The sequence below is a fragment of the Panicum virgatum genome, chromosome 5K, assembly GCF_016808335.1.
Source record: "Panicum virgatum strain AP13 chromosome 5K, P.virgatum_v5, whole genome shotgun sequence".
Lineage (NCBI taxonomy): Eukaryota > Viridiplantae > Streptophyta > Magnoliopsida > Poales > Poaceae > Panicum > Panicum virgatum.
The window spans coordinates 45917152-46048247 of record NC_053140.1 but is presented as its reverse complement, the minus strand read 5'-3'; the positions used below and the strand labels follow the sequence as shown (position 1 = coordinate 46048247).

The 131096-nt window shown below is 49.3% G+C and overlaps 10 protein-coding genes across 22 annotated transcripts; 3 read left to right on the top strand and 7 right to left on the bottom strand.

Annotated features, from left to right (window-relative positions):
* Positions 1-19202: 19202 nt before the first annotated feature.
* On the bottom strand, positions 19203-29669 carry LOC120707810 (glycine dehydrogenase (decarboxylating), mitochondrial-like). 2 transcript variants are annotated; one of them, XR_005689105.1, is made up of 16 exons: positions 28312-29669; positions 27941-28186; positions 27776-27853; positions 27589-27689; positions 27310-27505; positions 27090-27215; positions 26821-27006; positions 22467-22580; positions 21844-21996; positions 20679-20867; positions 20516-20593; positions 20314-20439; positions 20124-20222; positions 19751-19868; positions 19390-19601; positions 19203-19284 (listed from the first exon to the last, which is right to left on the bottom strand). XR_005689105.1 is itself a non-coding variant. In XM_039992827.1 (15 exons), the coding sequence occupies exons 1-15, from the start codon at positions 29500-29502 to the stop codon at positions 19507-19509; spliced, it is 3096 nt and encodes a 1031-aa protein (XP_039848761.1). In that variant the 5' UTR covers positions 29503-29669; the 3' UTR covers positions 19277-19506. The 2 variants fall into 2 exon arrangements, 1 of the variants encoding a protein (XP_039848761.1); XM_039992827.1 differs by having other exon boundaries at positions 19277-19601.
* A 4536-nt stretch (positions 29670-34205) lies between these two features.
* Positions 34206-36568, bottom strand: LOC120707809 (probable leucine-rich repeat receptor-like protein kinase At1g68400). Its single transcript, XM_039992826.1, has 2 exons — positions 35089-36568; positions 34206-34985 (listed from the first exon to the last, which is right to left on the bottom strand). Exons 1-2 carry the CDS (start codon positions 36458-36460, stop codon positions 34357-34359), a joined length of 2001 nt encoding a protein of 666 aa, XP_039848760.1. The 5' UTR covers positions 36461-36568; the 3' UTR covers positions 34206-34356.
* A 1351-nt stretch (positions 36569-37919) lies between these two features.
* On the bottom strand, positions 37920-43015 carry LOC120707808 (probable mitochondrial-processing peptidase subunit beta, mitochondrial). Its single transcript, XM_039992824.1, has 9 exons — positions 42317-43015; positions 41379-41543; positions 41154-41291; positions 40892-41043; positions 40671-40779; positions 39847-39945; positions 38655-38720; positions 38466-38573; positions 37920-38353 (listed from the first exon to the last, which is right to left on the bottom strand). The coding sequence occupies exons 1-9, from the start codon at positions 42890-42892 to the stop codon at positions 38228-38230; spliced, it is 1539 nt and encodes a 512-aa protein (XP_039848758.1). The 5' UTR covers positions 42893-43015; the 3' UTR covers positions 37920-38227.
* A 6098-nt stretch (positions 43016-49113) lies between these two features.
* On the top strand, positions 49114-51191 carry LOC120707807 (phospholipase A1-II 5-like). Its single transcript, XM_039992823.1, has 2 exons — positions 49114-49287; positions 49623-51191. The coding sequence occupies exon 2, from the start codon at positions 49683-49685 to the stop codon at positions 51051-51053; it is 1371 nt and encodes a 456-aa protein (XP_039848757.1). The 5' UTR covers positions 49114-49287; positions 49623-49682; the 3' UTR covers positions 51054-51191.
* Positions 51192-68861: 17670 nt separating this feature from the next.
* LOC120707806 (polyamine oxidase 1-like) lies at positions 68862-70862 on the top strand. The gene has a single exon (XM_039992822.1). The coding sequence runs from the start codon at positions 68905-68907 to the stop codon at positions 70642-70644; it is 1740 nt and encodes a 579-aa protein (XP_039848756.1). The 5' UTR covers positions 68862-68904; the 3' UTR covers positions 70645-70862.
* Positions 70863-78678: 7816 nt separating this feature from the next.
* LOC120707804 (pathogen-associated molecular patterns-induced protein A70-like) lies at positions 78679-79798 on the bottom strand. Its single transcript, XM_039992821.1, has one exon. It carries the CDS (start codon positions 79537-79539, stop codon positions 78811-78813), a length of 729 nt encoding a protein of 242 aa, XP_039848755.1. The 5' UTR covers positions 79540-79798; the 3' UTR covers positions 78679-78810.
* Positions 79799-82941: 3143 nt separating this feature from the next.
* Positions 82942-91314, bottom strand: LOC120707803 (WD-40 repeat-containing protein MSI4-like). 2 transcript variants are annotated; one of them, XM_039992820.1, is made up of 16 exons: positions 91013-91314; positions 90366-90429; positions 90099-90185; positions 88890-88952; positions 88609-88674; positions 88415-88489; positions 88256-88331; positions 87409-87607; positions 86230-86311; positions 85108-85181; positions 84897-85008; positions 84715-84789; positions 84537-84598; positions 83506-83605; positions 83202-83350; positions 82942-83156 (listed from the first exon to the last, which is right to left on the bottom strand). In XM_039992820.1, the coding sequence occupies exons 1-15, from the start codon at positions 91135-91137 to the stop codon at positions 83249-83251; spliced, it is 1362 nt and encodes a 453-aa protein (XP_039848754.1). In that variant the 5' UTR covers positions 91138-91314; the 3' UTR covers positions 82942-83156; positions 83202-83248. The 2 variants fall into 2 exon arrangements, with proteins under 2 accessions (XP_039848754.1, XP_039848753.1); XM_039992819.1 differs by having other exon boundaries at positions 82942-83350.
* Positions 91315-96481: 5167 nt separating this feature from the next.
* On the top strand, positions 96482-104219 carry LOC120707800 (receptor-like serine/threonine-protein kinase ALE2). Of its 10 annotated transcripts, none has more exons than XM_039992808.1 (11): positions 96488-96762; positions 96851-97814; positions 98791-98922; positions 99585-99707; positions 99826-99969; positions 100440-100547; positions 100651-101019; positions 101226-101474; positions 101980-102387; positions 102732-102975; positions 103065-104219. In XM_039992808.1, exons 2-11 carry the CDS (start codon positions 97691-97693, stop codon positions 103687-103689), a joined length of 2526 nt encoding a protein of 841 aa, XP_039848742.1. In that variant the 5' UTR covers positions 96488-96762; positions 96851-97690; the 3' UTR covers positions 103690-104219. The 10 variants fall into 10 exon arrangements, with proteins under 10 accessions (XP_039848749.1, XP_039848742.1, XP_039848745.1 ...); XM_039992809.1 differs by lacking the exon at positions 96488-96762 and having other exon boundaries at positions 97473-97566; positions 97604-97814; positions 103065-104187; XM_039992815.1 differs by lacking the exon at positions 99585-99707 and having other exon boundaries at positions 96482-96762; positions 101226-101333.
* Positions 104220-104490: 271 nt separating this feature from the next.
* LOC120707802 (5'-nucleotidase SurE-like) lies at positions 104491-108186 on the bottom strand. The gene is made up of 10 exons (XM_039992818.1): positions 107727-108186; positions 107451-107545; positions 107279-107346; positions 107146-107189; positions 106992-107069; positions 106734-106887; positions 105596-105748; positions 105401-105511; positions 105141-105206; positions 104491-105064 (listed from the first exon to the last, which is right to left on the bottom strand). Exons 1-10 carry the CDS (start codon positions 108020-108022, stop codon positions 104894-104896), a joined length of 1236 nt encoding a protein of 411 aa, XP_039848752.1. The 5' UTR covers positions 108023-108186; the 3' UTR covers positions 104491-104893.
* Positions 108187-122875: 14689 nt separating this feature from the next.
* On the bottom strand, positions 122876-125447 carry LOC120707799 (transcription factor MYB86-like). Of its 2 annotated transcripts, XM_039992807.1 has the most exons (4): positions 125174-125447; positions 124975-125104; positions 124628-124743; positions 122876-124310 (listed from the first exon to the last, which is right to left on the bottom strand). In XM_039992807.1, the coding sequence occupies exons 1-4, from the start codon at positions 125304-125306 to the stop codon at positions 123736-123738; spliced, it is 954 nt and encodes a 317-aa protein (XP_039848741.1). In that variant the 5' UTR covers positions 125307-125447; the 3' UTR covers positions 122876-123735. The 2 variants fall into 2 exon arrangements, with proteins under 2 accessions (XP_039848741.1, XP_039848740.1); XM_039992806.1 differs by having other exon boundaries at positions 124975-125447.
* Positions 125448-131096: the final 5649 nt, after the last annotated feature.

Here is a 131096-nt window from a genome sequence, read left to right as displayed (position 1 = left end):
GATATTACACTTCCTTTCAAGTTCAAAAGGAAACAATTCCCAATTAGACTCAGTTTTGCCATGACTATTAACAAAGCAAAGGGACAAACTATCCCAAATGTTGGAATATATCTTCCTGAACCGGTGTTCTCTCACGGGCAGTTGTACGTTGCATTGTCAAGAGGTGTTTCTCGTGAAACTATATGGTTCTTGTCCAAACCAAACAAAGACATTGACCCAACTGGGAAAAGAACAAAGAATATTGTCTACACAGATGTACCCGAGGATGTAAGGTTTCTTATGATCAATCATCAATTTCGAATACTCAAGTTTTGATTAAAATTTAGATATATACCAATCTGAAGATATTTGTTTGTTTTTATTATGATGCAGAAGGGTGGCTACTTGCCGTAGAGCACCATCTGCATGCAAGTATTTGGGTTGTTGCAAAACTTAAGATTTATACTACTATAATGCAATCGAATTACCTGTTACAGTTGTTGTAGTATATATTATGTTTCAAACTATAATCCACTTACCATTATGTCGGGATATCTTATTTTCTATTGCTAATCGAGTGAGTCACAGATGAATGTTGTGTGTCCTACTTTGTTTCCACGCAATTTCCGATCACAATATAATTATTCAAACACGTGCGTGCCGCACGTGCACCCTACTAGTTCAGCTAAAGGAAAAGATAGATTGGTCAATGATTTTTAACCTACTACTAGTAATCTTTAGGAATACTGAGTTTTTTTTAATAAAAGAATATTGAGTTAACCTACTGCACTTCGATCATGTATTGTCGGCCTAGCAATCGCGTTCTTTTTTTTCCTTTTGTGTTTCGTTTCCCTCTGCTTCAGTTGTAGGTAGCTGCTCTCACCTCTCAGCCAGTGGCGGAGCGTGAGCCAATTGGAAGCACGGGCCAATAGTGTTAATTGAGCTAATACACTGATGGTCAACTATACTGATACAGCCTATCTTAAAGAAGTCTTCTTATGTTCGTGCCGGACATATTTAGAAAACTCGGATCCTGCATCTATTAGGCTATCCCCAAAGATAGGATAGGTTCACGTCACCATCCGTATGCAAGCTTTATGTGGATGCAGACGGTATAAAAATAATGCCAAAGATAGGTTATATCTTCTTATGCAAGCAGTATATATAAGTCATCCAAAACACATTTCAACACGGGCAGCTCCGACATCCCGAACTCCCGGTCCCCTATCTTCCACTACAACTGTCTCAACCCTGTTTCGGTGCGGGAACTCCCTCTCCCCGCACCTCAGCTGCTATCCAAGCAGGAAAGTGGACTAGAGGGAGGTAGAAAAGTATATGTGGATCTAACTACATTTGTGGGGCCAGATCCAGAGTTGTACATGACCAAGTACGCGGCTATACGTATAGTTTTCACCCTGCAGGGGTTGTACACCTGTACCCACTCGCCCCGTCACCAGCCGACCCGTTGACCGACTGACTCCGAGGCACCAGTCAACGAAACTAACGGCTACGGCACCATCCTACTCCCGGCCTGGGGCGCGTCCTCCCGCAGTAGGTCGCCCGGGGCTGTGAAGCTATCTAGAATGGAATCTCCATGGATCCTGCGATCGGGGGCTAAAGGGTCCTGCCCACTCCCCCTGACACTGAAACACTATCCTCCTGCAGTAATGGTGCCGCGCATAGCTAGCTCGGGCTGGGTCCCCCCTCATAAAGGATAAGTGGTGTGCACGTTTGACATAGTTCCGTCACTAGGGCCACAAAGTCAAGTCCTTAATCCCGCAAGGACGAGCGTCTTTGTCCACAGTTTGCGTTCCGTAAACACGGTTCGCGATCGGCACCCATTACAGGTATCGCCACCTCAACTTCTCAACTCATGTTCCCACGGGAACAACCTTGCACCCGCCACAGGTGCTCGTCACCCATCACAGGTGCTCACAGGGTCGTGCCCAACACACAACCCCCAGCTCCCGATCCTAAGATCGGAAAAAGGGTCCGCTCGCCCCGTTGTAACCTATCCCCAACTCCTATATAGGTGGAGGCATCTTCCAGCACGCAAGGACTATATCAAATATATGTTCCCATACCCCAATTCTCACTCATAGTAGCAGTAGCATGTATCACTCAAAGCTAAGTACGGGAAACAAGGAATACGGAAAGTAAATGGCCATGCAAGCTCATCTCATCACTCAATTTGGGAGCGTAGCGTATCTTGCAAGCAATGCCTAATAGGTATTCAATCGCGAATGGGCGTGAACCTGATAGGTCTTCGTAGTCTTCCTTGATCTCTGACGTCTTCTAGTCATCCGGTACGTCCTTCTGGGCCCTCCGGGTGTCGAGGTAGTCCTTCTGGATCTTCTGGTCATCCGGGACGTCCTTCTGGGTCCTCCGAGTGTCGAGGTAGTCCTTCCGGATCTTCTGATCGTCCGGAACGTCGGTCGACTCCTCCACGTCAGGACCTAATCGTAATTACGTATAAATACAAGGACCAAAGTGCAAGAATGCACAAAACTGATCAAATAAGATCCAACTCACAACAACAAAACCTATTCTAACGCGTAGATCAAGATTTTAGAAGAATTATGAAACTGGTTTCATATTTTTCGGAGCTCCGGTTGAATTACTGCGAATTTTCTAAGTTTAAAGCATTTTCTGGAATTAATAAATGATTATCGAAAAAGGGAAAACACAAAGGTGACACGTGGCAACACCAGAGCGTGCCACGTGGCATGATGACATCAGCACAACGTCATCATGACGTCACCTGGGGGTCAGCTCTGCTGACGTCAGCAGTGGGCCCTGCTGACGTCAGCGTTGACCAAGTCAACGTTGCCCAAGTCAACATTGACCGTTGACTGGTCAACCGGGTCAGTGGGCCCCGCAGTTCAGTCTCACATTAGAGACTTACAAGTGGGACCCGCGTGTCAGGGTAAAACCAGAAAAAGAAAAAGTTAAAGGGTTTAAGGATTATGGGCCGGATGTGCACAGCGGCCCAACAAGGCTCGGCTTGGGAGCCCAACTCGGCTCGGCTCAAGGAGGTGGGCCGGCTCAGGAAATGGCTCACAGGCTGGCTCGGTTCGGCTTGGAACAAAAGGGCCGGCTCGGGTTTTTGGCTTGCAGGCCGGCTCAGCTTGCGGCTTGTTGTGCTGAAGGCGGCCCAAGGGCCACTGGCTTCCCCTTCACTTCTTCCTTCCTTCTCCTTCTTTCTTCTCCCCTGCCTTCTGCCTCTGCATCCTCCCGCGGCGATCTGCCTCCTGGCGGCCCGGCGATGTCGAGGACGAGGTTGGCCCAGCGCTCGGCGAAGAGGCGGCGAGGTGGAGACGGGCGGTGCAGGCCAAGTCCGGGAGCAGCGAGGTCAAGGCGGCGGGCTTCCTTGGGCGGTTCAGGGTGAGACCGCGGCAAGGGCGGCGGCGTAAGTCAGGGTAGGCCAAGGCGGGGCTTGGCTCGGTCTTGGGTCGCACGCGCGTAGGCGCTGGCGTACCAGTCCGCGGTGGCCGCGAGGGTTAACGGGGCAAGGGTCACGGCGAGATCTGGTCGGGATGGCGGTGCGTCGGAGCCAAACAGAGCAACTGCGACGGCGAGGCGCCGATGGCAGGCCAGGACAGGGAAGGCGGAGGCGGGTTCTGGTGCGTCGACGATGCGGCCGTGCACAGGCTTAAGCAACGCGGGGTGCTCGGCGGACACCAGGGGCATGGCCACGGCGTGGCTGAGCCAAGGACAACGACGAAGGTGTGTGCGTGCACGCCCGCGGAGTGCTCGGCGGGAAGTCGCCGAGGCGCCAGCGCGTGCCACGCCACGGCGTCACGCGGCGTGCGCGGCAAGCGGGAACGTGCAGGGCCGTGCGCGCGCGGGGCCTGGCATCCCAGGTCCGTGGCGGTAATTTGGCAAGGTTCGGCTGAGGGTGGAAGGGGCTTGTGCGCGGCCGGGACTTGCCTGGCGTGGGCGCGGTCGTGCGCGGGGCTCTGGTCCGCAGGTGCGTGCGCGTGCGGCGGCGAGGGTGCCATGCGTGTGTGCGTGGAAAGGTGTGTGCGCGTGCGCGCGGAACGCGGCGTGAGCGCGCACCAGGTGCGACGCGGCCACGGCGACGCACGGCGCAGGTGTTGGCGCTCCTTAAGTACCTATTTTACTATATGATTAGGAGTTGTTTTGGTAAATTCTTCGGGATGATTCATGTACTAACCCGCCACTTGGCACCCGAACTTGACCGTTTTTGATTTTGTCCTGGATTTTGGAGCATGTTGCATTTTGACAGAAAATTGGACATTTTCGGAGATGTTTTGACGCATGGTTACAACTGGGCTAAGATGAGGAATAAGAGGAAGAGGCCACACGCGAAAGATGGGACCGAAAGGGGCCAGAAAGGGCCCAGGCCGGCCGGCCTGGAGTCCTTGGGCCGGCCGGCTTAGCCCATTTCGGATCCCAATCGGACTCAATTTTCTTCAGCACGAAGTATGCGTCAACCCTAATCTATGTTTTACCAAAACCACCAACCATATCTGCCTATAAATACCCTGAAGCCGCCGTCAAAGAGGAGGATCGCAAAAGGGCAGCAGAGATCGCATCGACAGGATCCAGAGAAGAGCATCCAGAGATACATTCGAGTTAGACACAAGAGAAAGGCGACACCGGAGGCCTCATCGTCCCTCGGCGCCGCTGCAAGTTGGAGGACAGTAAGGGATCCATCCCTTGCCGTAGATTTCACCACCATGATCGACTACGCTTCGCTTAGCTTCATGGGGTAAAGTCCTCGTTTGTTCATGGGGTTGTAAGGAGATCTTGAGTTGTAATTGCCGAATCCTTTATGAGATTGATCTATCACGATTCTTGTTGATGATGCTTTGATGCCTAATAGTTCGCGACTTGGCTTTGGGTTTGCTTTGCTCTTACATGGTTTATTTAGATTACATCAACTATCGTGTTCTTGTTGATTCGTTACCGATTATCCTCGTGTAGTGACAGTATGCGGGAGGGAAATGTTTTGATCTTGGAATACACCTTGGGTAGATTAGATCCGTTCTTCGTTGCTTGGCGATTGCATCTCTAGTGATCCTAGACCCTATGGACAAATTCTCTTCATATCTTGTGCACACATCTATCATTGCTCACTAGTCCAGATTAGATTAGATTGGTTAGATTAGATCTATTTCACACTCAAACACTCAATATAGATCTTTTACCAACATCATTAGTGCTTAGTTAAGCATAGTAATACACTTGTTCCGTGGATTGATAAACCTTGGGGGAATACTCTAAGGGAAAAGCTACACGATCCGTGCGCTTGCGGTACGTAAATTGGCGCTTTAAGAAGCGTCAACAAACTGTTCTGGTGCCGTTGCTGGGGAACAAGCGATTTTGCTACGTTTGACTTTGTATTAATTTTGTTGGTTACTAACACCTAACCTTTTCCCTAGAAAATTTTTGTTTTCTTGTTTTTGTTTTGATTGTCTAGATGGACTATCTCATTCAACACGTGGAGGAAGGAGAAAATTCACTAAGGGACTATGCAAGCCCGCGATCGGAGGACTTCGACATGCAAAAATCAGATTCGGTGTTGCGAGCCACCGAGTACGAGATCAAGCCTCAAATCATCAAGATGGCGGTGGCAAACCCCTTTAGAGGAGATGAGACGGACAACCCATATAGACATATCAAGTGGTTCACAATGCTATGCAATACGGTACAACAAGACGGAGTTCCGCTAGCTTGGTTTAGATGGAATTTTTTCCCATACTCACTTGCGGAAGAAGCGAGAAGATGGTTTACACTTGCATCCTTCGATGTAAAAGGAAATTGGGATGACTTGATGAAGAAATTTTGCGAGTGGTTCTTTCCGTTAAGCAAGGTTCAACATATTCGGAAGCAAGTGATCAACTTCGCGCAAGGAGACGAAGAAGGGATAGATCAAGCATGGGATAGATTCAATGGATTGATTGAACAAGGACCGAAGCTCGGATTTTCCAGTGAAGTACTCTTGCATACTTTTTATTTTTTCCCTAATCCCCGAGTGCATGCGATTTGTTCAAATGTGTGCAGGAGGAGATCTCATGGAGAAAACACTCACGGAAGCCGCCCAACTCCTACAAAAAATCAGCAAGGGTGCGGGCATGCGAAGAGATTGGGGAAAACGATATTCGGCAAGCTCCGAGGAAGAATCTCAAGTGCGGGTGCTTACTAGAATTTTCAGAAAAGAGGCATCGGAAGTGAGGGAAGAACAACCGAAGCATGGGAAAGTCATAGAGACAAACCACGATGAAGAAGCATCGATCCGGAGTGCAACGAAAGACGACCCGGAAAAGAAAGGAAGAACCATGGGCACCGCCAAATCGCTAAGGGAATTCGAGCAAATGGATTGGATACCAATTGACTTCGGAAGATTGTTCGACAAAGCAAGACCGCATCCAAATCAGCGAGGAATGGCGAAGGTGATAGCGGAAGACTTCCCGCCAGATAATCACACGGGATATACATTTGGCAAGGAATCGGCCAGTGATATTATTCGGAAACTTTTTGAAGAAAAAGAGGAAGAGATTGACTTGGACGAAGTGCTAGAGGTCAAAAAGATCATGGGAGTGAAATCGGAATCATCACCCTACGCGCACATAGCCCAAGTATATGCGATTGGAAGCGATCAAGGCGAAGGTAATCCATCACCCACACCTCGTGTTGATTGCATAATAGAAGGAATAAAATGTTGCAATATTTTATGTGATGTTGGCGCCCATGTTAGTGTGATGAGTTCCAAGGTTTATGTTGAGCTTTTTAACGAAATGTCAAACCTAGATGCCACAATCATCAAATTGACATGGGAGATGGTAGATTAATCAAACCGCTAGGAGTGCTTAGAAATCTAAATGTTGCTATAGCGGGTAAAAAAATTCTTACCGACTTTTTTGTGATTAATGCTAGTGATGATGAGCATGAAGGCATAATCCTTGGAAAACCCTTTCTCAAATTAGTAAATGCTGGTCTAGATGTTGGAAAAGGGATTGTCACTTTTGATCTAGATGGAGAAAAGCACTCATTCGAATTTCATTCAAAACCGTCTTTTGCTTCACCTCTACCTCTTGATAACGAAGAGGTAGAGAGCATTCGTTCCATCGATTCTTTCAGGGATCCTCTCCAACGCGCTTTGGAGAATGGAGACGCTCAAGATGATCAAGACGGAGAACTAGTGGAAACAATGGAAGAGTTGAAGCCGCAACACGGGAATTTGGAGGAAGAAAAATTTGAAGACATTGGAGAGTTAGATCAAGAAGAGGATGGTGCGCCCGATGTTGAGACGAAGCCACTCCCCAAGGGATTGAAATATGAATTTTTGGGAGATGGCAAGACTTTTCCGGTGATTATTAGCGACGAATTTCGGGATTCTTCCAAATACCTATTCATCCGGATGATCAACATAAGACCACGTTTACTTGCCCGTATGGAACTTTTGCATATCGGAGGATGCCTTTTGAATTGTGCAATGCGCCCGCTTCTTTTCAAATGTGCATGATGGCTATATTTTCAGATTTCATAGAAGAGGTTATGGAGGTATTCATGGATGATTTCTCGGTGCATGGTACTAGCTTTGATAATTGCTTGGCAAATTTGGAGAAAGTTCTTAAAAGATGTGGATAGGTTGATCTTGTGCTTAATTGGGAGAAGTGTCATTTCATGGTGAAAGAAGGAATTGTTCTCGGTCATGTTATCTCCGAGAAAGGGATAGAGGTGGACAGAGCAAAAATAGAAACCGTGGAGAAATTGCCACCACCTACGGACATCAAATCTTTGAGAAGCATCCTCGGTCATGCCGGATTCTATAGGAGGTTCATAAAGGATTTTTCAAAAATCACCAAGCCATTGACACAACTTCTCCAAAAAGATGTGGAGTACATTTTTTATAGTGATTGTCTTCACGCATTTCGAACACTCAAGCAATCCCTCATAAGTGCTCCTATCATGCAACCTCCGGATTGGAATCTACCTTTTGAAATCATGTGTGATGCAAGCGACTACGCCGTAGGAGCCATTCTTGGACAAAGGAAAGAGGGGAAGGTAAATGCTATCTACTACGCAAGAAAGACTCTCAATGAAGCCCAATTTAATTATGCAACAATGGAGAAAGAATTTCTTGCTGTGGTATTCGCATTCGAAAAATTCAGATCATACATAGTAAATTCAAAGGTGATAGTTTATACCGACCATGCGGCAATCAAGTATCTTTGTCCAAGAAAGATGCTAAACCACGCTTGATTCGATGGATCCTATTGCTACAAGAATTCGATGTGGAGATAAGGGACAAGAAAGGAGCAGAAAATGTTGTGGCCGACCACCTATCATGGATGAACCATGGAGATAATGGAAAAGAACCTATCGAGGATCAAATGAGAGATGATCACCTATATAGAATTCTCGACAAAGATAGTTGGATGAACGAAATAATAAGGGCAATAAAAGGGATGCCCTTGGATCACTTGGACAAGAATGCAAGGAAAAGAGTGATCGCGGAAAGAAGAAAATACTATTGGGATCCACCATACTTATATAGATATGGAGAAGATGGAGTCCTAAGAAGATGCATACCAAGGGAGGAACGTGAAGAAGTTCTAAGGAAGTGTCACTCGTCGGAATATGGAGGACATTATGGGCACTTTAGAACTCAAGCTAAGGTATGGGCTAGTGGATTCTATTGGCCCGAGATGCATGAAGACGCGAAAAGATTTATTTCGACTTGTCCGGAATGCCAAAGGACGGGGAATATCTCGCAAAGGAATGCCATGCTGTTGAACTACAACTTGCAAATAGATCTATTTGATGTCTGGGGAATCGATTTCATGGGACCATTTGTGAACTCATATGGATTTGAGCATATTTTGGTGATGGTGGACTATGCTTTAAAGTGGGTTGAAACTATGCCATGTCAGAAGGCATCAACGGAGGAGTCCATAAACATGATTAAATCGGTAATCTTCCCTCGATATGGCGTCCCGAGAATCTTGATAAGTGACGGAGGAACACACTTCACAGGCAAAGACTTTGGTAAATGCTTGAAGAAATTGGGAATTGAATATAGAGTGTCCACGGCTTATCACCCCCAAACAAACGGACAAGCGGAAACTTCAAACAAGCAATTGAAGGATATCTTAAAGAAGACCGCGGTAAAAGGAGGAAAAGATTGGTCGAAGAGACTAGATGATGCACTATGGGCATATCGTACGGCACACAAAACCCCGATTGGTATGACTCTTTATCAATTTGTTTATGGAAAAACATGCCACTTGCCGGTTGAGCTAGAACATAAGGCGTATTGGGCAATGAAGGAAATGAACTTTGATGCGGAAGCCGCTGGAATTAAAAGGAGAATCCAAATAAGCGAATTGGAGGAGTTAAGATTGAAAGCGTACAATAGGGCATCAATTTACAAAGAAAGGATGAAGAGATGGTACGACAAACGATTACAAAACAAGGAATTCAAAGAAGGAGACAAGGTCCTACTCTACAATTCAAGATTCAAACTCTTTGGCAAAGGAAAATTACAAAGCAAATAGGATGGACCATACGTCGTACACTCGGTTTCACCCACGGGAGCGGTGACAATCATGGATGCGAAAGGCAACCAATATGTGGTGAACGGACAGCGACTAAAGGTATTCTTGGAGCCCGACGTCGTGCCCCTTCATTACATCGACATATACACCATGGATGAGGAACCGGAACGTCAAGCCTAACGATGTTAAGCAAGGTAAGTTTGTAAATATTCTCTTTTAGATTTTATTTTCATAGTTTTATTTCTATTCTGGACGAACTTTGAGTAAAACATAGGCTTCTAATTTATTGGTGTGCACCTCGGAAAAAGTTGGAGTCCAGGGGGCTGAAAAACGCCCTGGGCCGGCCGGCCCAACACCCCTAGGCCGGCCGGCCTAAGCCTTCTCGTGTGCGAATCGGTCTCGATTTTTGGTAGGTGCGAGATAAGAAAATTTCAAACCTGTGCCTTATAGATTTCGCATGCCAAAACCGAAGAGATTTTGGACTTCTCGTCCAAGTCTTTTCGGGATATAAATAGAGGCGCGGGTTAGATCTATCTCTCATACTTTTCAATCTACACCACCACCTCGTGAGAGACTTCGACAATGGCTGGTCCAGCGAGCGCAAGAGCCAAGATTGCAGCAATGGAGATCGAGGAGAGGGGCTTGACGCCCGACACCCCCACGCCAAAGATGCCTAGCCCCATCTTGGCAACCGGTGCGCAGCCCCTCCTTGTCGAAGCAAAGCGATGTGAAGCGAATGCCCCTCCGAAGAAATTCAATACTCAAGCAAGGATGAGCGTCGGAGGGAAGGGCCTTCAATGGTGCAACGAGAAGCTAGCTCAAGCACAAAGGGTCGTCGTCGTCATCAGCAGCGACGAAGACGAAGGCGAGAAGCGACAAGACAAAAAGCCACCCGCGCCTAGGCATTCCTTGCGCCTCCTCGGAGTTAAAAGAAAGAACTACATCGAGCACACCCCAGAGCCGAAGGACTATGCTGGAGACAGCGATTGGGAGAGCATCATGAGCCCCAGTTCATGGGGTGCCACCGGTCGTGACTACGATGATGATTGGCCGGGGTGGCCCGAAGAGGAGAGAAGGGAAGAAGACGACCCCTCCGGAGGTGATAGCGGCAAGAAGAAGAAAGACGATGATGAGCCCGAAGATGACAGCCCCAACCGCGGTGGGCATCACTTCGGGTGCTGTTTCAAGTGCCGCAATGAAATCGCGGATCTCCGCACCACCATCGATAGGTGTCACGATCGAATCGTGGCAATGGAACGAAGGATGGACGACATCGAGAGCTTGGTTGAGAGAGACTACAACTTCCTTGTCCGCAACATAAGGAAGTTATTCGGGATGGTCGGAGATCTACAAAAGCAAGGAAGAGGGCGTCCAAGATGCAATTGCCCGAGGTGCCGTTGAGAACACCGACGAGCGTCACACCCGTCTTTTATATCATTGCGACGAGGACGCCGCATAATCTAAGCATGGGGGGAAGGTGTGACGACTCGTAGATTGAATTTTGGTCTTTGTTTACTCGAAAGTTCGTCGTGTGTGTGCTTTATTTTTCGCATGTGTGAGAGTGAGTCTTAAATTAGTGTTGAGTCATGAAAACAAAATAAAAAGAGTCTTTGTTTTTGTTGGATCGTGCAATTTTATTTATGCATTCAGTTTTACTTTATTTTCTTTAAAAGCAATTGTTCACGAGCGTTGTCATGAAAATTATTTCGTATTTGTGGAGCTTAGTAGATTATTCGTCCATGTTAATACCCACACTTGAGCTTTGATTTAGCGCTTGGTTTTTATTACGCTTGCGAGTAAGGCATGATTTGGAGGACTTTAATTTCATAAAAATAATAAAACCCCTACAAACATAAGGTTGATCAAGTTCTTAGCAAGTTGAGAGTAAAAATCCTATCATCCAAAAGCTATATTCGTTCCACCATAAGCATTGGATGTACATTGAGTTGAGTTATGATTTCTTTCTCTTGGGAGTTTTAATTTTGAGCAATGATCATGTCCGTATTTTTCATCTCTGAATTGCTAGCCACGTCAATATTCGGTAATGAGAATTCCTCATTGGAACAACTCATGAAATCTACCGGATTCCAAAACCCGAACCCGAGATTATCTTGTTTATTATCGTCTTCCTTGACCACAACCCAATTGTGAGGATACGTTCTGTTTCTGCGCATGTTTTGAATAAAACATAACTTTGGGATGAAGAAAGGAAGGAGTACTGGAAAGACGGACCGAATCCGACCTGGGAAAGCCCCAGGCCGGCCGGCCTACACCTCTTGAGCCGGCCGGCCTAGGCCTCTCTGGTCTCGGTTCGGGCTCCAAAAATTCAGGGAGACACTTCGGAGATTTGCCTATCTATGTTTTATAGAAAGTGTCCTATGAAAAGGTTCGGAACAGAGAGAGAAAATTCAGGAGAGAAAAAAAAGAGAAAAGAAAAAATCTATGAGAAGAGAAGAAAAAAAATAAATGAAGGGATTCTATGGTTAGAGAAGTGCAAAGGGATATCACCTTGTTTGAGAACAATATCCTCAATTCCAACCATGTGCAATCCGACAACGAGGACGATGCTTGTGCCTTGAAGTCAATCTTTTTGTATGCCTTTGCACATGTCCACCATTCTAAATCTTCTTACCCTTGAACCCTTTACATTATGGAGAAACTCTCATGATCATTGGCTCAGAAGGTAAGCAATCATTAGAAGGTTTTCTTAATTTGACAATATATGTATATACTTTGCTAAGCCTCACCTATAGCCCCACTTTATACTTGAGAGACTTTTGGGAGATGAGAGTTTGCAAATAATAATAGGATAGCCACTTTTATCGAGAGACATGAAAAGACTTGTGCAAGAATTTTTGGTCTAACCTTTGTTGCAGGGTATTTTGTTTCTTAATAAAAAAAGAGAGAAAAACCTCCAAGGATGGCAAGAAAAGCAAGTGTTGTCGATATTCGAGTTGCCGGCTAAAGGTAAGAGTCGTGGAGTAATATTGGATGAGTTTTTAAACGCCCATGATATGATTATCCTCGCTGCTCCTTGTTGACGATCAAAATTGGCACTGGTCGAACAGACCGGTCTGACCGGTGCTTTTGAGCGGTCTGACCGGTCTGGACCATATAGCCGGTCTGGCAACACCGACCGGTCTGACCGGTCAGACCGGTCTACCTGAAATCCGAGTACAACTAGAACTCTTTGTAGATTTAGATCTGTAATAGGATTTCTTGTGGGATAAGTCCACCCCACCCTATAAATATAAAGGGTCACAGCCGATTAGGGCATCCAATCGATCAAATCAATACAATTTTTATCTTTTTATTTTTCTCTTGCCCTAGCTTTTCCAATCTACTATTTGTTGTTCATCCGTCGTCTCTACGTCCATTGAGGGCGTTCTAGGTGGTCTGCCGACCCTAGAACAACCCTACGTGCGCCTGCCCCGACGGGTCTTCCCGGGCTAACGTTCGTAGGCTTCGTCACCGATCTGCCGGCGGCGACCGGTCTGACCGCTCCAAGGGATCGGTCTGACCGGTCTACGCAGGAGGCGCTGCAGCGAGCTGCCTCTTCGCGCCGCACGTTCGAGTGCGTTCGTGTGTTGATCCTGAAAGGCGTCAACATACTTATTGGCGACTCCGCTGGGGAAAGAATCAATCGGCTGCCATGGCCGGTAAAATTCCTAAACCTAGCGATGTTGATGCCGCCAACATCCAAAGGCCGACTGTTCAGCAACTTTCGGCCGAACAACAGAAGGCTCTTGATGACATCCAGAAGAAGATCAGAGAGGAGAAAGAGAAGGAGATCCAGAAGCTGGAGGAAGAAGCCATGAAGCAGTACATCTCGCACTTCTCCATCGACCGACAAGGGAAGGTCACGACGGATGCCGGCTTCGATGCTTCACAGTTTGAGGTAAAATTCGATGAGAGCGAACAGCCCGTTCTTAATTCTGAAATAGCTAATGCTATAGATGATGCTGTTTCTTCTCATGTGAATAATAAGTTGGAATTTATTGGTCAAAATATGCATGATATGTTAGATGACCGTTTTAGCCGAATTGAAATACATCTTGGTATGAAGTCTGTCGGTAATAATGCCTCTACATCTAATACCGATAAAACAATTCGTGGTTCGGCAATTCCAACTAATAATGCTATTGTGACTAATTCGGCTAATCAGCAAAGCCGAATTAATTATAATGCATCACCTCATGCCTAGTAGTACACCGACCACAAATCGGCTTAACGCCGATGATATTGGATCAGGTAGTATCAAAGAGGAGGTGATTAAGATATTTCGGCAAACTTTTGGTATAGAGCCTAAAGCCAAATGCTGATCTTATCAAAGGCCATACCCTGAGAATTACGATTATGTTGTATATCCTCAAGGGTTTAAAATTCCTGAATTTGTTAAATTCACTGGTGATGATAGTAGAACTACATTGGAGCATATAGGTCAATTTATTATACAATGTGGTGAAGCTAGCACTAATGATATTTACAAATTGAGGTTATTTCCTTTGTCTCTTTCGGGTGCTGCATTTACATGGTTTATTTCATTGCCACCCAATTCAGTTTTCACTTTTGCTGATTTAGAGCAAAAATTTCATGATTATTTCTTTAGTGGTGAAACTGAATTGAAATTGTCACATCTCACATCGGTTAAGCAAAAGATACATGAAGGTGTTTCTGAGTATATTAGAAGATTTAGAGATCCTAGAAACCGATGTTATAGTTTGACAATTTCTGATAGAGATTTAGCTGATCTAGCTTTTGCTGGTTTACTTGATTTTCATAAAGCAAAGCTAGAGGGACAAGAATTTCTAGATGTTAGTCAAGTCTTACAAAAGGCTCTGGCTAATGAAAGACGAGCTAAAGAAGCTAGAGATTCTCAAAAGTCCAATGAAAAACCTAATCGTCCTGTTTATGTGCTCGGGTGTGATTCCAATTGTTCGGACGATGAAGGTAAAGATGTTTATACCGCTGAATTTGTTTGGTCCTCTAATGATAAACCTTGCGTTTGCAGTTCTCTTAAGCTGATTCATAAAGATCGGCAAGAAAGATTTATTTTTGATGTATCCAAATGTGAGAGGATATTTGATGAATTATATAAGAATGGGTACATCAAGATGTCGCATGTCATACCGCCGCTTGAAGAATTAAAGCGGCGAGCTTATTGCAAATTTCATAATACTTTCTCTCATGCGACTAATGATTGCAATGTGCTTCGAAGGCAAATTCAATCGGCTGTTAACGAAGGCCGAATAATTGTTCCACAAATGCAGGTGGATCAGAATCCTTTCTCTGCACATACACATGTGCTTGAATTAAGTAATCCAAAAGTGTTAATTCGGCCAAATCAAGCCGAGTCAACAAAAGGAAAAAATATAATTATTGGTGAAGAAAGGTCTGAGCCTTCGAAATCTCATCAGGAAGCTCCAGCAAAGAAGGTCCTTGAAGATTCATCGAAGAATTCAGCGCTCGGGGGGCAAGAGCAGAAGAAGGACGCAAGATCTGCTCTGACCGGTCTGACCGGTCTGGAGACCGGTCCGACCGGTCCATCTGGGATTTTTTAAAAAAATTCCAGAAACAACAAAAAGGAGAGGCCGAGTTTCAAGCAACTCTTGGCCAAGTATGAGGAGAAAGGAGCTACTCAGAAACAGAACAAGCGACCAGATCAAGCTAAAGATACAAATCCATCATCGGAGCATCGTGAGCAATCGGCTTCTCATGTTCAACAAGGTAATAATGTTTTTGTGCCATATTCATTTGGTGGGCCGATTGCTCCATGGTTCTGGTCGTATCCTTACTATTACACACCTATGGATTATAGTAGAATGTATATGCATCCATATTTTATTCAATATTCTTCTATATATCCAAGTTATGGTGCCTCTCAAAGACCGATTATTGCTAGCAATAATCTGGTCAAAAGCAAACCTGATTGCAGCAAGGAGGGTGAGAAAGACATAAAGCAAGACAACAGGTATTTACAGACGAGGTGGTGCCCTTCAGGCTTGTCTCACACCCAAAAGAGAAGGCTGCAGCAGATGCGCAAGAAGGAGTCTATGGAACAGCAAGTGAAGGTTGTACTAGCAAGGTCGGCGACCATGAAGCAGGTATGGAGGCCTAAGCAAGTTGTTTCGTCATCGGCTTGAAAAAGAAGCAAGATATGGCCGATAGATTTTGTCGCCCTTAGAACAAAATATGGCCGATGCATATTTATCATCGTCCTTAGACAATTTTGGTCCAGACGCTTGTTTTTTGGCATGCTAGCATCACCAAAAAACAGGGGGGACATATGTTGACGACCAAAATTGGCACTGGTCGAACAGACCGGTCTGACCGGTGCTTTTGAGCGGTCTGACCGGTCTGGACCATGTAGCCGGTCTGGCAACACCGACCGGTCTAACCGGTGGGTCTGACCGGTCAGACCGGTCTACCTAGAATCAGAGTATAACTAGAACTCTTTGTAGATTTAGATCTGTAATAGGATTTCTTGTGGGATAAGTCCACCCCACCCTATAAATATAAAGGGTCACGGCCGATTAGGGCATCCAATCGATCAAATCAATACAACTTTTATCTTTTTATTTTTCTTTTGCCCTAGCTTTTCCAATCTACTATTTGCTGTTCCTCCGTCGTCTCTACGTCCATTGAGGGCGTTCTAGGTGGCCTGCCGACCCTAGAACAACCCTACGTGCGCCTGCCCCGACGGGTCTTCCCGGGCTAACGTTCGTAGGCTTCGTCACCGATCTGCCGGCAGCGACCGGTCTGACCGCTCCAAGGGATCGGTCTGACCGGTCTACGCAGGAGGCGCTGTAGCGAGCTACCGCTTCGTGCCGCACGTTCGAGTGCGTTCGTGTGTTGATTCTGAAAGGCGTCAACACTCCTCTGACCTTTGTTTGAAGAAATATTGTTAGACTTGTTTGCATAAGTAAATTTTGCAGTTTGAGAACTCTCGAGCAACCCTTGGAAGGATTTGATGATTTGATTTGCTCGAGGACGAGCAAAAGCTAAGCATGGGGGGAATGTTGGCGCTCCTTAAGTGTCCATTTTACTATATGATTAGGAGTTGTTTTGGTAAATTCTTCGGGATGATTCATGTACTAACCCGCCGCTTGGCACCCGAACTTGACCGTTTTCGATTTTGTCCTAGATTTTGGAGTATGTTGCATTTTGACAGGAAATTAGACATTTTCGGAGATGTTTTGACGCATGGTTACAACTGGGCTAAGATGAGGAATAAGAGGAAGAGGCCACACGCGAAAGATGGGACCGAAAGGGGCCAGAAAGGGCCCAGGCCGGCCGGCCTGGAGTCCTTGGGCCGGCCGGCCTAGCCCATTTCGGAGCCCAATCAGTCTCAGTTTTCTTCAGCAAGAAGTATGCGTCAACCCTAATCTATGTTTTACCAAAACCACCGACCATATCTGCCTATAAATACCCCGAAGCCGCCGTCAAAGAGGAGGATCGCAGAAGTGCAGCAAAGATCACATCGAGAGGATCCAGATAAGAGCATCCAGAGATACATTCGAGTTAGACACAAGAGAAAGGCGACACCGGAGGCCTCATCATCCCTCGGCGCCGCTGCAAGTTGGAGGACAGCAAGGGATCCATCCCTTGCCGGAGATTTCACCACCATGATCGACTACGCTTCGCTTAGCTTCATGGGGTAAAGTCCTCGTTTGTTCATGGGGTTGTAAGGAGATCTTGAGTTGTAATTGCCAAATCCTTTATGAGATTGATCTATCACGATTCTTGTTGATGATGCTTTGATGCCTAATAGTTCGCGACTTGGCTTTGGGTTTGCTTTGCTCTTACATGGTTTACTTAGATTACATCAACTATCGTGTTCTTGTTGATTCGTTACCGATTATCCTCGTGTAGTGACAGTATGCGGGAGGGAAAGATTTTGATCTTGGAACACACCTTGGGTAGATTAGATCCGTTCTTTGTTGCTTGGTGATTGCATCTCTAGTGATCCTAGACCCTATGGACAAATGCTCTTCATTTCTTGTGCACACATCTATCATTGCTCACTAGTCCAGATTAGATTAGATTGGTTAGATTAGATCTATTTCACACTCAAACACTCAATATAGATCTTTTACCAACATCATTAGTGCTTAGTTAAGCATAGTAATACACTTGTTCCGTGGATTGATAAACCTTGGGGGAATACTCTAAGGGAAAAGCTACACGATCCGTGCGCTTGCGGTACATAAATTGGCGCTTTAAGAAGCGTCAACAGCAGGCGACGTTACGGGTTACGGCGGCGGCGCTTGGCGACGGGCTCTTGCAGGCGAGGTACACACACAAGGGGATAGGAGGGCCCTAGGGTTGCTCTACGGCGGTTCAACGGCGGCGAGGTCGTGAGGCGACGCTCACCTGGCGGGCTCGTGGTCGACGGGGTCGGTGCAGCGGCGAGGCGAGGCAGGAGAGGTCGAAGCCGTGCCGTGCTGAGCAGCTGCGGTGGTGTAGGCATACGGGCGCTGGCTCGGCGAAGATCTTCGGCGGCGGCGGTCCTCTTCCTCCTCGAGGCTCCGGGTACGGCGGCGTCAGCTCGATGTCGAGGCACCAGCAGCGCTCCTGCTCCACCTCGCGGCTGACGGCGTCGAGCTTCTCCTCCTCTCTTCCTTCTCTTCTTCTCCTCCTCTTCCCCCTCCTCTTCCTCCTCTGCTTCTCTCTGTTCTTGGGGAAGGCGGTGGCGCACAAGGAAAAGCAGGGCTAGGGTTCAAGGCGGCGGCCAAGGGGGTTTTATAGAGGGGCTCTAGGGTTGCGCGGGCCTGGGCGAGGTCGGACGGCCGGTGATTTTCGGCGTCCGCGCCGGGACGCGTGGCTCGCATCCGGCGGTGCGGCGCTGGGGTTTGCGGGGCGGCCAAGGCAACAGCGCGGCGCTGGTGGTCAAGGGTGACGTGAGCAGGGCAGGCGGGGCAGCGCGGCTCGCGGTTTCGCTCCATTGTCGTGGAGTGGGGACGTGCGCGCGGCGCTGCCGCGCTGGCGGCGTCGGGGAAAAGGCAAGACGGTGGAGGAAGAGGAACAGAGGTGGGCGGCTACCAGGTGGGGCCCAGGCGGCAGTGGCACAAGGGAAGAAGGGGTGAGGTGCGGCAGGTGCTGGGCCGTCGTTGCTGGCTTGGGCCAGAGTTGATTCCTGGGCCGCGCGTTGGATTGGCAGGCCGGCGGGGAGGAAGGTTAGCAGGCCCTTTTGGCCAGCGGAGCTGAACCGGGTCTTGGGTCGATGCTAGGTCTAGGTGGGTTTGGGTTGGACCGAACTGGATCGGGTTTGGACCGGGTAACGGGCTCGGGTTAGAGCTCGGGTTTGGTCAGGTTGGACTGGGTAGCGGGTTCGTTCCAAAGAGTCAGGGCTAGGATAGGTTAGCGGGTTAGGGTTAGAGACTAGGATTTAATTTGAATGGCATTATTCAAATTAAATCCCACTCAAGTACTAGGAGATGAAATTAAATTGAGGGACACACCTCGATTTAATTTCCACACAATTTCATACAATAAAATAAATCCGAATCCAATTCGAATTAAACAAGGCAGAGCCAAATAAAACCAATTACTCCAAATATTCCCACACTAGCAATACTTTATCCTTAATTTTATACAAAATTTTTAATTACTAGGATTTTGGGGAGGCGGAAATCCTACTTAGGTTAATATTTACAGCATTGCCACGAAATTTTTTTGAAATTCACATTTTTCGACTTTATAACATTCCGGAAAAATCCGGGATGTTACATCTTTGTTGTTGAGTGTTGACTCTGGAGAAAAGAGCAGCGACTCCAGTCAATAAAAGCTAATTTTGATTTTAAAATGGGAATGGAGAGGCAATGAGGTACAGAATTACAAGATGGCAGCTGGGGGGGGGGAGCAGGACCTGCTATGCGCTAGTATGTAGTATTTACATTGCAGAAAGGAAGAATAGGAGAGGATGCTTCCCTCCTACAGGAAGCAAGCATTACAGTTTCTTGAGGCTGTTTCACCCGCTGCGTCCGGGATTCCAACAAGATTACGCAGTAGCGGCTGCTGCTTCCTCAGCCACCTGGGACGCCTGCTGCAGCGTGCAGATGAGATTGCGATCCCCGTACACGTTGTCCACACGACCTGAACATGGTAACGATTAGCTTCTCTTACAGTACGGTAGTAAGCGAAGAAGAAGAGAAGGCTTGGCTTGGAGACGGTGAGGTTTTTTCTCGAACGCGCAAAAGAGCTGCGCATCAATATAATAAGCAGACGCTGAGGTTTGCTCATACCAGTTGTTGGCCAGAACTTGGCACCCCGCAGCCATGCCGCAGGGAATGCAGCGTACTCCCTGGAATACGGCTTAGTCCATGTGTCACTCATCAAGAGTTGGGGTGGGTGAGGAGCGCCCTGCACCAACAAAGCAAAAGCACTTAAAACCTCTGTAAACATGCAAGAGTGCTGCGTGCAGAACCATATCTTAAGAGTGGACAAGCCAAAAGACAGATATAGTTTACAGTTATAGCTTTTTTTTATTTAATGTTATTCGCAGGAATGGGATTCAAACGGACCTAGTAACCACTCATTATGTGGAGAAAGATATGGTTTGATATGGTGAACAGCTCCTACCTAATAGATACCATTTGACACTAATGATAGATTTACCTTCAGGACATTGTTGAGCGTATCTGCTTTGCCATTTTCTATCTCTGCAATCTCTTCCCTGATGGAAATAAGAGCATCACAGAACCTGTCTAGCTCAGCCTGACAAGACAAAATGATGTGACATTAAGCTAATGTGGAATCAACAAACTAAATAATAGGAAGTAAAAGATTAAAAGCCATATTAGCTGACCTTGCTCTCACTTTCAGTGGGTTCAATCATAAGTGTGCCAGGAACAGGCCATGACATAGTTGGTGCATGGAATCCATAGTCCATCAAGCGCTTTGCTACGTCCTCTGGCTCAATACCAGCGGTCGTCTGACAAAGATCCAGGAGCCAGTTAGTGGATTGCATCAACACAAGGTTCAATTGCTAATATGATTTGGATAAATACCTTGAACCCTCTTAAATCAATGATGAATTCGTGGGCAACAGTTCCATCGACTCCACGGAACAGAACTGGGTAGTGCTTCTGCAAAAACAAACATTACGAAGTAAACTTTAGAAAATAATTTTAACAAACATAGGTAAGGTATGCTGTCATGAATTAAAAGTACCTCTAGTCGTTTTGCCATGTAGTTTGCATTCAAGATCGCAATCTTTGAAGCATCAGTAAGTCCCTGTGAGCCCATCATGGCTATGTATGTGTAGGAAATTGGCAGAATCAAAGCAGATCCCCATGGAGCAGCAGAAATTGTACCAAGCGGGTCGGTTTTCTCAGGAAGGGGGAAGCCACCAGTGGGAATCTAATAATAAGTGGGTTAATCAGATGGTGTGCTTGTATTTGCTTTTGGATGAAATGATGAGGGCATGCAAAAAAATATTCATATTTTTTTCTGGTTTTAGTGCTCTGCAATTTTAGAACGGTCTAAGTAGTTCACACATCATCACTAAATACTACAGTACCATGAGGCAATGTAGCAAACACAATTGTGCAGCAAACAAAGACATCGCCAGGACAGCAAAATAGTTCTTAGGTTGGTTTTCAAGTAATAATGTAGAATTGGTCGTAGCATAGAGAAATAAAGTTGAAAATCAATCTTAATCTTCGGTCTGAAACATCATAGGAAACTATTGTTGGAAATTAAACATGGTTATAAAAGTCTCAGACTGAACATAAAAAATGGAACTTCTCAAACGCAAAGTGACAGGATACAAGGTGGTGAACTGGTGATACTGTCTAGAATATTAAATTTGCAATATTAAATTTGACTAGCAATTCAAGGTAAGTGATGAACATGTTGGCCCAAATGAAAATCAATTCCTCTCAACCCCCTAGCCCAAGAGGTATTGGTTACATATATAGGTGCTTTAACCCAGGTTCTACCTAGGCTGTCACAGGAGGCCAGTAAAAACCACCGTGTGATCCTATCGACGGTCGAGATTACACGGGGAGGCTATACCTAGCCCTATCTAGTAATATAGATAGATACATCGATGCATAAATGTGAGACTTATCTAACAGAACATAGGGCAGGGTGCTATAGGGATGCAAGTGGGTACCCATTGGTGTTTTTGGGTTTCTCATTTTAGTCCATTTTCTCTCCCAAACTAATCACGTAGCATGCCATTCTAGTTCATTTTATCAAGTTTTGGGTCGACCCAATGACCCAAAAATGGTGGGACTGGCATCCCTAGTGCTAATATAGTAATATGCCTCAAACCGGGATATAAACTTTTATATATTGACAAACGACCGGATTAAGAATTCAGGGTACCTACCACTGGGTGAGATGGTAAAAATGGTGCCAAGTGCTTCTTAACACCAATAGGTCCCATTCCAGGACCACCTCCACCATGTGGAATGCAAAATGTCTTGTGAAGGTTAAGGTGGCAAACATCAGCACCAATAAAACCAGGACTTGTTAACCCAACCTGTAAAAACATAACTTTTGTAAGCTCAAGGAAATTTCAGGTGAACTGATCATTTTGGCTTTAGCCATCCAATAAGGCCAAAACTAGGTTCAGGTGAACCTGGAGAAAATATGTTTCTTATACAACAAAAATAGTTTGGACCATACAATTAGATAGATTATAGATAATTTAATCCCAAATATTTTTCAAGAAAACCACAGAATTACCACTTAATAAGAAATTAACAAATGAAACGTGATTACTAATACCTTACCAAGTACTGAACTTAGATAGATTTGCCTCATGTGTTTATTACTATTTTAGTTTCAACAAATAAGAAGAATCAACTTCATTGTCATGTGAAGTGCCATCTACACTCTTGTACGAATGTATGTGTTCCATAACCTTTTTGGAATAATAAACTCTTGAAGAGAGTGCTTGCATAATGAACAAAGTACAGAAGATGGCCTAGCAAACTGCAAAAGATTAACCTGAGCATTCATGTTAGCTCCATCCATGTAGACCTGCCCGCCATTATCATGAATGATCCTGCATATCTCATCGACACCTTCTTCATAGACTCCGTGAGTTGAGGGGTATGTAACCTGAAAATTGTATTAATAATGTAACACTGTTGTTCTCGGCATACAGCAAAATGATTTCTGTAGGAGAGAATAATCGCTTGTATTCCCCCAAACCCTAGAAGGGTGGGATATATAGTTCCTATACATGGGCATCTAGATGGGCCTCTATACATGGGCTCACATATACACCAACACCCCCCCCCCCCCCCCCCCCCCCGCAGTCTGAACTACCGGCGCAGCGGTGTTCAAGACTGGACAACAAGAAAGCCAACACCCCCCCGCAGTCTGAACTACCGGTGCAGCGGTGTTCAAGACTGGACAAGAAAAGAGTACAAATAGAGTACAAAGGGCAAATACCCCCCACAGCTACAACTAGCCACCGGCTACGTTGAGGCTGGAGCGAAACTCCGAGAAGGTCGAGGAGGGCAATCCCTTGATGAAGATGTCAGCAAACTGGGAGGTAGTCGGGACATGGAGTACCCGAACATCGCCGATGGCGACTGTCGCGCACGAAGTGTAGGTCAATCTCCACATACTTCGTCCGCTGATGCTGGACGGGGTTTGTGGAGAGATACACGGCGCTGACGTTGTCGCAGTAGACGAGCGTGCTCTTAGCGAGCGGGCTGTGGAGCTCCGCCAAGAGCTGTCGTAGCCAGGACGCCTCCGCCACGCCGTTAGCGACAGCCCGGTACTCCGCCCCAGCACTGGAGCGGGAGACAACCGGCTGCCGCTTGGACGACCAGGAGACCAGGTTGCCGCCCAGGAAGACGGCGTAGCCGGAAGTGGAGCGACGAGTGTCCGGGCAGCAGCCCAGTCAGCGTCGGTGTAGACCACCAGCTCAGCAGAGGACGAGCGGTGAAGCACCATGCCGAGGTCCACAGTGCCACGGACGTAGCGGAGGAGACGCTTCAGGGCAGAAAAGTGTGACTCCCGGAGATCATGCATATGGAGACAGACCTGCTGAACAGCGTAGGTGAGGTCCGGCCTGGTGAAGGTAAGGTACTGCAAGGCGCCAGCCAGACTCCGGTAGGCAGTAAGATCAGCCACAGGAGCACCCAGATCAGCAGACAGCTTCGCCTGAGTGCCGACAGGAGTAGAGCAGGGCTTGCAATCAGTCATCCCAGCCCGCTCCAGAATATCGAGTGCGTACTGCAGCTGGTGAAGGAGAAGGTCAGATGGACGAGGCTCGACAGTGACGCCCAAAAAGTGGTGGAGCTGACCAAGATCCTTCATAGCAAACTCCTACTGCAGAGAGTAGATAATGCGCTCAAGCAACTGCTGACTGGAGGCGGTGAGCACAATATCATCAACATAGAGCAGCAGGTAGGCAGTCTCATTCCCACGGCGGTAGATGAACAGAGAAGTGTCAGCTTTGGCCTCGGTGAATCCCAAAGTCAGCAAGAACGTGGCGAACCGAGAATACCAAGTCCAAGGAGGCTGCTTCCGACCATAGAGAGACTTGTTGAGCCGGCAGACCATGTCCGGACGACTGGAGTCCACAAATCCCGCGGGCTGAGAGCAGTAGACTGTCTCTGACAGAGTGCCGTGAAGAAACACATTCTTCACATCTAGCTGGTGCACAGGCCAGGAGCGAGAGAGCGCAAGCGAGAGGACCGTGCGCACCGTAGCGGGCTTCACCACTGGACTGAAAGTCTCATCGTAGTCCACACCAGGCCGCTGGGTGAAACCCCGGAGAACCCAGCGAGCCTTGTAGCGCTCCAGGGTGCCGTCAGCCCGACGCTTATGCGTCTAGATCCACTTGCCTGTGACCACATTGCCACCAGACGGACGCGGCACGAGGTCCCACGTCTGGTTGGCGAGAAGAGCCGCGTACTCCTCTTCCATCGCGCGACGCCAGTGAGGGTCCGCCAGGGCGTTGCGGACAGAGGAGAGTACCGGAGAGACCTGTGGCTCTCCCTCGGTGGCGGAGAGAGTCGCGGTCTGAGACGCCATCCGCCGAGTCACCATGGGATGGATGTGTCAAGGATCCCGATGCACGACTGGCGGGTGGTACACCGCCGGCTCGACTCGAGAGCGAGGCGGCGGAAGCGGCGGCGGCGACGGCTCCGGTGTAGGCGTCGCAGGAGCCTCCGGAGCCGGAGGCGGCGCCGGTGTCGGCGCCGAACGTCGGCGCCGGTACATCTGCACCGGCTGAGCGTACCGCGGTGGCGCCGGTGCCGGCGCCGAACGACGCTGGTACACCTGCACCGGCTGAGCATACCGCGCAGGTGCAGGGGAGGCACCGGGGCCGCGCGTGGCACAGCAGGGGACCCCGGGGCCGCGCATGGCACGACAGTAGGTCCTGGGGCCGCGCGTGGCGCAGTAGGGGTCACCGGAAGCGGTGCCGGTGCACCGGGAAAACCTGCAGGGAAAGTACAGACAGGTAAAGGTGGCTGAACCACCGGGTCTGTCGGAAACAGCGACTCCAACTCGGGGTCAGGAGAAGGTGTGGAGGAGGTGTAGGGGAAGTCCGACTCGTCAAACACAACGTGTCTGGAGATCAGGACGCGGCGAGAGGTGAGGTCAAAGCATCGGTACCCCTTGTGGTCAGCGGAGTACCCAAGAAACACACAACGAGTCGAGCGGGGCGCCAGCTTGTGAGGAGCGGTGGCGGATGTGTTAGGGTAACACACACCCGAAGACCCGAAGGTGGTCGTAGCGAGGAGGGGTACCGAAGAGAGCGTGGTGTGGAGTGGGAGCAGGGGAAGCAGTGGACGGAAGGCGGTTAATCAAGTAGGTGGCGGTGTGGAGGCCCTCGGCCCAGAAGCGCGGGGGGCAGAGAGGCCTGGATCAGAAGGGTGCGCACGATGTCGTTCGTCGTGCGAATCATCCGCTCAGCCTTGCCGTTCTGGGGAGGGGTATACGGACAAGACATACGCAGTTGAACACCCCGAGAGAGGAAGAAAGAACGGGAGGTGGAGTTGTCGAACTCACGCCCGTTGTCACACTGGACGGCCTTAATGGTGAGGCCGAACTGAGTGGACACCCAGGCAAAGAAGTGGAGGAGGGTGGGGAAGGTCTCAGACTTGGCGCGCAGAGGGAAAGTCCAAGAGTAGTGGGAGAAATCATCGACCACGACCAGATAGTATTTGTATCCAGAGAGGCTGAGAACAGGGGAGGTCCACAGGTCACAGTGAACAAGGTCGAAGTCATGCGTCGCATGCGAAGAAGAAGAGGAAAAAGAAAACCGAACATGACAACCAAGCTGGCACGCATGGCAGAGGTGCTCAGCAGGAGCCCTAGTACCAGGAACATCGGTACTACGACTAAGCTGAGCTAGAACGTCGCGGCCAGGGTGACCAAGACGGCGGTGCCAGGTGGTGGAAGACGGCGTCACGGCAAAAGCGGCGAACAAAGAAGGCAAGAGTGGTGCAGCGGAAGACGGAAGGCGAAGGGTGTAAAGGGGGGCCGTGCTGTTACACCGGAGTAGCGGACGCCGGGAGGCCGAATCCTTTACAGTGAGGCTAGAAGAGTCGAACTCGATGGAACAAGAGTTGTCAGCTATAAACTGACGAATGGAAAGAAGGTTATGAACCATCCGAGGAGCAACAAGGACATTGGGAAGACGGAAAGAACCAGGAGCAGAACCCACGGCGGTGACAGGAAGGCAAGACCCATCACCAACCATGATGGAAGAAGGACAAGAGGGGTGTGGGGGTCGGACAGAAGAGAGGATACCGGCATCAGGGGTGGTGTGGAAGGAGGCATAATCGCTTTGATACCATGTAGGAGAGAATAATCGCTTGTATTCCTCCAAACCCTAGAAGGGTGGAATATATAGTTCCTATACATAGGCCTCTAGATGGGCCTCTATACATGGGTTCACATATACACCAACAATTTCTAAAGTTTCTTTTGACAACAATCAACTTCATCCTAATTGAACTTTAACTTTTTTATCCTCCAAAAAAGAAAACTTTAACAATCCCATGGTTCCACAGTATTCATTGTAATCCATCAATTGTATGTATGTCAATAAAAAACGTGACTGGCACAAACCTATTGTATATGTTATATATGACTAGTATCATTAGAAGGAAGTATTATGAAGCAGATGCGATTGCAAAAGTCATCTGATTTGCATCATAATAATAAACAAACCAAGAAGGGTACACAGTGGTAAACATTTAGTATAGCATCAGAACAACATAAAGGTGAGCTACTAGCAGAGCTGAAAGAACAAATGTCCAATGTGGTTGCATTATTATTTTATTTTTCCAGATAATATAATCCTCATATTAACAGGGCATAGCGATAGTACCATCAGAGCAGCCAAGTTGTCCTTGTTTGCTTCCGCAGCTTTCCTCAATTCCTCAATGTTTATGTTACCTTTGGAATCAGTTCCAACAGCAACAATTTTCATTCCAACCATAGCTGCACTTGCTGGGTTTGTACCATGTGCTGAGACAGGAATGATGCATACATCACGGTGGTGGTCTCCTCTTGCCTGCATTTTTCAGCATGGTTTGTTAACAAAGATTACTAGAAAAGCAAGAGAAAAAAAGGTAGGCCAGATATAAAATGACTTACCTTGTGGTACGCACGGATAACCATTAGTCCAGCATACTCTCCCGCAGCACCAGCATTCGGTTGCAAAGAGAAAGAATCAAATCCTGTGATCTTGCATAACAGATCGCCCAGGTCGGAAAACATTTCCTATGACACAAAACAAGTTATTTCAGATGTTTAGAAATTCATGATGTGAATAGATTGACATTAGAAATTACAAAAACTGAATCATGGTCCTTACATGATAGCCTGCAGCCTGATCAGTAGGGGCAAATGGGTGCAGGTTCGCAAAGTTGGGATATGTGACAGGCATCATCTCAACAGTAGCATTTAGTTTCATTGTGCAAGAACCGAGAGGGATCATACTGTGGCACAGCGAGAGATCCTTGGACTGCAACTTATGCAGGTAACGGAGAAGCTCGTGCTCTGTGTGGTACCTGCAAGCCCACAACATGATAATAAATTAGAAACACTCAGACAAATTAGTGGAGCAAACATGCAGGCATTTGAAGCCACGTACATGTTGAAGATTGGATGTGTTAGGTAGGGGCTCTCGCGGGCAAGGCTGCTAGGAATTGAGCTTGAGACCTCTGGTGCCAAGGATTCAGCGGTAAAGTTTGCCTGAAATTGTTTGCAGTATTATTTAACATTTGGATCTAACTTCACATCAAGCACACACATTTCACAATAATTGAATGACTACTTACTGGTTTGCCATTGTTGAAAACCTTAAACAGCTTGTCAACATCCTCCAAGGTGGTGGTCTCATCAAACGCTACAGTTATCTATAACATCACACTCTAAATTAATACTTAACTCTCAAGAGCATCCAATAAGTTGCAATGAAACAGTGATGTCATGATAAAGCGCACCGTGTTCGCATCAACAACCCGAAGGTTCATCTCGTTTTCGACAGCTTCCTTGGCAATTGCATGCGCATCAGGACACGTGACCTTGACTGTGTCGAAGAATGGCAGATCCTGCACTGTCACTGTCCCAAGCTTCTTCAGCCCATGGGCGAAGGTACCAGCCAGTCCATGAACCCGGTCAGCAATCTCTTTCAGCCCCGCAGGACCATGGTAGACAGCATACATGGCAGCCATGTTGGCGAGCAAGGCCTGTGAACCACAAGTGTCCTTGTCACTATTACTCTATCACAAACACCTACTCGATCACTATCAGGCAAATTTTTTTCAAGGGGCGCTGTCAGGCAATTTGGTGAGCGGGTGGAGTGCGTGAGTACCTGGGCAGTGCAGATGTTGCTGGTGGCCTTGTCCCGGCGGATGTGCTGCTCCCGGGTCTGCATCGCCATGCGAAGCGCAGGCTTCCCGGTGGAATCGACGCTAACTCCGATGATACGACCGGGCATGAGCCGCTTGTACTCCTGCGACGTGGCGAGGAACGCGGCGTGCGGGCCTCCATAACCCATGGGCACGCCGAACCGTTGCGCGGCGCCCACGGCGATGTCGGCGCCAATCTCGCCGGGCGGGCGCAGCGCGGTGAGCGCGAGCAGGTCGGTGGCCATGACCACCTTGACGCCGTGGGCGTGCGCGTCCTTGACGAACTCCGCGTAGTCGAGCACCTCGCCCTCCGTGCCGGGGTACTGCACGAGCACGCCGCACACGTCGCCGCTGCTGTAGTCGAAGTCCTTGGCGTCTGCGACGACGACTTTGATGTCGAACCCGGCGGCGCGCGTCTGGCAGACGTCGATGGTCTGCGGGTGGCAGTTGGAGGCGATGAGGAAGGTCTTCTTCTTGCCCCTCACGATGCCGAGGCACATAGCCATGGCCTCGGCCGCGGCGGTGGCCTCATCAAGCAAGGATGCATTGGACATGGGGAGGCCGGTGAGGTCCGCGACCATGGTCTGGAAGTTGAGCAGGGACTCGAGGCGGCCCTGCGCGATCTCGGCCTGGTACGGCGTGTACTGGGTGTACCAGGCGGGGTTCTCCATGAGGTTGCGCAGTATCACCCCCGGGACATGGGTGTTGTAGTAGCCCATCCCGATGAAGGACTTGTAGGCCTTGTTCATGGACGCGAGGCGCTGCATGTGGCCGATCATCTCGGACTCGGTGAACCCCTGGTCGAACTTGCCGGCGAAGTGCATCGGCGGCGCGCGGATGGCGGCCGGGACGGTGGCGTCGATAAGCGCGTCAACGGTGGTGAACCCGCAGGCGGACGCCATGGCGGCCTGCTCGGTGGGCGTGGCGGAGTTGTGCCTCCGCGGGAAGGTGTCGCTCGGCTTCAGCGCCGACGCTGACACCTGGCGGTCCTGCGCGTGCTGGTGCGCGCCCCGCGCGCGCGGGCGCTGCTTCCCCGCCGGCGCGGGCGCCAGGGTGGAGATGCCGCGGGACGGGACCGGGGACGTGGTGGAGCCGGCCGCCGCCAGCAGACGGCGCAGCAGCGCGCGGCTTGCGAGGCGGCGTGCGCGCTCCATCGGGTTGGTGGGAGTGGGGGTGGGTGGGGGAACTCGCGCGGCGAGAGGGAGGGGGGAATGGAAGTGGCGAGTCCCCCGGGTGGAGGAACCGGGAGGCCTCCGCTTCCGCTCCTGCCGAGAAGAGCGGCTGGTGGCTGCGACTGGGCGGGGGGCGAGTGATGTGGTTGGCCGATGATTTATATCGGCGCGTCCGGAGAAAGGAAGAGGGGAAGAAAGAAAATGAGGAAAAATAAAACAAATTTCCTCCTCTCCTCCGGTGGTGGCGACTGGGGATGACGACGGTCTCTGCCCGCGCCAAGTTGTTGTGGAGTGAGTTGGAAAGCACGCGCAGCACGGGGACCGGCGGTGAGATCTCTCAGGGTGACGTCGGCACTGACACCTTGATCGGCAACGGGAGGCGGGGCGCGCGGATGGCGTTTGGATGGACGAGGAGCCCGGCCACGGAAGCCGGCGGCCGGGGGCCGGGCAGCACGGCGGAGTGGGAACGGGCGCGGGGGGAGGGGAGGGGGAATCGCCGGGTGGGCGGATGGGACGAGCGAGAGGGGAACGCTGGCCGGCGCTGGGGCTCGCCTTATCGCTTTTACACGGCGCGGCGCGCCCCCCTCCGCCGCAGAAAAAACGCCCCCGCGCGCCACGCCGATCGCCGGGGCGCATTTTCTGCGGCGCTCGTTGCCCCGCTTGCCGCTGGCGCGTTAGCGCACAGGTATTTTTTTGTTGGGCAAATCAGAGAGCTTCATTAATAAGACTCAACATTACAATCCTTGTTAGCGACCTCCATCAGCCAGTTCGGGAGATCACCAACCCAGGACATCACCGGTGAAGACGCTGATGTCGCACAGGTAGGGAAGGCCGGAAGGGGTGTCGCGTCCGGCCTCGGCGGAAGTCGCCAAGCACAGTCGCCAAGCCCGCGGCGTGCTGGCGAGAGCGACGCGAGGGGGGATTTGCGGCAAGCCGGATTCTAGGCTGGGCACTACCGGGCAACACGTGGTCTAGCGACGGGTCGCGCACGAGAAATCACCGGGCTTAACTTTTCAAAAAAAAAAAAGGAAATCGCCGGGCTTGGCAGCTCTGACGGGTGGGGGTGGCTTTGGTTGGGGGATGGCACGTCAGTGTCACGGAGGCGAGTTGGGAGGTTTGGTGGATCGGGGGGGGCATGGATCTTTGTTGGGATCACCTACCACCAAAAGAATCTCTGGGAACCCGTGGGATTTGCAGGCGTGGATGGATGTCCTTGTTCCACCAACCGCACGGAGTAGTCTGCTCGTCTTTAGAAAAAAAAACATGGGTCTTCGCTGATTGGGCACATCTGCGGATGGAAAAATACCTTATTTTTGCGGGTAGAAAAATACTATTGAAACGGTAAATGGAAAAATACCAAGGCCTGCTGCATAGAGTCGATCTTTGTAAGAGCAAGAATAATGGTTTCGGCGACTGCTCGCCAGCTCCCAGCGGAGATGCGCGCATGATTGTGGCGGCCCTGCTGGTGGCTCGCTGCTCAGCCAATAGGTGCAAGCGCAACATTTCTTCGCCGGCTGGAGCGAGCGTTTCGCGAGACGTCCGTTTCTCATTCTCTTCGTTTTTCTCTCCTCCACGTAGATATGAGCTAGTTAGTCGTCCATCATAATACTTACTCTAAGAAGTATGGCCACCCATACTCCGAAAGTGAAGAATATCCTAACACGAGTAGATTAATCTAATCCCTTGTTTTCTTCACTTTCCCCGGTTGTTGGATGTAAATGGGAGCATACAAGATCTACTACTACCAGTGCTAACAGTTTCTGCTTCTCAAATGAATATATCTGTATTTTGCAAAAAAAAAAAATCTAGTTAGCAGATGCTGAATGAAATAATAATGAGCTGTTAAGTGCTCCAAGTCTTTTTGAGACAATGTTTAAACCTCAAAATGAAAAATAGGAGAATATGATGAAAAAAAAGATCCATGTAATCTCTTATTGGCAATATGTTTTTTTGTATCACTCCTACAGTATTAATTGAACCCAAAATCATAACTAATGTTGTTATGGTTTTTGTGTATTATCAATCTATTGTGCTTATCAACAGAAATCATTAAAATGTGTGCAAATGTAGTAACATCAGATTAGGTATGAAGTCTAGCAAATAGATGGTAAATTTAATTTAATGTATTCTAAAAATATTTTAATAGAAAATTCAATGATTGGCTATATATGTTCATATGTAATGAGCCCACCATGTCAACTATATAATATATGCTCAAATGTAATGAGCCACCATGCCAAGGCAAACGCATCAAGATCTAACTACTCCCTCTGTCCTAAATTATAATTTATTTTGACTTTTACAGATTCATAGTTTCTGCTATGTATTTAGAAATAGTGCATATATATGTATCTAGAAAAGTCAAAATAAATTATAATTTGGGATGGAGGAATTATTTAATAGCCACGTTGGGCATACTTAAAATACATATAATTAGTTCTTTTACCAATCCAACATAGATATGTGTGGTTGAAATTTTACCGAATGTTGCATGCAGCCAGAATTTCCTGATGGACGTGGCAGATTCCTTAGTTTATAGAAGAAGCCAACAAGCAACATGGTCAGTTGAGTATCCAGTGGACCAGTGGTGGGCTGGTGGCACAAAGCTCGTCTCCAGAACAAACAAACAACTTTGCACATTGGCGAATTGGCGTAGCCCAGTGGTGTCACGACGGCCATCACAAAAATTTAAATAATCGCTATAAAGGATAAGAAAGCTCGCAGCCGAACCAAGTGGAATGATATCATTCTGACTAAAAGCGAGACGGAAGAAATATAAAAGACTACTGTGCGTGATCGATCAAAGGAAATCAGGAGAAAACTTTTCAATTATTTTAATTGAAAAGAACATGTATGGTAATCAAACTCCGTTGGAAGATTTTTTTTTCTTTGAAGGGCTGCGAAGATCCCCCCCCCCCCGGTTTTAGCTAATGCAATGATTGTTTTTCTTGTTAGTTCAAATGCTTAATGATTGTCTGTGTTGTAAGATTACGAATGCATGTTTTTCTTGTTAGTTCAAAGAATGCTTATTGCAATGCATTGATTGACTTACTTGAAACTCCTAGAAAAATTAGCACATAACAAAACTATGTTTCAACTTTCAACTAGCTTGGCCGGATAGTCTTGGAACTTGGACCTTGTTCCAGCATGGGATTCTTATGTTCTTGTGCTACTCCCTCCGTCTTAAAATGTAAGACATTGTAATTTGTCCTAAATTAAATTGTTCTAAGTTTAACCAAGTCATGCATAGATACATATTTATCTATCTCTTGACTCGGAGTGAGAGCAGTATAGAAAAGAGTAATAATATTTCAAATGTAAAATGAGAGTAATTAGATCTATTATGAAATATTTATTCATAATTTACTTATTTGATGTGTTAGATGCTAATATTCTTCTCTATTAATTTGTCAAATTTAGACTACTTTGACTTAGGACAAAACAAAATGCCTTACATTTTAGGACTGGGAGAGTAAGTCCCTAATAACCACAAAATTATCTCTCTACTACTCGTCATAGAAATAAGTGTTGCAATCTTTCTTGACAATTATTTTATGAGTGGCCAACAGTTTTAGTAGTCCCTAGTATTTTCCTTGAGTGGGCGACAATTTTATTTATATTCCTTATCTTTTCCCAACAATTTTATCAAATTGTTAGCAACGTCATTCTCAACAAAATGCTGAAACTGTTGGACATTTGCCTATTTGAAAGCAAACACTGCTGGGATGTTTGTTTCTTCTGTAGTGGCATGTACTTCTATCTTCGGATGCCATGTATTATATTTTTTTATGTGTCATCTAGTTTACAAACCATCAATATGTTTTATAAAATTCATGGTCTTTAGATTTCACGAAACAAATATGTGGTCAACAAAGTATTTACTTGTGCAGTAGTAAGGGAAAGAAAAAGAACGCCACTACACCTGCATCTATATCAGGCCTCCTTCGATGTTCCAGTGGCTTATTTATTTATTTTTTTCTCTTCTAAATTCGGGTGAAGCAGTTAGTTAGGAGCATCTTTATTGGCTCTAGGATTCGCGATAGCAAAGATTCTATTAAATTCAGCAAAGATTCTTTGTAACAAAGTGGGAAGAGGTAGACTATACGGCGACCGAATCGCACATCACATCACATGATGCACAAAAAAAAACTACAGTTCTGGCTTTGAAATAATTGAATATTACTCATTGAACAGCATCACCTGCTCCCTTCGGTGATCTGACTTATTTAGTGTTAACAACTGTGATCATGGTTTTGACGTGGTTAATACAGCCATTCCGTCGTTCACTGGCAGCTAATCTTCAGTTACGTCAAATCGCTAGACACAACCACATAGGCCAAAAGTTTTAATTTTGGTCATACTTAGAGAATAGGGCCATCCTGAGAGAAAAAGAGAAGACTGGTGGCCCACTGGGCCGGAAGTTCTATCCGAGCCATCTGATGAAGCCAAATCAGCGCAGAAAGCATATCAAAAAGGAATTTGCTTTGCAAGTTGCCACGATGCCGAAAGTTCAATCCTGGTCTTGCTTGATCGATGATGTATTTGTCTTCAGGAGCTTTTTCTGGTTGTTGACCTGATCTGCGTGCTGACTGACTGCTCAATCTGCCTCGTTTTCTTGCTGGATATGCTGCAGTTGTCAACGTTTATATAGCTCCAAGTAAATAAAAGGGCAAAGTAGCCGACACTACCAGATGTCAAGCTGGCAGAGTTCATTAGCTGACGACCAAAATGTCACACATGATTTTACAATGTTCTTTCTTGTCCTCATCAAGTTAGAACGCAACGATGCTATGCTACTAGCACTCAGCAGTCACCACCAGGCGATCGAGAGCCGCGTCAAGAGCTTGACACAGGGGTGGACCTGGTGGTGTCCTCGGACACGCAGGGGGACGACTCGTACGAGCGCCCCGCCTGCGACTGCGACGGGGACGCCGAGTACTTGTTGCTCCGCTTGCTCCCCCTGTCCCGGATGTCCTCGATCATCTTGGCCACCACCGCCATCCTGGGCCGCTCCCCGGGCTCCTCCGCGACGCAGAGCAGCGCCACCTGCAGGAGCGCCACCATCTCGTCCTCGGCGCCCCTGCCCCGCTGCAGCTCCACGTCGAGCACCTCCGACGCCCACTCCTCCCGCACCGCCGCCCGCACCCACCGGGGCAGGTCCTCAGACGACGGCTGCCGCCCCGTGAGGAGCTCCAGCAGGACGACGCCGAAGCCGTGCACGTCCTGCTTCTGCAGGGATGAATAATCCCCCGTCGCCGGCGCCGGCGACAGCAGCTGGAGGAGCGCGAAGTCGGAGACGCGCGCGGTGCCGCTGCCGTCGACGAGGATGTTCGAGGAGGTGAGGTGCCGGTGCGAGAGCTTGCCGCCGGACACGCCGTGGAGGTAGGCCAGGCCGTGCGCCGCGTCCTGCGCCAGCTTCAGCCGGGTCTGCCAGTCCAGAGGAACTCTCGCGGGTCCTCGGTTCTCTGTACAAAAACGAGACCAAATTTTGTGCCCGCGTCAGGAGGCAACAATTGATGACACGTCTCCAAATTATACAGTGTGACGAGAAATGAAGCTGCCCGTCACCGTGCAACAGGCTGTGGAGGCTGCCGTTGGGGATGTAGTCGAAGACGAGCAGCAGCTCCTCAGCGGACGCGTAGAACGCGCGAAGGCCGACGATGTTGGGGTGCCGCCACGTGCCCATCTCCCTCGCCAGCTCCCTCCGCCGCCTCTCGTCCTCCCGGGACGCGCCCTCCCTCCTCCTCATCCTCTTCACCACCACCACCTCGCCCTGCTGGTGGGCCTCCTCCACGCCGGCGTCGTCGCCGCTCGTGTCGGTGTTGCCTCTCATGGCCACGCGGTAAGTCGTCGCCGTGGCGCCCTTTCCCAGCATCTCCGCGGCGCCCTGCATGAGCGTGGCCACGTCGAACTCCACGCAGCACCCGTCGAAGCGCACCGTCTCCTCCCGTGCCACCGTCGAGTTGGCGGACGTCGACCTGGCGCGCGGCCGTCTCGGTCTCGCCGGCTTCCTGTTCCTCAGCAAAAGCACGGCGCACAGTGCCGCCGCGACCAGCGACGCGACCGCCGCGGCCACCGCTGACATGATCATCACGACCATCCACCGGCCATGGATCATCCCCCTCGCCGCCCTCGATCCGCCCGACGCCACGCCGCTGCCGTTGCTGTACACGATCTGCTGCGGTCCACTGCACCGGCGCGCCAGCGGCGCGCCACAAAGGCCGGGGTTGCCCGCGAACGACGACGAAGGGAAGGCGGCCGCGAGGCGGCTGGGGATCCGCCCCTCGAGGTGGTTGCCGGAGACGTTGAGCTCGGCGAGCTCGGGCACCGCTTCCAGCGAGACGGGTACGGGCCCTGCGAACGAATTGCGCGCGAGATTCAGCGTCAGGAGAGCGCGGAGGCGGTGCCCGATCTCCGGCGGGATCGTGCCCGCGAGCCGGTTGCCCGAGAGGTCGAGGCGGCGCAGGTGGCGAAGGCGCAGGACGGAGTCCGGGAACCGCCCGGAGAAGCCATTGCCGGAGAGGTAGAGGAGCTTGAGGTGCGGCGCCAGGCGGGAGAAGTCGACGCCGTGGAGCGCGCCCGTGAAGGTGTTGTTCTTGAGGCTGAGGGACGAGAGCGCGGGGAGGCCCGCGAGCAGCTCCAACGCCGCGGCGTGGCCGCGGAGCCGCAGGCCCTCGAGGACCACGCGGCGCACGCGGGGCGGGGACGAGGAGGGCGACGGCGACGGCGACGGCCGCTGGCACGTGACGCCGCGCCACGCGCCGGCGCAGGGGTCGGAGGCCTCCGCCCAGGAGCCGAGCGCCGCGGCGGGGTCGGAGCACACCGACTTGAACGCGAGCAGCGCGGCGGCGTCGGGGTTCGGGGAGGGGGCGGAGGCGGCGCAGCCCGTGGCGAGCAGCGCCAGTACCAAGAGGAGCACGCGCGACACCGTCGCCGCCATTGCAGATTTTTGCAGCGCTGGAGCCTGGGGCAAGAGGAGGGTGCGAGAATGGCGGGCGCGTGGAGCGGCTCGGCCTCGGCGGACGGCGCCTAGTCGTATGTAGCAGTAACGGCGCAGAGGGAGGGGGGAGTTGATGGTGCACCGGCCAGGTGCGTGAGGGATTAATGGGCGTGCGCGGGAGGAGCGTGCCGCGTGCGGAGCGTAGCGTGGCGCCGCCCCCGCGGGAACGCGCGCGGCCGGCGTGAGCCTATTTGCACGCCGTTGGAAGGGCAAGGACCGAAGGGAAATTTTGGCGGCGCGGTCTGCAGTGCATGGACTGTCATGGCGATTTGCGTTCAGGATTCACCACTTGTCGCCGAGCCGCTCACTGGTGTATCTTTCAGGTTCCTGCTTAACTGAGTGTGTAGTCAGCCACTCGGTCTGGCCGGGTAAATACTCCAGAGCGTGCAGGCCCGACCGCTGCATCTTCTGATCCTGGCTCCTACACTGCATGTTACTGCCCCGTGTATCCACCACAGGAAACGGAAGTCGGGTGCTTGTTGTCGTGCACTCATGCGGCCCTTTGGACTGCTGCTGGCTGTGAGCTTCCTCTCTACGGCAGCACTGCCCTTTTGGCTGGCTCCCTCTGGGCCTGTTTCACCTGGGACTCCCTGCTACAGCTTTCGGTGCAAATACAGATACGCTGTAGGATCGCCATTGCAGTTCCTACAATGCTCACTGGAATTCAAAAGGGCCTGTTAACCTGTTAGTTTTAAAACTACAACTCTGCCTCAAAATTCCTAACATACGACCACTATGTAAGATAGGTAGACGAGGATTGCACAGAAGCCTAAGGCTGTTTCCAGCAGGTCTCTCATCACGTCGCGCATGCGGAAAAAACAAAGTAGATGCGCATCGCGAGGCTACTGTAGCACTATCCAGCAGCATGCTGATGCGGCGCGTAAAAAAGGAGTCGGCCCTCGACGCACCGCATATTCACTCGTTCTCTCTCCTCACCGCATCCTCTCTCTCCTCGCCTCATCCACACGAACCCAACCGCGTCCACTGGCGGGAGGCAAGTCTCGTCTGTTTTGCGAGGCCGCGTCCGCATCCCGCTGGAACGGCCCTTTCCTCATCGCGATGCAGGTGGTGGGGCACGGTGCGGATCTGATCCGTTTTACGCATGCGCAACCGCGACCTGCTGGAAACAGTCTAAGGCCCCTACGACTAGTTGGCCGGCTGGGGCTGGCGGCACCCCCGCGGCGCGGGTTCGAGTCCTGGGGGACGCAAATTTCCGATGCCGCGGGGTAAAAAATCCCCCTCGCTGGTGGGCCAGGGTTCGGGGGTTTCTCGATCGGGTTAAGAGCCGAGGCAGTCGCTTCCTCTTAATTAAACACGGGTGGGGACTGTTTCAACCCCCCGATCGAGTTTTTAGGATTGCACAGAAAAGAAATAAAAGTGGAAATATTGAGAGGAAACGGTAAAAATCTGAACTCCGTGCATTTTCTATGAAGAGTATGTTCCTTGTCACCCTCTTCTGCCAGTATAACTTTTCAAGACCTTTGCTCAAACAAGATTCACAAATAAATATAATCGTGGATGCAGTGAACTCATCGGTAGAGAGCACCACAGCCAAGAAAGCTATTTGCACATTCAGCACCAACGAAGTGTAGCACGGGCACGAAGCAGAAAAGAATATCTAACATATAACTGAAATGCCTGATGCTGCCATTGTTAACTTCTTGGAATGACCTAGAGTTACAACAACACTATCACAGAGCCGCAGCTTCAATTATTCTGTGCGTTCCCAAAGAATATCCTTCGAGTAAATTCATCATCAGAACATGTTTCTGACCGAAACCACCTATGCTCTGGCAAATCCGAGATTGGTCCCATAGCAGCCAGAGCAATATCCTGAAAATTGCCGGACCAGTCAGAGGTCAGTGCTTGAAGCATCCCATAGTTCAAGTACTCAAAAATACTGTAGTACTCAATAGTAACATGGCCACTAGTATTGGAGATTTACCTTATCAATTATGTACTCCTTGGCGGTTTCCATTATTGTAGCGCGATCAACAGCATCTATGCGCGCGAAAAGTTCTAGGAATGGCATTACTCGCCCATAAGTTAGCATCTGCATGAGATGGTTGAAGAAAAATCTTATTAATCGGGATCAGAGAAATAGCTGCTATGATGAGTGCTTAATATAGAGTACCTGGCGACCATTATTCTCAGCAACTGCCGTGGATCCGTCAATATGAAGTAATAGAGATGATTTCAGCTGGTGTAAGTCATAATGTTAGTTCTCAAATATTTATCAGGTTCCACTAATGATTTTTTTTAACACATAGTAATTTTCCCAAAAGAAAACATACCCACTGTCATCAATACCACATAGGTCAGTAATGCATCAAAAAAGGAAAACGTGTGCTTACTAACTGAATCACCAATACATGAGGAACCAGGGGCAACGCTACGGTGTCGTTGCCTGATGCACGTGCACCATGGTAAAAAAGAAAAATTTCACTAGTTGATTCAATTTTACCATATAAATTATATTAGTTTTCGAGATATGGTATCAGGAAGCATTGGTGATTGTCTTTCAATTCGCGGTGCATAAGCAAGTACTCAGCAATGCAGCGGGATATGGCAGGTCAGCAAGTAGTGTGCACAGCCACAGGCTATCGCTCCCATCCTCACCCTAACATGTGATGCTGCACTGCGCTGCTCCCTGCTCTCACCACCGAGCAGGTGCGCTGCCTTCTGGAGCCCACACTGCCGCCAGGAACTCACACTGCCGCTGGGTGACAGCAAAAACTGAAACCACCTAGAGAGTCCACGCAGGCTCCTATAGCCCACTTTTTGGAGAAGCTTGCACAGCAGCCCTGGAGGCTGGAGGTGCGTAGTGCTGCTGATTACTGAACATGCGATTGGGGGCTGATTTTTGTGTGAATTAGGGCTTTTTTAATTGAACTTAGGTCTGATCAGCTGAATTTTGATGAAATATAGGGATGAGCTCCTTCCTCTTGTGTAGTTCAGATGAGGCATTGCAAAGGGCATATTGAATAGTTTTTGCTAATATATTTACATTCTCAATCTTATCTAGCTTATTCATATGTTTCTGAAATATAAATGTAGACATTTATTGGTATATAATTCTGCCACACCAGTGTAGCGTATCATTATTTTTCTGAAAAATGCTATATCGCAGTACCCATACCGCTTATATTGGTGAAACATAGTTGTACAGTAAAAGGTCAGATAAAAAGATCCTTTTCTTTAATAGCTATTGACAAAGTGCCACCCATGCACTTTTGCCTTCTATAAATATCAAATTGCTAAAACAAGATATAAACAGCTAAAATGCATGCAATATACTGTAGGAAATTGAGATCAGAACCATCTACCTGATTACGGGCACGAGCAACCTCCTCTTCCGACACTTGGAATGTAAGTCTTCTAAGCTCCGCCATTATTAAACGTGACAAGTCATGCAGGGTATCAGGCTGTAATACAATTTTGTAAATTGTAAGAGAACATGGTAGCAAGCAATATTTCCATCCAATCCATATTATTTGTTCAGTTGCTGTATAGCTGAATGGTCACTATGAACTTCGAAGCAAGTCTCTGTAGTGCAAATACAACTGATTTTCTATGAGTAGTTTATAGATCAATCTGATGAATAACCAATCACTGGCTACATCTACACATTCTGGCATTCGGCCCATGTGACAAAGATCTAGAAGCACCCATTGTTATTTGAACATGGGAGTTCCCCTCCCACTGCTTGATTATTCCAACAGGTTACCGCAGATGTGGAATGGAATACCCATGACTGATCATTTCTATATTTTCTTAAAGGGGCAAAAACGTTTCTACCCCTGTTTTGAACCAAAATGGTGATTTTGCCCTCATTTTTGAAACTTTGTGATTTTACCCTTAGTCTTCACAAAACAAGGGCAAAATCAACTAAGAAAACGGTCAAAATAGGGGCAAAAATGCGTTGACCAGGGGTAAACGGCAGCTTCGTTTGAAAATGATGAGGGCAAAATCACAAAGTTTAAAAATAAAGGGTAAAATCACCATTGAGGTTTGAAGTAAACTAACCTTTATTCAATTCGGAGCTACCATTACACATATAGCAATCATAATGGCAACATCAAGATGAAAGGAGGAGATTGTATAGTTGAATCAGAAAAAAAAAACCAGAAGACTGAACAATAAACATTACCAGAGCAATAGCATAAATGCCAAATATTCCTGTGTCCCGATAATTAGTGTTGAATGCCATCAGGCTCTCAGCTAAATTACCATTGCTGACACCACGAGCTAAAGAAGACCTTGCAGTTTCAATAAGTAACATCAGATTGAAGCAACAAATTTGGCACAAACACACTAAGGAAAGCAAATTGCTGACACATCAAATACAAACTATCAAAGGAGATTTCATACCCTGAGCAGTTCCCAACCCCAACACTCCTGTTCCAGGATCCCAATATGCTTTGGATCACCATAAGGGGAATGGAGCTAGGGTCAATCCATGATGCACCCTTGAGAGCAATTGCAACATGTGCTAGAGGCATCGTCACATTTTCCACACGAACCTACAAAAGCTAAAATCAGTTGAGTAAAAAAAACTAAATCAAAGATCATTTGAAATGTCCTAGCGAATCACTAAATACGATTCTGTATGAACTATGAACTGAAGCCAGACCTCCGATCCAGCAAAAATAGCTGGGTTCGCGTCGACAAGCTGATCAGCAGTAGTTGGATCAGCGGAGAATTCTGTAAATAATTCTTTCACTCGATCAACAACCTCATCGTGACTGACACTTCCAGCGGCGGATACAACCTAAACCAGACAGCAGAACGAAAACTTTACAACTAAATTTGCTCAAGATAACAAATTTCAACAAAGTTTAAGATTTGATAGAAATACCATTCTAGGACAGGTATAATGAGTTGAGATATACTGCTCCAAATCTTTCTTTGAGATTGATCTAATGTTCTCTTCTGGACCTAATATTGTGTCCCCTAGCGCATGGCCTTTGAATGCTGCTGCATGCAAGAGATCAAATATCACCTCTTCCATCATACCTTGTACCTGTTTATCCATAAACAAACATCAGGCATCCACGTCTGGCAATAGGTGTTCTACTTTTGTAGCAAGAACTATTCTCAACCACAACAAGCATCCTTCACCATCAGGGGCGGATCCAGAGGTGGGTCTGGAGGGGCTTCTTCCCCCCAACAATTATCCCGGATCCACCACTGTTCACCATTATAATCATGGAACGTTTTATGCCCTAAGCAGCAATATGCAGGTTTAAAAGTTATGGTTTTCATAGACTGCAATAACACATAAATTATCTGAATGTCCCTCAGAACAGCACTTATACCATTAATGCTAAAGCTCATAATTGTGTTGCACAACTAAAAATGTTCTACCCTACAGGGAAAACCAACAGTCAGGACATTATAAATCTAGTTGCCACATGTATGGACCCATGTTCAGAATACTGAGACCTAAAGCCATCAGATGCAACTTAAACTCTTGAAGTGGTACAGTAGATACCAATTGCAAGGCAAATTTAGTATCGATTGACGATCAGTTACCCAATTTTTTATACAGTACCATCCCTGCTAAAGCAATATCAGATAAGCAGCAAAAGAATGTGGCCTCCACTTTTAGTTCAAAAACAATCAAGCATCTAAAGTTTTCGACTTTACTCTTAGGACAATGGTCAAATGTCCAATTAGCAATGCCACGAGAATATCGCTAAGTGTCACTAGAGCTTGCTCCCCTTTTTGGTAAAGGGAGGATCGAGGTGTTGGGCAAGAAAGACACAGCACAGCAAATTGGTGGAATAAGCTCACCTCCTCCATCTCACGGAGGATGACGCCACGCTCGCGCTGCATGGCCTTCTCCGGGAAGCGCGGGTGCTGCAGAATATCGCTGAGGATGTCGAGCGCGACTGGCACGTGGCGCGCCTGCACGTCGGCGAAGAATGTGGTCTGTTCGCGGGAGGTGTAGGCGTTGAGGCGAGCGCCCATGTCCTCGATCTCCACCTCGAGCACCTCCGCGTTGGGCCGGCGCCCGGTTCCCTTGAAGGCCATGTGCTCGAGGAAGTGCGCGGTGCCGTTTGTCCCCGGGAGCTCGAAGCGGCTCCCCGCGTCGACCCAGACGCCGACGGAGGCCATCCGGGTGGCGGCCGGGTACGCCTGCGTGACGACGCGGAGGCCCGAGGGGAGCGTGGATACACGCGCCTCGGGGAAGCGGAGGTAGGGGGAGTGGTCGGGGGTGCGGGGCACCGGCGACGCGTGGCGGAGGAAGCGGCTGTTGGAGGGGGACGGGGCGTCGGCAGCGGCAGCGGTGGGGCCGGAGTGGAGGAGGCGGTGGAGGTAGGGTAGGAGCCGGCGCCTCGAGCTGGCGGCGGAGGCGAGAGCGGCCATGTTATGTTCGACGGAATTCGCCGCGCCGCCGCGCCGCCGTACGGGAGGAGCCGAGGAGGGAGAGGAAGGGGGGTTTGGGTTTTTTTCCCCCCTCTCCCGTCTATTGTTGCGGCGGGGGAAGGGCTGCCGCCCTACCGCTGACTTGCTGAGAAATATGAGAGGTTTTCGTTCCGAGTCGGGTACAAATACAACAAGGCAACGGGGAAAGCTGTGCTGTCTTAGCGTGTGTTTAGATCCCACAAAAACTCTAAATTTTCCATCACATCTCCATCACATCGAAACATTAAATATAGCAAATAACCCATGCATGGAGTACTAAATGTAGGTAAATAAAAAAACTAATTGCATAGTTTTGATGTATGTTGCGAGACGAATCTTTTGAGCCTAGTTAGGTCATGGTAGGACAATATTTACCACAAACAAATGAAATGTGCTACAGTGTGCTACATTGTCCGATGTGATTTTTTCTTCCACCTTTTCCAGGGATCTAAACACAGCCTTGTTCAATCTTCTGGAATTCTTAAAAAAAATGTTCTTTCACTAGTTTTCTAAAGATATTTTTTACAGTATATCGTTTGAGCCGATCCACGGGATGCAGATTTATTGCTCTAGCATTGTATCATAGCTTACTTTTCTATCAAGGAGTTTTCTCTTATCCTAAGCATAAAAGCCGAGGGCCCAATTCCAAAAAGAAACAGAAAAAAGAAAGAAAATTGAGAAAGAAGTCTAGTAGAACAAACAAAGACACAGTATTGTCCTATTCTAGACTAGAAGACTAGACACGGCGTTGCCGTGCCATGACCTGTAGCTCAGTGATTGGTATAAAGGCTGGGAATATTTTTCGCGAGATTTTAGGCTATAGATTAATTTATAGAAATTTTAGTGTATTATTATTTAGTTAGAATGCAGGGGCCGTGGGTTGATCGTCATAAATATGAGGGTCTTTTTTTTGCAAAGTTTCGGGTTGTGGGTACATTTTTAGAAAGTTTAGGGTCTTTTTCATAAAAGTCTGTGGAGCATGGGTTAATTGCTGTAGAGTTTGGGTTTGTAAAAAATGCATGGATCGTGTGTTGGTTGTCATAAAATTACCAGAGAGGTGGCTAGATTGAGAGAGTTGTCGTAAAATTGCCGAAGAGGTGGCTTGAATAAATGGTATTTATGAAAAGCTCGGGGGAGGGTGTCAGTAAATTGTCGAAGGAGTGGTTGGACTATAGTTTAATTTTGATAAAGTTTGGGGGAGTTTTGTAAAATTGGCAAACCGGCTGGCATTCGTTCAAAGTTAGCGGTGGTTTCCATGAAACTGCATGAGAGTTGACTTAATTAAAATTATATTTATATGAAGCTCGAGGGGATTACCATAAAACTGTTTGAGAGGTGGCTTGAGCAAATACTATTTCAGCCAAGCTCAAGGGGGTTTCTATAAAATTAACTGAGTGTGGACTGGACTACATATTAATTTTAATAAAGTTCAAGGGGGTTTTTATAAAATTGCCGAGCCTCATGGATAATTCGAGCCATCCATGCGCGATCCGACGGGCGAGAAATTCCGAATGACGTGGCTCAAATTGTATTTCTATAAAGCTCGAGGGGTTTGCTGTAAAACTATTTGCGAGGTGGCTTGAGCAAATACTATTTTTGTAAAGTTTAAGGGGGTTTTTATAAAATTAACTGAGTGTGGACTGGACTATATATTAATTTTGATTAATTTCGAGGAGTTTTTTATAAAATTGCCGAGCCTTCCAAATAATCCGAGCCATTCACGCTCGATCCGACGGCCGGGATATTCCGGCTGACGTGGCTCAACGTGGGGGGTAAAAATCCCCCCGTTTTAGGTTACCTTCAACTAAAAAGACCAGTAGCTACATTCCAGTGTCTTGTAGCTTATTTTGGTACAATTAAATGTTTTGATAATATGGTATAATTAAATGTTGCTGCCGTACACCACCATACTTTTAGTGGGACATAGTGTGAGAGTAGATGTTGTATCTTTACCCCCTTATTAGTGAATTATTTGATTGTTGTCGAGTATATTTACTATATTGTTACATGGTTATTTTCCATTATACCGAATTTCTTTTTTATAAAATATTTAAAAAATTTAAGGTACAGATTTTTTTAGATTAATTTAAGGTACAGATTGGACTCTTATAATTCACATAGGTTCGAAATTTGACCTCCTAGGAGATGAAATCAAAGGCCTACTAAGCCCATATGGAGGCATTATAGAGAAAGGTGGGCGACATTTTAGTTGGTTAATTTAAAGCCCGTTCGCTTGTCCTCACATGGTGGTCCGGCCCATGCGTGTAGCTTCACCAGAATACCAGATCCATTTTCTGGGCTCTGCACAACGACACGGATTATTGGGCTTCTTGTAGGCCCAGATCCTAACGGCGCCTCCAATTCTCTGCTTCCAAATCTTCAAACACGATCAGAGGACCACCAGACGTGCTGTCATGGTGCTCGCAGTCACAGACAGACACAGCCACAGGCTTGCTTTGGCAGCTCACTGCGCATCTTCAGCATGACAGCTAGGTACATGTACCACGACAATCATCTTCCAACAGGTGGTTGCCGACCTGTGAATCAACCAAAGTCTCGATTAGACACTGACATATTTAGTGCGACATTATGTTCAGGACGCGTCGCTCTCTACAAGATAGCAACTGTACAATTATTGTGCTTGTATAGATCCCAAGTTCAACGATTTTTCATGTTTGTGTGGCAGAGTCATTTCGAATGCAGAGTCATTTTTCATGTTTGTATGGCCAGTGGGTCTTCTCAGACTGGCTCAAGCTTATCCAAAAAAAAAAATCGGGTATATATATACTGCAAGCCCTGTCAAATGAAATCAGAGAGCTGTAGTTGCAGAAGAAGGGTCGTTGACTCTATGAGATGATTAATCTGCGCAACAAACAGTAGATAATTGTGTCTACTTGAACAGAATTTCGTATTATAATAGCCAGGAAGGCAAAGACAAGACTGAAAAAAAAGATAAAATATGCCCCAAGTAAAATTTAGCTATAGGAAAAGTCTTCTACAGAAAAAAAATGTTGTAATGGTCTGGTGATTAACGGTGTTTGGACCCAGGTGCTAATATTTAAAAGTACTAAACTTTAGCACTATTTCATCCAAATAGAAATGTTAATGTGGTGGACTAAACTTTAACCAAGATTCAAAAACTTTAGCAAACATATGAGTGGTAATAGTTGCTAAAATTTAGCAATCAACTTTAGTACATCCAAATAAACCCTAAATCCATCTAAATGGATATGCTGACTGCTATCAACTGTAACTCACCCACCATTCCCTGTCGGAAGATGTAACACCTCAGGTGTTAATTACTTATCATTAAGGCTATGTTAATTACCTATCATTAAGGCTAATTACGGTCATTAGTGCCACAAACCACTGGAGGGAAACTTTTTAACAAAATTCTGCCCAGTTCAGCCCGGACCGGTCTGACCGGTATGGGCGACCGGTCTAAACCGAGTTGGCGGTTTTGGGCCCCACAACATTTAAATCACTCTCCTCTCTCTCCCAACAACTCATTCATCCTCCCCAGCGCCCAGCCCATCTCTCTCCCGAGCTCCCTCCTCCCTCAAACCCTCACCTCCAAATCCCTCCTCTCCATTGGATTCCAAGGGCGGGGAGAGCTTCAAATCGGTGGAGGATCAACTTCCCCATGTTCTCCTCCATGGGGTGACGCGGGATCGCAAGTTCTTCGTGGGGGAGGAGCCATTCAAGCTAAATAGGTTAGGGTTGGATCGATCTCTTGTTCTAGAAGGTTTTAGGTGGTTTTCTCTGGTCAAAAGCATCCACATGAACCCTTGAACTAGATCCTAGAAGGTATTTGGAGTTGGTGGACGATTTTCGCCGCGCCAAGGTTTCTAGATTCTGGCCTGGGTAGGACCGGTCTGACCGGTATCACGGTAGGCTAAGGGGGACCGGTCGGGTGGACCGGTCTGACCGGTATAGCGGGGTTGAGCAAGGGTAGATAGGTGGTTGTTGACACAGTTAGTTGGAAATTTATTTGGGTATTGAGTACTTATAATTTTTTTTTCAAATCATGCATGCATTCTCTCATATCATATGCATATGCACACATGTAGCGGCCGCGGCGGAGGAGGTCGTGTACGAGGTGGTTGCGGAGCCACAGGGGCCACAGGGGCAAGCCCCGCAGAAGGAGGACCGTGGGGAGTCGGCCCAAGGCCCATCTCACCCTAGTACTGAGCAGCAGACGCAAGGCAAGCCCTGGTGCATGTCCTATTATTTTAAATTATGATTCACTATGTATATGTTTTATCTATTACTTGTGCATTACGTATTAGGAATTGATTGGAACCCTAGCTACATGATCCCTAGGTTTCCTTGAGTTTTTACTAGTATGTCTAGGTCGATAGCGGTGCCAGGCTAAATAAGTCCAGTAGAAGTCGGGTGACTTCGTGTCACTCGCGAGACACAGGAAACTTTAGAAGCCGAGTAATTGCCGGTTACTCGCGAGATACATTATTATCTTTATACTTCAGTAATTGAGAAATGGATTGAAATGGATATGGAGATGTGAGACCGGGCGGGGATGATGATATTAAGTTTGGCAGCAGGACAGGGTTCCTGGGTGTCTTAGCCTCGTCCGTGTCGATTAAGGACCGGTCGTTGTGGCAGTGCTGATCGGGGATTGAATTGTACTAACCGCATGCCGGGAGTAGGAGGTAGTCGAAACCGGTAAGCCTAGTACTGCTTTGCTTCGAAAGTACAGGACTTCAACTCACCTCCTGGGGTAGTCGAGTAGTCGCGGAGAAATGGGGATGCATGTTTACTTTTGGTGGTCTCACGTTGAGCTCGGCTGACCATATGATGGTGGGGCGGTCCTGTAGTTCGAGGTGGGGAGGGGAATGGTTGGTGCGTGTGGTCCGACAGGGCCTATACGTGCCGTGTTGGTTAGGTCCACCTTGCAAGGTTAAAACGGATTGATTCGCCGTGTCTCGCGGATATGAGGGCCTTGATCTCTTTGTCACCTCGTAGCAAATGAGTTAGGATATTAGAGATATAAAAATGGATATTATTCTGAATCTTAATTGGATGCTCCAACATGCGTGTGTAGATAGTCAAACATTAGTGAGAGTCTATCTATATAAAATATGTGGCTAAAACATTGAAAGTAAGGATACACCTCTAGTTGTTATTTCTGTAAAACAAACCACCTGCCAAATGACGTGCATGTCTAGGTATGTGGGCTAAGTTATACCCACTGGTCGGGTAAGCCTTACTGAGTATTAATATACTCAGGGTTTGTTGCCACAATTATTATTTTAGGGCACCCGGACGTCGACTTCTGCCCCTGCTGTGTCAAGTTCATCCGCCGGGATGCAGAGGGGTGGGAGGTGGTAGAGCGAGACCCTTAGGTTAGGGGATTGTCGGGTTGTACACTCGAGGGCAGAGTGTTCAGCCTCTCTGTTTTGCGCAGACCGGTCTGACCGGTCCGTGGGACCGGTCTGACCGGTGGAGGCAGCAGAATGGTGCCGACCGGTCCGACCGGTTGGGTGAACCGGTCCGACCGGTCGAGAAGGATCAGAACTGGTGATAGTTAGAATAGATGTAGGACCTTTTGATTTCGAACTTCAGACCATTTATTGTAAAGTTTTGTAAATTAATTGCATATATTTGAACTCGGTTTGTAAAACTTGTTTTGTTTTCATTGAGTTTATATTTTCAAGTATTATGCCGTGTTTGTACCATCTGCGCCCACCTTCGCGCGGGACTACCGGTGATGTTTCGATCGGGCCGTGGGTTGAGAAAGGATCGCCAAATTAAACTATTAAGTTAATGCGCCCGATGTGTTTAAATGACGACCATTACGATTAATTAGAGATTTAATTTAGCGGTTCAGCCACACAAGCGTCTCCCTCATCTCACATCACTCGCTCTCTTCCCCCACCCATCTAATTGTCCATTCGTCAGCCATTCACCAAAAAAAAAAAAGTCCATTTGTCCAGCCTGCACCGGTGCACCTGACGCTTAGCCAGACCAGGACGGCCACTTGCCATCCAGGTCGTCCCGTCGCTGCCCGCTGCAAGTACCCTATCCCCTGATGCAGAAATTGTCACGAACACGTCTTTCAGATCTAGCATGATTTTTTTTCAACCAGTTAGGACTAGGGAGGGATTGGCTGGAACGGGAAACAGGTGATCAAGAGATGCTTGGAGCTACCCACAGTTTTGTCAGACAAAAGAAAAACGTGCACATTTTACGTGATGTGTCGTCTACACGTCATTGTATTTTGGATAATTAAGAGTAACTGTTGTTCGGGCCGTCGGTGTTCTACGCATCTTCTGCTCCCCAATCCCCCATCCCCTCCTCTCAGTCTCTGAGCCTCTGACCACTCCACAGTCCATACACGTGGCCTTGTTTGGATGCGCGCTAGGATTCTAGCGCTAGTGAATAGTGCCACTTTGACCATTAATTACGGTGTCAAATAAAGTCAGTTTACAAAACCAATTCCAGAACCCCGCGCTAGTGACCCTAAAGAATCTAATGAGGCCTTTGACCGCGCGATTAGAGGATGGTTACTGTAGCATCACTGTAGCAAATCATCAATTAATTACCATCATTAGATTCATCGCGAAAAGTTACATCCATCTCTGAAAAGGTTTTGTAAATAGACTTCATTTAGTACACCATGCATGCGAGATTTTTTTGTAGCGCTAGGTAGCGCTTTGAAACCAAACAAGGCCACGCTCCACCTAATCCTCTTCTCCTCCCAGCACGCGCGCCCCGCGCCCGCTGCACACACATGGACGCGAGCCAGGGCGTCCTCCTGTCCAGCTCCCTGGTCGCCGCCGCCAATGGCCCCGCGTCGTGGCCGGAGCTGCTCGGCTCCCGGCACTGGGACGGCCTTCTCGACCCGCTCGACCTCACGCTCCGCCGCCTCATCCTGCTCTGCGGCGACCTCTGCCAGGTCACCTACGACTCCTTCAACTCCGACTCCCACTCCAAGTACTGCGGCAGCTGCCGCTACTCCCGCTCCACGCTCTTCGCCCGCACCATGTTCCCGGCCGCCGCCGACGTTGCCCCGGCGGCCTACCTCTACGCGACCTCCCAGGCGTCGTTCCCGGGCGGCATCATGGTGTTCTCGCTCTCCCGCGAGGCCTGGAGCAAGGAGTCCAACTGGATCGGCTACGTCGCCGTGTCCACGGACGCCGCTGCCGCCGCCACGGGCCAGCGCGTCATCTACGTTGCGTGGCGTGGCACCATCCGGACGCTCGAGTGGGTGGACGTGCTCAAGCCGGACCTCGTCTCGCCCGACGGCGTCCTGCCGGAGGGGGACCCGGCCCTCGTCATGAAGGGCTGGTACCTCATCTACACATCCAGCGACGAGCGCTCGCCCTTCTCCCAGCACAGCGCGCGGGACCAGCTGCTCGCCGCGGTGCGCGGGCTGGTGGCCGGGTACAAGGGCGAGAGCCTCAGCATCGTGTGCACCGGCCACAGCCTCGGCGCGTCGCTCGCCACGCTCTCCGCGTTCGACATCGCGGTGAACGGCGTGTCGAGGGTCGCCGGCGCCGACATCCCCGTCACGGCCATCGTGTTCGGGAGCCCCCAGATCGGGAACCAAGAGTTCAAGAAGCGGTTCGAGGAGCTGCCCAACCTGCGCGCGCTGCACGTCAGGAACGAGCCCGACCTGATCCCGTTGTACCCGAGCGGCCTCCTGGGCTACGCCAGCGTCGGCGACCTCCTGGCCGTGAACTCGAAGAAGTCGCCGTACGTGAAGGAGAGCACCACCAACGTCGGCGACTACCACAACCTGCAGGGCATCCTGCACACGGTGGCCGGCTGGAACGGGAAGGACGGCGAGTTCAAGCTGCAGGTGCACCGCAGCGTGGCGCTGGTGAACAAGTCGTCCGCGTTCCTCAAGGACGACAACCTCGTGCCGGAGTCATGGTGGGTGGAGCGGAACAAGGGGATGGTCATCGGGGAAACCGGGCTGTGGCAGCTCGAGCCGCCTGCCGAGGAGAACCTGCCCGTCCCGCCGGTAGTGACCGGGAAGGTCATCGGCGACGACGTCGCCGCCGCCGCTACCACGGCTAGCAAAGAGACGAAGATGCCGGCGGAGGACAAGAAGAAGGGGACCGGAGCTAATCTTTTCTCGGCATGCTTTAGAGTTTAGAGGGGTCAATCAGTTTGTTCATAGGATTAATTTGAATGGTTGAATGTTTGAACGATCTTTAATTTGCTACTATTGGTGTGATGTGATGGTGCTTAAGCTGTGTTTACTTCACAAAAAGGTTTGGATTTTATTACTGTAGCGTATTTCGTTGTTACTTGGCAAATAATATCCAATCATAAATTAATTAGACTTAAAAGTTTCATCTCATGCTAATTAGTTAAATTGTATAATTATTTTTTAAAGAAATAATTAGTTATTTTTTTCAACTACATTAAATACTTCATATTTGTGTCTAACAATTCGATGTGATGGATACTGTAATTTTTTTTGAAACTAAACATAGCCTAAGCCTCTAAGATAATGCTAGTGCACTATTCATTTCAAAACGAAAAAAATTGATAGTGCTCGGTAATCTTTACTGCTCCTGCAGTTTGTGATAACGTAATGCAGATGACCTCAGCCGTTTCCTATTGCAGTAATAACATACCCTCGTATCATCTCTAGAGTTTTTACTAAAGACGGATGCCTTTCACAGACAAGTGGATTTCCCAGAGCTATCCTTCTTGTGTTTCTGTCCGGTTTTCATTTCCATCTCCAAGAGACAGTCCAAAGAGAGCATTTGGATGTGACTTATGCTCCTCCTTTCAGAGCAAGCGTCAGGTGACTGATGAAAAGTCATGAAACAATGCTATTCCTTTGATGTCAAAAAAAAAAAATTCAAGACACGTGCAGCTCTAAGCGCAAATACTAGGAGTCGTTCGGGCTACTGGCAGTAAAACCATCACACAAGACCCAATAACTATTTTTGTTCTAAAATAAATTATTTTTGTTTCCAAACAATTTTTTGTATTGCTGGAACAATTAAAAATTTGTTTTAGAATAAAAAAAATGTTCTAGAATAAATTTGACTGGATTACACATGTAAATTGATTTGTTGAGCTAGTTTAATCCCAAAACATATAATCTAAAGTGAATGAGACTTGTGATAGGTTTGGTGGGGTCATAGGGTGACCCTCAGCAGCGCCTGCTCCAAGGTTTTCTCCAACGGTTCCCCATCCAACTCCCCCTATACGTACTATTTAATATATTTCACTATCTCCTCTTAAAAAATTCCTCCCCTTATAAATCCTCTTCTTCAACCATTCCCCCTACCTATTCCCTATATACCAACTACCATCCATTTTTAAATCATATTCACTTCACAATCCAACAGAACATATTTCGACCATACGCGAGCCGTATTCGTACGATGAACAGTGCAAATGTTCATCGGTGGACGTTTGTAGAGTTCGGACGAACTAAAAAAATTAGAAACAATTAGAAAGTCATTATACCCGTATAAATTATATTTTGCAACTCGGTTTTAGGTACATAAACCGTTTCTAACGATGAGGAATACTCATATATTTTGTTTTTTCATACAAAAGTTGCGAGATGGCTAGGATCATATTGTTCTCCTCAGTTTTCCTCTTTTTCCTGCCACGGAGTTGGTCCTTCTTCCCGCGCGCGCCAACAGCCACCAACTCTGCGCGAGCGGTGGGGGGAGCCCGTACGCCCCCCACCCATGGGGGAGGAGCGAGCTCCCCGCTCGTGGGGGGAGCGATTGGGGGCGCCGTTGGAGGGGAGAGGGGGTGCACTGTGCACTGAATGTAGGGGGAGGGGGACGTTTACGGGATAGCGTTGGAGACAGCCTAAGGGGCGCTATGGTGATAAATTCACACAAAGCGCAGGAGGAAGAGGAACGCCGAACCAAAGAGTCCCCATGGGCCGTGAGCCCGTGACCCATGCCATGTTTGGCTAGGTCCACCAAAAGGTTGAATGCACAAGGCCCAGCCCAGTCAAAGGCCCGAGATTTTTGCCCGATCCATGAAAAACTACCAAGCTGCCCATACTTTTTTTCTTCTTCAAAAAAAAGGAGATATCCACCGAATTAGGAGTGGAAACCCCTGCACCACCATGCATGTGGATGCGCAAGTACGCTTGGCCATAACCTTTGCCAACTGAGGCTCGTCAACTTGGCACACTGGCTGAACTAATCTTCTATATGGAAACCTAGGTTCATTCTCTGGTTTCTCATCGCGCCACGTCACCCAAAAAAGAACGGCCGTTGGATCGGGCCATCGAACGGCCATGGCAACGCCCTCCGCCGCCGCAGTGCTCCACCGCCGCCCGAGCCCCGCCGCGCGCCGCTGCTCCTGCCTCTGCTCCGACTGCCGCGCTCCGCTTCGGCCGCCCGCCCGCCCGCCCGTCGCGCAGGGGATGGCCTCCAGACGGCGAGATAGCCCACCGCCGCCTGCTCGTCCTCGCCCTCGCGGCCACCGCCGCCGCGTCCGAGCCCGGGGGGAGAGAGAGGGTCCACCATCGCCTGCTCGTCCTCGCTGTCCTCGCCCTCGCGGCCACGGCCTCCGCGTCCGAGCCCGGGGAGAGAGAGAATGGGGAGGGGCGCAAGACACAACGACGGTGTGCGCAGCCCTCGGCCGCGCCGGCCGCCGCCACGCGGCCCACCGACCCGCTCTGGCTGCCCGCCCGCCGTGCAGGGGATGGGGATGGAGGGAGCAGGGGTGCCCAATCCTGCCGGCGAAGATGGCCCACCGCCGCCTGCTCGTCATCGCCGTCCTTGCCCACGCGCCCACCGCCGCCGCGGCCGAACCCGTGGAGAGAGGGAGAGAGAAAAAGAATAGGGATCTGGCTGCCTGCGCAGCCCGACCTCTGGCCCGGCGCGGCGGGCGCGGCCCCCGGCGAGGCTCAGCGCGAGCGCACGGCGCGAGCGCATCCCCCGCTCGCTGCCGCCCCAGCCGCCGACGAGCGCCATGGGAGGGGCGCAGGCATGCGTCCACCCTGCGGCCTGGTCGGAGCATGGCCGCCTCCGCACATGGGTGGTGGGTGCGAAGGCTCCAGGTCTCCTTTTCCAACGGGGCCCACAGTGAGCACATGGGGCGGTGGGGGGCAGCTTGAGCATAACCTCACGCAGATACATCTGCAGAGCTGGTGTGCTCGCCTCTACCTACAAGGCTAAAAGCAAATGGCTTGAACCCAGCACATTTGGTGGCCTCAAATCCACCCTAAATACGTGGTTAAAAGCCACCAAAATATTAGTGGCATGAGGCGGCAAATCAAACTTGCTCAAAATTTCAAAATCTACAGGTTTATTATAAACTACAATTTCATATTCGTTCATCGCCATAAATGTTAATTCAAAACACTTTCGGACTTGGTTTGTACAAATACTTACATGTGATCCATTGTACCTACGATTTTAACACCAAAACGGCATCAAATACAAAATTGTTTAAAATAAAAGTTACTCAGAATTTCAAAATCTACAACTTTATTATATACCACAAATTCACATTCGTTCATCCGCATAAATATTTACGTACGATCCATCCTATCAATAACTTGGACACTGAAACGTCTTTATGTAAAAAAAAAAGATTTGAATACAAACATATCTAAAAATTTCGTAGCTCGCGTACTAAAACATCACATGCATTTAAAAAAACTTAACATAATCTACTCTACGTTAATTACATACTGGTCCAATAACTTGGCTACGCAGCACTTTCTAGTACTTGTCTCATTCATGATTTGATTCAAAGCACTGCATAAACAATGCCTATCTTGTGCAGCCATAAGCAATGGAGAACTCCCAAGTTGCCTAAATTCAATAGCACTAGCATGTAAGTCTGTATGTAAACAAACTTATCAACATTAGTCTGTGTCGGTACCCTGTAGCAGGGATACCCACTTCTACTGCAGCAAGGCAAGGCTCCCTGTAGCAGGGATACCCACTTCTACTACAGCAAGGCAAGGCTCGCGTAGTCATCCGTAACTACACGGTAAAGGGCGGAGCAGCCGGGCCCCATGGGTCAGGCCCTTACCTCATCGGGCCAACGGCCCCGGACCCGCTCCCCGCTCGGGGACGGGTCTGGAGACGCCACGTGTCCCTGAGGAAGGGAAGCTCCGAGCCGACAGCCGAGGCCTCGGACCCCCATAGGGGTCCGGGACCTCCCGCGTCCGTCCGGGATCTCCCGCGTCCATCTAGGCCCCTCACGCGCGTAGAACCAACATACCGCCGGGGGGTCCGGAGCCGCCACGTGTCCCGCAGGCGCGGGCGTGGGCACGAGTCTTCCACTGGAAGACTCGCCCCCCACCGCATTCAATGCGGGTGGTAGAGGCGTGCTCTGCCGCCGCGGCACGCGGGGCAGGCCTTGTCAGTCCTCACTGTAGACCGCGTATTACCGAGGTACACAGTGAGGCCGCCTACGCCGCACCTGCGCAGAGCCCGTCTGCCGCATTAATTGGATACGACGGCACAGCGCTTTAACATCATGCCGCCTATGCCGCAAGCTACACGACCCGTTCAGCTACGTGGCAGGCGACGCCGCAAGCTACGCCAGGTGCCGTTTTGACAAGACATCGCCTGGACAAGCTGAACGGGGGATTCCAGGAGCAGGCAAGGAAATCCAAAAGTTAGATCTCCCCCGCCTGCAAAGTCATAATGTATGAACAGTACGTAATCTTGTACTACATTGTTGGGCCCACCTGTCGGGGACCCAACAGCCATGTACGCGCTTCCCTTGAGATATAAAAGGGAGGCGCTCACTGTACAGGACAGGCTCTCGAGAGCACACTCAGACTCGCGCTGGACTCAGCTCCAAGCTCTTCCAGACTCAAGCAATACAACACACAGTGGACGTAGGGTATTACGCCCCGGCGGCCCGAACCACTCTAAACCGGCTGTGTTCATCGTGTTCTTGAGTGAGATCGAACTAATCGCTAGCTAACCCCCGAGTACTCACCCTCTGGGCTTAGGCGGGTGCATTCCGCCTCCCGGTTGTGGTTTGCCACACCACGACATTTGGCGCGCCAGGTAGGGGGAGTTTATCTGGTTTCTGGTTCATCTCTTGCTCATCTCCATGGTACGGGTGGACGATGTGGAGATGACAGAGGGTGTGGCGTCCTCCACGCTACACGCCTCTCGCGCTCCTGCTCCAGGGGCAACCGTGCCTGTGGAGCAGCCACCGTCGGCGGCGGCTCGCGCCGCTCGCCGGCAGGAGTCAGGGCACCCGTCAAGGGCCCCCTCACAAGCTGCGAGCGGCGGAGCGCTGGCGGCGGCTAGGGAGTTGCTTCGCAACCTCCCGGCTGCTGCTGCCTCGCCAGACGCCCTGAGGCAGTGGCGGGACGATGTCGACCGTCTCCTCCATCTGGCTCAGGCCTCACCCAGTTCCGCAAGGACTGGGCAACGACCTCCGCCTGGCAATGCGGTGGTACCATACCACCGGCGCCAAGGCGGTGCGTCGGCGTCCGTGCGCTCCCCCACAGTGAGGGGTGCACAAACAAAAGACCTGCGGGCGGAGCTCAACCGTAGGCGTGCAGGTGAGGACGCCCGCATCTCTGTGGAGAGGGCGCGAGAGCGCCGTCTCAACATTGAGGGCCGCAACCTTAACGCCGACTTGGATGTGATGGCACCCAAGCCTCCGGTGAACGCCCGGATACAGGCGGGCGCACCGGTGGCTGGGGTGGGCTGCGCTGGCGGAGCACCTCCGCGCAGTGGCATGGCCATCCAAGTTCCGCCCGCACCTGCCGGAGAAGTACGACGGTACCACTAACCCGTCGGAATTCCTGCAGGTGTATGTTACCGCCATCACAGTAGCTGGTGATAACGGCGCCGTTATGGCGAGCTACTTTCATGTAGCCTTGACCGGGCCAGTCCGGACTTGCCGTTATGGCGAGCTACTTTCATGTAGCCTTGACCGGGCCAGCCCGGACTTGGCTCATGAACCTCACTCCCGGGACGATTCAGTCCTGGGAGGAGCTCTGTGCGAGGTTCACAACGAACTTCGCCAGTGCATACCAGCAGCATGGTGTGGAGGCTCACCGCCACGCCGTGAGGCAGAAACCTGGAGAGACGCTCCGGGCATTCATCTCGCGCTTCACCAAGGTACGGGGTACCATTCCTCGTATCTCTGACGCGTCTATTATCACTGCTTTCCGGCAGGGGGTACGTGATGAGAAGATGTTCGAGAAGCTGGCGACGCACAAGGTGGAAAGCGTTACCACGCTTTTCCCCCTGGCAGACAAGTGTGCCAGGGCCGCTGAGGGCCGCGCATGGCACTCAGCCCCCCAAGACGGAGACGCCAAAGCTGGTGGCTCCGGAGCTACCGCTCAGGGCGGTGGCAAGAAGAAGAAGAACAAGAACCGGAGTCGCGGGGAGCAACAACCTGGCGGTCTAGCCATTGCAGCAGCGGCACTAGCTGCTGTGGCAGCGGCTGGGGGCCAGAATGCTCATGGCAAACGCCCTCGCCCGCAAGGTGGCAGCGGAGGTTCATGCCCAGTGCATCCCACCGCTCGCCACAGCGATGCTGACTGCCGCGAGATCCAGAAGCTCGCGAAGCGGGTCAGTGGGCGGCGTGAGCAGTCCTCCTCGACAGCGGCCTGGCAAGGAGAAGGCCTCCGACAGCAGGGCTGCAGCTGGGGAGAAGGAGCTGGGGTACCAATCCCCCGCTCGAGAGCTGAAGGGCGTGTACCACGACGACAACTCCGACTCCGACAACGACGACCACCGCAAGAAGCTGTACGTTATGTACGGCGGAAGCGGGGAGCTTGTCTCCCGGCGGGACGTGAAGACCCTTCGCCGAGAGGTCCTTTCTGTGAAGCCGGGGGTCCCGAAGGCGGCGGCGCACCAAAGGTGGATGAACACCACCATCTCTTTCGGGCCATCCGACTGCCCGGAGAATATGGCTGGGGCCGGTGTATTACCTCTAGTCACAGCCCCTGTCATATCCAACGTTATGCTCTATCACGTGCTGATCGACGGTGGAGCTGGCCTCAACGTCATCAGCTATGCAGCATTCAAACAGCTGCAGATCCCGGAGTCCAAGCTGACTCCCTCTCGCCCATTCTCTGGAGTGGGCCCACATACGGTGTTCCCTCTGGGGAGCATCACTCTGCCGGTCACGTTCGGGACCGAGGAGAACTTCCGCACAGAGAGCGTCCTGTTCGATGTAGCGGAGGTGAACCTCCCGTTCAATGCCATCATTGGCCGGCCGGCTCTCTACCGCTTCATGGCCATTGCCCATTACGGGTATTTGGTCCTGAAGATGCCTTCCCCTGCCGGTGTCCTCACCGTGCGGGGTGACCGCACCGCTACCGTCGCTGCAGTTGAGAGGCTACATGCTCTGGCGGCAGAGGCTGCACGTTCCGAGGGGGACCCATCCACCTCACAACCCAGGGCGCCCGCAAAGGCACCTAAGGTTCAGCCGTCTGATCCAGATGATGTTGCCGTGAAGATGGTCCAGATCGGAGCGGACTCCTCCAGGACCACCCGCATCGCGGGGAACCTGGAGAAGAAATAGGAAGACGCGCTCATCGCTTTCCTCTGGGCAAATGTGGACGTGTTCGCCTGGGAACCGTCACAGATGTCTAGGATCCCCAGGGAAGTGATCGAGCACCATCTGAGAATCTACCCCGACGCCACACCGGTGCGCCAGAAGCCTCGGAAGCAGTCCGTGGAGCGGTAGAACTTCATCCGAGAAGAAGTCCACAAGCTCCTACACACTGGCTTCATCGAGGAGGTCCACCACCCCGAGTGGTTGGCCAACCCGGTCGTCGTTCCGAAGGCCAAAGGGAAGCTTCGAATGTGCATCGACTACACCAGCCTCAACAAGGCATGTCCTAGAGACCCCTATCCTCTTCCACGTATCGATCAGATCGTGGACTCCACCTCCGGGTGTGACCTTTTGTCTTTCCTAGATGCATACTCTGTTTTCCACCAGATTCATATGTCTAGAGAGGATAGGAAGCATACTGCTTTTGTAACAGTAGATGTGCTTTATTGCTATATTATCATGTCATATGGTCTACGGAATGCCTTACCCACGTTTGTACGAGCTATGAACAAAACTTTATGTAATCTAGTCAAAGATATTGTTGAGGTGTATGTTGATGGCATTGTGGTCAAGACCAAGGTAGGGTCAACACTAGTTGAGGACCTGTCCCTCGTCTTCGACCGGCTGCGCACCACCCGCACGAAGCTAAATCCCGAGAAGTGCATCTTCGGTGTTTCGGCAGGGAAGCTGCTGGGTTTCCTGGTCTCACATCGAGGCATCGAGGCAAACCCAGCCAAGATCAAAGCGATCGAAGCGATAAGGCCCCCTGGCCGCATCAAGGACGTCCAGAAGCTTACTGGATCTCTCGCCGCCCTTAGCCGCTTCATATCGAGGCTGGCTAAGAGGGCCCTCCCCTTCTTCAAGCTATTGAGGAGGTCCGGTCCATTCTCTTGGACCGAAGAGGCTGAGCAAGCCTTCCAGGAGCTGAAGCAGCATCTCACCTCACTGCCAGTATTGGTGGCTCCAGAGCCCCGTGAGACATTGTTTTTGTATCTTTCTGCGTCTGCAGTCAGCGTGGTGCTGGTCGCCGAGAGGACGGAGCAAGCTCGCCAAGGGGACACCAGGGTCTCCCCGGCCAAGGATGAGCCAGACCCCGGACACGGGGGCCCGTCAGCCTCACCTCTGTCTGAAGGTCCGGACCCCGGACAAGGGAGTCCGGAGGAGCCTCGTCCCAGTGGGAACCCAGAACCACTGGAGGCCCGAGGACCTGACGTGGTGGATAAGGGCGAGCCGGACCCGGTCACCAGGGTCCAGACCATCCAAAAGCCAGTCTACTACATCAGCGAAGTCCTCCACGAGGCAAAGGCCAGGTATCTTGAGACACATAAGCTTATCTATGTCATACTTATTGCGTCCAGGAAACTGCAACATTACTTTTAGGCACATCGAGTTGTCGTAGTGACCTCTTACCCACTAAGAGAGATCCTGCACAACTCCAACGCCACGGGCAACATCGCCAAGTGAGCAGCAGAGTTGGCTGAGTTCCAACTGGACTTCCAGCCTCGCCATGCAGTCAAGAGCCAGATCCTGGCTGATTTCATAGCGGAATGGACTCCTTCCCCAAACAATTCTGGGGGCCCGGAGTTCGACGTCGGAGCCCCAGAGCCGGAAATCAGGACACCAGTCTTCACCGAGCCCCACTGGACACTCTTCTTCGACGGGTCCGTCCGCAAGAAGTGGGTTGGAGCTGGTGTGGTCCTCATCGACCCAAACGGAGATCAGCTGAAGTACATGGTGCACCTTGAGTTCAAGGCCACCAACAACATGGCGGAGTACGAAGCTCTGATCTTTGGCCTGACCCAAGCCCTGTCACTGGGGATCCGGCAGCTTCTGGTGAAGGGGGACTCTCAGCTAATCAACAAGCAGGTCCAAGGGGATTGCAGCTGCAACAATCCCCAGCTCGCGGCATACCTCTTCCACGTGAGGAAGCTCGAGAAGGACTTCGACGCCTTGGAGCTGCAACATGTTTCCCGCGAACTCAACTCAGCAGCAGATGATCTCTCCGCGATAGCATCTACCTGGGCATCCGTGCCCGAGGGCGTCTTCGAAAGACGGTTGCTGAGACCTACCGCCTAGCCTCCCGAGCTGGGTGAAGGGGATCAAGCTAGCACCTCGAAGCTAGCGGTCCCGGCGGCATTCCACCTGTGGTGCCCCGCCTTGGGTTGTGAGCAGGATCCTGGAGACCTCGTGGAGCCACTCCCACCTCCTCAGGGAGCTCCCGATGCATGGATCTCCGAGATCCGGGACTACCTGAAAGACAATATCCTTCCTGATGACGATGTGTCCGCTGAGCGTATAGTACGATTGGCTAAACGCTACGCAGTGGTAGAAGGGGATCTCTACGACCGTGGCGCCAATGGTATCCTCATGCGGTGCATTTCCCGGGAAGAGGGCCGCGAGCTACTCGCGGAGATCCATGGAGGCGAGTGTGGAAGTCATTCCTCATCTCGCACGCTTGTTGGCAAGGCATTTCGGCATGGCTTCTTCTGGCCGACAGCACTCTAGGATGCGGCTGAGCTGGTAAAGTCCTGCAAAGCATGCTAGTTCCATGCAAAGCAAATACACACACCGGCTCAAGCTCTGCAAATGATCCCGCCCTCATGGCCATTCGCCGTATGGGGCGTGGATATCCTGGGGCCATTCCCCCGGGCCGTCGGCGGGAACCGGTTCCTCTACGTCGCCATCGACAAGTTCACAAAGTGGCCGGAGGTTACCCCTGTGGTGAATATCACCAAAAAGTCAGCAGTCGCATTCCTCAAGTCCATTGTGTGCAGATTTGGCATCCCAAACCGCATCATCGCGGACAACGGGACCCAATTCAAGAGCAGACTCTTCCAAGAGTACTGCGAGGACATCGGCATCCAGCTATGCTTTGCGTCCGTGGCACATCCCCGCATCAATGGATAGGTTGAGAGAGAGAATGCAGAGATACTCAGGGACTCAAGACTCGCACCTACAACTACCTGAAGAAGCATGGTGCCAAATGGATCGATGAGCTTCCGTGCGTGCTATGGGGCAACCGGACTACACCCAACCGGGCCACCAGGGAGACTCCATTCTTCCTGGTCTACGGGGCTGAAGCATGCCTTCCCCCAGAAATTCACCTGGGCTCACCACGGGTCCAGGCCTTTGACGAATCCATGCAGGAACAACTGCGGTGCAGCGATGTGGACTTCGTTGACGAACGAAGGTGGCAAGCAACAATCCGAAATGCACGTTACAACCAGGCGCTCAGGCGCTATTATCAACGGTTCGTGCACAGTTGGGAGCTCTGGGCTGGCGACCTCGTCCTGAGACGGATCCTGAATCGAGCAGGGCTCCCCAAACTCTCCCCCAGCTGGGAGGGGCCCTTCAAGGTTACAGAAGTATGCCAGCCCGGATGCGTTCGCCTTGCCACATAAGATGAAGTGCCGCTGCCCAACCCATGGAACATAGAGCATCTGCGTAAGTTTTACACTTAGGCGGAGTGAAGAAATAAATTTTTTCTTTGTAATAAGATAGAATCAGCGTGCGGCCCAGAGCGGTTGGGGTCCGCCCTCATAAACCCGACCTCTGGCATCCATCACACCGTCGGCTAGAATTAACGCGCGGCCCGGAGAGGTAGAGGTCCGCCCTCGTAAACCCGGCCTCTGGCATTCATCGCGCAAGCCATGTATATCAAGTTGCAAAGGAAATATTTGCCCCAGTTCTGTCTTTGTGTCAAGATTTTATTTCGCATTTCGATTCTCGAGATTTTACTTTTCTAACCCCCGCGCGGACTTTCACTCTGGTCGCTACAACTAAGATCTGAATTGAGTCGTTGGACTACCGTACAGGTCCGGACCCTCTTGCTGCTGGGAGAGGGGTCTGGACCCCTAGGGACCTGCTCTGGAGAGGGGGTACTTGTTTCCTGGGGTGGTCCGGGGTCTTGTGTAGCCGCTTAGCCGGTTCCGTACCCAAAGCCTACACACTCCACCACCCTGTAACGAGTACTCTAGTACTCGGAGCTGGGTAATTAGGGGCCCGGACCTCGTTCTAAGCTCAAGGGTTGACTTCCTAAGTCCTACACGGCTGGTCCAGCTCCATATCTCTCCATATCTCAAAGGATCAAGTACGACAGAATGACCTCACCCATTGCTAGGAAGGGTCTGGAACGTCGGAGCCAGGTCCGATAAAGTCGTGTTGTTTCCTGGAGTGGTACGGAGCCCTGTGTAGCGCCTTAGCCTGGTTCCGCACCCTAAGTCTACACACTCCACCACTCTGTAACAAGCACTGAACTGCCTGGACCTGTGCATCTAGAGCTCCGGACCTCGTACTAGCCTGGGGCCGGTCCACAATAGGTCCCGCGAGTCTGCTACTAAGCTGTGACTTTGAGTGGTACGCAGGTTGAGCCTTGACTGGTGGTAGCTAGCCTCAAACCATTGAGCCTACCTACCAGGGGGTCCCGGCATCCGCTTTAAGGCTTCATTCAGATCGAGATCTAGTCTCGGTGGTAGACAGACTCAAAACAACTGAGCATGTCTCCCAGGGGGCCAGGGTGTCCGCTTTCAGCCAGACATCACGAATCAATTCTGCATGCGTCAAACAGCTAAGCTACATTATCATTACTACCATATAAGCGAGTTGATTCTCCTCTATGTAGTTCTTTCTGCTACACAGGGAATAAGGCGCTCACTCGGCTTGCAATCTATGCTACACCTATGCCCAAGGACGCTTGCCCAACCTCATATGGGGGTCCGGACTCCGGAGTGTCTTCTACGGCTTGGGTGGCCGATAGGTCCTGATAACTGAACCTATCCGCCAAGGGGCCAGGGCGCCGGGGTGCTGCATACCGCAACCACAGCAACTAACAAACAGCTAAGTTGAAAATTTTCCTTTATTAAAATTTCAACTGGTACAATGTTTGTTACATAACGCAAAAAAGGGGGTACAATGTGCAGCTCAGGAGTCTGCAGGCTCCCGCTTGAAGTAGGCGGCCACGAAGTCGACGACCTCCCGCACGCTGTCCCGAGCGGTGGCCTCCGTCTCCGCCACAGGGCCATCGACCACATGGGCTAGCGAGATGGCCAGATCGTGGCTCCGAAGGCAGGTCAAGATGTGCTCCGCCACTATCTGGATCAGCTCCCAGCCCTCGGCTTCAAGCTGGCCAGCAAGGACCGGCTCCAGATGCCGGAGCCTATCCGAAGCGGAGATTAGCACTGGGAGGGCGTCAGCAATCGAAGCTGGCGGCTCCGCCACTTGGATTGGGTTCATTCCAAGTGGCACCAGCGCTAAGCTCGCTTCGCTCGCCCAGTCGGTGATTCGCTGGGCCCCCATGCGCTGCTCCTCCTGCAGCTTCCGGACCGCCTCCTGGACCGCCTCCTGCACCCGGGTGTCCAGAGCTGCCTTGGCCGCCTCCACCTCGCGGGACCTCTCCTCGAGCTCAGCCTTCCTCTTCTCCGCCCACTCCTTCAGCTTCTTGAGGGAGTCACGCTGGTGCTCAAGCTGCTTCTCCATGTTGGCGGCGTGGGATTCCCGCTTATCGAGGGACTTCCTATCCCCCTCCAGCTCCGACTCGGCAACAGCTAGCTTGCTAGCCCTCTCCTGCAACTGCTTGCGCTATCCTTGCAGAGTGGCAGAGAGATTGTCGAGCTCTTCTTCCGGACCTCGAGACCCTGGCTGCGAGTCTCAAGCTCAGACCGCTGGGCTGCGAGGCGAGTCTCAAGTTCGGACCGCTGAGCCGCGAGGCTGGCCACCTCCTATGCAAAAGTCTCCTCCCGCTGCACCAGGGTTGTTTCCCGGCTCGCTACTGCGAACTCTCGGTCGAACACCTTCCGAAGATTGGCTCGGTAGGCCTCTTGGTCGGCCTTGAGTTTTGACCGAGCTTCCACAGCATGGGAGGCTTCAGCCTTCGTGTGCGCCTCCAGGCGGGTGTGCCAGTCGGAGAGGCGCTGATGTTCGCTCTCCAAGGCAGCCCACTCCCACCGGAAGGCCGCCTCGGCGGAAGAGGTTGCCTCCACTATCGACTGCCGGACCTGGACCAGCACCAGGGGGAGGGGAGTCGTTTCCTCCTCCGGGGGACCCTGCAGGAGCTGCATGCCAAAGACCACCTCCAGCTCCTCCTCTGCTACAGGATCGGGGATGGAGGTAGGAACTTCCTGCGCAGGCCTCGGGACCTCGGTTGCCGTTGTGCTCGTCGCTGCAGCACTTGTCGCAGCCGCGCTCGCCGCCGCCAAATCCGGTGTCAGCGCAACTGTCGCCGTAGCCGGGGTCTCGAGGACCATCGCGTCGGGTGCGGCTACGCCCAGCACTGGCGCATCCGCCGCCGCCGCGTCGGGTGCGGCTGCGTCCGGCTCTGGCGCATCCGCCGCCACCACATCGGGTGTGGTTGCGCCCGACACAGGCGCATCAGCTGCCGCCGCGTCGGATGCGGCCGCGTCCGGCACAGACGCATCCGCCACCGCCGCGTCGGGCGTTGCTGAGCCTGATGATGGCGTACCAGCCGCCGCCGCATCGCGCGCCACCGGGTTAGCAGAGGTCGCTGCACTCGAGCTTCCCGCACCCGACGTCGCTCCCACTGTCGCCGCCGAGGCCCCGGTCACCTGGGCACCAGCCGACGAGCCAGCGATGGTGGAGGAGCTGTTTGGGTGAGGGGCCCTGGCAACAAAGAGAAAAAGCCTTCAGTAAAAAACGGAGCACCAAGAATAAGGGGAGTGAATTGAATAACACTAACCCTGAAGCGTCGGGTCTCCATCGACCACGGAGGCTCGACGACTGCTTCTGCTGCTGCTGCTACTCCCGTGGCGGCGACGGAAGCGCAACCCGAGGCTGCCTCCTGCTGTTGCTGCTGCTGCTTCTGCTCCCGTGGCTGCCGCTGCTGCTGCTGCTGCTGCCGGAGGGAGCTATCTCTCGGCAGGGATGGTGGCGGCGTGGTCCCCCCGGAGGACCCGCGAGGGCCGGAGGCCCGGGAGCTACCCTAGCCCGCGCCCGCTGCGGTCCTCTGACGCTTCGCGGCGGACTCCGAGACTGGGGTCCCGTCACCCCTGTGTAGCCTGCGCCGGCCTACTTCTCCCGACGACGCGCCGGAGCTGCTCCGGGCCTGGCTGGGACCGCTCGTGGCGGCGCCGCCGGCCACGGCCTGCTTGCCCTTGGCAGTGGGGCCGGACCCCGCGGCGCTCAGCTTGGCTTGATCCCCGGACGCACCAGGGATGCGGAGCCCACAGTCCGGGTCACCTCCGGTCTGGCGTGCGGCCAGCCCACCGTCGTCGAGAGTCGGCAGGGTCGCCAGCACCGCGGTCCTCAGGCGCGAGTCCTCGCAGAGGGGGACAACGCCCTGGGGAAGGATCAGGTGCTCCGGGACGAAGACCTCCCCCGTCACCGCCCGCACCAGGACCTCCAAGGCTTCCTGGGTCAGGTCGCTCCCCTCTTCGCGGTGGGTCCTACTGCAGTCGTTGAGGCCGGTGAAGCTCCAAGCAGGGCGCGGCTGCTGCTTCAGGGGAGCGATCCGGCGCTTCAGGAAGTCCCCGAGCACGTGCAGCGAGGTGAGGCCGCTCTCCGCCAGCAACTGAATCTTGCCCAGCATGGGGTCGAAATCCGACGGCAGGGACGGCTTGGCCCTCCAGGACAGGCGGTCGGAGGCGGGCCCTCCGGTCGGCATGTCCAGACGCTCGTTGGCTTCGGTGGTGGCGATCACCCACTCCCTGCGCCACTCCTCCCACTCCCCGCCGACGAGTCCGGGGATGTACGGCGTCCGCAGGTCGCTTCTCGACTGGAAGTAGTACGCCCCCACTTCGTCTTTGACCTTCCCGGACTTCACCAGGACGAAGAAGTGGTAGAAGAGGATGACGCAGGGCCGCACCCCCACGAACATCTCGCACAGGTGCACGAAGATGGCCATCAGGAGGATGGAGTGCGGCGTGAGGTGCTAAAGCTGGAGGCCGAAGTCTTCCAGCAGTAGTAGGAAGAATGAGGAAATCGGCAGCCCCAAGCCGGTGGAGATGAGCGAGATGAACAGCACAAACGGGCGCGCAGGTTGCCGAGGGGAAGCGAGCCTGCTCGAATCCCCCAAGCAGTCTCATGTGCACTCCACCCGAGCAGGCGGCGCACAGTGTTCATCTCCTCCTCAGTCTGGAAACGGCGGGGATGACCAAGGGATGCCATCTCGCTATGGAGGTGAGGAGCAATCTACGCGAGGGAGCAAGGGGCGAGGAAGCTCGAAGGCAAAGGGGTGCAAAGGTTGGGAGGAAGAAGGCGAATGCGGGAAAGTAACCGCGGTATGCGGTTCGTCCCTTTATGAAGCCTAACCCAACCGGCGCGCCCCGGAACCGTCGCTGGAACCCAGGCGACGCCCGCACCTGGTGTTAACCGCCCAGTCCATGACAAAGGGGGCCCAGGCCCGCCTGTCAGGGAGGGCGGGTAACAAGCAAAGGTGTGAAAAGGCGGGATCTGAACCGTCGCCCGCGCGCGAAGTGATGCGGAAGCTGAGCTGACGTGCGCGCATTAAGCGCTGGCATGACCAAGCTTTTCAGGAACTGCGCCGGTGGTAAATATCCCGTTAACTCCGGCCGCAACAATGCCGAGCATCGCGCGCGTGACTAGGGGAACCACTGTGCGTGGGGGCCACGAGTCAGTAAGCCGATGTGATGAGGCAGCAACAACCCAATGGATGGTCAAAGCTGGTCAAGACCCCTGCAGTAAGAGGCTTCAAGTTATGCAGAGCCAAGTCGCAGTAGGGGCCCCATCTGCGAGTTCGTACCTCCCCAAGGTGGGCCCGGGGGCCACTGTCGGTACCCTGTAGCAGGGATACCCACTTCTACTGCAGTAAGCCAAGGCTCGCGTAGTCATCCGTAATTACGCGGTAAAGGGCGGAGCAGCCGGGCCCCATGGGTCAGGCCCTTACCTCATCGGGCCAACGGCCCCGGACCCGCTCCCCGCTCGGGGACGGGTCCGGAGACGCCATGTGTCCCCGAGGAGGGGAAGCTCCGAGCCGACAGCCGAGGCCCCGGACCCCCCATAGGGGTCCAGGACCTCCCGCGTCCGTCCGGGACCTCCCGCGTCCATCCTTCCTCTCACGCGCGTAGACCCAACATACCGCCGGGGGGGGGTCCGGAGCCGCCACGTGTCCCGCAGGCGCGGGCGTGGGCACGAGTCTTCCACCGGAAGACTCGCCCCCCACCGCATTCAATGCGGGTGGTTGAGGCGTGCTCTGCCGCCGCGGCACGCGGGGCAGGCCTTGTCAGTCCTCACTGTAGACCGCGTATTACCGAGGTACACAGTGAGGCCGCCTACACCGCACCCGCGCAGAGCCCGTCTGCCGCATTAATTGGATACGACGGCACGACGCTTTTCCATCATGCCGCCTACGCCGCAAGCTACACGACCCGTTCAGCTACGTGGCAGGCGACGCCGCAAGCTACGCCAGGTGCCGTTTTGACAAGACAGCGTCTGGACAGACTGAACGGGGGATTCCAGGAGCAGGGAAGGAAATCCAGAAGTGAGATCTCTCCCGCCTGCAAAGCCATAATGTATAAACAGTACGTTATCTTGTACTACATTATTGGCCCACCTGTCGGGGACCCAACGGCCATGTACGCGCCTCCCTTGAGATATAAAAGGGATGCGCTCGCTGTACAGGACAGGCTCTCGAGAGCACACTCAGACTCGCGCTGGACTCAGCTCCAAGCTCTTCCAGACTCAAGCAATACAACACACAGTGGACGTAGGGTATTACGCTCCGGCGGCCCGAACCACTCTAAGCCGGCTGTGTTCATCGTGTTCTTGAGCGAGATCGAACTAATCGCTAGCTAACCTCCGAGTACTCACTCTCTGGGTTTAGGCGGGTGCATTCCGCCACCCGGCTGTGATTTGTCACACCACGACAGTCTATCTGGCATACAGTAAAACCAACTTGTAGCAGACTAGCGGGGTAAGCATAGAGTTTGGAGCGGCTCATTTTAAGAAAGCCAGAGATACGAGACCCGGCGGCATCCCTCCAACAGATACACGCTTTGTAAGCTTCTCAAACGACAAGGTCGTCCGTCCGATCCTTTGATGCCAGGGCGATGCCTCAAACAGCATCCGGATGTGGCATAGGATTCGTTATTCCTGAATTGTTTTCTTTGTTCTTTTTTTGAAAAGATGTTTTCTTTGTCCTTGTCTTTCAGCAGAACTGGCATCAGTTTCACCCATATCGATGAAAGATTTTTCCACAATGCGCCAGCTGAATTTCACTACTCATCAAAACAATAAAATTACAACGAGTTTGCACCCAAATCTCATCTTCACCTGGCCAGACGACACAGATTCAATCTCAGCTGTGTGGCGCAGAGCCATGAATAGCGCGCAGGATCACATCGAGACCGAGCCAAACGACCGGAATTGAAAACCACCGGCCGCGCGCTTCCTTGGCCGGCACATGCACGCTCGCGCAGCACCATCGACCGGGGCCGAGGGTGGCGCAGGGAAAAGTGGCAGCCGGAGTCCTGCCCGGACAGCGAGGCCCCATGGTATCAAGCGTGGGAAGACTTGCCCTGGGCCGTGGCCCCGTGTCGTGTCGTGCGTGCACCCTGCGGTGCTCGCTCTGCTCGCCGGCTCCTCGTTATAACGTCTTGGGAGGAAGGCGTGAGGCACGGGCCCGGCCGCCAGGCGAGAACCGAGAACGAACGAGAGCTGCTAGTGCCAGCGAGGACGGAGGATCGATGGTGGCCAAGAAACCGAGGGTCGTCGTAGTGGGCGCGGGCGTGGCCGGGCTCGCGGCTGCGTGCCGGCTGTGCGCCGCGGGCGCGGACCGGTTCGAGGTGGCGGTCGTGGAGGCCGGCGCCCGCGCGGGCGGGCGGGTGCTCACGGCCGAGTTCGCGGGCCACCGCGTCGAGATGGGCGCCACGTGGGTGCAGGGCGTCGACGGGAGCCCCGTGCACGCGCTCGCGCGCGACGCCGGCGCGCTCGGCGGCCTCGGCTGCGGCGGGAAGGACGGCGGCGGCGGGGATGCCGCCAGCGTGCTCCCGTTCGAGCGCATGGATGGGTTCCCCGACCGCGTGCTCACGGTCGCCGAGGGCGGCGACGTCGTCGACGCGGACCGGGTGGCCGGGCCTGTCGAGGAGCTGTACAGGGGCATGATGGAGGCCGCGCGCGCCGGCGATGCCGGCGCCGGTGGGGGCGTCGAGGAGTACCTGCGGCGCGGCCTCCGCGCGTACCAGGCGGTGCGCCCGACTCCTGCGGGAGCAACCGCGGGCGAAGCGAATAAGGAGCTGGAGGAGATCGAGGAGGCGCTGCTCGCCATGCACATCAACCGGGAGCGGACGGACACCTCCGCCGACGACCTCAGCGCCCTCGACCTCGCCGCCGAGGGGGAGTACCGGGACTTCCCCGGCGAGCACGTCACCATCCCCAGCGGGTACTCCCGCGTCGTCGACCACCTCGTCGCCGCGCTACCGCCGGGAACCGTCCGCTTCGGCCTCCGCCTCCACCGGCTCGACTGGAGCGAGGCTCCCGTGCGCTTGCACTTCGCGGACGGCGCGCCGGTGATCGCCGCCGACCACGTGATCCTCACGGTCTCGCTGGGTGTCCTGAAGGCCAGCCTCGGCGGCAAGGACGCCTCCGCCGCGGGCGCCATCGCCTTCGACCCGCCGCTCCCGCAGTTCAAGCGGGAGGCCGTCGCGCGCCTCGGCTTCGGCGTCGTGAACAAGCTGTTCATGGAGGTGGAGCCTGCCGCCGAGGCGCCGGAACCGGAGGGCGGCGGCGGCCAGCCGCCGGAGTTCCCGTTTCTGCACATGGCGTTCCGGGGACACGTGTCCCAGATCCCCTGGTGGATGCGCGGCACCGAGTCGATCTGCCCCGTCCACGCGGGCTCGCGCGTGGCGCTGGCGTGGTTCGCCGGGCGGGAGGCCGCGCACCTCGAGTCGCTGCCGGACGACGAGGTAGTGCGCGGGGTCAACGCCACGCTGGACTCGTTCCTCCCGGGCCCGCCGCGGTGGCGGGTGAAGCGGGTCAAGAGGAGCGGGTGGGCCTCGGACCCGCTGTTCCTGGGGTCCTACAGCTACGTGGCCGTCGGGTCCAGCGGCGAGGACCTCGACCGGATGGCCGAGCCGCTGCCTCGCGGGCCGGCCGCCGCCGACGGCCGCGCGCCGCCGCCGCGCGTCCTGTTCGCCGGCGAGGCGACGCACCGGACGTACTACTCGACGACGCACGCCGCGTACCTGAGCGGCGTAAGGGAGGCCGAGCGGTTGCTGCAGCACTACCATTAACGCTGCAGCGATCAATTGGTTGAGGGCTTGTGCCAGCTAGCAGATTTTCGTTTTTCTCTGTATGTTTCTGCCGTTGTTTTGCTTGAACTGCCACGCTTGTCTTGTCCTTGTCGATTGAGAGTTGAGCAACACACCGGGGGGAGCGGCGGCTGATGCATTCCCCGTCGGCGTCGTTTTCGGGCGCCGGAGTGATAATATTATTGACGTCTTCTCACCAATATACTCGGCCTAGCTCGTCTTGCTTGCGTGCCTCTAGACGTGTCTCGCGCCCCTCGCCAATTAAGCTCGGCCGCGACATGACCATGGCCAATCACAGCGCGTCTTCCTCCGTAGCCCTGTCTGTCAACATTTTACATGTCACTTGATGACGTATCAGCCTGCATCTGGCCAGCGACATGGCTGGACGATCAAGAGGTTTTCCTTCACGTCGATGTCGAGCGGTGACGTTACTGACCACCTGGCTCACATCTTATTCGAACAACCTAATGGTGTCGTATCGGCAAATCCAACGTGCGAGTCTTTCAGAAGTATCACAATAGAATCTGCGTAGGAGAAGCTTAACAGGCGTGATCTTAGATGAGGCTCGACCGCTCCGTCAGCAACAGCTAAGTGGTAACTGCTGGCGGAGGGAGCAGAACATGCTCGGTGACGGCCGACGGGTGAGAGAGAGGGTCGGGGTCCAGCCCCACAATGGCTGCGCCTCAGTTCCTTGTCTGAATGCGGACATGATCAAGCTACCAATCTACCACTATGCTGATACCCAGAAAGCGCCGAGCAGCAGGCCCGTCGATGGCCACGGGCCAGCTGGGCGACGGCACAGCCCCCACCCCAAACGGAGGGGGCCCAAGTAGTTGGGCCAAGGCGCCTTCAAGCAGTTGGGCCAAGGCGCAGCAGCTGCGCACTCTACTCTGACGAGTGAATCATCATCGGCGAAAATAGAATACAAATCATCATCGGATCGATGTCTCTACTAGCTAGGGCTAGGCTGCGCGCCTGCGCGCGTGCATCCTGCATCCGCCGACCGCGATTGTCGCGGCCGCTGGGAGCCTGCCAGCTGCCCGCTAGGTGCTAGCCCTTGGGAAGACCAACCAACAAGCCAACAAGCCAACAAAGACCGATCAACAAGACAACAAGCCAACAACACTACAACAGTGCCTAACGCCCTGCGGTCTTGGGACACCACGTTCCACTCCATAGCAGATTTGGTGTTTTCATTTTTCAATCTCTTCTTTTTCTTTGTTGATGATTAGTTATGAAGTGTGGTTTAAATTTGATTTACTTTTATTTATTTTTTTTAATTGCATGAAAAAATATATTAATTATATTTGACATATTATTTTTATATATTTTAGGGTCTCGTTTTGCATTTCGCCCTAGGGTCTCGAATTCCTGAAGACGGCCCCGCCGAGCACTAAAGGCTCCATTTTTTTAGATATGGGAATATATATTAATACTCCAACTTCTGTATCGATAGATACGTGTAGCTGTTCATTATTACAACCAACCACCAGTCCACAGAATGACCAAACAAAGCAAGCACCACAACCAAGTTTGTGCTGAGCGGATAGAAATTAAACATGAGCAATTCGATTGCTAAAAAGCCATACATTAGGGGCAAAGCATTCCATAGCAGCTACTTCAAGAGCAAGACACCCCGACATGATTGGTGGTCTTCCCTCTTCTTTTTGGAGGTTCCATGGCAAGGGTCTGCACGGGGAGCTTACCAAAATCTGCCACCGCCAGGCCTCAAGGGTACGCTACACGGGGAGCTTGCCAATCTGCCATCGCCAGGCCGCAAGGGCACGCGGATCACACCGTCGCCCGTCGGAGCCGATCAGTCGAGCACACGAATGGGGTAGCAGCGATTTGATTGGTCGGATTGGCGAGCCGCTAGCTTTTGGGGATGCTGGTTCCAAAGGTTCCACAACAACTGACGGCAGCCGGATGCTTTTCTCGATTGGGCAATCGATCGATGAGAGCCGCAACTTTAGCTTTGCTGCCGGCCATATTTTACAGCTAGGCTGCTTGATCTGCGTGATGGGGTGCTATGATCGTGTTAAAAAGCGGTTGATGCGTCCAAGAGGATCTTGACCTAATCCGTTCTTTCGTCCCTTTGCCATGATTTAGATCTTGGTACGTTTATCTATATATCTGTTGGCGCCAATCTAGTACTAACACACGAATGCGTTTGATCGCGCGGTGAGCGACGGCACAATTATAGCGCCGATGCTCAGACCGGTTAGGGTAACCGGTCAGACCGGTTCGCCGGTGCAGAACGGCGAAATTCGACAAACGCTTGCCCGGGAGGGACCCCGTCAGGGCAAGCGCGCGTAGAGTTGTTCTAGAATCGGCAGGCCACCTATAACGCCTTCAGACGTCGCGGAGACGAAGGAAGAACAACAGAAAAATATTAGAAGGAGCTAGAATTTAGAGATAAAAATAGAAACAATAAACATAAAGAAAAGTAATGTATTGATGTGTTTTTTTGATCGATTGAATGTCTCAATCGGCCGTGGCCCTTTATATTTATAGGGTGGATGGACATGTCCCGCAAAAAATCATATTATAAGATCTAAATCTACGAAAATCTCTAGTTGTACTCGGACTCTTCTTGGACCGGTCAGTCTCCTGCCGGGCAGGCTACAGCGCCTTACCGGTCAGACCGCTCGGACAGACCGGTCAGACCGGTCGATGCCAATTTTGGCTGTCAACATATGCCCCTCTGTTTTTTTGGTAAAGTTTGCTTGCCAAAAAATATTCTTCTGTGCCAAAATTGTCTAAGGACGATGATTAACATCACATCGTCTATTTTTTGTGCTAAGGGTGATAAATAATTATCGGCCATATCTTGCTTAAGTTGATGTTGAAGCAACTTGTTTCGGCCGCCATACCTTCTTCATAATTGTTGATGTCTTTGGCTCGACCTCTACTTGTTGCTCCATTGTCTCCTTCTTGCGCATACGCTGCAACCTTCTCTTCTGGGTATGAGACAAGCCTGAAGGACACCACTTCGTCTGTAAATATTTTGAGTCTCACTTTGAGCCTTTCTCATCCGTTTGCAATCAATATCCTGTTTGACCAGATCGTTGCTAGAAACAACCGGTCTTTGTGGTAAAGCATAATTTGGATACATAGAATGATATTGAATATAATATGATTGCATATAAATTCTACTATAATCCATAGGCAAATAAGAGTATGGAAACCAGCCATACCATGGAGTAACCGGTTCATTGGATGGCGTATCAACTTGTCTTGGATGAGAATCCGATTGCTCCTGATGTTTCGTTGAGGATTTCATATCTTTGACTTTACTTGATCGCCTCTTCTGAGCAGTTCCCTCCTTCTCATATTTGGCCAAGAGTTCCTTAAAACTCGGCCTTGTCTTGCTTTCGGAGGAATTCCCAGACTTACTGGGCGTACTGGTCAGATCGGTTCTAGAACCGGTCAGACCGGTCGGACCGGTCAGACCGCCTTTTGAACCGATCAGACCGGTCGACTCGCTATTGGCCCCTTTTTCCTTGTCCTGCCCCCCCAAGCGTTGAAGCCTCTGTTGCAACTCGAGGAGTCTTGCTCTGCAGCACCTTTTTCTCATGCCTTTTCTCACCAACAACCACATTTTTCCCTTTAGTCGATTCGGCTTGATGCGACCGAATCAATACTTTTGGATCTGACAACTCAAGTGTATGAACGGGAAAAGGATTTTGATCAATTTGCATCGCAGGAACAACCAATCGTCCTTCATTTATAGCCAATTGTATTTGTCTACGAAGAACATTGTAATCATTAGTGGCATGAGAAAAAGTTTTGTGTAACTTACAATATGCACGCTGCTTCAATTCCTCCGTTGATAGAATAGTGTGAGAGAACTTAATTTTCCCAAGCTTTGTCAATTCATCAAAAATTTTATCACACTTTGTCACATCAAAAGTAAATTTAATCTCATCTTGCCGATTTTTAGAAATCGGCTTTAAAGAAGTACAAGTGCTGGGCTTATCACTAGATGACCATACAAATTCAGCAGCATATACTTCATTACCCTCATCGTCTGAAGATTTTCCTTGTAGCATATGCATACTAAGACGATCGGGTTTAAATTTTGCATCTTTATTTCGGCTTTGTTGAGCCAAAGCCCTTCGCAACACTTGATTAACGGTTAGAAATTCATATCCTTCTAATTTTTCTTTAATATGAGATCTCAAACCATTAAGAGTTAATTCGGCAAGATCCTTTTTAAAAATAACCAACCTATAACATCGGTTTTTTGTATCTCTAAATTTTCTAATAAATTCATCAACAGACTCACCATGCTTTTGCTTAACCGATGTTAAATGACATAGCCTCAACTCATTTTCACCATTATAAAAATGATCATGAAATTTACGCTCTAATTGAGACCAAGTTTGCACAGAATTAGGAGCTAATGTCGAAAACCATGAAAAAGTAGTGCCAGATAAAAACAAATGGAACATTCTAATTTTCAAATGATCAAGACTCTCATAAATTCCCATTTGTGCATTAAACTGACTAACATGCTCCCATGTAGTCCTACTATCCTCCCCAGTGAATTTAATAAATTCTGGTACTCTAAAATTCTGAGGATATGGAATAGAATCAAAACTCTCAGGATAAGGCTTTTGACAGACTAGAGTTTTATCCTTCAATTCTACGCCGAAAATTTCTTTAAACATAACAGCCAAATCTTTCTAATGCTTCTCAAGTATTTGATTAAAATAAGAATTATTTGGCCTTTGAACATTGGTATTAGAGCTATTCAGCACATGCGGTATATGATTCGGCTGTGTATATGGTATTTGCTGCAAATGTCCATTATTTGGTATTGTACCATATGAATAACATGAACCCTAAGGAGACCCTAAGGAGTCATAGTGTACGAATTATTCATTCGGCTAAAGCCAGCCGAAACATAAGGTACACTAGTAATTGGTTCAAGAGACGATGGATATGCAACTAAAGCTCCAGAACCGATCGGACCGGTTGGAACCGGTCCTCCATGACCGGTCTGACCGGTCTGCGAGACCGGTCTGACCGCTCCATGCGCGTGATACTGTTCTGGAGTTCTCTGACCATAAAAATTCATTGGCATGCCATATTGGGGTGCATGTGCTGCCGATGATTCAAGATGCATAGTATTATGATAGAAAGTGCCATCAATATTAGGTCTAGGAGTACCACTATCATCAATCAAAGGTTGCTTGCCTAATAATTTATCAATCATGTCTTGAACAGTAGCAAGTATTTTTTCTTGACCATTAACCACCAATTGAGTAATTTGCTCTAAAGTAGGCGGTGTTGTAGCACTTACAGTAGCACTTGATTTGGCTTGCTCATCTTCATCCGAAAGAATGACCACCTCCTCGTCCTTAAAGATATCACCCTTCCGATTCTTGGAAAAGTGAGACAAAAACCACCGACGCTTTTCTTCAAATTCTTTTTCCTTGTGCCGCTTGTTCTCCTCTTCACACTCCTTTATGAAGGCTTCATAAGATTGACGATCCTCGGGCGGCAATTCATCAACAGACGGTCTGCTGATGTTATCGGGATCGATCTCATCAGTATTCGACAGCTTCACCATGATAGTAGATGAAATAGATTAGATCGGTTTTAAATAACCAAGATCTTCTTCCCCAGCGGAGTCGCCAAAATATGTTGGCGCCAATCTAGGGCCAACACACGAATGCGCTTGATCGCGCGGTGAGCGACGGCACAATTGCAGTGCCGATGCTCAGACCGGTCGGGGTCCGGTTCGCCGGTGCAGAACGGCGAAATCCGACAAACGCTCGCCCGGGAGGGACCCCGTCAGGGCAAGCACGCGTAGGGTTGTTCTAGAATCGGCAGGCCACCTAGAACGCCTTCAGACGTCGCGGAGACGAAGGAAGAACAACAGAAAAGAGTTGGAAAGAGCTAGGATTTGGAGATAAAAATAGAAACAATAAACATAAAGAAAAGTAATATATTGATGTGTTTTTTTTGATCGATTGGATGTCTCAATCGGCCGTGGCCCTTTTATATTTATAGGGTGGGTGGACTTGTCCCGCAAGAAATCCTATTACAAGATCTAAATCTATAAAAATCTCTAGTTGTACTCGGACTCTGCTTGGACTGATCAGACCGGTCGGTCTCCTGCCGGGCAGGCTACAGCGCCCTACCGGTCAGACCGCTCGAACAGACCGGTCGATGCCAATTTTGACTGTCAACTGTGGTGATAATATATTGGTGACGAAAATCCAGGTGGAGATTTCAGAGAAAATGACTGGAGAGAGATTTGTTTGTTTATGAGGAAAGAATGACGAAAACATTTGACATTACAGGTTACCCCCTCGTCTCTGAAGTATTTCTCACCATGGACTATTGCCTTAAAATTGTGGCCAACGATATTAGTTAATCAGTTAAGTGAAATGAGTACCATTAGTTTTGTCGTCGAAAGTGCTTTAATCGTGTGTTGTGTGTTTATATAAACAAATATTTTGTATAAAAGATGAATAGTCAAACTGTTGAGAAAGTCAATAATGACAATTATTTTGAAACAAAGGGAGTACTAGATCATTGTTTTGCAGCGGTACAAATTTGTGAAGTGCAGTTATTGGCAGAGTAATATGAAAGCTGGAATTCCTTTTTTTTCCCAATGAAAAGCAATAACTTGACTTGACTTTAACCCCACAAATAACTGAAAATTTATGGTAACATACAAAAGCACTTAAATTTAGAGTAGTGAACACAACATATAAATATTTTTTTCTCAGCATGTTTTTGACGAACAAACTAAGTCCACAGTTTCTTACGAACAATCTATTAGAATTTTTGTCCTTGATATATAAGGCCACGTGAAAAAAAAAATCGCCGATCGAGTGAAGTGGGCTACAGAAAGCTAGCTACTAAACTCTAATTCTTGAACAAATGTGATAAACTCTTTAGCTGCCCACATGGAAAAAAAGCATCACTGGTGCGGGTGCATGGAAGCATGCACTAGCAGTTTCATTTCTCTCTGTGTATTCTAAAAGAATTTGGAACGGAAAACACATGGACGATTCCCTCTAATAACAAAAGTAAAAGGCATGCACCGACGAAGAAGCCGATTCCCAGACAACGGCGCGGACGGAGCACAAGCACAACCTTTTCCCCTTTTACTTTTCGAGCAGGCTCGTGATTTCGACGTGTACTCGCCGCGCGTGTACATACACGGTGTCCATTCACCCCACCGTTGGGGGTCCAAAAATAGCACGGCACGTTAGGGGCCAAAACGACTGTTGGTGCACATGATTACTCACTCGTGTGTGTGTGGTGTGACCAGTCGGTGGTTGTGCTAATACTGCTCCGCTGCTGTAGCAGCACCCTGGCAAATCAAAGGCACGTGACAAGCTCGTGAGGGGGACTTGGGAGTACTGGACAGGAGAAAATAAAGGGAAAGAGGCCTGTAATAGATAGGACCTTGGGCCCAAATGGTGAAATGGACACTCCGCAAACAGCCAATGTCCAGCCTCATCCATTCTGGGCCTCATCCCCTTTATAGGCTCAAATATCAGAAGGGGCCTTGTCTCTCACTAGTGTGACGACGAATCCTCGGTGGCTCAGGTTGTCTCTGCTTTCACTTTTCGAAATGTTTTTTTTTTCTTTGACATAGCAACTTCTCGAAATGTTAAAGGAGGGTGTTCGACCACCGGATTCTTTTGGCCGCAGACAAGCATCTGCGTTTGCATTAATTTAAGGAATGCTTTGCGGTCGCGAGGCATGGTGGCATCCGAATCTCTCTCTTTTCTTGCAGCGAGGAGAGAATACGAGCTTTCACAACGTTTTTCCTGGCAGAAGAATCTCTGAAATCCACAATCAGAGATTGCCAAGGCGAAAACAATCTGCGCCTTTATTTTCTCCTCGAACATCATGTTCTCAACTGTGTTATGAACTGTGGCAAGTGAGTACTTTCTTCCTGCGCTCTCTCTCCACGTTCTGCGACAAAGTAGTTCTAGTTCAACAACAGAGATGGGTCAAGTTGGACGCAGCAGACATGAATGAGACTACGATGAGAACATCGGCTGTTGTGCTTGCCAAAAAAAAATCGGCCGTACATTATACTGTATTGCAAATTGCATTACACCACGCGCACTCGGAAGCAAATGAACGCTGCTCCGTAGCTTGTAGCTGCGCGACCTACAAGCCGCGGTTGAGCATCTCCCTGTAGTTGAGCAGCGAGTTGAGCCGCTGCAGCTGCAGCTGCTGCCGGAACTTGTTGATGAAGTCCTCGGCGCGCGCGTCCACGCTCACCGCCGCGGCGGCGTCCTCCTCCTCCCTCACCACCAGCTGGGCTCGCCGCGCCGGGGCCCTCGGAGCGCGGCGCACCTGGGTCTGCGCCTGCGCCGGAGCGCGCTCCAGCTTCCTCACCTCCGAGCTCGACTTCGTCTTCGCCGCCCCGACCACCACCGCCTCGGCCTCCAAGTTCTTATTATTTGTGGCCCTGCGAGCCGCCGCCGGCAGCCTCGCGGCCGGCTCGGACCGGCTCCTGGCGTACTGGGCCTGCGCCTCTCGCGCGCCACCGCTGGTGCTGTCGTCGTCTGCCCCCGCGGAGAGGTGGTGGTTGTACTCGGGCGGGAAGTCGCCGGAGCGGAAGCGGTAGAGGCCCAGGGAGCGCAGCCGCTCCATGACCGACGAGGTGCGCGCGAGCGGCGCCGGAGGCGGCGGAGGAGCGTGCTGGTGCCGATCGCCGCAGTGCTGCTGGTAGCGATGGTCTTCGTCGAGTTGGTGGCGGCGGGAGCGGGAGGTGAGGGCGATGGTGCCGATGACCATGTTGAGCAGGAGGAAGAGCGTCGCCGGGGAGAAGTATCCGCGGACCAGCGACCACGGGTTAGCCGCCGCCGCGAACGCGTCCCCGCCGCCGTCCATCGACGAATTGAAACGAAGGTTGCCCGCGCGCAAGACGAGCGAGGAGAGGGGAGAGTGCGATCTGCAATGGCCTGGCCTCTAGAGCTCTTAGGGTGGGTCGGTCGGATATGCTGCTCGTGCTCGGTGTTGGCAACGGCCGCAGGGGCGCGGCCCTCTTATACGAGGAGCCTGGGGAGGGAGGGGGGGCACGCGGCGCTCGGATCGGTGGCCGGGGGAGAAGCGGGGAATGCTTGCCGGGAGGGGGAAACCGTGTGCCCGCGCGCGCTCTCACGGGATGGAGTGCCGCCTCTCCTCGTGCGCCGGCCGGTAGGCGGCAGCCGACCATCCACCGTGCCCGTGCCAGGTTGGAGATCCCGAAGCCCATGAGCCTGGTCGAATGAATGCGAGCACGGGGCCGCTGCGCCTACGCGTCGGTGGCTGCGTTCCATCGTGAGACTGACTCCAACAACAACAACATGCATTTTTTTAAAAGCAAATTACCGATTACCTCGCGTGTACAGTATAGCAATCACATTTCTTCCGCTCCCCATCTCCTCTGTGCCTCGCGCTCGCGCCACCTCCTCCGGGCACGGCCAGCCAGCACGGCGGGCACTTAGGCGCCGCCGGACACACCACTCCTCCCTTGCTCCTCCTCCGCCGGCGAGCCATTGCGACGCGCGGCCCTCCGATCCCCTGCACCTCTTCCGTCGGCCAGCAGCGAGCGGCGGCGCCTCCCCTACTCCCTCTGCCAGCGAGATGCGGGAGGAGACGGCGGCGCAGCAGAGCGGTCACGATGGGGTGGCCCCGTCCTCCTCCGCCACGGTCGATTCAAGCTCCGCCGCCGCCGATTTGACTCTGCAGGAGCCGATTCAAGGTCCACAGGTGCCGATTCGTGCTTCACCGTTGTCGGTTCGACTTCCACCGCCGTCGAGGCTGGGTCCAGCCCCCTCCCCTCCCTTTGCTCCGGCTGTGACAGGGGAGGAGGGCAGCGTCGCGCGCCGCGCGGGGAAGGAGGGAGGCGGAGCGACAGGGGCGCAGGGGAAAGGAGGGAGCAGGGGGCCACGGCGGCGCGGAGGAGGGGCGCAGCGGCGCAGAGGCCATGGCGGCTCGAAGGCGGTAGAGGAGCGACGTGTATGGGAGAAGACAGCGGCGTGACGGGTGGCCCCGTCCTCCTCCAGCGCTCTCCTCCGTCGGAGCTCCCCTCCCCTCTCCTCCGCTCCCGTCCCACCGGCGGCGGCGCATCGAGCAGCTCGGAGGCCCAGGTCGGCGGAGCTCCCCGCCCTCCCTCTCCCTCTCCTCCCCTGCGGCGGGCTCAAATGCATTCGAGGAGAGAGGGATTGCACTTTAACCTCTTATCTCTCCTCGAAGGCAGTGCTCGTCTGGTGGAAGACTTGCCTCGTGTGAACAGTAGTAATTGGAGAGGCAAAATGTGTTTGCGTGCTCTTGCTGGAGTCAGTCTGAGGAGATACTAGTGGCGCTGTCTGGCTACCACAAGTTTCTACTCCCTCCATTTCAAATTATAAGTCATTCCAAGAATTTTCGAGAGTCAAACCATTTTAAAGTTTGACCAAAATTATAGAGAGAAATGTAAAAATTTATGACATCAAATAGGTGTACTATAAAAATATAGCTAATAAAAAATCTAATGATACTTAATTGGTATCATAAATACTATTATTTTGTCATATAAATTTGATTAAATTTGAAAAACTTTGACTCTACAAAATTGTTGGAATGACTTATAATTTGGAACGGAAGACTGATGCTGTCCATCGAGGAAGAGTGATGCTGTCCATCGAGCTTGCCTTGAAGATCAGTTCGGAGAGCAATTGCGGTCTCCTTTTTTTGGCAGCGCCTGATCGGTGATACCTGCATGGGCTCGATTCGTGGTTCCATGTTCTAGATAAACAGAGAAATGGTTGTAGGACTGAACGAGAAATGAGGACATGGAACTGAAGGCCTTTCGCTTCACTGCCTTGGCTTGGCGCGCAGCAAGCTAGAAGTGACCATGCAGCAAGTCCAAACGTGGCATCGATCGAGGGTGGAGTGAGCAAACCATGGCTTCGACGGGTTGATGAGCAAACACCGTGGGGAGTAGAGTAGCCGACTAGCCGTCCAGCAACAGCCCACCTAGTGCTCATCAGTACAGTTGTGTGTCAGCGTGGTACGATGCGTCACGTGTTCCCGTGTTCTTGCTTCCGATCGATCAGAACTCAGAGGCTGGTCAAACCTAACCACCAGCAAGATACGTACTCCCGTCAGCATACGCACATGTCCATCTTCTAGCGATGGACACTTGTCACTTGGACAGGACATATATTCATCTTTTCTCTTCTTTTCATTTTTGCGAGGCAGGATGGTGGTGTTCATCAATGCACCATCACACCGTAGTACCATACCATCTTTTCTTAAGCATCAATCACACGAGGAGCCAACGACTCCGGAGTCCGGATCCAGTTCCACGAGCCTGCCTGAATTGCTGCATCAATGCAAGCATGGGCTATCAGCGCGTTGCATTCATCAGCTACTGTGCTTTGTCGTGAGAAAAATAGCTGCATAACTACAGACAGTGTCTGCTAATAGTATATTTCCGTGGAGTGATGTGAGTTGATCGAATGCCTCTGTTCTAAACAAACGGAAAGACGACTCCCTGGAAATGAACTAGCATATTGCTGCAAGTAAGTGCAGCATCGTCGCTATATTACATCTGTTCTTCGCCTGTTCTTGCTTGCTTCTGTTTTGGTTCCGAGATCGGAAGCTCGGAACAGAGCAGGTCAAGGTCAAGTGGTCAACCTGACCGAGTCAGTACTACCAGCACTTCGTTCACAGGCAGCAGTAACGCTTTATGAGAAATCCCGGCAACACATGGATCTCCAATAGCGTGTGCACATGACGATCTTACTAAAAGAATTTGAATCAAGATCCGTCCAAACCCACATTTTTTTTTTCTAATGATGATTGACGACCGACCATGCTCGAAATAAACAGGACGATGACCCGGGAATGATGCGCATCAACGGCTCAACGCCATACCCATCTTCTTTGTTTGGGAAAGTTTTTTTTTTCGGAATTCCGGCGCAGCTGAGCGAGCCTGCACGTACTCAGCGAGCGCTCATGCAATCCCTGCATCACGAATGGATGGCGGCCATTACGACTTCTACGTGAACAAGAGTACATGAAGTCAAGCAATCAAAACAAGCCCTTTGCAATACCCATGTATTCTGGTTTCAATCCTTGCGTTGCATTGTCCGTTTATACACGCAAAGTTAGGTATATGTCCCTCGACTCAGTTACACGCAAACTGAGCTATAGGTTCAACTTCTCTATATGTTCCTCGAGTCAGCATGCTTACACTTTTCTAGATTTAAACGAGACACGTAATAAACGGACCTTGCTCCACGTGGTAGCTAGGTCGTAAGCAAATTTAAGACTTGCACACTTCACAATCTCACTAGGTCCAATAGAAGAATTCAGAATAACTGTCAACAATATCCAGCAATATATAGTCGGCCTACAGACTACGGAGATATCCAGCTCTGCTACGTTCGCAGATGCTCAGTTTAGTCACACAACAAGCTTAATACAAGCTCACAAGTCGCGGGTCTTGGAGCATGAATCAGAGGACAATACCAATGTCAACTGAAGCCATTGTTAATGGCTAGGAAACTAGTAACACCTACTCAGAGTCTGCACTCTGCACTGCATTGGATTCCACAGATAATCACAGGATTCAGTTCCTCGGAGTGCAGCTGGCCAAGTGAGCCTTGAAATTCTCCAGTTCTTGGAGAACTTCCTCCTCTGGGCGGTAGATCAAATCACTCATCCGCCATATCTGAACAAATAAAATTGTAAGAAAAGAACAGAATCGATATGAATAAAGGGCAAGGGAAACATATAGGTTTAGTAGCTCCATTATCAGTGAAAATACAGCTCACTTTTGTCTTGTCAATTCACAATCGTTTGCAAAATCACAAGAAAGACCAGTACCTGCAGTGTTCCACCTCCACCAGTGCTCTCACCGTCATCTGAGACACTGACGATCGTCCAAGGATCCGATGAATTCCAGTGGAAGTCTACAATCTTATCCCTGCCAGAATATGCAATATGAAATTCATGGTATATAATGGGACCACATAAAGAAAAAGAAAGGTTGTGTTTTTATGTTTTGTGTCATGTGCTAAAAGGATGTTTCACATAAAGAGAAATATGCATAGGGAAAGATACTGGATACCCTAGTCCCCAGGCTAGAAAACAAGGGTCTATTTCTGTTTGATTTCGTATGGAGATACTAAACAGATTACTACTCAATTCGCTACCGGGAGGGGGCTGTACATAGAGGCCGTAACCAAACCACTATGTCAAAGAGTTTTTTTTTTGGGTGGGTGGGTGGGGGGGGGGGGTGGGGGGGTGACCCTTTCAAGATGAGCCTGAAAGCAAAAGCCTAACAGGACTAGAGACAAAACTGTGGTAGGGTACTTCCAAGCTATGAAAGACAAAAGATGAAAGCGAGCCCAGAAGACAGGAAGGAATAAGGAGATCCTCTCTACCCCTGTTATTAAAACGACGTTTTCACGACGTTTTCACGACGTTTTCTCTTGTGAAATAGACGTTTAAACGTTTAAAACGTCCGTTTAAACGTTAAAACGTCCATCGTTTCGTTAAAATCTACCCTCTATTCGTTTCGTCGTTTTATCGTTTTAATAAGCTTGCTCTCTACACTTCTATAATGACACAGGGGCGCAGCGATTGTAAATATTCTGTAGCGCCCTTGCACAAGTAGAAGAAAGGAATAGAATATCCTAGAGCAAGCTTGCAACTGAACAAAAGGGGCTGGATATGAGCTTTAAATACACCACCCTCCATCAGTGAGAGCAGTAAAAAACGTTTGGGGGCATATTGCTACCCAAATGGAATAATGATCGACTGATGCACTAATTTTGTCTCAAATCCTGGAAGTCCCTTTCAGGCTCTGGAGGTCCCTATTTGTTCAGGGGGCTTTCCCCCCAACAGCATCGTACCTGTGACCAGCATGTTGAAAGAAAAGCCCAGCTGGTACGTTAGAATTTTTTTTCTTCCCAACCTGTCATCGCAAAAGGAAAAAAGAATATTCAGGCGAGAAAAGTACACGAGAAAACAATAAAGGAACTGAATCCCATCACTCTTCAGCCTTCACAAATCATTGTGCAGAATTCCAACCTTCTCATGATCCCACACATTTAAGAAACCATCTTCCGCAGAACTTCCGAAAACAGATGCTCTGTCAGGTGACCACTGGAACACAAAAGGTTTGAATTAGGTCTAAAAGGCATTCAAAAACAATGTAAGAAATAACCATATCTGCATAAATGAAAATAATAACAAATATTATCATGGCATGCCTGGACACAAAGAACAGCAGCTTTATGGCCCTCGAATTTGTGAATTGGAGAACCAGCTCCTCCAGAACCCAGATTGCGACGATCCCACATACGGACAGAGTTATCAGCAGAACTGAAATATCAATTGAAATTCTCACTACTCAAATATGTACAAAAAACGATGAAGGAAGATGGGACCCATCTTCCACATGATGAGGGACTAACATCATACCCAGTTAAGATATAGTTAACATCAAGCGGATTCCAATCCACACAATGAACATCCCCACTATGAGCTTTCTCAACCTGGAAATCAAGAATAAAGAAGTTTCAACATCTTATAGAATTCCATCACTATGTTGAGAAATAAAATTAAAAGGTACGAGGTATAAAAAAAATACAAAGTCACAGGGGCAACACTGCATTAAGTTTGCGTGGTGCCCTTGCACGAGGGTAAGAAAATTTTCTACACTAGCCAGGCTCATATTCACCATATATTGCTACAAATTTTTGCATGCTCCTTAAGGGGCGCACAACGGTAAGTTTAGAGCTAGCTTCGCCCATGCGAAGTCACCCTATTTGGAATAAGATTAAGAAAAAAAAACACCTGGGAAAAATCTAGTCAAATGGACTCATTGAATTGAGAATGTGTGGACAGCAAGGTGATTGCGACATCATGGCCCAATTCGAATTAAAGCCTTTTTTGTTAAGGGGTGGGGGCCTTGCAAGTTGAGGGTAAGTTACACCAACATATAATGCTTCTAGAGTCCATGCCACCAACCCAGGTTAACCCTTATACGTAAAGTGAGGACGAAAGTGTAAGCTACTTAGTGGGAGTGTGTGGTCCACTCAGCGTGAGTGAAACTGAACCGTTTGGACTAAAGAGTACTACAGCAGTAGATCCCCGCCTGTGGGGCTGCCAACTCTGGTTCTCAATAAACAGAGGGTCACGCTGCAATGTACCGCTTTTAGCGTGTTCCAGCCTTCGGTCCCTTTTCTCAACTTTACCTTCCCCATGGCTCGAGTTTTTTTTTTCTGGACTCGTTAAATCAGAGTCACAGATCCAACTTTTCAAGGAATTTTGTGTTCCTCCGGTTATTTAAAATGCAAAACTACTGGAGGAAACAGAACCAGAAATATCATGCAAGTAAAATATGCCAGGCCCATTTGACTAACTAAATCATTCAATGTGATGTAGCTGACCATACTAAACCCTCTTATCTCATTAATAAACAACATTACGTCGCCTCTTCAAGTTAAGATATGTTATTACAAAACATGAGTATTGCATTCATGCACTCAAACTTCTGCCAGAAACAAAATTGATCCAATTGAGATAAGAGGAGCATGTTACCTTAACAGCCGGGCTCGTACCAGTCCGGGCATCCCAGAGAATAAGACAAGCATCATCACCCACACTACAGAATTCCTGTGCACTTCATCCCAAAAGGGAAACAACAGAGACATGTATTAATATAAACAAAAATGAAAATGAGGCATAAGTCCACACAGATGTTCAGAGACAGCTGCCATTAATTCACAATTAACAATAATATTAAAAAAGATGAGATGTTTTGCATAATTGCATCCATCCCAACCAACCCCACACCAACTCAGGTAAACCAACAAAGTGACGAGGGAGTACCAGCTAAGCAAAGCCAATACAAAGCCACAACATACAAAGTAAACCATCCAAGGGAACAAGTGAAATATAGACAAACCACCTGAAGCCATGCAAAGAAGCTACAACAAAGGGTGACTTCACTTTCTGCTGAATTTCACTCTTAACATATTAAAGGATCTTATACTACCTCAACGTTCTAATTTGTGTTGCTTAGGTTTACATGTGAGAGATGGAGATGCTCAAACTATGAAGGTTTATGTGGAGGACAAGACACATTATGTGGTGGACAACATGGACGCTGCCCAAGCTGAGAAGGGCTACATGAAGACAAAGGTTTACAAATGCTTCAACTTCCCATGCATGCGAAAATAGATCTATGAAATTTCAGGATGCACAATGCATGTGATTGGAAAGCTTATTTAGCCTACTTTCAGACATAACAAAATAGAACGTCATTGCTTCGAGGTGATCATTGAGTTAGCTTATCTTCATAGACTGAAAGGCCCTTTTACACCCCACTAGGAGGGTTGTTCCTAGTATAAATACCCCTTGCATATAAGCTATTTTAAGACTATTGATAATCTACTTCGAACCCTTTTGCTCCTATATGTGTGCTAACAATTTCAGAGTGATCTCTACTCCTTTTGCTTTTGTGGCTCCCAATTGGTGCTCCTGCTTCGATTGATTGCAGTTTGTGTTGGTTGATTCCTTGAGAGTGTAGTTGGGCAATCCATGATTCAGGTTGTTGCTATGAGAGTGGTTAGATTTGAAATAATCTGCCAAGTTGCACTAGTTATCTTGCCCACTTCCAGCTAGTTTTCTTATTCATGATCCTACATCGTGAGATCGGGACTGTAGCCTTATCAGATTGTTTTGAAGGCAGCCAAAAAAACAGAGAATGCTATTTACCTGGAAGGGCAGAACTGAACATCTTCAACAGTGCTGTCATGTCCATGGAATATACCCCGAGGATCAACTTTGGGACTCTCCTTTTCATTCGCAGTTTTGCCAGACTGCTTGCTGCCAGATGCTCCAGGAGAAGATGAGGAATCCCCAAGGGCAGATATGTGGTCTTGGATGCTCCACAAGACAACAGATTTGTCCTTTCCTATTAAAAATTTATATTTGAACAAAAACATAGATCACCACTTATCGAAGCACTATACTCAATAAGAATTTAAAAAACTGCTCTTTCCCTAGGGTCTGTTCAGCTTGGAAATGGAATTACAAGAAGGTGTAATGGTGACTAGGTTCCATTCCAACTTCTTTTCCGTGTCTTAAAGTTAGCCACTGGATCTCTCTCCGACTAAATCAGGACTGAACCTGTCCATACTTGCATGCACTAGTTACCATGGAGTCCAAGTGACACAATTGTGCATAGTCTGCCAAAAATGGGACACAGGGAGGAAGGGAGGGTGGGAGAGAGATTGCCAAGGATATTGTTGATCAGAGTTAAAATGATGCTGTTCAGATGTTGGCATAAATTGGCTAGAGATGTAAACCCTAGGGCACAAGATTAACTCGACAGTAACTAAATGCAACGGTAGTACAATATGGTTACTTGTTAACAAGGGTACACATCACTAAGGACACTTGTCAATGCAACAAGGGAACATTTTCATTTTCATTCAGCAAAAGTTTTTCAAAGCTACGGCGCGCACGCTCGAGATGTTGAAAGAAACAGGATAAATAGTTGATTCCGAAAAGAGAAGGGGCAGCAATAAGTAAGCATACAACAAGATGGAAATGTGTTAACCTCCTGACAGTACATATGGTTCTGCTGGACACATGGCAAGCGCGAATTCAGCATTTTCCTGATGTCCTGTTAATATCTGACAAACAGTTGATGCCAGTAAGCCCTGTGCCAGAAAGAAAAGAGTATATCTGGCACATTGAACTAAACAAACAATGGTACCAGATCAGGCCGAGATTCAGTTGCTCCTAGGACAGCATGTCTATTTGGTTGGGCTTCAACATCCCAAATAAGTACCTGAATGACAATGAAAAAAAGGCTGACACCCATAAATCTATCACTGCCTCACTGGAATAGTTATAGAGATATTGGTTCCATCACAATAATTAAACAGCAGTATAATGGGCTGGACGTACATCTGGACTGTCGGTGTGAGTGGCTATGATCTTACTGTTCTGTGGAAGCTCCCTGATTCTGTTAACCTGTTTTGCATGATAAGGGCAGAGATAATGCATCAGCCATGCGGTTTAACAAATTAAGAAAATCATCATGTCACTACACTTCAGAGAGGAAAGCAAACTGAGCTATAAGGCTGAAAAGCCAATACAAAACGGCCACATTGAAGGTGAGCAAAAGCAACATGTAACAACGAGTGTAAAACACAAAACAGCCAAATTCAGTAGAACACGACTCTTACCTCACCAGGATGAACTATAGTCTTATACTTCTTCACAAAAGGCGATCGTGCTTCCTCATTGAACTGCAAAAGGAATGTAAATCTGCTGAGCACCATTGTAACCCAATAAAAATAGAACCAGAAACCCCTTGGTCTTGTTGAAGGATCAATTTAACACTATGGACATTTTGGAGACACCAGCGTCACACTACCAGTTCATGGCCTCAGATTATCTGTACCAAAATATTTGTCCGGTCACCCCAGGCAATTTTCCTAGTAAAAATAACCGCTCCCACTTCCGAATTGTGTAATGCCTCAGGAGCTCAACTATGCTCAATGAGTATTTTCATGCAAAGAAGAAATGAAAATGGGCCCTTCAGGAGCGTTGTAATTTGAACATGCCACCTCTAGATATGACCATTCAGGTTAAAAATAATTTGAGCACGTTCCTACAATTGTCAAATGAAATACGTGAGAACTTGTTACTAACTAATGCCGGTAATTCACATGTTGATTATTAGTCCAATATCTGTGAGTCAGGGCCCATGTTCTTGTTCTCCTCGTTTTTTGACGATTAGACCAACCGCATCATGAGTTTGAACTTTGTATCCATCAAGCTTAATTTGCAATTTATAAGATTGTGTTTTTTATATTCTTGCCCGTATTTTTCTACTCACATGCAAGAATAGCCTTGTCAGCAAGGCTTGCTTTGGCATGGTTGATAACCAACTGACCTGTGTTTTGCAGGATTACGATCAGTTCTCATCGGAGCCAGATCATCAACGTCAAGCCTCTACCAATCAAATTTATCCTACCTATTGGAAGATCGGGCCAACATTACCATTATGGCATTACATTGTTTCTCAATGTGGGATTAACTGGAGGACTGCAACAGTATGTGAAGGCTGCTGATGAGGAAGACGGAGTAGACAGAAGGTTGTGGTTATTCAGGATGAGGGTTTAAAAGCTTAGAGAGGTTGAACAACATTGGTTCTTTTGTAATCAACCAACATATTGCTTCCTGACATGCAGCATTTGTTCATTGACAGGTTGAAGGAGTAAAACGGTTAGCACACTCTGTTGAGCAAAAGTCCAATTTTCTGATTATGCTAAGATGAGACGAAATTGACATCAAAGGTCAGGTAGATGCCACAAGACACGGCTGAGAGCTCATGCACTTCTGCTACCAACAGAACAGAACTGTAATCAATGCAACAGACAGTAACTAACCTGTGAGATATGTTCAGCAGCTGCAACCCTTGGTTTGACAACTTCACAGTTCGCAATAACCAGAGTATTAGGCACACTCCCATCCGTCTGAAACCATATCATGACAACCAACTCCTATAGTTAGCTCCGATAAAGAAAATGTGTGTACTCATTAACCAACTAAAACATAAGCATCAGCTGCATTTGCATCTTGAAACTTCACAATTAGCTTCAGCTTCATAACATTTTGAAAGAGCTAAAACAATATGTGCTCGCAGATGCGCTTGCCTGCTCAGATAGGTAAAGGCGCTGGCGATTCTTGTAGGTAGCTTTCTCAAATTGCGGGCCCCACCTGTCCAACCAAAGATCAGCATCATAAGTGGGAGGATCCAAGCATTGAAGCAACTTAATAAAGAGAAAGCAACCAATCTGCGAATATTTATCTTCAGCTTCAAAACATCTGGCTAGATAACAGAATGTGTCAGGACTCTGATCAATCCTAGGATTTTCAAGAGTTAACTCATTTTGAATTGAAATTGGATCCACATCCCTTCCTGCCCAAACAGGTACTTAAGTCACTACTGCAGGAATTACATAAACACACAAGCTCTTAGCCCCCAACCCAAACAGTAATAGACCACAAAAAAACCACCCGCTCATAAACCCTAGCATCGCAAAACACTACTAACCCAGCATCCAGGCCCACCATTCCCACCCCGTATCACGCTATCCCTATCAACGCAACAACCACGCGACAGATCTTGAACCACCGCAAGCACAGCCCCGGACCAAAACCCTAGACGGTAAAGCCGAACGACCAACCCCTCAAAACCCTAATCCGGCAGGAATCCCCACGAAACGACGGGAACGGGCATGAAACGACCGAGAACAGCAAGTAGGAAGGAGGAGGGAGTGCGGTGGGCAGAGGATGTTACCGGCAGGACAGCGACGGCCAGACGAGGTTGTGGTTGGCGAACCAGTCGTAGAGCACCGGAATGAGCGACTTCCACTGCGCGTAGCGCTCATCCACCGCCGCCCTCGAGCCGCTCCTCTCCTTCATCTCCGACAGCGGTGGACTCCGCCGGCGGCGACTGCCCCGCGCCTCCCACTCCCACGCTTTCGGCTACTGCGGGAGCGTGTGCTGGCGTCCCGAGTCTGGAGGTTTCTGTCTGCCTCCGCGGCCGAGCCACTGCGTTGCGAGCAGAGAGCAGAGGGGGATCCAATGCTGGGAGCGGAGCGGGGGGAGCTGAGAGATGGACGAGACGCATGGGCTGGGCCAGGTTGCATTTGGGCCGGTAGTCATAGGTGCTGCGTTAAGTTGGGCTGGCGCGTGAGACTTCTAATAAATGCCTGTCAACAAGTTGGTTTTCGTTCTTTTCTTATTCTTTTTTTCCTTTTCGCTGATTTAAGGAATAGTATAACATTTCTTTTCCTTCAACTCTAACTTTTTTTCGAGTAAAAAAAAACTCTAAATTTTTTCTCCCTCAAAAACCACTCAATGTTATGTTTCAAATGGTAGTATTTTGTGATAATAGAGATTAGAGAATCTGCTGAGTTTTGGAGTTGTTTTTATTGCGTATCTGATTGATTCGAAATATCCATTCTGAACTCCGAATGGTACAGTGCACACACGCTCGAGCCTGCACTGGTTGTCTGCATCTACGAGATTTGATCGGTCAGTGCAGTATCTACTAGGAGTTCCTCGTGTGTGTGTTTTTTTTTCTCAACGTGAAATCAGAACAAAGACGCAAGTTTAGGTCGGTACTGGGTACGTAGTATGTTCTACGAAGTCAGCAAAATGTAGCTAGGGGCAACTGAAATTTCAAAGGACGAGTCGGTTCGGCACATGTCAAATCCCGATTTTTGAATAATCGCTCTCGGAGAACGGCATCGCGATCCTCTGATTTGGACGTGAGGCAAGGCACCCGGGCTGCCGTTAAATCTTTGCATGTTCAGATTGCTTTTGCCTTAAAACAAGAGTTCGGAATATGCCGGTTCTTCTCCATTTACTCCAGCCGCTTATTCCTGGAACATCCTACTTTCTTCTGAAAAGTATCAGAGCCCAGAAGTCAAATCCTGCTCGTCGCTGCCTTGTTTAGATCCCAAAATATTTTTGATCAAAAAGATCATATCAAATATTTAGACACATACATGAAATATTAAATGTGGATAAAAGAAAAAAAATCAATTGCACAGTTTGCGTGCAAATTGCGAAACGAATCTTTTGAGTCTAATTGCGCCATGATTTGACAATGCAGTACTACAGTAAACATTTATTAATGACAAATTAATTAGGTTTAATAAATTTATCTTACAGTTTACATGCAGAATCTATAATTTGTTTTGTTATTAGTTTACGTTTAATACTTCAAATTAATGTCCGTATATTTAAAAATTTCACTCTAAAAGAACTGACGATCTGTAATTTAGTTTTAGCCTTCTCCTTTTCCTTCCCCCGTCCATATCCACGAGACTGCACTCTGATTCAGCAATTCAGCTCGCAGCCCCGCACCCCCCCCCCCCCCCCCGCACGGAGGACTTCTTGTGCTTGGCCATGTTTGGTTTCCTGCGAAATTCTTTAAAAAAAAATAAATGTATGCATGGAGTACTAAATAAAATTTATTTTCAAAACTTTTTTACGAATGGATGTAATTTTCCGAGCCGAATCTAATGAGCCAAGTTCCATCATGATTGGCTACAGTGATGCTACAGTAACCACCCCTAATCATCTTCTAATCATACGGTCAAAAGACTTATTAGCTACATCACATGCTACAGTGCCATAATTTTGAAGATTATTTTGTAATTAAACTTCATTTAATATTTCTAATTAATAATCAATAAGGTGAAAAATTTTCATAAAAACTTTTTCACCCCCGTAACCTTGCTCCAGGCTGTGGATGGGGACCGACCGACCGGGCGATGGGGAGAGCACAGCGCCCTGAGTCCCTGATCTGAATCTGGACTTGAGTACTTGACTGACCCGTCGTAGATGGGGGGCACATGGCCGGCGCCCGGACATGTCGCGCCGGCCTAGTCAGGGTCTCATTGAATTTTGAAGCGCGGATTCCTTGTCCATCCTAGGATCCCGCCCCGGACCGACCGCACGGCTCGATCGAGACGGGACGGCATGCATGCGCCGGCAGCACCACGGCACCACCAGGCACAAGCAGCAGATCAGCGCGGAGGTGGGTGGGCACGGAACGGGGGAGGCCGCGGACCACCGTCCAACAGCACAGGCACAACGAAACGAATAGCGCGGGACAGACCTACTTGCGGTGGTCCGCAGCGTCACGTCCGCCTCGCCACGGCCCACGCCAACAGCGACCGCGCCGCGCTTCCCTCCTCCTCGCACACCACGCACGGGCCGTTTGGCTTTCGGTTTCAGGTTTCCCGTGCGTCCGCGCAACGTCGATGCGCCGTCGTCGGTCGGAGCAGGTCGTGTGTGCTCACAGACAAACCAATTCTCCTACGGAACCACTGCTTGAGAGCAACAGGGATCAGCAAACGGTTCCCCTTCGTCTCCGCAGCAATGACGATCAGTCGTCATCAGTCAGATGCAGATCAGGTTATTCCACGTACAAACAATTTGTTTCGACTTTCGTGGGTCCTACTCATTCAACTCCGATCCACAGCGCGCGCACTACTTGCGGTGAGATCTGGGGCGAAAGCGAAGACCCAGTCGGAAATCCATTGGACCGGAAGAAAAGGTCTCTCCTCGATCCACCTGCGATTTGCGCTTATCTACCTGACCTCGTCACCATCCTCCATCTCCCGCGGGTTCCGCCCACCGCGCGCCGCCCATGGCGTCATGCGTCAACACGTCCGTCCGTGCCCGTCCGTTCCCGACTCCGGCAAAGCTAGCTACCCCGACCCCAACCGTTCCTCGTGCCGTTAACCGGAAGGTTTCGTCGTCGGCACGCTGGGTTCGGGTGTCGTCTCCGCCGCTCCGTTTCCCCGGCGCGGGAGGGTCAAAAGCTGGCCTAACTCCGCCGACCGGCCGACGCAAGCCGGGCGGGCGCGCTGGGTGGGGTCACCCGGCGAATCGGAGTTGCGCACCGAATTCCACCGGGGGCTTCGTTCGCTTCTTCTCTGGGTCGGTCGTCGTCGTCGAATTTCCACGCCAATTTGACAAGGCTGACTTCGCTAGAATGCATGGATAAGCTTGCCCCTGCAGCATCATAGAGTTTTTTTTTTTGGAGAGGGGGGGGGGGGGGTGGCACGGTTCCATTCCATGCATGCTTCACTTCCAGATCCAAACACGTTTTATGCGTTGGCAATCACGTTTTTCCTTTTGTTTGCCTGTAAAATCGTTGATTAATGATCATGCGCATGAATCTGGAACGCAGAGAACGATTGCTGCTGTTTTTTCTCTGTGGTTGTATGACAAGACTGCATGTCTACCTTTCCCGTTGCATAGGCAACACCACGTAAATGTCACGTACCTACCAGCAGGGCCCTCTCCAAATGACATTTTCAGCACCTAGGATCGATAAAGGCAGGATTACTGTGTTAATTACCTCTCGCCAATCACTAGCAAGTAGGGGTAGTTGTACTGCCCAAGTGCCCATTGAAAGGAAATTAGATGGCTGTTCAAGGCTTCAAGCTAGCATTAGCAACGCCATCCCCTGCTTCTAGTCCTGGCTATGCTAGTTGTTCCGGTTACAGAGCAGGAACTGAATGAGTTCTGGTGGGCACTGACGGGGTAAAAAACGTGATAAGCATGCGTGCGTGTCCATCGGCGTACCAGACTACCAGTAACGTGAAGCACGCGATATATCTTAGGATTCCGGGTGGTTTTCGTGTGTCACGTCTCAGATCAATTAGCATGCAGCCAGGGGGGGAAAAAGGACATGTGAAAAGCTTTAGCCATATTTGGGCCGGATAATTTAAGAAATCCCACTTTTAGCGTACTACTACTACTACTGCTAGTCGCTTGTTTGGCGCCTAATTCTAGCCGGGAAGGAAGAGAAGTTCTAGCTCGCTCTCATAGTCTCATTGCTGTCAGAGACAGCTAGTACACGCAAGGCACTTGGACTTGGATCACAGCCGCCCGGCCGGTTCGCTCGCTTTGCGATCTTCCTTCCGCGCCTTCTCGGCCGCTCGATCTATTGATAGTTTTTGCGCCGTGGGACTGCACGTCTGCACGATCATTATCTTATTGATGAATCCGTTTGTTCGAGCCCTCATGCTTTTCCTTTTTGAAATGCCCCGCGCATAGGACCGCATTATTATGAGTGCACCTAGTGGCCTTGATGTTCCCAGTGGCGTGCGTGATGACCTCAGCGGGATGTAGCATGACGTCACGTCTGTGCTGTGGCCGCTTTGGCTAATTGATGATCGATTGAGCGCATCGGACCCCATGCTACTCTCCGTCGCGATGCCGACTATCATTAATTAATTAGCCGGTAGTTTTGCATGTTCATTTTATAGGGAAAAAAGTTTCATCATGGTCGCGCGTACTTGATGGGTGGTCTTGAGAGCAGGCTTGTTTGCCAAGCAACAGCGGCAGCTACCAGTGCGTGACGTGCTCGGTTAGCACCTACTTGGAAGGGCAAAATCTTTTCCAAAAAGAAGAAACAACACTTTTGAGTATACATGGTACATGGATTTGGAAATTTGGCGTATGACATTGAGGTGGCGATATGCTTATAGGAAGAAAATTTTAATGATTTGCCTGCTCAATCTTCGAAAATGCTTATATGGGTAAAAATTGCATACGTGTGTTTATAAAGATGAGTGTGCCACGTTCTGAGTGTCTGAATATAGTGAAATTTAGCTACACTCTGTTTAGTGTTTAGTGTGAGGTTTCTTGCGGGCACTATTGGAGTTGAGCTAGCTCACGTGAAACATTTGTTTCCCTGCTACGAACTCCAGGTCATCGTCTCTTCCTCTCCTTCTAGCCTAGGGCATGTACAACCCACAGACGGCTTGTTATCTGTAAGTGTCTAGATCACTGCACACAGACAACAAAATACACAACTTGTACAATGATCTGTCTATTAGGCTGTCTCTTTACTATTTAATACAGGTATTTGCGTATAAATCTTTGGTGATCAAGTGTAACTTTGATCTTTGCATCCTCTATTGTTGCTTGATTGAGAAAATGAAATGATGAATAATGTTTGGTTTGTTTGTGCAAATTTTTACATGTGGGACATAAAATAAAAATTTACGAAATACATGAAAAAGAAAGAAAAAAATTAATTGTTCACGTATCCTTATCTCTTCCTGTCTCTATCCTGAAATCTTGTGGCTCTCCTATCTCTCGTCTCTATCCTCTCTTCTCTCTTGGTTCTCGTTCATGGTCCGCTGCTTGCTTCTCAGCACTCGGCTTGGAGCACCACCAGCGGCGGCGGCGGCCAGCACTGGCGTAAGCAGGGGGTGGGCTCGGAGCTGCGGAGCACTGGCGCCATCTATCAGCCACGCCGCCCTTGCTACATCCGCCGGCACCGTCCGCTTGCTCTGCCTTCTCGGTGCGGCGCAGGCCACCTTCGGAGAGGGCAGGTGCTAGCGGCGACGCATGCCACCTTCGGCGAGCAGGCGCGAGTAGACCGTAGGGGATCCATCGTCACCGTCGCCGACTCGCAGCTGCAGCAGCGGAAGCATGGAGCCGTCGTTTTCGCTCAGGCAACGGGCTGAGGCTGTCGCCTCGCGAGAGGACGATCGAGGCCGTCGCCTCCCGGTTTGTCCTCAATAATCACAATTAACCAGTTATAAACGGCGTAATAATTACTGTTGTACATGTCCTAACGCCCCATCGCTCTGTGCAGTGAACTCGCTTTTCAACCGAGTCTAGAAGCCCAACCGCAAGCCTATTCCGGCGGTTGTACAGCGGTGGCCCCGTCCGTGATGTCACTGATTGCCGCTGTCCCCAAAAAAGTGGCGAAACGGAGGCCCACGCGTCCACCACCATGGATGAACGGATCAGCCGGTCCACCGCACCGCAGCGCCACTGCTGCTCGCCCGTCTCCACGCCACCAAACGAATCGCGACCCTACCGAACAACGATCCAATCCCAAACAACACCCAGAAAGTCCGGTGGCCGGGTCCTCCCTCTGCCTCTCCCCGTCCTCCCATGTCGCTGCCAACCCCTCCGCCGTTTGGCGCCGCAAGAAAACCAGTCGGAAAAAACCTCAGAAAAACCCCGCGCCGCGCGGCCAGATCACGGAGACGGCGCGGCGAATCGCCGAGCGCCAGCGCCGCGGATCGCAGCAGAGCCAGGCAGGCAGGCGTGGGGGCGGACGGAGGAGCAGCTCCGGGGCTCCGGGCCTTTCGCCATCCCGCCCCCATCCCCGATTAAAAAACTTACCGCTCACTGCTCGCTTTGCTGGTCGCTGGCTTTGCGTTGTGCGCGCGTGCTCGGCTCCCCACCCGCCGCCCGCCCGCCCGCCCCATTCGTTTACCGGGTCCGGTCTCCGCCCCCCGAATCTTTTCCCTCCTCGCGCTCCGCAGCAGCACCACCGCCACCCGGCTCGCGCGTGCAGCGTGTTGGGGCCGGACTAGCAGTACTGCCGGGGATTGATTGAGATGTGATCGGAGCTCGGCTGTCGGTCGGGGGTTTTTCGTTGCCATCGGACCGTGGCGCTGGGAGGAGGCAAGCTGGCGGGGAGATGTGGCGGCGCGGAGGAGGACGAGGACGAGGACGAGGACGAGGAGGGGGAGGTTTGGGCGGCTGCTGTGCGCTCCTCGCCGCCGCGTTGGTAGTCTCCGCGCTCGTGATCCGTGGTGGTGGAGGTACGTACGAATACGACTGTACGTCTGTACGAGTCGCCTCGCCTCTGGGTTGCTCGGTGGGAGTTTGGTGGTTTCCTCTTTTTCCTATGGGTAGTTCTATCAGGATCACGCGCGCGTGGGTGCTCATGTAGCTTACTTCCCTCAATTTTTGCTGTTAAACTGATGACTGAATCGTGCGTTCCACTTTAGAGTTAACTTCATTCGATCCTTTGATCCTTATTTTTGGATGCGGACTATTGTTAGAGGACGTTGGGGCGTGTCCTGAAGACACCCCAAGCTTAAGTAAAACCATGAAGAATATCCATGTAATTCAAATTTTGGATACAAAATTTGAAGTTTATTCGGTTCCAGAAAAAAAAGGAAGTTTATGCTGAAATTTTGGCATGATCGATCTGGTATCCATTATCTAGGATGCTTATTACTCCTCTTTTCACGAATAGGATAATTGTATTGCATCTGTTAATTTCAAGGCTTAATTGTGTTATATACCTACAACAGTGTGTAATAGGCATTTTTGGACGAAATTAATGAATAATGATTGAAGTGACAGAGGATGAGAAATAATTCATGCAGATAACCACACAGTATGATGTCAGTTGAAATCAGGAATTTAATGCAGTAGGCATATCAGTAGTATTTGAGGCAAGGGATGAGGCTTTATACATTATAAATATAAAGCAAGAATCCTTTGGTGCAAACCAGCATCTAGATTGGTGTTAAGCAGTACCTAATCATATAATACTGGGCAGTTAGCACTATGTGTGTGATTGTCTATGAAGCACACTTGTTAGATTATTTTCACCATAGGCTCTTCAATCCTTCTCATTTTACTGATGGTGAGAAATAAGAAAAAAAAATACTGTGCTGATTTTTTACTCTGTTCCACTTGGAGAGACAAGCAAGTTCCGTGAACTGCATATGGCACTTTATGCTGGTAAAAAGTCATTGAATATTCTGTTTCATCATTTTTTTGAAGGATTGAAGCAATCTCATGCACCTGCAGTTGCTCGCAAGGTTCTTCTATCCATAACGAGTTGGCATCCACACAATAACTTGGATAGTGTGCCCCATCCATCTCAAATACAAGATCAAAGGCTCAAACGTGTAGGTCTGTAACTAAACATTGTATACTTCAATGTTTTGCAATTTTCATTTTTATAGATTTTGATTCATGTTTCTGAGCTAAACATGATTGTCCATACTCCATACTGTTTCTTTGCTAGGATTAACTGCAAAGTTATTTAGCATACATGTTAACAAACGGCAGGAACAATAAGCGCTGAGCTCAGCAATCAACCACAATGTTTTCCCCTTTATTTATCTGCCTTAAATGGTTTGGTTTCACCACCTAAACAAGCAGTGATACCTGCGATGTAACCTAGTGCTCAACCAGACCATTTTTATCAATCCCAGACGATCAATCTTTTACATTCTCTAATTTCATTTTTTTTAAAACAAATACCTGAAACCAGCATCTGAACCTCCTCCATATCTTCCTTTATCAGAAGTCATTCAGTACCACCAGCTACTTCACTCGTAATTGACCAATGACCACCATAAGCATAAGGTTGTTGAATCTAAGGCTATAACATATGAACATGTCATAAATTATTAGCTGATGACATGGCATCGAGTTTCTCACACTTACTAACCTGAAATCTGTTGCAACCTATTGTTCTCATGGCAGCAGCTCCTCAACCATCTATACCTAGTGCCATCATGCATTCTATTGCTGATAAATAAAGTGATTCATGAAGTTATGTCATGCAGGACCTGCTGTTTCTCCCTCAAATTCTCCCATTATCCATAGGAAAAGACATGGCATTCCAGTTGCTGCCCCTCCAAAGGAACACTCCAGCCACTCACCACCTGCAAATCGTAGACACCACAAAGGCACGCACCTGCTGAGAACACAAATAATGAAAATAATGCGCTCATCTCACAAAATTGATGTTTGATGCAGGCTCTTTTTGTCCTGCTCTGCACAAAACTAACAATACTTCTGCAACAGGCCATGGAAATTCTGGTTTACATCATAGTCCTACACCTGCACCTGCACCTGTACGTTTGCCTCCATCAAAAGGAAGGAGACAAGGAAATTCCGCTTATGCTCCACGCCATTCCCATCAATACCATTCACCATCATATTCTCCAGGTTATCACTTGCTCATTATATTGCCTAATTTGTTCTATGCGCCACAAATGCTCCACGGCTCCAGCCATGCCCCCTAAGAATGAGCACCACCTTTTTGTGCCGGGCGTACTAAACATATTAAGTTTGGTCATGCTTAAGCATGCATGCTGCCATCATTTAGCATTGAATCTAGAAGTTTTGAGACATCCCATGCACATGACTCGTTTTAGACATTGGCAAGATGAGTCCGTACTTGATTGAGATTCAACATTTAATATACAAAATTGATCAAGACTTCTTAATATGAATACACAAACTATCCTGCCCTATTATGCACATTTGAATCTCTTTGCAACAATAGTCACACAGGCCTTTTATTCTATATGTCAAAATGGATCCTATCTTATTTCGCCAGAAGTAATTTAGGCTTCCATTGGTTCAATATGAATGTAACTATAATATTTTTTTTCAATACCACTACATCTATGCAGGACCTGCTCTACCGCCCATTCATCCACCTGAAACTCCTGCATTTAAAAAGCCCAAGGCTTTGGCACCAGCGCCTAGCCAATCGCTGCTACCTCCACCGACGATTTCATGTATGCTGAGAATACAATTGCCATTTGATTTCATAAATTCTCAGATAGTTAGCTACAGATTGCTTAGCTTTTGTCCGTTCACCTTTCTTTTTTGTTTTGCTAGACTGCACAGCTTCCTGTCAAGATCCTCAGACCAATAGTCCTCCAGGAACGACATGCCTCTGTGTGTTGCCGATAAAAGTCGAGCTTCGCTTTGATATAGCATTGTACACGTTTTTTACACTGGTTCCAGAACTTGCACAAGATATTGCATCTGGAGTGCTCATGAATCAAAGTCAAGTTCGTGTCATGGGAGCAAATGCTGCACCTGATGACCCTGAGAAGACAATTGTCTTTATTGATCTCGTGCCACTGGGACCAAAATTTGACAATGCGACAGCACATTTAGTATTTGAAAAGTTTTGGCAGAAGAAGGTCATCATAAACTCTATGCATTTTGGAAATTATGACGTGTTGGGTGTTCTTTACCAAGGTGAGAGAGTTCCTCACGACTTTTTGATGTTCCACTTAATATTCATTTTCTAATTATGTTAACCTCTTCAATCTTTATTTTTAATTAGTCCAGTATTTGATTTGAACTGTAAATTATTTTATACTATTCTGGTCATTAATTCACTTTCTGGTCTTCTTCCCTTACAAAGCATTGGTCATGATAAATGGTTTCATTTACTCATGCAGGTCTTCCTCCGCCACCACCAACAAGCATGAACAATGGTCTTAGCAATATAAATGGTCCAAAGTTACATCCACTTGCTGCTGATGTGGGAAATCATAGAGAAAGAAAAGGCAAGGGCATAATTGTTATAATTATTCTATCAAGTGTTTTTGCTTTTATTTTATGTGCTGGAGCTGCACTGGTGGTTTATTTCAAACTTAGAAGCCACAGTCATTTAACTGAAGCATCACTTGTGCCAACAAAACCTGCAGGTACGAAGACATTCTGTCTGTGGATTATTGTTGCCTTTTTGTTCCATACCTTTCTGTGTGTCACCTTTGAAAAGTCAGCAAAATGCAGCGTAGCGAGCCTCCTTTCTTCTAGAAACATAATTTGCCTTTTTTTTCTCTGTGGAAAGACGAACCATGTGCAGCAGATAGTAATATATCTTTATAGTTATATGTTAGAGAAAAACAGGAGTTTGTTTATCACATTTTCCTTGCCTTAGCTGCTGCAAACTAATATGCTTATCCTGTTTTAAGCTTTCAAGGGCACTGAGAAAGAGAGAAATGTTATTCTTAAAGAAAAAAAAAAATCTCCATGTGACTGTGTGAGATTAAGTGTTCATTTTCATGCTTCATGGTGAAATGCGAAAGTACTTGCATCACACTTGAGAAATCTCAAGACTTACAGTTACAATTTTACAAGTTCATTAAGATATGATGCTGGTTCTGTTATTCTTTTCCTCTCAATAGTTGCATTGCATTGGAAATGCAGGTCCTGGTTCTGCAATGGTCGGGATCAGGCTAGAAAGCAGACCTATTTCAGCATCACCATCCTTCAGCTCAAGCTTGGTGGCATATAACGGATCTGCCAAAACGTTTAGCCTGGCTGAGATGGAGAAAGCCACACAGGGATTTGATGAGTCCAGAATTATTGGTGAGGGTGGTTTCGGGCGTGTCTATGAAGGTATTCTTGAGGATGGAGAACGGGTTGCTATCAAGGTTCTAAAGCGGGATGACCAACAAGGTACCCGGGAATTTTTGGCTGAGGTCGAGATGCTTAGCCGATTGCACCATAGGAATTTGGTTAAGCTGATAGGTATATGCACAGAGGGGCATAGCCTATGTTTGGTATATGAGCTTGTTCCAAATGGCAGTGTGGAATCCCACTTGCATGGTAAAGGTTTGCTCTTTTTGCCATAACTTCACTTTCTAAGACTTTCTTCATTTGATCATAATAACTTATAGGAGCCAAACAGTTAAATAACAGAAAACATCCAGATTATATTCTGTAGTGGAATAGAGCTTTATAACGGTGTCACTCACATGAAACTTCCCAGTGCTAGTTTTGAATTGCACCATTTCAAAATGTTGATACTTGATACCAACAAAATACAGGCTTGTGCTTTAGAACTTTTTAATATGGTTCAAGGGTTGTATAGTATGTATCCTCGATTTACTCGTAATATATACCAACACTATATTTCCTTGGACTGCTGAATGGAATATTATTATGATTCTAAGCAGGATCAGACAAGGGGGCTGCTCGGCTTGATTGGGATGCTAGGCTCAGAATTGCACTTGGTGCAGCACGTGCACTTGCGTATTTGCATGAAGATTCAAGTCCACGTGTCATACACCGTGACTTCAAGTCAAGTAACATCTTATTGGAATATGACTTCACCCCAAAGGTGTCAGACTTTGGCTTAGCGAGAACTGCTTTGGGGGAGGGAAATGAGCATATTTCAACTCGTGTCATGGGAACTTTTGGGTATGTTGAATCTGAATTTATCATCTTTACTATCTCAGAGCTTATTCACTATCAACTTATGTTACAAATTTATGATTAATTCCTATTAGGTATGTTGCTCCTGAATATGCGATGACTGGGCATCTTCTAGTAAAAAGTGATGTTTACAGCTACGGTGTTGTTCTTCTTGAGCTTCTTACAGGGAGGAAACCGGTAGATATGTCAAGACCTCCTGGACAAGAGAACTTAGTAGCATGGGCTAGTTCTCTACTTACAAGCAGGGATGGTCTGGAATCAATCATAGATCCTTCACTTGGGAGAAGCATTCCATTTGACAGCATCGCCAAAGTAGCAGCCATTACTTCTATGTGTGTTCAGCCTGAGGTGGATCAGCGCCCATTCATGGGAGAAGTGGTTCAAGCTCTGAAGTTGGTATGCAATGAAGGCAGTGAGTTCAACGAGTCCACAAGCTTTAGCCAAGATTTGCATATCCAGGATGTTGAGACCATGAGTAGAGCAAGTATGGATATGGACATCGATCCAGCTCTATCTGCCGAGCTGTTTACTTCATCAGCAGGTTATGATGCTGTGGATGCATCTGGTTCTTTCCGACGATATTCAAATTCAGGTCCTCTAAGAGTAGGGAGAGCTGGACACAATAAAGAGAGGGGACTGTCAACTGGCAGCTCGAGTGAACACGTTGGGCTACAAAGATTTAGGATTGATTCAGAGTAGTCAGCCCGCAGGCAGCTCACTATGTTGTGAGCATCGAAGGAACACGCACTGGCTTATTTTTTTTCCAAGCCAGATTTCACTCATCGGGAATATCTGTGGCCTTGAAGTCAACTTTGGTTGTGACCGGGAAGTCAGCTGTGTAACCAGCAGCGTACCAGCTTCAGCTGTGATCGGGGAGTCAATGAAGGCACTGCAGAATGGAACAGTTACTGCTACCTTCTACTATTGCTTTACTATTCTCATTGGCTTCTTTCGAATCTGATACAAGGCTACTTCGCACGTTTTTTTGTACAGTGCTAGAGATGTATAGATGCCTTCAGAAAGGAGGGTACACAAGCAAGGTCTTCAACTGTAGATCTCCAACTTTCCCTTTGTATCATGTGTACATCAACTGAAATCTCAGGGCAATCGTGCGCAAGCTGTCACCATTTTTGGGTTAACAAAATGAACTTTTGTCTCCTTAAGCTGCAAACTCTTGCATATTTCTCCGGTTGTCAATATATTGTCATTGTGATGCTTGACTGTTTTCATTTTTTTTTATTTGAGTGGCGGACTTTTCTCTGGTCATTCAGACAAAACTAGATGGTTGGTGTACAGGCAGCGTCACAAATGAAAGGAGCTTACAACATTCGCCATTACGCCTGGAACCATGTGTCATGCATTCAACAACAAACTGGGTCAGCAGATAATGCGATTTCTGAATTCTGACGTATCCAAACTACAAGCATAAAAACACGTCCAGATACCCATTGCCTAGTAGAAGGAAAAGTAAAAAAAAAAATACAAAAGTCAAGACGTCACTACCACAAAAGTCAGGATGACATTACCACATTGAATGGCTGCAACAGCATTTCAAGTTACAAGCGGCCAATTTTGGCAGCCATCGTTCAGACGGGAACAAGACAAAATCAACCACATATCCCATGCTGAATAAAACACCTTCCTAGAACAAACCACACTGAAAAAATAGTGGGGGCTGGGCAGTATTCATCTGTTACATCCAAAATGTAGAGGCATCTGCATCAAATCATTTTGCACGGCCAAGGAAGCCGGCAATTGGCAGAAAGATGAACAAAAAAAATTGAAATTGCACTGAACAATATCAAGCGCAAAAGGCTAAACAAATCAAACCCAATAAAGAGAAGAGATAAAAGACCACCATCACTGCAAGAACTAAGACACCTATGGAGTGTGTACATGTTTGTTAGGCTGCTGACGGGTCTTCTTTTTCCTCAGCAGCAATTTGTTGGTCAGCTGTAGCTGGAGCAGCTTCCTTTTCTTTGCCTAGAGATACAACTGCTGAGAGACAATCTGAAACTGGGGCTCCAATGTCAGCCTCCACTTGCCCATGTATATTCAGAGGAGTGACAGATATCTGTAGGTTGTAAAGTGGGGTAAATATTAGGGCATTTGTAAAGGACACAAACATACACATGAGACAGCACACTCACAAATCCATTCTCCATAGCCCTTAAATCGATATCTTCATCTAAATCTTCATGTTGCTTCTCGACAAACTGCATGTTATGTAACAAGAGAAGAAAATAGTTCTCAAGTGCTTTGAGGATACCACTTATGCACCTAGGAACATGCTCTAGGCTCTCACAAGTAATCAACAGCAGAATACCCCAAGTTAAAGAAGTGGCTTGAACAGCAAACAATGTGATATTTGCTATGTGACTTTGTCAAATTGACTGGACAGTGTAATTACCTCAGCACGGAATAACTTCTTCACTACTTCACGTGCCTCTTGTTTACCAGCAGCTGCAACAGACTCAACCTCGACTGTCTTTCGCTGAGCACTAACTCTCCGTGCAGCTCCCTGAAGATAACAGCAAAAATCAATTAAAGAATGTGCTAGTGAGGACATAACAAAATTTCCGTGAATAAAGGAATGTCTTCTTACTGCTGCAGATGCATCCTTCCCAAGCTGTGCCAACTGAATACCGAGGCTTTGATGCATGCCCATAAAGTGTGCAGCAGATGAAGGCCTGTTTGTTGATACAGCTTGCCAACTTTGAGCAGGACTGTATCCACTCTGTTTGGTCAACTTGAAACCCTGGTATCAGAACAGATATAAAATTTAACAAAAATTAGATGTGAAGGGAGAACCGAAATTATATCGGTGCTGTAAGTTTGTTTCTACTACAGCTGTAAAAAAGAATGCAAATCAATTCAATATAAATTAAAGTGAAGTGGTTCACATATGTCCACAAATCATAATTGGCTTCCAACTAATTAGGCTGACATACCCTTACAGACAATCGAATCGAATAACCTTATGATTTGCATACTTATGAATACAAGATTGAGGAATATTGCTTCGCCTGTGGATAAGCTGCTAACGTAGTCCTATAGGACTCATCATTCTGTACAGCTCAGCAGTCAAAGTCAAGCTATGAACCTATAGTGCATACATGCAGCGACACAAATTGAGACGGTGCTTTGCTACACTACACTACAGCAAATATCATGGCACTCAAGGAAGTTCAGAGTCAAGGTATCAGATAGATCCACCTGATTATTCCGATGTATTAAGTCGATTAAAAAAGTGAGCTAAGCACTAGTGATGAAACACAAGAAATTTTTTTTTTATAAAGAGGTCTCATTTGCCTAAACAAGGCAGACTCACTGTAAGTTTATATCATTCTTAAGCCTTGAATCACATGACAGGTGTAGGAAGCAGATGCCTAAGAGATGGCTAGATACTTTCTCAGCATTTTTGTCTGACATGACAAACAGCTCCTACTAACATTCTACATTAGGAAAGTGGAATCTCATTTCTTTGAACATAAACTAACATCTCGAGGAAATTGAAACAGATGCCCTTAATTGATCTCATAACTGTGCTATTTATTGCTCTAGCTAGTTGCAATAGTGTGGTCCATATGTGCTTTCAACTAAGTCTTGAAGTAAGATCATTTCAAAGAAAGTCTTGAAGCAAAACGACCAAATGAGTTCATGTAACCTTGAGCTATTGTGGACTTGTTGGTACTATCGCTCTGAAGTGGAGTCTAAGTTAAGAGAATCATTGAGAAAATGACCTTGTTTGCAGAGGGTGAGCTTGGAATCCCAATATTCAGTAGGCAACCTTTGACGAAATTTCCTTTCTCAATGTCAGCCAAGGCAGCATGTATCGATGGCAAACAGGCCTGAGCTGCATCCTTGAAGTCGCTGTCTTTGCTTTCATCCTTCTTCCTAGCCACATATACCCATCGTGTATAATTAGCATGGACCAATCATAATAATGATGTACAGACTTTGAAATATTATATTCAATACCAGTAGCGAGACATGCTCACCAATTCAATGAAACTGCAATTGAAGGCACCCCATACACTAAGGCCTCCCTTGCAGCAGCAATGGCAGAAGAGTGGAACCTACAGAGTTCTGCAATGAATTAATAAAAAATATAAAACAGACAATAAATGGACCATTTCTGAAACAAGGGCATACATCTCATATCCACAATTTGGTCCCGCGTTAATACCACTGATCACCTGCATAAACCAGACAAATATTATGTTTCAAACAACAAATAAAATTACCCTCAGAGATACCAATGCTAATGACTAAACAAGCGTTATACCAAAGCAGGTGCAGACCAAGGAAACAGCCTCCCAGATAATGCCAATGAGACACAGTCAACCGGTGTGCCTAAGTTACCAATGATCAAAGTCAGCAACGATAGAATATTGGGATCGTGGAAGCTAAGGAATAGTGTGATCCAGACTGCGGGCAGAGGAACGAATGGCCCTCACCGGATATCTCAAAAGCTTTAGCCCCTTTGAAATCCACGGATGTCGCAGTGACGGTCTCACGGACGGTAATTGAGTGGCCGCAGGCTGGCTTGTCCCTTCAAATCAACAAAGCTTCCCAAATTAGTTCAGTTCTATAATCACAGGGCGACAAAATTACTTAGTTTCTACATGCTCGGAACAAATCCAATGGAAGCAAACGATATTATGCGATCTCTGGAGCAATGTAAGGAGCAATTAATTAGTAAGAAGTTGGGCCGTCGGATTGGGGGTACGTACGATTCGGGGGCGCACACGTGGACGTCGCAGCGGCCGCCGGCGACGAGGGCGTCGATGAGCGCCGCGAGACCCGCCGACCGGATCCCCCCGGCGCAGGTCAGCAGAACGACGGGCCTCGACGGCGCCCCATCGGTCAGCGGGGCATCGGGAGCCTCCGCCTTGCCGGATAAGGCGGCGGTTCCGACCTCCTCGGCCGGGGGCGGGCGGCGCGCGGCGAGCACGGACTGGAGGTTGGAAACGAGCGCGGACGGGAGAGGGTTGCGCTTGGGAGCGCCCTCGCCGGAGTTCGCCTCCATCGGCTTCGGCCGCCGGAGAGGTTGTTTGTCGCCTTGTCGGGGATGGCTTTGGGGGAGGAGAGGAGGGAAGGGCGAGGGGGAGAGGGAGGGGGAGGTGTACGGACGAAGCGAATGATGGAAGGAGGAGGCGGCGATGACGGGGAAGGGTTGGAGGAGGTGGGGATGGACTGAAATAGCGAAATGGGCTGGGCGCGCATTCTTTATGGATTTCAAGGCCGGGCCCGCTTTACGTGTAGGGTGAGGAGGCCCCTTTTTTTTTCCTGGCTGCCCGTGTCATATTTGGGGAAACGTTTTGACTTTTGAGTACAGATTCAGCGAAGTGCGGCCAGATTAACTTTGTCGTCATTTGGTGATTAAGCCAGTATCAGTGAAAGTGTTATCAATATAGTTATCAAGACAGTAAATTAGATAATAAACTGAAGGAGTATCATGGTGATGACATTCCTCTCGTATTTTATAACATTCCCCATCATCTCTCTTTATAATGAAATTGCCATATCAGCAAAATTAATGCTCATAACACTCTCACTAAGATTAGTCTTAGTAGTTAATTTTCGAACTCGAAACTTAAACTACTATAATTAGTTCTATATATGTTACTGACTGACAGTGTCCTATGATTTGGGAACGTTGGCATTAGCGACATGGTCATTCTTTGACGAACGCTTTATTTATCAGGGTCAAGATGCTCACTTTTTTATATATACGACACACTTTTTACCAATCAATCTAGGTGGAGCAGGTAAGCTCGTCAGTGCTTCCCGATTGTAGTTGTCGGTTTGGTTGACTAACGCCCTGTTTAGTTTCCAAAAATTTTTCTACAATTTCCGTCACATCGAATTTTTTGGCACATACATAAAGTATTAAATATAGTTGAAAAAAATAACTAATTATACAGTCTAACTGATTAGCACGAGATGAATCTTTTAACCCTAATTAATCCATGATTGGACATTATTTGTCAAGTAACAACGAAATGTGTGCTACAGTACTAAAACCAAAATTTTTTCGCGAACTAAACGCAGCCAGCCTGTTTAAATCCTCCTGGCTTATCATGCGGTGCGGCAGTTGATTTATAGTAGTTTTTATTATAAACTAGCATGTGTGTTGCTATGGTTGAAAAACTCCGTACTTTATAAATACTGACTGATTTTTTTCTACAATAGGTTTTCTTCGATACGAATTTATCATGTTTCATGTGATTGTATATTTGTATCCGAGTCAGTTTAATTTACAATGTAATGTTATTGTTCGGTTCTCATTATATACACTTTGGATCTATTATATTGCACCAAACGAAAATTTATGGTAGAAACGTTGCATATTTTAGTAATAGATAAAGACTAGGTGGTTGGATAATTGAAAATTATAGTTACTTCAAGTGGCTGTTGTTTTTTTTTGGGGGGGGGGGCAACTTTAATGTCTAAATGGCGTTTGTACGTTTGAAAAAACAATACAGACATTCGCAAGAAAAAAAAAGAATATCAATACCGAGAGATACATTCGTGGTACTAAACTTACGGGGCTTTACGGTGGGGACTGGTGAAATGAAATCCGGAAATGTGTTTATATAGCCTTTGGAAACCATGCTGAATTGCTGATGAAAATGATCGGAGAAGGGAAGCCAAACGTGGGGGCACAAAAGTCTTGCGACCAAATTCAACCGCGTTTACGAGGATATTAAAGGCGGCATCTACGACGCCCTGCGCGCTAGCGGGGCCGGGGCTACCGTTCCGTTCCGGCAACGGCGATGCAGATCGCATGGCTTGTCAAAGTAACAGGTCGGTGAAGTAAAAAAAAAAATAGTTTGATCCAGCTTCTATTTTACTTTTACCCCGTCAGCTTCGCATTGCAAATAGCCCATTTTACTTAAAGCAGATGAAATTGAACCTGTAGTAAATCCTACGAAACCGGCCTTAGGATGCGTTCGGTTCGAGAGCGGACTGGAATGGAGGCATTTCTAGAATGGAGCGGCTCGCTGAAAGAATATACCTTCAGATTTCGGAACGAGCTCGTTTCAAAAAAAGACCGAAAACACTTGTCCCACTTGAATGGCCGTCAGCTCCATCCCAGAGTCGGGCACTGGAGCTCGGGGCAGCGAGGCTGCGTGACGTAGAGGGTGGCTGTGACAGATCCGCCGAGTTAAAATGCTTAATTAAGTGTAACCGCCATCATTTGGCGCATTAGACGCATTAGTTTAATTAAGTGTAACTTGACAGGTTGTTTCCAACAATGAATGCGCCAAATAATGACGACTATAATCACGCATGATGACAACAATGAATGCAATCAAGTTTTTAATTTATTTATATTTATTTGAGCAAGAATGCAAACGGTCCACATAAGATATAGGAATAAGGTGAGTAAAAATTAAACAATATCAATGCTAAAAGAACAACCGGATGTTCTTAGTCATCAAGGATGACCGGGATGAATTATCTTGGAGCATTTGAAGGTATGGCCCAACGATGAGGATATACGGTTTCAAATTACCGTTGACCAAGAGTAGGAAACATTTTGTCCGGATAAAAGGAAATGGTCATTGAGCCACTAATGAGTTATCGATAGCTGGTTATGAATTGGAGGTCAGACTAAGATAGTCAACCAAGGATATCGCCTAAAGATCACATCCTTATTTCGACCCTCAAGGATAATAGCAATCGACCAGAAGACTTCATCCTCAGAGACAAGAAACACAGACCAACACCAAACTCGTATCTTTGAATTTCAGTTGTTTAAACGCGAAGATAGATTTTGCTCAATTACAGCGTACTAATCTTCCTATTTTTCTAACCACATTAGGTTCGACATCATCAAAAGTGAAACGTGCACAGCGCACAGAAACTCATGCGGAGATACTAATAAACATCCAAAACAAAATAACATGTATGATATGATGCACGCATGACCTATACGTCCTCACAAAAATAATTTTTTGCCAATCAATCCATGGCAATATACAAAGACCATTCGGTGGCACAATACGTACTCTCACTATATACACTAGCAGTCTACTATGAACTTTCCCTACGTTAGCGGGGTTAGTGTACCTGCAGAAAAATCACAATATATACATCTATTCATAACTACTACATGGCTAGAAGTTAGTTGATATTATATATATAGCCACCTGACATATCCTATGCTATATAGGGCTTACATCTAATCTCTCATAATCCCTTAATCGCAAATCAATGTAGATATCTGAAATTCATTTTTAGCCTTGAAAACACCAAAATAATAGTGCTGGTACACCCCTGGTGCATTTCAGCTCTGATACTAGCTGTGACAGACCCGCCGAGTTAAAACACTTAATTAAGCGTAACCGCCATCTTTTGGCGCATTAGTTTAATTAAGTGTAACTTGACAGGTTGTTTCCAACCCACAGGCCGATCGAAACACACCAGAAGTCTCGCACGAAGGCGAGCGCAGAAGGTGCCAGCATGATAAAATATTATAAAATAGAAAAAATAACATTAAGGCTTTTACAAACAGCTTTAAATTTAAAATTTCAAAAAAAAAAAGAAATGACAGCACAGAAGAAAATCTAACTTACAGAGCATTTTTACTAGAGAATAAATAAAACAAACTAAATAATACGAGAACTACCGAGACGTGTAGATAAGGCGCCACATCGAGCCCACCGATATGACACCTAGTTAGCTCCTAAACTTGAAATAGGGTAAACAACAAACCCTGAGTAACTAATACTCAGCAAGACTTACCCGACCAGTGGGTATAACTTAGCCCACATATCTAGACATGCACGACATTTGGCTGGTGGTTATTTTTGTAGAAAGAGCGAATAAAGTAATTCCTTACTTTCATTATTTTAGCTCCAGGTTCTATATAAAGGAACTCTCATCTAATATTTGCATAGACCCACTATAGCAATCATGGTGATGCAAGCAAAAAATAATTCAATGTGCTCAATATTTTATATAAATATACATAACTCACATTCTATACATGCCAACCATTTCCCCTCCCTGCCTCGAACTGCAGAACCGCCCCACCTGCATATAGTCAGCCGAGTCCTACGAGAGACCATCAAAAATAAACATATGCATCCCGATTCTCCGCGGTCACTCGACTCGCCCTAAGGGGTGGGTAGAAGTTCTGTACTTTCGAAGCAAGACAGTACTCGGCTTACCGGTTTCGACTACCTCCTACTCCCGGCATGCGGTTAGTACAATTCAATCCCCGATCAGCACTGCCGACAACGACCGGTCCTTAATCGACTCAGACGGGGCTAAGGCACCCAGGAACCCTGTCCTGCGGCCATACCTATACATCATCCCCGCCCGGTCTCACATCTCCATCTCCATTACAATACTCAGGTACTATAATATCAGTGGACATAACCTATATCTCGCGAGTAACTGGATATTACTCGACTTCTATATATCCTATATCTCGCGAGTGACAAGAAGTCACTCGACTTCTACCGAGAACTCTTAAGCATAGCATTACTATCATCCTATCATACTAGTATAAACTCAAGGAATCCTAGAGATCATGCAACTAGGGTTTCAACCAATTTTTATACGTAATGCACAAGTAATATATATATATATATATATATATATATATATATATATATATATATATATATATATATATATATATATATATATATATATATATATATATATATAAAATCATAATTTAAATTAATAGGTTGTGCTCCGGGCTTGTCTTGAGTCTGCTGCTCAGCACCGGGGTCAACTGGGCCTTGAGCCGGGTGCTCACAATTCTCCTGCTGAACTTGCCCCCGCTGCTCCTGTGGCCTGGCGATCACCTCGTACACGGCTCCTTCGGCGGCGGCGTCTACACGTATGCATATGACATGAGAATGCACGCAGTATGATTTGTAACTTTGAAACATGCCTAAACCGTATACACGCACCACTACCCGAGACAACCCGACGCCCACACTTCTGCAAAACCCGGAATATTCGGACTTCAATCCGGAACATCCGGAATTTCCGGAGTATCCGGATTAATACCCGGAGTATCCTGACTCCCAAGTCCGGAGTTTCCGTACCTATACCCGGAGTTGTCCCTGGAATGTTAAAAATCCGGAGTATCCGGGCTTATACCCGGAGTTTTCCCCGTAGTGTTCCAAATCCGGAGTATCCGGGCTTATACCCGGAGTCTCCGGGCCCGACAACATTTTTTTTCTACCAAGAACAGAAATACTCATGGTGGAAAAACTAGCCCACCAAAATTGAAACCCTTTTGAATCCTAGTTGAAGGATGCATAAGGAGATGATTGACCAAAGGAAATCACTTAGAACCTCCTAGAAAGATAGATCGGGCCGGCACAAGTTGGAGTACCTTGAACGAGCTTTTCCCCGCGCGAAGAACTTGAAACCCAAGACTTCCCGCGGAGGAACATGTGGAGAAGAAGGTGCTCCTCGCCATCTTGAAGCCTTCTTGGCCTTGAGCTCAAGTTGGGGTGGAGGATTTGGGGTTTAGGGCTCTAGGGATAGGGAGAGCACTTGAGGGAGTGTGAGGGAGGGAGTGGTCGTGAGAGAGGGAGAGAGTGACGTGAGAGAGTGAGGGTGAGCGTGAGGGAGTGAGGAATATAGAAGAGCTGATGTTTTAACGTTTGGAAACAGTGCAAGAGCTAAGACATGTGATATAGAAACTTCAGGTCCGGACTATCCGGAAACAAATCCGGAGTATCCGGGTAATTCCGGAATATCCGGGTGCAAACCCGGAGTATCCGGGTTTTCCCAGGCTCCAGAAAATTGGACTGAACTTGAGTCGATTTTTGGTGACTCGATTTGTACCCGAAAGATTAGATCTCTAATTAACTAGTTAAGCCCGCGATTAATCTTGATTATAGGTGATTAACACCTGGTGTGTTACAGTGGCTGCGTCGGGGGATCGAGCTTCGGCGACGCGGCGGACTGCGGGCGGAGAACCTCGGCAGCGCGGTGGACCGGGAAGGAAGGACCTGGGCGGCGCGGCGGACCGGGGAGGGAGGCCCTCAGCGGCGGCGCAGCGGATCGGGGAGGGAGGCCCTCGGCGGCGCGGCGGATAGGGTGAGGAGGGCCTCGGTGGCGTGACGGAGGTGAGCGAGAGCAGACCGTAGGCGAGCAAGCAGTGGTGCGGAGGCCGCACGGTGCAGGGGTAGGCGGCGTGGGGGAAGGGGAAGAAAATAAGATGAGGAACGGTGACTGACAAATGGGTCCCATGCAAACGGAGATTGACGGAAGTGGAACCATTCGATTCTCATGTCTCCAACCAAACAATAAATGGAGCCACTCCATCCCTCCAACCAAATATGAACTATAAAATCATCACATCTCTAAAATCTAGAATGGAGCCGATCCTTCCTCGCTCTCCAACCAAACACATTCTTAAACTATTGCCGACACGAGAGCGGCGAGGTGGACAGCTATCGTGCGGCACAGCTCCATACGTGAAATCACCTCGCCTCGATGGCCGCAGAATAAAATGGAGCACTACGTGGTGCTGCGTGGGGGCGCACGCACGTACCCGATGGGGCGCGCGTACGTGCGGATCGCATAATTGGGATTCGCGAGCCGGCCGACGGCCGACGTGCACGGCGGTCGGCGGTGGTCGCGCCGGGGGCAGGGCAGCGCGCCAGCGCCCATGTGACCGCCCCCTTTTCAGACCTCCATGGCAGAGCTGCCCCGGCTTGGTCCCTGGTGAATCGGTCGGTCCGTCCTCGCGGGGTCTTGATCGTGGGCACGCACCCGGATCCGCCGGCCACGCGCGCGGGCAGAAAAGAGAGGCCTGGCTCGAGGAGTCGAGGTCGACGGGGTCGGGGTCGGGGTCGGGCGGTCGGCGTCGGCGCGTCGTCAAGTCGTGTCGTATGAATGGCGCCCGACGCCGCGCCGCAGGACCACGCACGGCCGGCGGCGTGTGGGTATGGCCTTGTCCTTGTGGGGGCGCCGGCCCGCGACGGCGCGAACTCACGCGCCCCGCCCCGCCCCCGGCCCGGACCTAATCCACGCGGTTCCGTTCCGTTTCTAGCCTGCCGTCCGCGCGTCGCACTTTTAGAAGGTGCATGCATGGCATCATCATTTGGACGCTTGGAGCATCAGGTTAGCGCGTAAGTGACGACCCGGTGCTGATAATTGCAGATGCATGCTGCATGATGAGACTTGGCCAGAGTTGCTGGTGGAACAATCTTTGCAGTAATTTTTATTTCTTTGAAATAATATTTTTTTTATTTTTTGAGCAATCCTTCCCCAGATCCCGCACAGTGCGGGAAGCCTACGGCACTGAGTACGTTTTTTTTTGAGCTGCTATGCTAGATACATGCTGGGCCCAGTGCTCTCGTGTTCTCCTTTCCGTCCTGGTCGAGCTGCTGGCGCCACGCTGAATAATGAGGCGTGTCTGACTGACTGGCATTATTAGGTCTGTACTGCAGCCTGTACTCCCCCTGTTCGAGTGGTAGGAATCCATACCACTCCGGTGGTACTCCCCGAGCACTACGAAGATTGCTGCAGTTATCGTGCGCCGGACCGTACGCACGTGAAACCCATGTTCGTTTTGTTTCTCCAGAACCTAAAGCTATCATTAGCAGGTGGCTAACCAATCGGCGCCGGTTTTCTAGGCCGACCGACGCAACTATAGCCAATCGAACAGGGGGAGGACGTACGGAAGAGCCCGGCTGGCGACGACGGATCGGAGACACCTCGCGTGGGCACCATCACATCGGCGCCTTGAAAGCCAACGACGCCGGCCGAGACCTGACCTGACCTGGCCCGACCCGACCTGACCCTGCAGAGGGGCCGGCAGCGCGCGCGCGCCGTACGCACGTCGTCGTCGGGAGCTACCACCACCGTTCGAGGCATGGTGCGTGCGGCGGCGGCGGCGGCGGTGCTCGCCGTGCTGGCGCTGGCGCTGGGGGGGGCGCCGCGCGCGGAGGCCGGGCAGAACTGCATCTGCGAGTGCATGAAGCTGTGCGTCCGGACGAGGATCCCGAGCATGGACCGGCAGTGCTCCGGCAAGTGCCGGGAGAACGCCTGCACCAAGAGCTGCGAGGAGGCCTGCACGCTCAAGGGCTTCCCCAGGCTGCCCAAGGAGGGCATCGCCATCTGCGAGCTCGAGCCGCTCACCGCCGACGAGACGCACATGCTGCACTGAGCCCTGACCGATCCGATCGATCGTTTCGACCCATCGTCCATCCATCCGTCGAGGTCCTTGTTTGTCGATCCGTCCGTGATCCGTGTTGTTTTTTTTTCTGTTTGTACCACTGCGTGCCCTGCCCCTTGTGAATGCATTGGTTCTGTACTGCGTGCTGCTTCATGTTTGATTGTTTTCTCTCGGACATTCCATGCCAACACGTGCAGAGTGCAGACAATGTGGGTACGCACTACGCACAGCTGCTGTCTGCCATGTGTGGCACAGTGTCAGCCAGTCAATTGTTTGTGGTCCGTATATGGGCTCCTGGCCTGCTGGCTTTGGAAAACCCAAGTATGCATGATGGCCCAGCCCAGTAGAGGATTTTCGGCCCGTAGCATCAAAAGCAGGCAAAATCGGTCCACAGCCCAGTCGCGCGCACTTTTCTCCCCCGTCTCCGCATGCGGCCCGTGGGCGCCCGGGCGCCGGTCGCGTACTCGTCAGGGAAATAACTGCGGTTTTTTTATTTTTATATTTTTTATTTCTGTTTTTTACAAAAATATATTTTCGATTTGGGAATTTACAGAAATATACCCCGACCGCCCCGATGCCGGGCGGCCGGGACCTGGCCGCGCGGCAGCCGGGCGGCAGGGGCTTATCCGCAAAAAAAAGAAGAAAAAAAAATTGCAGACATGTCTCTGGGCCCGGTCGCCCGGCAGCGGGGCGGCCGGCCCCCCTGGCCGCCCGGCAGCGGGGCGGCCGGCCCTCTGCCCCTATATAAGGTGTTGGCTGCTCCCTCACCCCCATTTGGCTTACTAAAAATCCAGAAAAAAGAAAAGAGAGGGAGAGAGGGAGAGGGGTGAGGGAGAGGCAAAGCGGCGAAACCCTGTCGGATTTTCAAGCCGGCGACTTTAGGTAACTAAAATTTTCTACATTTTATAAATAGATTATGTTGTAATTATTTGTTTGAAATAGTAGATTAGCAATCAGTTCAATTATTGTTAGTAGTGATTAGTGGTACATTTAGGCGCAGTTAATTATAGTTATTAGCGTTGATATAGTACATTTAGTGTTAGATTTAGTATTAGAAAATACTAGAAAATTGTTAGAGAAGTATTAGAAAATCAAAAAAATACAAGATAATATTAGAAAATTGTAGAAAATGTTAGGAAATTGTAGAAAATTATAGAAAATGTTAGAAATGTTTTTAGAAAATGTTAGAAAATAGTTTAGCAATTAGTTTAATTATTATTAGGAGTGATTAGTGGTACATTTAGGTGTAGTTACTGATAATGATTAGCGTTGATATATTATATTAGCAATCTGATTGCTCACTTGTGATTGTCAGGGCTCAACACCATGTCATCCTCAGGATCCACCTACATTCCATGGAATAAGGTGACGGAAACAGTCCCCCAAGGAGTCCAGGTGCCTATGTGTTTTTGCGGATCCTTGTGCAAACTAATGAAATCAAGGGTTTTGGGGTACGACCCGCCCAAACATTACGACAAGGACCGAGCAAAGGTACTACAAAACACTATCAGAGTTTGTCACTTTCAGATCTAGTAATGACTTCTAACATGATTTGGGGAAAGACTCCACCGCCTCTATGTGATTTCGTGCAGTGGTTAGACACCGAGCAATCTCAGCAGGATAAGAACCACGTGGAGCGTCAAGCAAGGTGGGCTGCACAAAGGTGGCAACGAATGCTGCATGAAGAACAGATGGAGGAGAAGCGCAAGAAAAACCAGGAAGAGATTCAGAAGAGGATTGCAGAAGTGGAACGTCAGAAGACAGAGGAACGTGAAGCTGATAAGGAGAGGAAGCGAGAGAGGGCCCGTCGTGCTAAGGAAGCAGGGTCTGAAGCTATTAGGAAGGGAAAATATCTTCGGTGCACTCAGTAAAGCACCACCATGTAATCCCGGCATTTTACATTTCCTAAGGCATGTTAGGTTTACTCGCAACATGAGATTATCGTGTTGCACATGCCATGGTTTTCATTGTTCAAGTATCTAGTAGTACGAACGCCTTAGGCCTCTGCTTTGTAATCGTAGCATTGTTTACAAAACTGTATTGCAAACCGAAAATTTATGATTCGTAACTACCCTTCTATTTTCAGTACACTTTCCAGTTTTTCCAGTGAGATATGAATTTTGAGTTATCACTCTCTTCTGTGTTCTTAGATTGTTCTTACAGCCATCATATATATATATTGATAGAAACATCAGAAAATTGGTGCTGACTTCAAAGAAATAACAAAAATATCATGAGGTGCAAAATAGGACTCATCTTCCAAAAAGTAAATTTTCATATTGGAAAATATTTTAGGATTATATGCTTAGCAAAGTAAACCTTACCTATGCATGTGCCCCACACAATGACACAAAGCGTCTCTGGACAGACATATAGATAGGCCCAGTGGCTGGCCCAAGCGAGCAATATAATTGAACCAACCTACACATTTAGAACTACAACCAAGAAATATACAAATACATATCCATACATAACGAAATATAATTATCACATACAGGTCGGAATATATATCCATACATCTGGTTCAAATACATATGCACACATAACGAGCACCAGCATTATCTTCTTGTATTTTAGGGCAGTTCTTGTAAGTGTGACCATCTGCTCCACACAGGTTGCATCTTTTTTTCTTCTTTCCTGCCTCAGACTCATCCATTCCATTACGGATACGAAGTGTCTGCCGTCGACCTACCCCTCTCCTACCATTTGGATTGGGAATGTACATTGGAGAGATATTTTGTGTAGTGAATGATCCCAGACTGTCTATGCCATATATCTCATGTCCCCAAGTGTGCACAGCGGTTTCTTTTCTGTAATATTGTGAAACAAAAACCCCTAGAATCCAACCCAGATTCTGAACATGCCACAATGACATGGGAGCATGGTAAGTGAAGAAGCTGTGGCTTCTCGCATCTGCAAAAAACCTTGCCTTCTGGCGTTATCAAGCAATCCTGAACGACTCTTTGTCTGCGGACACCCTGCCCTGTCCTGTCCTTGCATGAAACATCAAACCTTTGATCCTTTGTGCCCATGGAGACCACTCTGTGATATTGAACCTTTTCTATCTTTTCTTTCATGTAGCTAGTGACCCTATTACAAAAAATCACACCTGGATCACTAAGTAAGATAGCAGCTGACTGGTACCACTCTCTGAAGTACCTTGTGCATCCGTATATGATGAATTCAACTATGCCAACAAGAGGAAATCCACGAACATGACGCATTACCATATTGTAACACTCTGCGTGGTTGGTTGTCTCGATCCCATATCGACGACCACCAGTGTCGTATAGAATTGACCAATTCTCCTTAGGTGCATCTTAATCCACTGTGTGAAAGGTCCGCCGCCGGAACGTCTCCGGCTGGAGGTTGAGGCCTGTTCCTTTAGCAGCTCGGCGCACATGTTATCTAGCACCTACCACAATGCATCAAACTTCCGCTGCTGATTCTGAGTGCACAATCTCTTGAACAAATTCATAAGTTTTTTATTCTTGAAGTGCTCATAAAAGTTTGCACCCATATGCCTTATGCAGCACCTACTCACAACATCTGGCCATAGAGGAGGCTGTCCTCAACTTCCTTCATGTAGTTGCCTTATTGCGGCTAGAAGACTAGCATGTCTGTCACTGATGAGGCAAACATCAGGCCTTCTAGCAACAACGTGAATCTTCACACGTTCAAGGAATCAGTACCAGCTCTCTGTGTTCTCATTCTCAACAAAAGCAAAGGCGATGGGAACCACTTGCTTGTTGCAATCAACTCTAATCGCTGTCAGTATTGTCCCCTTATATCTTCCTGTCAAGAATGTGCCGTCAATACATAGAACAGGAAGACAATACATAAATTCCCTCACACATGCACCAAGGCAGAAAAAAGCACGAAGCAGAAATACAGGTCCCCCATCTAAACTCGGTACAATGTAGGTATCAGCCGCGCTTCCAGAATTTCTCTGCACAATTGCTGACAGCATGTGAGGCAAGTTATCATATGATGCCTCATATGTGCCAAATCTAATCTCAAACACCTTTTGTTTTGCCCGCCAAGCCTTTGCATAGCTGATTTTGTATTGAAAACGGTCGTCGATGTCCCTAATTATCAATTTTGGCTCATAATCAATTTTGTCCAGAATCACCCCATACATCTTCTTGGCAACGAAAGTGGATGTGATGTTACGGTGAGTTTGAGCAACAACAGTTAATCTACATGTATGTGGTGTAACAATTGAACACTCCCAGTGTGTCTTGTACTTGCCCTTATAGGCATGTACACGCCATGTACAATCGACATTGACACACTTCACCTCATATTATTTGCTGCTAGACTTCACAACTCTGAATTCCTTCCTCAACGATATAGCCCAAAGCTTCACATCATTTTTCACAGTTTCAATGCTAGGATACTTTGCCCCCTGCACAACCTCATTCTCTCTGTATTCGTACTCATTACTCCTAATATCCTGTATCACTGGATTTCCAAAACCCTTGCCTCTCCATTCACCTAGCAACAGGTAGTCTTCATCGTCTGATGAGTCCCCACATTCTTTCATCATTCGAGCCTCTTGGTCTTCATTCTGTACAGCTTCCACAATTCCAGGTATCCGCTCACCCTCATCAGCTAAACCTTGCGGCTCAGGTTGAATGACATGCACGTTCTGATCTTCTTTTTCTCATACCAGATCAGCTATACCTTGCGGCTCAGGTTCTGTGACATGCATGTTCTGATCTTCATTTTCTTGTTCCACTGCTTGGTTCATATGAGATGATGTACTTGTTGATCCTTCACCGAAATGGGCTGCCTTCTGGTGAATCTGAATTAGCATGGCAAGAGGCCACCCGCGGTCAAGAGCTGCTTGCATGTAAGTCCGCCATTCTTTGGTGTTTGCTATAAGCATCAACTCCCAGAAATCCGCTTCAGTTCCCCAATTTGTCACAGTCTGAACGGTTAGGAAATGAGTCTTTGGATTCACATTGAATATCTCGTGAAGCCATTTGCGTATGGAACCAAAACTCCTCTCTAAGGGTTTATCTATTCCGCACTCTCTTCGTTCAAAAGCTGATAGATCTACTCCATATGCATCATGAGAAATATATCCGTCACCATAATGAACTTGAAAACGAAGCTTGCTCGACATATCTGGACACAGAATCATGATATTAAATTGATTGTTAATCTACTGTTGCAACAAAAATAATTACAACAAAAATAATTGCTCGACATATCTGGACACACAATCATGCTATTTGTAAAGCGTAGAAGAATTTTGGTTACCTGCAGTCGCCGGCTCGAAAATCTGGCAGGGCTTCGCCTCTCTCCCTCCCCTTTTTTTTGGTTTCTGGAATTGTAGTGATGCAAATGAGGGGTGGGGGACCAGCCAACCCTTATATAAGGGTGGGAGAGCCGGTCGCCCGGCAGCCGGGCGGCCAGGGGGGCCGGCCGCCTCGCTGCCGGGCGGCCCGGGGAGGGGGGGGGGGGGCGCCCCGCTACCGGGCGACCGGCCCCAGGGACCTGTCTGCAATTTTTTTCTTCTTTTTTTTGCGGAAAAGCCCCTGCCGCCCGGCTGCCTGGCGGCCAGGTCCCGGCCGCCCGGCAGCGGAGCGGCCGGGGTATATTTCTGTAATTTTCCTAATCGAAAATATATTTTTTGTAAAAAACGGAAATAAAAAATATAAAAATAAAAAAAACCGCGAAATAACTCGTCGTCGGCCAGCGCGACGTCGCCTCTCTCGCCCACCGCCATGAGCGGGGGCGGCACGGGTAGATCGCGGGTGGTGGCCGGCCGCCTGATGGTGGATCGGCGCCGGCACGAGCGGTGCCACGGCGATCGGCTGCGTGCGTACGTGATGCGAGTCTTGGAGACGCGTAGAACAGGAGGCGGCGAACCTCAGAACCGGTTGTGAGGAAGAGTTTCAGGAACGTTGTGCTACTGTACTGGAAACGATCGATGTCCTGATCGGCCTGGTGCTCTACTGGCCTACTGTGCTCTCTTCACGCGTACTCGGTACTCCACCGTCCTACGCATCTTAGACTAGTATTTTTTCAGGTGCATAGTTAGAATTGTATCATTTTTGGAATAGAGGGGGTAGTCTCGTGGCATGTGACATGGGGGTCACTTTTTCTCAAAGGCAGACATGATATCCACTGTTCAATCCGCGTTGATAAAATTTACAAAGCTGTAGAAGAATCCCGACCTTTACCTAAAATAGGCGGTACTACCTGCTCTCGGTGGTGAAAAGAAGCCCTTGCCTTGCCTCGCCCGCCCCCCACCACGGTGAGAAAAAGTTGGGATATTTCCCGGCTTTTGGCAGCAGCTCCGTATTAAGAAGTGGTTAATAGAAACCCTACCACAGCTTCCATTTTTCTAAATATATAGCACTCGCTATTTCCTCAAACCTCATATCTCTTCCCAATATCAAGAAACTATTCTTTTGGTAATGGAAGGTGCTCCAGCAGATTATCAATTCCATCCTTAATATTATTATTTTTAATTATTAACAATACACACCTCTTACTCAAATGTAGGGGATTAGAGCATCTCCATCAGATTAACAATATCTCATACCCTATGTATTTTCTCTCTCCACCACAATAATACTTTTTACGTGAATATATAGGATATCATCCGATCCAATCTTCACAGGCTGAATTCTATCACACACATGTAAGTCTCTAACTAATGATAATTATTCTTATTTTAACCACAAAAACTAACATACGGGCAGTGGCGGAACCAGGATTGAGTTGAACCCCGGGCCGAGTTTTAAATATAGTTGTGACAAAAACCAGACGTCGACAAACTCATAGTTCAAAAAATACACGAGAACATAATGGAAGATCAAAAGATACACGAGAACATAATGGAAAGATAGAAAACATACAACAAGTGTCATCGCGAAGTAGTATATTTATTCTTCTTCAATAATTTTTTGGGCTTCTTCAGCAATTTTTTGGGCCGAACCCCGGGCCATGGCACGGGTGGCCCGGGGTGTACATCCGCCACTGCATACGGGAGTACCTAGTAGGTGATATTCTGAAATTTTGATTTGACCATCACCATGCAAACTAGTAGTTCAGTAATAAGCAAGACTTGTAGAATTCTTCTTCCAATGATTTTCAGCGTTGTCCTCACGGAAAGTAAGGAGTGAAAAAGGGGCGCATGGTGTCAATCACTCAACCACAGTACGCATATATACTCTGTACGAGAGTATAGGAGAGGTACAGTTACATGAATAAGAATCTCAGCACATGTTCAGTATAAACATGTCCCCACACTATATATAGCTGTAAAGAAGCTTCAAAGTACTTTCTCCTTACTTGGCGCATGACCGACACCCGCTTACATATATACCCTACACATTATATATGTGAATATATATATATATTTACATGTAACTTATATGTGATCACTGGATTTACTATCCTGAGAAACTTAGTAATCTAATTATTATTTATATCTAATTATTTTTTATAAATTATATTGTACTATATATATCTGATCCCGCTGTGCTTGATCAATCGTCCATGCATCTATATACCGCAGCAATATAATGAGCGCTAAGAGTCTAGCTAAGATGCGTTCAGGGAATCCAACAGTGAGACTGCATGCCGGTGCTCGCCGAGAAGCTCTCGACGGACGAGGCGCTGACCGCCGACGACCCGAGGATGGCCTCCATGAAGTCCATCACGGGGCCCATGGCCGCCGGGTCGGCCGCGAAAGCCCTCCCGCCGCCCTTGGGTTCAAGAAACGCCGGGAAGCTCCGGACGGCGGCGGCGGCGGCGCCCTCATCGTCTTGCTGAGCCACGAGATCAGCGGCTGGCTTGCACTGGCTCGCGACGCCGCCGGCGGGGCCGCTCTCCGGCGGCGGGAACGCGTCGGCCGCGCGGCACAGCTTGATGAAGTCCCCGTCGACGCCGTACTGATGGAGATTGTCGTTACCGCCGCCGCCGAGGACGCCGTTGTTCCCGGGGAGGAAGAGCGGCTGGGAGACGAAGTCGGCCCACGCCGCGGCGGGGGTGTGCACCATGGGCGGAGGAGACTGCGCGCTCAATGTGGCAGCTTGGGCCGCCGCATTGTCCGCCCCGTTCAGCGGCGCGCATCCGGCGGCCGCCATGCCCTGCCCTGCTGCTCCATCCAGGATGTTGTAGTACAGGTCTGCAGCCAGCATTTGCAGCACAAGGCCGAGTTAAAGTTGTGCTCCGCTACATGCATGATTGGTGCCAGTCTATCCAGACTAACTTGTTCTATCCAAAGAGGAAACAGTTTTTTTTTTTGATCGAGAAAGATGATCCAATTGAGGCCAAAGAATCTCAGAACACACAGAAAGCAAAGTGCATGCAGACTAGATAGGTGTGTGAGAGGAACTATAAAGTGTAGCAAGTTTTTCTGAACGAACAAAAACTGTAGTAATTGAACGAACGCAGGATTTTACATGCCGGGGCCCGGGGGAAGGGATCGATGCTACTTGTTACCTGGGTGGAGGCTGCCCACAGCCTGGGAGATGAGCTTCTTCTTGATGGTGGAGTTCCAGAAGTTCTTGACCTCGTTGTCCGTTCGACCAGGCAGGTGCTTGGCGATCTGGGCCCACCTGCATTGCAGTAAAAGCCAAAGCGGCACACATTTAGCCATCTGCATTTTGCCATTTGCGTCGCTTTCCTTGTCCCAAGCAAGTTAATGTGATTGTGCATTACTCGTATATGGGCGGTTGCATGCACAGATAAGTAACTGTCAGGCAGGGAAATCTACACTGCAGGGTCACATGCACGGCCGATTTGCGTGTAGGGCCGGCCGCCGGCGAGGCCTAGCTAACAAGGATTACCTGTTGCCAAGAACCCTGTGAAGCTCGACGATGAGGGCCTCCTCCTGCTGCGAGAAGCTCCCCCTCTTGAGGTCCGGCCTCAGGTAGTTGATCCACCTCAGCCTGCAGCTCTTGCCGCACCGCTGCAGCCCTGCATGCAACCACGCACACAGAGTAAAGAGAAGACTGAAGTGACCTTTCCTTCCTTCGGCATGCGCACCTGCTTGTCTCGGGACGGAGCTCCAGCAGCCATGGCCGTGCGTGGTGATGTACTTGATGAGCTTCTCGTCTTCCTCCGGCGACCACAGGCCCCTCCGGACCTTCTGCTTGTTGCAGCAGGAGTGGTGTCCCATCTCGCTCCGAAGGCCGGCTCTGCCACCACCGGTCTGGCTTCAGTGCACAGCACACAGGACGGGATCGGAAATGAAATGGAGGGCCAGAACCACTTGAGCTCTAGTGGTGCATGGTTATAAAGAAGAGGAGGGGAGGAGGTCGTGCAGCCAGTACTGCAGCATACCGAATGCATCGACGCACGCATATATCCAAGGGCAGGCAGGGCAAAAGCACGGGCAGGAAAAGTCGGCCCAAACCTGTGCATGCAGAGAGAGAGAGAGAGAGAGAGAGAGAGAGAGAGAGAGAGAGAGAGAGAGAGAGAGAGAGAGCTAGCGGCTAGTAGTGCCTAGTAGGCAGGCAGCCTCTAGGCGCGTGAGCAGGCATGTTACGGACTCTAGCTAGGTTGCCCCAAATGTGAGTGGCCGAACCGAGGGCGTCATGGCTAAGGGAGCTAGCTGGACGGGGGAGGAGGACGGCCGGCCGGTGGGCGGCGGTGCCCGGCCGGAGCGAGGGCACCCCGGTAATTGATCTCGCGCCGCGGCGTGTTTATGAGAAAGGAGACCTGTGGGACGGGGCTCCGCACCGATGCCTGGCTGGTTTTAGGAAACCCCCTCTCGGGCCTCGCGGCTCTCCGTCGTCCTGTGCGCGGCGTGATAGGCGGCCGTGTCGTCCCATGTCCATGGTGTGTGGTGTGCAGTTGTGCACAGTGCGGCGTGCAGTGGTGAGTGAGCTTTGCATGCGCGCGAGAGAGATTTCACCGCTTTGTCAGCGCGGCCATAAACTGCCTGCCCGCAGCTTTCGTCAAACTGGCCGGCCGGGACTGCTGCATGGCACGCAGCGCAGCTACCATTCAGACCTGTATCAATTGATTCAATTCGTGGAGCTAATGGCGGCCGATGTGCTCTGATCCATCGCGTCCATATTTGGACTCCAGCCCAGAATAGCCCGGATGCTTTGTTGGCACACATTTATTGTGCTTACTTACCGTGCCCGGCCTCTAGCTCTGCAGAAGAGAGAACCGCAAGGCCTTTCGATCTATGGGCTTGGCCATGGAGAGTGCCTGGGAGACCCTATGATCTGTAGTAAAAATGCTGATTCTTAAGAACTACTACTGACCAGAGAGCCTTTTTACAGGGGCTACCTTTGACAAAACGACCGGGGTTTCGGTTCGGAATCCTCACTACAGTACTGCAAATAGTATTTGCCAGAGAGAAAGACAAGAGACAAGAACCGCAAAGGTCATGCATATGCACGTACGTATTCGAGGACCTACTTTAGGTAGCTTCCGTAAACAGATTGTGTAGTGGCAATTAAGTCGAGTAGGTGGCCATCCGTGTTTGTGTGTGTGTGTGTGTGTGTGTGTTCAACTAAGCTTGTTGGCAGATTAAGCATACATGCATGCATACTCTCTCCGTTCAAAAGTAGTACTATAAGATATTATTTTGTCTTAAATTAACCTTTTCGTATTTTGATCAAATTTATGGAAAGATGCATCAATACCAACAACATCAGATCAGTAGATTCCACGTAAAATATATCTTGATATATAATTGGGATTTGTGGATATTGTTTTCTATAAGGTTAATTGGTCAAAGTTAGAGATGCTAGACTTGGGATAAGACTATTCTTACACTATTTTAGAACAATGTGACTGTGAGTATGAGTTATGTAGGCATATATGATATATGAAAGATGATAACACCGTGAATTGGTTGGTCCTAATGGTAGCATGCATACATGTGTTGCAGTTGCATCCAGTTCTTGGTTTATTATCAAGTGGCTCTTCTTCACATAGTTTTTGTCCCAAAAACAAGTGCCTCATCCGAACGAAAAGTCAAGCATATCAGGATGCAAAAATATCTCTATATACTAGCTTTGGACAGCTCTCTCCGTATGTGGCGTACGCAATCGAGAAAAGGAGAGCCGTAAACCGCCAGAAAGCTAAAAACATGTACAGATCTGGTGACACACTTCACACCCCTGTCAATCTGGCGCGTACACACACACACACACCCCCTCTGACATGTCATGCATCGCACTTGACTCGATCCAGAGCCGAGACATAGGGGGGAAAAAAGCTACTACTACCTGATTGAGACCAGCATCCGTTGGCCAAGAACGCCGCCGAGGAATATCGACGCAGGAAAAGGGGAGCGATTTCATTTCCCGGACAAGAGAACGCCGAGCTGCATGCATGCATGGGCCATGCAGAGAGACGACATGGCTAGGGAAACACGAGTGCACGGCAGTAGCAGCGCGTTCGCCGTACGTGCATGATCACGTACGGCCTCGATCTCGCTGGATCAACCGAGCCAAGCGTGCACCACACGTCCCCATGCTCCCCACACATACGGCCATACGGGCCTCATGTGCACGTCCCTCGCGCGCAATCAATGCGCCGGGCCCCACGCGACATGTCATGGCAAGTACACGTACGTACCAACACCACCGCTCTCCTCTACTGCCGGAGAAGGAAAAGGGAGCTAGAACAATCGTGTGTACGTATCCCCACGTACGTGCACGGTACACGTCCTTGCAGCCCGTGCTTAAGGAACGTTCATATGAGTTTTTTTTCTGTCATTTGTTCTTTCTTAAGGAGTAACAGTGTTTAGCTAGCTCTTCAGTTAGGCAGTTACTTTTAGGCCGTGTTTAGTTCCCTTAAAATTCCAAAAAAATTCCAGCGCTACAGTAATTTCGAACATTTGACCACTAATTAGAAGTCTTGAGTGCGAATAACTGACAAAACCCATTCCATAACCCCCGGGTGTAATTTCGAGACGAATCTTTTAAACCTAATTAGGCCATGATTGGACAACATTGTGTTACAGTAAATAATCTCTAATGGTGGATTAATTAGGCTCGTTAGATTCGTCTCGCGATTTAGAACCCATCCGTGTAAAAAGTTTTATAAATAGATTTCATTTAATACTTCTAAATGTCAAGATTCCGTTTCCAAAATTTTTGGAAAACGGAACTAAACACAGCCTTACGCTGTCTCTGAAGCTCGTGTTCCCAGCAGTCTGTACGCAAACACTTTATGGCTGTAAAAAAAACAGAAATTAACCTGTACACGTGTCGTCGCTATCACGGAGCTGTGCGTGCATGCAGTAGTTTGGGAGCGTGAAACGGCAGGCGATGCACCGGCGGTTCACGAGTTGGCGAGAGCGATTTTCCGATCCTCTTGTACAAGTATATACAACCGAATATAAGCTGTGGTCACGCAGGCAGCAGCTCATCATGCATCGTATTGCACCCCTACTCAACTTGGTGCTCTGCCTCCTCTGCTTTCTCCTCTCGCGCGCGTCCGTGGCGTACGAAAGGGCAAAGACGAGGCGATGTGATCCCCCAACTGCTTTGATCCATCGATTGTTTGTTTCAAGGCCAAGCCTCTTTCCCGAGCCCCGACCCTGTGTGCCTGTACTCTCTCTCTCTCCTGTACTCTCTCTCTCTCTCTCATATTATTTTGTGGTTAATTAGTCTCTCGATCTGATCGTCAGCATGTTTTGTGACTTGCGATGGAAGCAAAAGACAGGGATAAGTAGTGCACGTACGTGCGAGGCATGAAGCAGCCTGTCACGAGCCACGTAGGATCGGGAGGGCTAGCAGCTAGGCACGCACACATCTGGTACGTGCCTGGTGCTCCTCCGTGGAGCGGCACACGTACGCCCATCGAAACGGCAGTACGTAGAAACCCCTCCATGTGCTGCGCCGTGGGGGAAGTACACTATACCACTACCGTCCGGCGAACGTCGTCGTAGGGGCGTCGAGAGCTAGCTTTTGCTGCACTTGTAAGCCAAGCTACGCCTACGGGGGATCGGAGTGAATGCTGCCGCGATAGCTACCATATACGCCCGAGACAAAAGGAAATGTGCATCGTTACGGTCCGATGGCATGCACCTTTCGTTGGCCTTTAATTTGTTTTCTTCGTGTGTGTGCGTGTGCAGTGGACACGAGAGCATGCATTGTATACAGTACAAGGTACGACTTGATGTGTGTGATTCACTCTATCTCCAGCTCGATCGATCGAGAGCGTCGTCGTCTATCCGTGCGTGCCGTGCAGTTGGGGAGCTGACCAGGGGAGAGTAGTGGTTCAGTGTGTGTGCCAGGATCTGACGACCCACTCTCAACTGCTACTACTATGCCCATGCGAGGTCCGAGTGGAGATGGATCACGGCGGCCGGAGTCAGACGGTCAGTAGAAGAGTTGATACAGAAAAGATCGCCGGAGCATAACCCCTCGATCGCTTCCGGCTATGGCTAGCCTTCGCGGCAACTTTACCAACGAAATTTGCAAAAGGCATGCGTGCATCCAGCAACCTGCTGATGGCCGGTTTTGCATTGGCCAAGTACTGGACGGATCGGAGCAACAACGGCACATGCCTGCACCGTGCCGGGCTGGGGCGCCGATCACGTCCACGGCACCATCCATCATGCAATGTAATTGACCTGCAGCCTGCAGACATGTCGATCGTCTCCCCCCTGAGCTTTCGCTTCAGAGCTGAAATTCCATTACTCAAATCCAGGAGTACTGCGTAGCACAGTACATGTCGCTGCTCGATCTTCGCGTTTCGATCTCCTCATTGTCCCCCGTGCTGTAAGTAACGCGCCGGATCGGAGGGGAGCACGGCTTTAACTCGACCTAGAGTCTCGTCGCGTCAGCCTGCAGGGCGCGACGACGTGCCCGGCGACCTACCTGCCTACTACGACGCATGATGATGATCTGATGGCTGAAGTGATCCCTGCCGTGCCGGTCTGGGGACGCGCGTTGGATCGGACGGGCGTCCGTGCGTGCGATCGACTTGTCGAATCGGCGAGGTCCGATGGTATACGCGGCCAACGCCCAATCGAATCCCACACGCTCCGTGCGATCCTCGTCATGCAGCCCGGCCGGCCAAACGCCGAAAGAAACCGGCCGAGCGCGGACGTTGGAGTCGCTCGATCTTCGCGAAGCTTTCCCGATCGGTTGACCATCCGAGAGCCGGCGCGTATACGTACTGGGCGGGGTCGCCATCTCCGGTCCGGTCCCCCGCGCCCGCGTGTGCGTCGCTTTTTTGAGGGGTCGGGGGACGAGACGACGCCGCTGCCGTTACCCGGCTACCCGGCGCCGGGAAGAGGACGAGCCGAATCCCCCCGATATCGCCGTCGGCGTCGCCACCCGGCTGCATGCATGCTCCTGCTGAAAAAGCACAGCACGTACGAGAGCGCGCGCCACATGCTTGTTACCGAGCCATGCGGCTCATCGAGCTCCTGGCTTTAGAGTAAAAAAAAGAAAAGAAATGCAAGCTCTCGTACACATATCATCTCGGGCATTGCAAGGCATTATAAGAAATGCCAGAACATCATCTAGTTGCACATGTGTTTCTCCCAAGCGATCACCATCTTCAACAGCAAGCTAATTGCAAATGTAAGTATGCAATCTGGTGCGTCCCTACGTTTCCGTAAACGAACCATATCAACCTGATAATAACGAGAGTTTGCCATGCGTCAGCCTGAAAAAAAAATCAGGCTGCTACTTATTGTCTCACATAGTTGAACAGGCAACCCGATATAAATAACATTAAATCAAAACCCAACTAGATGCATGCATGATGCTGCCTACCTTCACAATATCATGAAAATCCCCACAAAAATATGTAGATTCGTTCGCCTGCGCGAACTAGCTTGCCGTGCCTGATGATCTCCTGTCTTGATGCCGCTTCTGCCTCCTGTTGCAATTCCTAAACAATATCGACCGGATAACTTCACCGCCACCAGTTAAACTAATTTGGCCAATCAATAAACTAACTAGCCAAATTATGTTGACAACAGGTC

What these genes read in the sequence shown, in the direction of transcription:
- LOC120707799 (XM_039992806.1), bottom strand. Translation starts at nt 125,306, where the DNA reads ATGGGACACCACTCCTGCTGCAACAAGCAGAAGGTCCGGAGGGGCCTG. An exon ending in CACAGGGTTCTTGGCAACAG is followed by an intron (nt 124,744 to 124,974) that starts GTAATCCTTGTT and finishes ACTGCAATGCAG; the next exon opens with GTGGGCCCAGATCGCCAAGC. An exon ending in TGTGGGCAGCCTCCACCCAG is followed by an intron (nt 124,311 to 124,627) that starts GTAACAAGTAGC and finishes TGCTGGCTGCAG; the next exon opens with ACCTGTACTACAACATCCTG.
- LOC120707809 (XM_039992826.1), bottom strand. Translation starts at nt 36,460, where the DNA reads ATGGCGGCGACGGTGTCGCGCGTGCTCCTCTTGGTACTGGCGCTGCTC. An exon ending in CCTCCACAGCCTGTTGCACG is followed by an intron (nt 34,986 to 35,088) that starts GTGACGGGCAGC and finishes GTTTTTGTACAG; the next exon opens with AGAACCGAGGACCCGCGAGA.
- LOC120707800 (XM_039992808.1), top strand. Translation starts at nt 97,691, where the DNA reads ATGTGGCGGCGCGGAGGAGGACGAGGACGAGGACGAGGACGAGGAGGG. An exon ending in ACCTCCACCGACGATTTCAT is followed by an intron (nt 100,548 to 100,650) that starts GTATGCTGAGAA and finishes TTGTTTTGCTAG; the next exon opens with ACTGCACAGCTTCCTGTCAA. An exon ending in TGTGCCAACAAAACCTGCAG is followed by an intron (nt 101,475 to 101,979) that starts GTACGAAGACAT and finishes TTGGAAATGCAG; the next exon opens with GTCCTGGTTCTGCAATGGTC.
- LOC120707810 (XM_039992827.1), bottom strand. Translation starts at nt 29,502, where the DNA reads ATGGAGCGCGCACGCCGCCTCGCAAGCCGCGCGCTGCTGCGCCGTCTG. An exon ending in ATCAGGCTGCAGGCTATCAT is followed by an intron (nt 27,216 to 27,309) that starts GTAAGGACCATG and finishes TTTGTGTCATAG; the next exon opens with GAAATGTTTTCCGACCTGGG. An exon ending in ACATGGCAAAACGACTAGAG is followed by an intron (nt 20,594 to 20,678) that starts GTACTTTTAATT and finishes TTGTTTTTGCAG; the next exon opens with AAGCACTACCCAGTTCTGTT.
- LOC120707807 (XM_039992823.1), top strand. Translation starts at nt 49,683, where the DNA reads ATGGACGCGAGCCAGGGCGTCCTCCTGTCCAGCTCCCTGGTCGCCGCC.
- LOC120707802 (XM_039992818.1), bottom strand. Translation starts at nt 108,022, where the DNA reads ATGGAGGCGAACTCCGGCGAGGGCGCTCCCAAGCGCAACCCTCTCCCG. An exon ending in CACGTGTGCGCCCCCGAATC is followed by an intron (nt 107,546 to 107,726) that starts GTACGTACCCCC and finishes GTTGATTTGAAG; the next exon opens with GGACAAGCCAGCCTGCGGCC. An exon ending in ATTGCAGTTTCATTGAATTG is followed by an intron (nt 106,888 to 106,991) that starts GTGAGCATGTCT and finishes ATATGTGGCTAG; the next exon opens with GAAGAAGGATGAAAGCAAAG.
- LOC120707804 (XM_039992821.1), bottom strand. Translation starts at nt 79,539, where the DNA reads ATGGACGGCGGCGGGGACGCGTTCGCGGCGGCGGCTAACCCGTGGTCG.
- LOC120707806 (XM_039992822.1), top strand. Translation starts at nt 68,905, where the DNA reads ATGGTATCAAGCGTGGGAAGACTTGCCCTGGGCCGTGGCCCCGTGTCG.
- LOC120707808 (XM_039992824.1), bottom strand. Translation starts at nt 42,892, where the DNA reads ATGGCCGCTCTCGCCTCCGCCGCCAGCTCGAGGCGCCGGCTCCTACCC. An exon ending in TCCTCCGTGAGATGGAGGAG is followed by an intron (nt 41,544 to 42,316) that starts GTGAGCTTATTC and finishes ATGGATAAACAG; the next exon opens with GTACAAGGTATGATGGAAGA. An exon ending in CTGAGAATAATGGTCGCCAG is followed by an intron (nt 38,574 to 38,654) that starts GTACTCTATATT and finishes CATCTCATGCAG; the next exon opens with ATGCTAACTTATGGGCGAGT.
- LOC120707803 (XM_039992819.1), bottom strand. Translation starts at nt 91,137, where the DNA reads ATGAAGGAGAGGAGCGGCTCGAGGGCGGCGGTGGATGAGCGCTACGCG. An exon ending in CTATAGTTCATCCTGGTGAG is followed by an intron (nt 88,675 to 88,889) that starts GTAAGAGTCGTG and finishes CATGCAAAACAG; the next exon opens with GTTAACAGAATCAGGGAGCT. An exon ending in GTACGAGCCCGGCTGTTAAG is followed by an intron (nt 85,182 to 86,229) that starts GTAACATGCTCC and finishes CTTGATTTCCAG; the next exon opens with GTTGAGAAAGCTCATAGTGG.